The sequence below is a fragment of the Terrapene carolina genome, unplaced genomic scaffold (genome assembly GCF_002925995.2).
Source record: "Terrapene carolina triunguis isolate 2854851 unplaced genomic scaffold, T_m_triunguis-2.0 Scaffold69, whole genome shotgun sequence".
In the NCBI taxonomy this organism is placed as follows: Eukaryota; Metazoa; Chordata; order Testudines; family Emydidae; genus Terrapene; species Terrapene triunguis.
Window position 1 is genome coordinate 61,404,829 of NW_020664420.1, and position 112,556 is coordinate 61,517,384.

General features: G+C 42.2%; 1 protein-coding gene across 1 annotated transcript; it reads left to right on the top strand.

The window, feature by feature from the left end:
* The first annotated feature begins 45,644 nt into the window (after positions 1-45,644).
* Positions 45,645-95,882, top strand: WDR36 (WD repeat domain 36). Its single transcript, XM_026649198.2, has 23 exons — positions 45,645-45,890; positions 48,673-48,700; positions 50,767-50,867; positions 51,348-51,465; positions 52,832-52,964; positions 56,612-56,669; positions 58,140-58,272; positions 59,050-59,225; positions 59,469-59,589; positions 64,990-65,055; positions 68,478-68,561; positions 72,411-72,565; positions 75,873-75,987; positions 76,625-76,790; positions 77,061-77,169; positions 78,159-78,238; positions 84,651-84,758; positions 87,176-87,273; positions 88,024-88,166; positions 88,831-88,950; positions 89,211-89,292; positions 92,401-92,588; positions 95,075-95,882. Exons 1-23 carry the CDS (start codon positions 45,693-45,695, stop codon positions 95,222-95,224), a joined length of 2,730 nt encoding a protein of 909 aa, XP_026504983.1. The 5' UTR covers positions 45,645-45,692; the 3' UTR covers positions 95,225-95,882.
* The last annotated feature ends 16,674 nt before the right edge of the window (positions 95,883-112,556 follow it).

Consider the following 112,556-nt stretch of genomic DNA (forward strand, 5'->3'; position numbering starts at 1 on the left):
CTCGGCTCTCCCCCCGGCGGCCAGAGCGCCGGGGGCAGGGCAGTGAGAGGGCGGCGAGCCCCGGCTGGGGCTCGGCTCTCCCCCCGGCGGCCGGGGGGAGGGCGGCGAGCCCGGCTGTGGCCCGGCTCTCCCCCCAGCGGCCGGAGCGCCGCGCCGCCCCCCTCCAGGTGCCGCCCCAAGCACCAGCTTGGTTGCCTGGTGCCTGGAGCCGGCCCTGCCCTGCAGTCCCCAGGGGGCGCAGTCTGACGTTCCTGGCCAATGGAAGCTGTGGAAAGTAGCAGGCCACAGGGACGTGCTGGCTGCCACTTCCCGCAGCACCCAGTGACTAGAAACGGCGAACCACAGCCACTGGAAGCTGCAGGGGGCCATGCCTGCGGATGGTCAATGTTAGCAAAATTTCTCGTGGCCCTCCAGCAGATTACCCTGATGGGCCACATGCGGGCCACAGGTTACCCTGATGGGCCACATGCCCACCACTGCCCCAAACACTTCAGTTGGAAAAGTGGCTGACAAACAATGGGATTGAAAAACCTGCATCATGTGATGCTGTACCTGTCCCATGAGGCTTTGCAAATCCTTCCCAAAGCACTCTGTGGCCAGTTGCACAGTGGGATAGCTACGACAGTGCACTGCTCTCTGTCGATGCAAGAGCTGTTAATGTGGATGCACTCTGCCCACACAAGGAGCTACTGTGGACATGCAACAGCTGTTTTAATTAAAGCAGCATAACTTTTGCCAACAAAACTTTGTAGTGCAGCCAAGGCCTTAGATGGGTCTTAAAATTAATGTCCTTTTAATGCAGTCCCAGCTGCCAAGCCCTGGACCAGTGGTGAAACCAAGAAGAGTCAAATGGGCACAGAAATAGCTGAATGTCGTTTTGGCTCCATGACTGTTTTCCCTTTCCCAAAAGTGATTTTTCTCTGTTCCCCAAGTCTCTGCACATCTGTGGGCTTAAAAGGCACTGGACTCACTCATACCAGTCAGAGTCCTAATGCCTTGTGAACTTGAAGATTATGTGCGTTGGTGGTTATTGGAAGACGTGGTGTTGGAGATATAGTGTGTTGTGAAGATTTCTTCTCAAGTGTTTTGGGGTTGTTTATTTTACATATTGGGCTGGTAGTGACATTTTGGACAGTCAGGGCTTCCCTGGGAAACATCGTTCCTGATAATTTCCTTTGTAAACTCTGATTCGCCACTTTGTCCTTAGACACAGGGAACTAAGGGAGAGCAGCAACTTTCCATCTTCACATAAATCAGAAATCTGTGGGGGTGGAGTTGAGGTTATGTGTGGAAAATGACCCACTGTGGACTGAGGGGGTCATCTAGAGGTCCAAATTGTGCTTAGATAGAGAGCAATTGGGTTTGTTTTTTTCCTTTTGAAGTTGCATTAGTTTATGTACTCAAATTATTGTTATGCTGGGCTTAATCAGAATAATCTAAATAGCTGGGAGTTGTTTGTCCTCTGTGTTGAGTAGAGATCCTTTGAAGTTTCACATGGTTTTGATATCCTGGCCTGGAGAGTCCTACTAAGGCCCCCTCTACACCAGAAATTTTTCTAGAAGCATTTGTGCTGGCCTACATCTGCCAACATTGCAATTTCAGTAGAGCATATGCACACTCGGCTGTCTTTGCCAGTGCAGCGCGTCATTACAGTGAGAAGTTGTATCCGCAAAAGATGCTCTGCACTGTGGGCAACATCCTTTGTGCCACCATTCAGCACGCTACCTTGTGGGATATTTTTGTAGGGCATTGTGGGATACTAGAACCTCTCTGAGGGAACTGTGGGAGTTTGGGGTCAAGCTCTCACAATTTCCTGTGTTCCACTTCATAACCACCTCTTCTTGTGTCATTTTTTAAAATTCCCACAGTTCCTCCATTACATCCCATAATCTGCTCTTCCTAGTGCCAGTTCTCAGTATCTCTGACATCTCACTGACAGAAGCATGGATTCTGAACAGCTCACTGGAGTTCTTATGTCTGTTTTAGAGACAGTGTGTCTGGTTCTTCTGTATTTGCAGAACTTCAACTACCACAGCAGCTGTGTGTGCAGCGGTGAAAATGAGACAACTGAGGTGGGGTAGATGATACAGACAGTGAGTGAAGTTGCCAGGTGCTTCAGACATTCACTGACCAGCTCCACATGATGGAACAGTGCTTGTGGGCTTGTGAAAAGAACACCAATTAGTGGGGGACCAGATCATGATGCAAATCTGGAACTACTAGCAGTGGCTGAAAAACTTTTGGATACAGAAGGCCACGTTTCTTGGAGCTGTGTGCCAAGCTTCCCCCAGCCCTCCAGCACACACTCACCAAAAGGAGAGCTGCTCTGACAGTGTAAAGATGGGTAGTGATAACATTTTGAAAGCTTGCAACCCCAAATTGCTATCTGTCAGTGGACAATCACTTTGGTGTTGCAAAATCTATCGTGGGACCCACAGGCACTGACTTTCTCCTTTTCTGGGTGGGTGCTTCATCCCCACTCCACCCCAAGACCCTGTCCCCACTCCGCCAGGGCCGGTGCAACCCATTAGGTGACCTAGGCAGTCGCCTAGGGCGCTACAATTTGGGGGGCAGCGACCGCGGCGGTATTTCGGCGGCGGGACCTTCCACTGCCTCTGTGCGGGGCGGCATTTCGGGGCGGGACCTTCCGCCGCCTAGGGCAGCAGAAAAGCTGGCGGCGCTCCTGCACTCCGCCCCTTCCCCCAAGGCCCTACCCTCGCTCCTCCTCTTCCTTCCCCACTCTGACCCCTCCCCCAAGCACCGCCCACTGCCGAGCAGCTGATCGGTGGGTGGCTGGTGGGTGCTGAGCACCCACTAATTTTTTTCCCTGGGCCCTCCAGTATGTGTACTTTCTGCTTCCTTGTTTCATGGGCCCTGAACTAAGAACTCTTTAGAAGATCAGAAAATATGTTCTCTCTTGTCCATTTCTTCTTTTTCCTTATCCAGGTCAGTCTGTCAGCAGCCTCTGAAGGACTTCCCTTCCAAGATCCCTGATGATAATTAACAAGACAGACAGACATTGTTAGATAAATGGTTTGCAGACAGCAAAAGATAAATGAGAGAACTCACTACAAATTTCCCATAAAGATTGTCTTAAAAATATGAAGTAAGACAGACTTGCTTCAGGGCCATTCAGCAGCTCCCAGCATGGTGAGTATATGGGGGCTATTTTCAAAGCCTGTGAGGGGTCAGGGCTGGTCTGCCAAGTAATAATGGCAGGGATGGTGCAAATTATATTGTTAACTTTTTACAGGCAGTGGTGTTTCTAGCTGACCTGTCACTCATGAGGGTGGCAGAGAAGGCAATGACTCAAGACTGCTTGTGGTTGCTTGGGCCCATATGCTGCTGGCCTTTTCACAGGGAGTGGTATTTCCAGAGCTCATTGCAGAGTGGCTTTGGAAGGTGTCCTACCGCAGCAGGAGAAAAAAGGCAGCTCTTCCTGGAAATCTCCAATCAAAGCGTAAAGAATACCTGCTTGAAAACTGTTATTGAAATTGTGCCAGAGAATACAAGGGATGTCCATGCCAAGATAAACCTCAGAGGAGAGTGGTCACAGCTGACTATTTCTGCAAATCAATTAAAAATCAAACTGCCTGAGGCACCATCTCTGCCTCTCTCTAGCTCTGAATTTGAGCATAGCATTATACTAACTTGTTTTGGACTTGAACTCTCACACTGGAAAACCAAACTGTGTTTTCTGTGTTTACCTTACATGTTTACTTTACAATTTCATTCCTAATAATCAGATGGGCTGACTAAGCAATTACTGGATTACTTGCAAGATTATTTTAAATGTCCTATGTATTTTATTGGAAGGTGTTGATTTATGTTGCTAGACTTTCTATGTGCCTGTCCTGGGGAAAGTATGCATTTGGGAATGAGTTCGGGTGTATAGTATTTTCTCTCATTTTTTGTCTGTGTGTCAGTGAAGTAAACCAGCTACTTCAAAAGGCAAGTCCTTTGTTCTCTGCCTATGTGCATTTGGCTGCTATTTGGCAGGGGTGGGTGGAATTTCATGGCCTGACTTCCCTTTCCCCAGTAAGTTCCATTTCTGGGCTCATCTGGTTCTCAAAGAGCTCCTGGCTTTCTGCAGGGTCTGCATCCTCCGAGTCCCCCTCCTCAATGAGCTTGTGGTTGCTATGCTCTTCCAGGATTCCTTCCACTGAGGGGAGTGGTTGCAGGGGCCCCCCTGCCAAGGATAGCACCCACCTCTGCATAGTCATGACAGGCGTGAGGGGATAACAGTTGGTTTGCATTTTAGTAGGGCTGCTGCAGTTCCTTTCTCTTCACCTTGTCAAATCCCAATTTTTGCACATGCTTTGAAATGGAATAAACGTATTTATTCATGCAGCAATTCCATAACTGGGCTTGCATTGCTGCTTCCCCCCACAGGTTGAGGAAATCCAGGACTTCTTTCCTAACCCAGGTTGCAGCATGAGGCTTGCCTGAATTTTTCTGAGATACAGGCATGACACCAGATAAAGCTGCATGCTAAGGTGGCAAAAGTGTGCTCGCAAAGGTGGACTAGTAGGAAGAGAGGCATTTCCAAACCATTCTGGGGATCTTAAAGAGCAGTGGAGTTCAAAAATGAGACCAGAGCAGTCACTGTTGCAGGGACAGAGGTATTGTGAGATTGGTGCTGGAGGACAGCTTGCACCAATTCAGGTAATGCAGCATCTGCATAGCCATTGGTCTGATGGAACAGTGCCGATACAAGACTTATGCCATTCGGGGAGGTCGTTTAACCTGAATAGCATAAACTCAAAGAATTATCTACAGGACTCAAAACTGAGTGTGGATGCACGCAAGGATATGCCAACATAAGGCAAGTTTTACAGATAAAACTCTGTAGTGTAGACCAGGCGTCTGACACGCTACTGCATTTGCAGTGCCCCTTTCGTACCAATATGGAAAATTTGGAAGAATTCTATCAAGGCAGGAGGTGTTGCATTTTATTGATGATTAAGGCAGGTTTTAGGGAAGAGGTGGGGAACCTTTTTTCTATCAGGGGCCACTGACCCACATTAAAAATCAGTCACGGGCCACACACAGCCCTGCAGGGGAGGGGGGGGAGGCTCGGGGCTTCACCTCCTCCCCTCCCCCCGCAGCAGGGCAAGCCGGACTCGTGGCTCCAGCCCCATGGAGGGGGTGTGTGGAGGCTTGGGGCTTCCCCTAGGCTCTGGGGTGGGGCCAGAAATGAGGGGTTCAGAGTGCAGGAGTGGGCTCCAGGCTGCAGCAGGAGGTTGGGGTGCGGGAGGGGGTGGGGGCTCCAGCTGAGGTTGCAGGCTCTGGGGTGGGGCTGGGGATGAAGGGTTTGGGGTGTAGGAAGAGACTCTGAGCTGGGCCAAGGGGTTTGGAGTGCAGTTGGGGGTGTGGGGTCTGGAAGGGAGTTAAGGTGCAGGAGGGGGTTCCAAGCTGGGGCTTGGGGTGTGGGCTCCGGCTAGGCGGTGCTTACCTCAAGTGGCTCCTGGGCAGCGGTGCAGGGGGCTAAAGCAGGCTCCATGCCTGCCCTGGCTCTGCGCTGCTCCTGGAAGCAGCCAGCATGTCTGGCCCCTAGGCAGAGGGGCCACACCCGCAGCACCGCATCCACAACTCCCATTGACTATGGTTCCCAGCCAATGGGAGTGGCGGAGCCAGCACTGTGGGCAGCATGAGGAGCTTCCCTGATTGCCCCTGCTCCTAGGGGCCACAACGATATGCTGGTTGCTTCCGGTGCTGCACGGAGCCGATTGGACTTTTAATGGCCTGGCAACCCTAGCTTCCCCCTGCAGTGGGGCAAGCGGCGCTTGTGGCTCCAGCCCTGTGGGGGGATGCCTAGGCTCGGGGCTTCCAGCCCACAGCAAAACACTTGCCACAGCCGGATGAAATTAAGCAGCAGGCCAAATCCGGCCAGTGGGCCATAGGTTCCCCACCCCTGTTTTAGGGGAACTTATTTACGTAGGAAGTGAACAGAGCACTGACTGCTGTAATCTAACCTGGCTGGATTCTTTGTGTTACTCTCAGGCCTTGGCTACATTTGCAGATGTACAGCGCTGTGAGGTTAAACCTGACTTCGTACAGCTGAGTAGGGAAAGCGCTGCAGTCTGTCCACACTGACAGCGGCCCAGTGCACTGTCGTGGCCACATTTGCAGCATTTGCTGCGCCATTGGGAGCAGTGCATTATGGGCAGCTATCCCACAGAGCACCTCTTCCCATTCTGGCGGGAAGGGGGCGTGGGTGCTGGGCATTCTGGGTCCTGTCCCAACCCCCCGTGATGCATTCCTTCGCATCCCAGAAATCCCTTTGTTTCCGTCCACCTTTGGCGCCATCTTTCAACGGTTTCTGTGCAGCGCGATCTGTTGTCTGCGGGAAATGGAGCCCCAACTGCTGAGGTATATGCTGACTTATCTCGCCAGCACATCACGTTTGGCTGTCAAACTATTCCTTAAGATCCAAAGTGAGAGTGAGGAGTCCAACGATGCTATCGAGCCGCGTAACGCCTACGACACGAAATTGCTTGTGGCATTCACGGACATGCTCAGCACCGTGGAACGCCGCTTTTGGGCTCGGGAAACAAGCACCGAGTGGTGGGATCACATCGTCATGGAAGTCTGGGATGACGAGCAGTGGCTGCAGAACTTTCAGATGAGAAAAGCCACTTTCATGGGACTGTGTGAGGAGCTCGCCCCCACCCTGCGGCACAAGGACACGAGATTGAGAGCTGCCCTGCCAGTGGAGAAGCGGGTGGCTATTGCAATCTGGAAGCTGGCAACTCCAGACAGCTACCGGTCGGTCGCAAACCAGTTTGGAGTGGGAAAGTCGACCGTTGGAATCGTGTTGATGCAAGTGTGCAGGGCCATTAATCGCATCCTACTCAGAAGAACCGTGACTCTGGGTAACGTGCAGGAAATAGTGGATGGCTTTGCCCAAATGGGGTTCCCTAACTGAGAAGGGGCGATATATGGGACGCACATTCCTATTCTGGCACTACCCCACCTAGGATCCGAGTACATGAATCGGAAGGGGTATTTCTCTATGGTTCTCCAGGCGCTTATGGATCACCGTGGGCGTTTCATTGACAATAACACAGGCTGGCCCGGAAAGGTGCATGACGCACTCATCTTTCGGAACACTTGGCTGTTCAGGAAGATGCAGGCCGGGACTTTTTTCCCAGAGCGGAAGATCACGGTAGGGGAAGTTGAAATGCCCATTGTGATCCTTGGAGATCCCGCTTACCCGTTAATGCCGTGGCTCATGAAACCCTACACAGGGAGCCTTGACAGCAGCAAGGAACGGTTCAACTACAGGCTGAGCCGGTGCCGAATGACACTGGAGTATGCCTTTGGCTGTTTAAAGGGCCGCTGGCGATCTCCGTATGGGAAGCTGGACTTGGCCGAAAACAGCATCCCCGCGGTTATATCCACATGCTGTGCCCTCCATAATATTTGTGAAAGGAAGGGTGAAAGCTTCACTCAGGCATGGACCTCCGAGGTTCAACACCTGGAGGCTGAATTTGCACAGCCAGAGAGCAGAGCTATTTCAGGGGCCCAGCCCGGTGCTGCAAGGATTAGGGATGCCTTGAGGGAGCAATTTGAGGCTGAAAACCAGCAGTGATATCTGGTGCCCTGCACGGGAGTGAAGTGCAGTAGTTCCAATCTTTAGGAATCAGTGTCTGCTTAGCAGACAAGCAGACTTGCAGTGCCTGTTATTTCCTGGGCTAAGGAGTCTTTTACTTTATGCAATAATAAAGAATGTTTTCAAAGCCAAAGAATCCATTTATTGAAAAGAAACAAGGGGGTGGAGTGGGGAACAGTACAATCACAGATTCGCGTATGTCCTGTCTGGTGTGCTGTGCAGTGAGTGCTGCACTTCAGGACAGCTATACTGCATGGTGAGGGGGTTGAGTGCAGAGGGTAAGGGTCGTGGTTTTCAGGACTGGGTGGTGAAGATACTGGTGTTGGAGGCAGCTGGTGGTGTGAAGAACATGGAAGTTGGGGAAAGTGGGTTGAAGGTGACAGTGGGGCACAACGGAAAGAGTTTTGGGACAAGGGCTGTAGGGGGGGTGGCGTTTGCTTTTGCGGTACTGCTCCTCTTTCTGCATGGCTACCAGCTCCTGGATAGCATCTGCTTGGCGCTCCAGGATGCTTATGAGCCTATCAGTGCTTTGCTGCCAGTGCGCGGTGCTTTGCCGCCGGTGCGCTGCATTTTCCTGGCGGATCCTGCTTTCTCTCTCCCTCCAGTTCTGTGCTTTCTCATTCTCTTTAATAGATTGCCGCATCAGTTCTTGCAGCATGTCTTCTTTGCTTTTTCGCGGTCTCTTCCTGAGTCTTTGCAGTCTCTGAGCAGGCGATAAGAGGGACGGCTGAGGTCTCAAGGTTGATGCAGCTGTATAGGCAAAATGCAACATTTAACAGAGGCAGCATTGTTTATACCAGACAGAGTAATGATTCCCCCTTAAGGAGTAGAAAACACACAGGGTCTACACAATAGCATAATTTTCCCGTCCGAAACAGAGCACACATATCCCACGGGAGCCTCAAAATGATTGTTTCAGGGCTGCACTGTCCTCTGGGTTTCTGTGCCTTGGGGAGAGCCAACAGCTTCAGTTGAACACTGTCCCAACATTTTCCACAGGATTTCGTCCTGGACGATATCTCGCTGCTGAGGGTGACCTGGGAAGCAAGGGAGGATCTTCTACTGCAATGCGGCTTCCGCCCTGGCCCATATGCAGCTTGCCTGTGTGCAGCAATGGTCCCCTCGCGGCACAATGGCACGGACACGTTAGCCTGGCTGGGACAAGGACCACGGTGGCTCTCCCGATAAACCTGCGCAAGCGCATTGCACACGTTCTGGATGAGACATTTGAGGAGATTACCGAGGCCGATTACCGCGATGTGATAAACCACATCAATGCACTATTCCGCATCTAGGCATGCATGCCTAACCCTCCTCTCCCAAAGAGCCCGCACTGAAAAAATTCCTTCCCGGAAAAAAAAACGCTTACCGGGAATCTGCTCTTCTGTTTGTCCTCCACCAAGTACCGGCCGCTGCGACTGGCTACCTTCCTCCTGGCTCGAGAAGAGCTCCTGGCTGCATGGCTCCAGGGATTCCGGGGTGTCTCCATCTGGCCCACCACCCTCACTCCCATTTTCCTCCTCCTCCCCCCCCCACACCAGCTCTGAAGTGTCCATGGTGGTGCTCGGAGTGGAGGTGGGGTTAACCCCAAGTATCGCATCCAGCTCTTTGTAGGATCGGCAGGTCGCGGGGGGAGCACCCGAGCGGCTGTTTGCGTCGCGGGCTTTGCAGTAGGCACTCTGCAGCTCCTTCACTTTAATCCTGCACTGCAGGGTGTCATGGCCCCTTTCCATCATGTCCTTTGATACCTTCCCGAAGGTATCGTAATTCCTACGGCTGGAGCGCAGCTGGGACTGTACAGCTTCCTCCCCCCCCAAACACTGATGAGGTCCAGCAACTCGCCATTGCTCCATGCTGGGGCTCGCTTGGCGCGTGGAGGCATGGTCACCTGGAAAGATTCGCTGATAGCACGCCACGGCACGCTGGGCTGAGCAAACAGGAAGGGGATTTTTAAAATTCCCAGGGAATGTAAAGGGTGGGTCACATGGTTGGTTACCTGAGGCCAGGGCAGTAGAGTTTGAACTGATGACTAGAATGGCTAGAACAGGCATTGTGGGATACTGCCGAATACTTCTGGAGGCCAGTCACAGTGCATCGGGCAGCCACACTGGCGCCGCAGCGCTGCAGCGGCAGCGCAATACACGCTATTCCTCTCGGGGATGTGGAGTACATGCAGCGCTGCAACCACGGAGATACAGCACTGCAAATGCCTTGCCAGTGTGGACGGGGAGTGAGTTACAGCGCTGGGGGCAGCTTTACAGCGCTGCAACTCGCAAGTGTAGCCAAGGCCCCAGAGTGAGGTTCCTGTAATAATCATTGGTCTATCACTTTCTCTTAAGACTTTTCACACCAATCAGTCTGATGCTGCTGAGGCATGATTAGCTTCACTGTAATACAGGTGAAGACTGGTTAAATCACATTGCATTTTCACTAGCTGTTTAATGCTCACTTACTCTTACTTTTCAGGGTCTCTCTTTATTTCTAAAATGTAGGAATTAAAACAAAACAAACATTACGATATAAACTACAAAAGTCATGTTAGCATGTATGAACTCTCTAACTTCAAATGGTTCCTGCAAATGAACAGTTAAATGTTGTAATAGCAACAGAAATTGCACATTGTGCTAATATAGCTCAATTATAAAGGCCAATAATCAGAGGAAGTGATAGTTACTTTCACCTAAGGGAGGTTCTTCCTTCAAAAGACTATGCACTAACTGTCGTCTTAAATTTTTATCTCTTCCTTCTATATGTTCAGGGCAATCACTTATAAAACTATATTTCGAAGAGGATCAGTCTTTAAAATGTGCCATTGTTTCCCAGTTATCATTCTTAACATGGTAAATATTAATGTATTTTATTCTATTCACTTAAATGTATCCTATTCACTTGTAATATTTCTTCCCCATCACATCAGCATGTTTTACTCTCTCTAACCATTTTTAGCAGCTCCAACTTTATAAGATATCCAACTAATCTCAGTGACACTTTACTGAATTTATTTCCTCTTAAATTGTTCAAATGAGATAATTTTTTAACTTAAAGAAAAGAAGCAGTTTGTATTAATCTTTCAAAGTGAAGGCTATTTGAATGTACAATAGTGTCTGTCTATTGACTTTCTGTGGATCTTTGTCTCAAATGATAAATCTAACCAAAGTATCCTGGTGGGGGCAGATAGTGTACTCTATGGTTAAGGCTGAATTCCAACGTCAATTTTAATGTCCATTTTTCAGTTGCTCATATGATGCAGTTGCAAAAAAAGGCTAATATCATTCTGGGGTGTATTAACGGGAGTGCAACATGTAAGACACGGGAGGTAATTGTCCTGCTCTACTCAGCACTGGTGAAGCCACATTTGGAATACTGTGTCCAATTCTGGGTGCCACAATGTAGGAAAGATCTGGACAAATTGGAAAGAGTCTAGAGGAGAGTGACAAAAATGATGAAAGGTTTGGAAAACCTGACCTCTGAAGAAAGATTAAAGAAACTGGATATGTTTAGCCTTGAGAAAAGATTGTCGAAGGACCTGGTAACAGTCTTCAAATATGTTAACGGCAGTTATAAAAAGGACAGTGACCAATTGTTCTCTATGTCCACTGAAAGATAGGACAAGAAGTAATGGGCTTAATCTGCAGCAAAGGAGAGTTAGGAAATACTTCCTAATTATAAGGATTGTTAAATTCTGAAATAGGCTTCCAAGGTAGGTTGTGGAATTCCCATCACCGGGGGATTTTAAGAACAGGTTGGACAAACACCTCTCAGGGATGGTCTAGGTTTACTTGGTCCTACCTCAGCACATGGGGCTGCACTTTTTGACCTATCAAGGTCCCTTCCAGCCCTACATTTCTATGATTCTATAAGTTTCTGGGGAACAAAATCTTGTGGGCTAAAAGTCAAATGGCAACATTTTGTTTGTGGAAAGTTTTAACAAAATTAATTCACTTATCTTTGAGTTGTTCATGTAGGGGATGGAGTGCTGGTGGTGGGTTGGGTGAATTTGCAGTTCCTTTATAAGTTCTAATTGGAAAATCAGTGTGGATAACTTTAAAAATACGGAACCTAGAAACTTCAGACTTGATTTGTTTTTGTTTTTCATATCTCACTGAGAATAAAATTTGAGCCAGGTCTTAAGAAAATTTGGCTCAGTAGTTTTAAAGTTATGAGCATTTGAAGTAGCCAGTTTGTCATACAAACACCAGAGGATTTTTCTACTGCTTTTCTGTACTTTTGTTAAAGTTGTCCAAATTTAAATATTCTTAATTTTAAAATGATTGAATTGAATTTGAACACAGTTTATTATTCATTTGTTTTCAGTAGCATCATAATCTGCTATGCATTATACAAACAAAGGAAAATATACAATCATACGATCTTACAGTCTAAAAAAGTTTGACAAAAAGAACAAAGAGTAGGGAAAACAGTACAACATACAAGTAAAGTGGCTGAGGTGATCATTGGCCATGGTCTGATAATACAATATATTGATAATAGATTTTAAATATATCTATGTGTACCTCTATATACTAGTACTGTCAAACAATTACACCTCTACCCCGATATAACGCGACCCGATATAACACTAATTCAGATATAACACAGTAAAGCAGCGCTCCGGGGAGGCGGGGCTGTGCACTCCGGCAGATCAAAGCAAGTTTGATAAAACACAGTAAGATTTTTTGGCTCCTGAGGACAGCATTATATCGGGGTAGAGGTGTACCAAAAAAAATCGCAATTAATTTCAAGATTTAAAAAAAGTCACGATTAATTGCATTTTTAATCACACAATGCTGAAAGGCGGCTGCTGCTGGCCACATTTTGGTGTGAACCCTGGCAAAAATCTGGGGATAGGGGGCATCTGACCCTGCGTGCCCCCACCACATCTTGCCTTGGGAAGACGCGGCATCAGGTACCAGGAGAGGCAGGTCCATCCTGGGCCTAGCCAGGCATGGAGGGCAGAGAGCGCCGGACAGGGAGAGTCGGGTCGGTTGGCCATCCTCCATGTGTGAGAGAGGTGTATGGGAGTTCGTGTATGTCACCTCTCCCTGTGTGAACCCTAAAGCTTTAAAGATAAGAAGGTAAATAAAAAGAATCCTACTATGCAGTATTTCTTTTTAACGGGATCAGTCAACTTGATGTTAATTTAAACATTTGTACTGCATAGTTCTGATTGATTGCCATTGAACTCACTTGAATACGAGTAATTTTACCAGGCGTCCCATATTCAGCATAGGGAAATATGGTCATCCCATGTATAATTAAATGTATTAACCTTATATTGGGATATTGCAGATTATGTACTATATGTATTTTATGACTTTTAAACCAAACTTTGTACTTTTGGATAACATAAGCATTATACCCAAATGTATAGACACTCTTTCCTTAACCTGTGTATTAGATAATTTTAACATTAGCTTTAATATAAGTATCCTCAATTGTCCCTCAATCTAGCTATTATTAGTCAGCAAATTTATTGATGCTTACATCTCAACAAGGATATATACAATGAGTAAGGCTAAGATTTAGTCATGGGTATTTTTAGTAAATGTCATAGACAGATCTCGGGCAATTAAGAAAAATTCATGGCCGTGACCTGTCCATGACTTTTACTATAAATACCCCTGACTAAATCTTAGATGCTCCTGGGGGGGCCCCTGGGGCTGCATGAGCAGCAGCCAGTGTGGGCAGCCCTGGTCCAGCTGCTCAGGTGGCTCTGGGGTGAGCCACACCGGCCACTGCAGCTGCGGAAGTCACGGAGGTCCCAGAAAGTCATGGAATCTGTGACTTCCGTGACAGCCTTAACAATAAGTTCCACATCCTGAGATATCTCCTTCTAACCCTATTCTCTCCCATGAGCATCTTTTATGGCAACTCCCTCTTGCACCCTTCCTACAGTAAGGGTCAAGTCTCGAAGTCTGAGAATGAAATCCTGTTCCCCTTGAAGTCAATGATAAATCTTCTACTTTGACTTCAGTGGAGCCTAAGAGTTTTGCCTGATTAAGGATTGAATAAGGACTTCAAGGTTACTCCCTAAATTAATTATTTTCTAGTCACTAGGCCTGAACTTGCTTTCTCTTTGTTTTGTGAATAGTTATGTAAACACTTAAATCTGACATCACAGGGCTTTCCTATGTTGTGTACAGTGAATCAGGAATAAATATAAACTATATAGATTACTCATACACAGTCAGTGCAAAACAAAGCCACAAATCACCAGCTATTTGCCTCTCTGTTTTTAAAGATTGCACTATCACAAATACTAATCTTCCAGTTAATATTAGTCCATATTAATCTGACCAGTAGTCGCATTAGTCAAAGCGATACCCTGGTTTCTCATTTCTCATTGGATGCCTCTATTGTGGCTAAGGCTAAGATTTTATCATGGATATTTTTAGTAAAAGTCAGGGACAGGTCATGGGCAATAATGCAAAATGTAGTTGTTGTGTTGTGGTTATAAGCTTCTTTTGATGCTACTTTGCAGCCCTTTGCTAGAGCTATATTTTAGGTTCCTTTTCAATTATCTCAAGCTCTAGGTTTTCATCAGTCACACACAGTTAATAAAGTATTTATGTTAAGTGCTACAATACAAAATCATCTTTGTTTTTTACATTTCTCTTGCATGAGGAAGGTAATATTGTCATAATGAATTTGACATTAGGAATAGGGTTAGAACCCTATTAAATAGGGATGCAACCACAATGTTCTTATCTCACTTACAAACCTGTGATTTTGGTTCAGTCAAATGACACAACAAAACTCAGGCAGAGGAAGAGGGTAAGGTTAAATAAAGATGCTCTGTTATGGTCAGATGTGGACATGTGATTGTAGTGCTGTTCCATCAGGTCATGCTTAGAATCATAGAATATCAGGGTTGGAAGGGACCTCAGGAGGTCATCTAGTCCAACCCCCTGCTCAAAGCAGGACCAATTCCCAACTAAATCATCCCAGCCAGGGCTTTGTCAAGCCGGGCCTTAAAAACCTCCAAGGAAGGAGATTCTACCACCTCCCTAGGTAAAGCATTCCAGTGCTTCACCACCCTCCTAGTGAAATAGTGTTTCCTAATATCCAACCTAGACCTCCCCCACTGCAACTTGAGACCATTGCTCCTTGTTCTGTCATCTGCCACCACTGAGAACAGCCGAGCTCCAACCTCTTTGGAACCCCCCCTCAGGTAGTTGAAAGCAGCTATCAAATCCCCCCTCATTCTTCTCTTCTGGAGACTAAACAATCCCAGTTCCCTCAGCCTCTCCTCATAAGTCATGTGCTCCAGACCCCTAATCATTTTTGTTGCCCTCCGCTGGACTCTTTCCAATATTTCCACATCCTTCTTGTAGCGTGGGGCCCGAAACTGGACACAGTACTCCAGATGAGGCCTCACCAATGTCGAATAAAGGGGAACAATCACGTTCCTCGATCTGCTGGCAATGCCCCTACTTATACAGCCCAAAATGCCTCTAGCCTTCTTGGCAACAAGGGCACACTGTTGACTCATATCCAGCTTCTCGTCCACTGTGACCCCTAGGTCCTTTTCTGCAGAACTGCTACCTAGCCATTCGGGCCCTAGTCTGTAGCAGTGCATAGGATTCTTCCATCCTAAGTGCAGGACTCTGCACTTGTCCTTGTTGAACCGCATCAGGTTTTTTTTGGCCCAATCCTCTAATTTGTCTAGGTCCCTCTGTATCTGATCCCTACCCTCCAGCGTATTTACCACGCCTCCCAGTTTAGTGTCATCTGCAAACTTGCTGAGAGTGCAGTCTACACCGTCCTCCAGATCATTAATAAAGATATTAAACAAAACTGGCCCCAGGACCGACCCTTGGGGCACTCCACTTGAAACCGGCTGCCAACTAGACTTGGAGCCGTTGATCACTACCCGTTGAGCCCGACGATCTAGCCAGCTTTCTATCCACCTTACAGTCCATTCATCCAGCCCATACTTCTTTAACTTGGCGGCAAGAATACTGTGGGAGACCGTATCAAAAGCTTTGCTAAAGTCAAGGAATAACACATCCACTGCTTTCCCCTCATCCACAGAGCCAGTTATCTCATCATAGAAGACAATTAGGTTAGTCAGGCACGACTTGCCCTTGGTGAATCCATGCTGACTGTTCCTGATCACTTTCCTCTCCTCTAAGTGTTTCAAAATTGATTCCTTGAGGACCTGCTCCATGATTTTTCCAGGGACTGAGGTGAGGCTGACTGGCCTGTAGTTCCCCGGATCCTCCTCCTTCCCTTTTTTAAAGATGGGTTCTACATTAGCCTTTTTCCAGTCATCCGGGACCTCCCCCGATTGCCATGAGTTTTCAAAGATGATGGCCAATGGCTCCGCAATCACATCCGCCAACTCCTTTAGCACCCTTGGGGAGATTCGGGTCAGGCTGATGGCTGGGGAGCTGGCAGTTGACTGGCAAAGTCACCCTCTCTTTTCCAGAAGCTGGATCTATTAAGGCAGTATAAAATAGGGTGACCAGATAGCAAGTGTAAAAAATCGGGACAGGGGGTGGGAGGTTATAGGTGCCTATATTTGAAAGAGCCCCCAAAATCAGGACTGTCCCTATAAAATTGGGACATCTGGTCACCCTAGTATAAAATAAGTAGGCAGGGACCATATCCAGGATGGCTAGTATATATTGTCAAAACCTGAGAGACACCAGGGTCTGAAGTTCATGTGGTCTGGGGGCTTCCATCAAGAGATCAGAACCCCTACATTGTCATATTAAAAATCACATCCACAAGAAGCATGGGTTAATTGGGTCCAAGATAATCAAATGATATTTTGCACAGAAAAGTTATTTAAAGTACCATAATTGATGCCAAGAAATACTGGCAACCATATGCATAGTTGTTAATGTGAAAGAGCAAGATGTCGTTTTAAAATAACTACCAGAAATAGGAGCTAAAATTTTGTACCTACTGATAGAGCCAGTGTTCAGGTTACCCTGAAACTAAAGCCAACAACCTAATGTTTATGCTGTCCTTTATACATATAGACCCATATAAATGCAAAGCTCTACAATAAGCAAGACTGTTCCCACATTTCTTTGGACAAGAAAGTTCTAGTTACAGGAGTGAAGGTAAAAGCACATACAAGCCTGCCAATAAAATAAATAAATTTTAAAAAAACATATGCTTGCCCTACTTAACAGCCTCAGCTAAAAGAGAAAAACTAAAGAATAAAAGTCCAGAAAAATAGCTTAGAGAAACTAAATTGTTGAAAGGTTGATGAAGAGCTGTGGTCAGAAAACCCTGGGAGAAAGGGTATGTGTCTATGACTTACCACTAAGACAAAAAGCAAATTTTTAAACCCATGATTTCTAAACGAAGGATAAAGGGAGCAAATAAGTCTTATCCAGATCTCAATTCAGCAAATATTTTAATATAATGAATGAAGGTTAAGATGAAGTTTTGTTTAAAAGCTAGAAAGTGGAATTCAGGAAATCTTCCACTCAATTCTTTAGAGGAAAGTCCCACACATTCTTGAGAAATGGGTGCTAGAAAATTCCATGTAGGAAATTTAGAATTACTGAGTCACACAATACACTTCTGTAAAAGTTGGAAATCTAGCTTGAGTAGGTACAATTTTTTGCCTGCTTTACAGTAAAGCTATAGGGGACAAATCCATGATTTGGTTTTATGCTGGTTACCCACGTGACCCTCCATGCACACCTTCATGTTAGAATCCCCCCCCCCACCCATGACAAATGGTGTCTGAGGTAGGCACTCACATAGCTGAAAGAGTTGTGAGTTTTCCTCACCTGGACCTTTTAGTTGAAGTACTAAAGCTACTTCAGTGGTTTTATATCAATTTTCATTTTGAAATGTTTGTTTTAGGAGTTTGTTAGGAGGCAGCTGCCTCCTATGGTATTTGGAATAAACTTATCAAGTGGATGTAAAGTCACTTGCTTAATCGAAAGTTTCATAGTTTTGAATTGAAAAACTTTAACAAAGTAATCCCAGCTTAAATAGCAGAAGGGGTAGATACAAAATTGAAGGGTTTTTAACAGGGTGGCTTGTCCATGGGATGGAGAGCCTGGGGCTAAACCAGCCTTGATTACAGGATGAGCCTCACCTTATCTGAATCAGGTGACACTCCCCTGCGCGTGCATCACTCCCCACACACACTCCAGGAAACTGTAGGGAATAAGAGGGCACTGTGTCTATAGCAGTAGAAATTGATAACTGAAGAAGCACAAGCACAGTCTGGGAGGAAGTTTTCCAGGAAGGGAGGCCTGGGAGAGACTTTAAAGGGCAGCTAGGTAGGCAAATATGTGAGTTTGTGTTTTGTATTCTTTTGGGTTGAGAGAGAGAGAGAAAGAGACTGAAGTGGGCTTGGAGCCTAAAGGGCCTGTATGCACTGGAGGACCCAATAAGTTGAACCCCCAGAGGTGACTGTTTGAACTATTGTTGAACTGAGTGTAGGGTGACCAGATGTCCCAATTTTGGGGTCTTTTTCTTATATAGGCTCCTATTACCCCTGTCCTGATTTTTCACACTTGCTGTCTGGTCACCCTAACTGGGTGAGTTTATAAAGGTCTAGAAGAGGCAGAAACAGAGGGTGGGCACTGCAGAGGCCTCCTTGGCCTGCAGGGGGTGCTGTGGTGGCAGCAGGTTCCTGTGCGGCAGATTTTCATCCTCTTGTTAACGTTAAAGTTTAAAAGGCCTCTAAAAAGAGAGATCGGTATCTCCCAATAATCTATTGACTATATAAACTTCTCATGTTTACAGTAAACACAATTTTGGATATCTATTGTAATAATTTGAAACAGTTGATAAGCTCATAACCACAATCTGTTGTGAAATGGCAGATGCTATATCTGGAGAATTACGAATGAAAGCAATTTAAAATATGTAATTCAAAGCCTAAAAATCTGTAAGTCATTAAAGTACTTGGAACACTTGCAGTACAGCTGTATGGAATGTGGAAGATGCATGCTAACACATGTTAGTAATTTAAAAGATAAAGGAAATATTCCAATTGTGAAAGTTTGTTTTCTTTTAATCTGAACAATACAGATTTCAGAGATAAAAATGGAATCAAATTATATCAATTTGTCATCAACTATTACATAAGTTAGCCAGATGACTGGAAACAGGAACTATTTACAATTTCCCTACTAGCTGTAATAACACTTTCAGTTACTTGAACATTTGGTAAAGTAATAACAGAGAGAGTGAAGATTCACCATGACTGGTGAAGAATAAATAATGAATGTATGTAAACTTGCAGTCATAGGGTGCATTTTCAAAAATGCCTCAATGACTTTGGAGCACAATTCTGTGATTCTATAAGTTGGGTAAAAATAGAACAAATCCATTAGCCCATCTTTAAGCAGAATGATAGAAATTATTTCTTTATTAGACTGAGGGTAGCGGGAAGCAGAAGAGGAAAGGGAGATAGAAGCAGAGGGGCCTGGCATAGGAGGACTATATAGGCACAGAGGGGGATGGCATTGGGGGGTTGGATAGGAGCAGGTGAGTCAGGAGCTGGTTTGGGGAGATAGGAGGTGGGAGCTTAGATAGAAGAAGGGGGAGGGAGCAGAAGCTGGGATAGGGAGTGGATATGAGAGGGAGCCAGACCCAGAAAAGTCTAACCACTAGAACACACTCCCAGATTAAAAAAAAAGTCTGACCATGAACACATGCAAGGGACTATTTAGGAATGAAATGTTACCTTGTGGGGTAAATGGTGTTGTCTTTTATTTGGATGACAGTCATAACTGGGAGGAATTCAAAGGAACATTTAAAAAACCTAGAAGAGATTCTAAAGAGACTCCAACAATACAGTTTTAAAGTTTACCAAGATTAGTGCAGGGTTCTTTTGGTTTGCTTTGCTTTGCTTTGCTTTTTTCACCAAATCAGGTTACTGACTTGGGGCATGGTATAGATACATGGGGGGGTGCACCTGTTAAAAGAGAAGACAAAAGCAATTGAGAATGCACCAGTACCACAACATCTCAGAGCATTTCTGGCCATGTTAAACTATCATGGAAGAACCATTCCAAACGTTCAGCATTTATTAGCCCAATGTCTGTCTTGTTATGTAAAAATATTATGTGGATTTGGACAGAAAAAGAAAATGAGGCTTTTGAGGAAAGCAAAAGTTCCAACCTATTGGTATATTTTAATCCAGAGTTTCCTATAACACTAATTTGTAACACCACCCCTGTAGGATTTGGGGCTTTCATTGCACATGTTTGTAAAGATGAGAGAGAGAAACTCATATCATTTGCTTCAAGAATATTGGGTATGTCTACACTACAAAGACTATATCAGCCCAGTGGACCCAGCCCCATAGTGTAGACGCAGCCTACGCTGATGGAAGGAGCTTTTCTGTCCATGTAGGAACACCACCTTCCTGAACAACATTAGCTTGTTGACGGAAGCCCTCTTTCACACCCCTGACCAACATAGCTAATGCTGATATAACTTTTCACTGTAGACCAGGTGTAACAGGGTGCTGGCCAGGAGGTCCTGAGCCAGCCCCTGTTAGCCCAGCTCCAAATAAGAAGAATTAATTGGGGCTGGTGAAGTATGCCATGCCTAATTGATAGAAGGGAAGCACCTGCAGGCCTTATTAGCCGGGGGCTATATAGGGCTGGCTGGCAGGCAGGAGGGGGGGTGTAGAGAAAGGAAAGGGAAGAGAAGAGCCAAGGGCTGTGTATCTCTGCTTGTTGGAGAGGCTAGCTGTCCCCCCAGGTAGCTAGTTTGGAGCGGTCTGTAAATAGAAGGCAGTGGGAGCTTATACTGTAAATAAAAGGTGCTGGTGATTGCACCCAGAAGAGGTTTCTGGCTGACTTATGGGACCCTCACTGTATGGTCCCATAGAGTGAGGGGGAACTGGAGGCCCTCGTTACATCAGGCCATTATCAAAGAACTGAGAGAAGCTATTTACATGTAGAAAAAGAGGCTTTAGGCATCATTTTTGAGGTTATTATATTCCATGAGTACCTGTTTGGGGAAAAAAATCACCCTCATAACTGATCTCAAATGTTCCACTGCTAGCAGTAGGTAGTCTGTAGAGATGGGCTTTGATCTTAGCTGCCTAGCAGTATGACATTTCTTATAGCCCATCAGAAAACCATGCTAATGCAGATGCATTGTCCCATTTGGTCCTTTACACAGAAAAATAGAGAGAGGAAAACTGTATGTACAGAGTCTCTTTCCTAGATCACCTTCCTATTACAGGTAAGGAAATTGTTCTGGAAATAGGAAAAGACCCCGTTTTGATTACGGTGATTCACTATATACTTTCAAGGTAGCCAAATTACATAACCAATGAGCAACTGAGCCCTTACTATTTCAAGCAACTGGACTTGTATCCCTGGAGAATGGTTGTTTGCTGTGAGCACCATGAATAATTATACCAAAATGTTTACAGAAAGTGATGCTAGTGAAATTACAGGAGCAGCACCAAGGAGTAGTAAAAAATGGAAGGGTTAGCCATCTTTAGAGCAAAATATAGAAATGGAAAGTAGCCAGTATCCTGTAACAGACACATAAACATGCCAAAAACAGCAATGGATGCACATTGACTTTGCAGAAAAAAATAAGCAAACTTCCTTAGCAAATTTACTTAGCAGTTTATTCTCGGTGGCCAAAGGATGTTCACGTGGCAACAACCTCTTCTGTAAAAGAGTTGAACTGTTTCACAATATGATTGCCACCTCTGGGTTACCTGAGGAGCTTATTTCAGATAGCGATCCACAATTTTTTTTCTGAGGATTTTCAGACATTTCTATGGCAAAATTCAGTGAAACCTATTTAGGCTTGGCAGAATTTGATTTTTATTTTTGTAGAATAATGACTGATAATATCAAAGTTTACTTTTGAGCTTTTTTTAAAGATTTTTATCAATTTTAAATGTTCATATTTGCAGGAAATTATAGGGGGGCAGACGAATTATTTAATGACAGTAGACACTGAGATTCAAAAAGTTAGAGCTTTTTCACTGTTAAATACAAAAATTGTCAACATCACATGTCAAAATATATAAAGTAAATATTCTCCGATCAAACTCTAAGCTCTCAAGCAGCATTTTTCTTACTTTGCATATGTTTAAATTTCAGTTGTTATTGATGGAAATATTTTTTCATCATTTCATGCTTGTATGGTGGTTACCAACATTTACCAATAACAATCGAATCCCACCAAGCCTAAACATATTAGATCGACTCCCTATCATACAGGATCAACTGGATTGGCAGTGTTTCGTGCAGCCATTGAAATAAGCATTAGACAAAAATGATGGGAGACCCCTGACACGCTGCAAATACCGTTTTTGTATGTCTACCAGATTGCCACTCAGCAGACTCCAGCAGCGTTGTTTTTAAAACACAAGTTACATTCTAGATTTGATTTACTTAGACCAGACTTACTGAGAGCACTTGATGAAAGACAACAAACAGTGAAAACCCCACAACATGAACCTCCCAGGTTTTTCTGCCTATGGCAGACGGTGTTGGTACAAAGTTACAGGGGAGGAATGAAGTGGGAAATAAGGTGAGGTAAAGCAGATATTGGTACCGGTGATATGTTTGGTAGTGGTAAAAGGGGAGGTAATGAAGAGGCACATCGATCAACTTTTACCATATAAAAGCTCAGTAGGTTTACAGGATAAAGCCCCTGAAGCTAGTAAAGATGGTTGTAGTTTTTTGTTGGCTGGAGGAGGAGGCAGAGTTGGTGCCAGAAGATGGTGCCCAAGAGAGGTGATCCAAACAGTATAAATAAGGAACAGGACAAAGGCCAGGTGTCTTCTTGTCTCCCTGAAAGGCACCACCAGCTGCAGTGAAATTGCAGCCCTTCCATAAGGTTAAATTTGATATTTTTTATTATTATTTTATTTGGTAATTGAAGGTTTTACAGGACATGTGTGTGGTGTATTGAAAACTGTGTTAAAATTGTGATCTATCACTTTAAATTCCCAGGTGTTTTGCTGGTCCTTCTTGCATAGGGAAGCCAGTGATCAGAGTCAGCCTGTAGACAGACAGCCTAGAGTAAGGTGGGGTGAGTTGTGCCTCTCTGTTTTGGGGTTCTTGTGTGTTATCATTCTGAACTGTAAGAAATGAAGTAGTGTTATGTTGCAACTTTCCAGCAGGAGTATTTAATGGTTTTTATCCAACTTCTCTGTTTGAACACCAGGAAACATAACAAAAGCAAGGGGTCCTCTTCCCCACCGTACCAGAAGAACCCTCTTACCAATCATGGCACTGTCCTCAGTGACAGATCATTCCTGGGAGAGAGGGTGGATGATATGGAACAATTGCTGCTAACCCCTCTCTTCCCAAATAAAGTTTCTTACCAATCTGGGATGGCTGGGTGGATGGGTTGGACTGCTTGGGGGTGCATATCTGGAGCAGCTGTTTCAACAGGAACTAAGAGACACCCAAGATATTTATTTTTTCCTGTTTATCAGAGTGATTGCAAAGTATTATCTCCAGAGAAGTGACATAGGAAGGGGGAAGGACCTAAGGTATTGCAATGCAGAGCCTTCTGTTTTTGTGGGAGAGGGAGGGATTAAATTGAGGATTGTCTTCTTTTCTGGGATATAGAGGAAGGGGTTGTGAAAGGAACTTCAAATTGACCTCTGGCCTTGATCAGGTAGATAGAAGTGGAGATGCTTTGTAATAGTTTATGAATACAATATGTTGAGCTGGTTAGTGAGATGTTTACTGTATGAATATATTCAGTTTATGGGGGAGCCATCAGGAAAAACCAGCAGAAAAGGAAACAATGGCACAAGAAAAGCCACCCCTTGGTCAACACTTAAGGGTTGTTAAGAGATAATGCCCAAACTATTAGCTTTGAAGATGATATATCCCGGCTCCAGCCAACTTCAAAACTGAGCAGGGCCAAAGCCCAGAAACACATAAGATCAAGAGGACTATAGCAAGTACCAAAAGGGATTGTGTCTCATGACAGGGAGTATTGAGTATACTGCCCCTGTAAGGGTCAACCAGGAGCTCACAATCAGAACAGCCCAGGTATAATCAAGGAGACTCCATGCTCTGCCATAGAATTAACCTCTTTAAACAGAAACAGGAAGCTGAGCAAGGAAGAGAGCCAGTCAACTTGCAATGGATCATGATCTCTCTCATGGGCTCCAGAAGACTAGCCTGACTAGGCTCATGAGTTGAGTTGTAAACAAGGGGTCCTGAGGTAAGGGCCTCTTGAACTGTTATTTCAAATGTTCTTTCTGTGAGACCTTTGAAAAGGGGCATATTTATTTATGATTAGTTTTTATTTTAGTTCCCTTGTCCCATACCACTTTACATGGAATCTTTAACACTGCAGGGGAAAGTAATGCTGGCCTCACCTACAGTGCTAATCCCTACTAGAAGAGGGCACACCAGGACAGCACATTCCCTTAGATAGGGTAATTGTTCTGGGGTACAAGACTGTTTGACACCCATTGGGGTCTCAGAATAAGTTTATGCCTGCCTAGCTTACCACCATGGGATGGTAAGATTGTAGTTATAATAGACACACATTTAGACAGTTTCTTGTTTAAAAACTGTTTTTGTCTATATGCTTTATTCTGCCTGTTAAAATAAACAGTGCATTGGTTTAAGAAGTCTATTGGTCACAATATGCAGCACTGGCCACAAACGCCTGAAGGGAAGAACTGCAGCTGCTGAGCCTAGTCAGACCTGCTGGGTAAACACAGTGAACACACAGGGCACTGTAGCCTATGGCCCATTCTAAGAGTGGGGAAACTGCGGAACTCCACCTCAGAAAAGGTAAAGGCATGAGGGGAGGCACTCAGAGACCACGAAGGGGACAGAGGTATAGCTATCCCAGTAACCACGACATGTGGTAGATGTCGGGTGGACAAATGTGTTACTTTAAGGATAAGTTGATAGTTTCTTTTAATGTTAAATTTAATGTTAAAGTTACATAAGTCACCAAAGCTGACTTCTGCCAAAACCCTCTCACCCCATCTCAAATATCTTGGCTCTCTGAAAGCAGCAGTAGCTTATTCTGGTCTGTATGCCTGTCATCTAGGGGGGAAAAATGGTCCAAGTGAATACAGCAGTCAGATTAGTGAGCCATAATGCTAACAGTATAGATCGCAATTTGTTAAGAGACTTACAGAAGTCTTGTTGCCTTAGGATATTCCCCTCATGCTAGTCATTCAAAACAATATCTCCTAAACAGATATCACCTCCTTCCTGAGGGATGCATGACATGGTGAACAGTTGCTCTTCAGTTCCAGCTTCTACTCACCATGTGGAGACTAGCCTTCGCAGAGCAAGGGCAAACTCTTTTCTGCAAATTCACAGCATCACCACCATTCTGCTCTCCCATTCTGTGCTCCCTGCCTCATCTCCACTTGGTTTTGCTCCCCTCCTTCTCAGGATATCCCATGACCAATCCTGCTAGAACTTTGGAAAAAGCTTGAAGTTTCTAGTCAATACCAGGTCCTCAACATGGAAACTGGAAGATCTCTCTCAAGATCCAGCTGGTCCTGGGGAATGGACAGATGTGTGGGACACACAGGTTGATGGCAGGTCAGCCCAACCTGTAGGAAAATAGAGGTTGACCGCACAGATCTCTAACTGTCCAAGGAAGACAGACTATCCTTGTTGGGGATTCAGTACTCAGAAGAATAGAAAGAACATTCTGCAAGGGACAGGGGGACCACAGGACAGAGTGCTGCCTTCCCAGAGCCAAGGCACAAGAGGTTACTCTGAAGCTGACAGGCAAGGATCCGTCAGTGACAGTTCACGTCAGCACCAATGATGCTGCGTTGTGAGATATCACACAGATAGATGATTTCAGGGAACTCAGAAGTGTGTGGAAGTATGTCCAAGTGATCTTCCCTGTGATCCTTCCTGTCCCATGAGCGAAGGAAAACAGAAAGGAGAAGATTCTGGAAGTAAGCCGCTGGCTAGATAAGTGGTATAGCGTGGAAAGTTTTAGCTCTTCCATGGGAAGAATAGTCAGTGTAGATTGGGTGGCCTACACCTCATTAGAAAGGGAATCTATCTCCCTGGGGAAAAGCTAGCTAGAATAGTCAGGAGGGCATTAAACTAATAGCAAAAGGGGAGGGTAAAAAGAGGGAAGATATGAGCATTTATTTAACACAAAATCAAGATGTTGAGAACAGAACTAATCAAGGCACCAAAGGACATGAAAAGAAGAAAATTTCTAATTACCTATACACAGGTCCGGCTCCAGACTTTTGGCCACCCCAAGCAGCCAAAAAAACAAACAAAAAAAAAAGCCGCGAGCGCGATCTGCGGCGGCAATTCGGCGGGAGGTCCTTCGCTCCGAGCCGGAGTGAGGGACCGTCTGCCGAATTGCCGCCGAATAGCTGGACGTGCCGCCCCTCTCCGGAGTGGCCGCCCCAAGAACCTGCTTGACAAGCTGGTGCCTGGAGCCGGCCCTGCCTATGCATGAAAGCTAGCTGCCTCCGTAACAAATGAGAAAATAAAAATTGCTCATTCATAAATTTGATTTATTTGGTATTACAGAAACCTGGCAGAATGATTCACATGATTGGAATGTTAAACTCCATAATTATAATCTATTTAGGAAAGATCTAATGGGAAAAAGAGGAGTGGGAATAGCACTCTGCTAAAAGTAGCATTATCTGTTTCAGAGACATTGATAACTTGGAAGAAAATGATCTTGAATGCTTATGGATCAATGGCTGAACTAATAAAGTGCAAGATGGGGTATTAGATGGTGTCTGCTACAGACCACCAAATCACACAAGGGAACAGGATGACTGCATTCTTACATACCTATCTGTAATGTGTAGGAGAAAAAGCTGCAAGATCCTGGGGGACATATGCTGGAGGTCTCATGCTGCCAGCACTAAAACTTCCTTGGAATTTCTAAACATTATAGATGACAATATCCTAACTCAAAATGTGCTGCATCCAACCTGGGGGAATACTATATTCAGAGGTGAAAGTAAGGCAGTACGGACCGGAACAGTGTACCGGTAAAAAGTGGCCTACCAGCAGGGCCGCTGACGCGGGAGCGCAAAAGGGGCAGCGACGTAAAAGAATTTTCAGCACAGTACAGAAATTTAAAGCATTCTTACACACACACACACACACACACACACACACACACACACACACACACACACACACACACACACACACCAAATGGAAGAAAGGAAAAGTTGATAGTAATGAATATAAATGAGACGCTAGGAATGGTAGAAAATTGATACAGAATGAAAAGGGACACAAGGAGGAATCTAGCACCAACAGATATAAGGACAATAAAAAGTAATTTTAAAATATATTAGGAATAAAAAGAATCCTAACAATGGTAGGGTTCCCATTACTAGAGGGAAATGCTAGAATCATCAAACATAATGCAGAAAAGGCAAAAGTATTCAATAAATATTTGTTTTTATTGGTAAAAAATAATAGATGATGTAAACAGTGAGGTGGCAAAATTTGCAGATGATACAAAACTACTCAAGACAGTTAAATCCAAAGCAGACTGTGAAGAGTTACAAAGGGATGTCACAAAATTGGGTGACTGGGCAACAAAATGGCAGATGAAATTCAATGTTGATAAATGCACATTGGAAAACATAATCCTAACTATACATATAAAATAATGGGGACTAAATTAGCTGTTACCATTCAAGAAAGAGATCGTGGAGTCATTGTGGATAGTTTTCTGAAAACATCCACTCAATATGCAGTGGCAGTCAAAAAAGCAAACAGAATGTTGGGAATCATTAAGAAAGGGATTGATAATAAGACAGAAAATATCGTATTGCCTCTATATAAATCCATGGTATGCCCACATCTTGAATACTGCATGCAGATGTGGTTGCCCCATCTCAAAAAAAGATGTATTAGAATTGGAAAAGGTACAGAAAAGGGCAACAAAAATTATTAGGAGTATGGAACAGCTTCCATATGAACAGAGATTAATAAAACTGGAACTTTTCAGATTGGAAAAGATATGACTAAGGGGGGATATGATAGAGATCTATTAAATTGTGACTGGTGTGGAGAAAGTAAATAAAGAAGTGTTGTTTATTCCTTCTCATAACACAAGAACTAGGGGTCACCAAATGAAATTAATAGGCAGCAGGTTTAAAACAAACAAAAGGAAGTATTTCTTCACACAATGCACTGTGAACTTACGGAACTCCTTGCCAGAGGATGTTGTGAAGGCCAAAACTATAACAGGGTTCAAAAAACAACTAGATAAATTCATGGAGGATAGGTCCATCAATGGCTATTAGCCAAGATGGGCAGGGATAGTGTCCCTAGTCTTTGTTCACCAGACGCTGGGAATGGGCGACAGGATGGATCACTCGATGATTACCTGTTCTGTTCATTCCCTCTGAAGCACCTGGCATTGGCCATTGTCAGAAGATAGCATACTGGGCTAGATAGACCTTTGGTCTGACCTTGTATGGCCCTTCTTATTTTCTTCTGTAGTCATATCATACAATACCACTCTTTCCATTCCACTAGTATCTCAGGAGAATGTTAAATAGCTACTAAATTTAGGCCAATCAGCAGGTCCGGATAACTTTTTAAAACAGCTGGCTGAAGAGCTAATGTGGATTTTCAATAAGTCTTAGACCACTGGGGAAGTTCCAGAAGACTGGAAGAAAGCTAATGTTATATCAATATTTAAAAAGGGTAAATGGGACAACCTCACTAATTATAGGCTTGTCAGTCTGATATCAATCCAAGATAACTGAGCAGCTGTGTGTTGGGATATACAACAAATCCCACACTGGGATGGAAGGGGTTAAAGAACAGCAATGGCCCCAGCTCACCCCACCAACTCTGCAGCACATGCCCCAACTGGAGATAGGGTTGAAAAAGAAGCAGCCCAACTCAGAAGCTGGGGAGGAATACAGACCTATCCTGAAGACTCCTGACAAAAGGTGCTAGAGAGGCTTCCTTGTGTATGCTGAGTTGGTGTGCCTGGGTTTCCCTGCCACTACCCCACAACTGAGGGGATGCTAACCATTAGGTCTCCCAGCCCACTGAGGACCCTATTACAAGCTGATACAGGATTCCATTAATAAAGAATTCAAGGAGAGTAATATAATGAATGCCAGTCAACATGGGTTATGGAACATAGATCCTTGTTTGTTTGTTTGTTTTTAGATTACAAGTGTGGTTGATAAAAGTAATAGTGTTGACATAATACTCAGACCTGTGTAAAACATTTGACTTGGTACCACACAACATTTTCATTAAAAAACTTTAACAATATAAAATGAACATGGCACACATTAAATGGATTAAAAGCTAGCTAATGTGAAAGAAAACAAAATCATCACTGCTAAAGTTTGCAGATGGCCCAGAAATTGGGAGAGTGGTAAGTAATGTCCTGTGCTATATAGGAGGTCACACAAGATGATCACAATGGTCCTTTTTGGCCTTGGAATCTGTTAAGAAAATTAAACCTAAACTTAAATTGAATTGAATGTTTTTTAAAAAATGTAAAATTAATCCAAAAGTAACTTTACGTTTATGTACATGTTTTTTCAATGTATCTTTTAGTTCATTAAAGTTAACATTCAAATGTATTTCGGTGGGGTGGTGGGAATTAATTCTATACAATGCTGGCCATCTTTTTAATTTAAATTTAAATTTTAATCATTTTAACTAAATAAAATACAAACTTTTTTATTCCTTTACACTTTGGGCTGATGGTATTGTTATGCTAGGGAGCTGGAAGAAACCTTAGTGAAGCTGATGGGCATAACTGCTGCCCTTCATTCAGGATAAACATAAGAAATAACCAAGCCCCTTCATAGACTCAGATAGCTGAAACAATAGGATCCACTGCCACCAACACAGGCACATGGCAAAACTGGATTGGAAGATGAACCATGTAGCCCAAGGTGTTTCCCTGGAGACTGATATAGTGCAAACAGGAGCTGGGGCATTGATTGAGCTGAATGGGGGAGAGAAGCAGCAGAAACACAGAACAACACAAAAAAGGAGTAAAGAAGCCCAGATATACCAAGAAAAACCCTGGTAACATGACCTTGGGGGGGGGGGGAAGCTAAGACCACTGGATAAAAAAGGACCACTGTGATCATCTTGTGTGACCTCCTGTATACTAGACACTAACACACAGCTGCTCAATTATCTGTTAGCTTTACACAGAAGGTTAAACAGCTTGATTCCTTCTTTTTCTGGAGTTTATTTTAGTATTTGCATATATAGTTCTGGGAAAGGGAAAGAACACCAAACTGTGGTGAGAAGTTATTCATCATACTCAGAAGTTGTTGGAGTCATAAGAGGAGGGAAATTAAGCTAGATAACAGCAGAGTTTTTGGTGAGGCATAATTTGACTTTACAGGATATTTTCATATGTGAAAAAAGCAGTTGAAAGACCAGCAAGGTTAGTGTGTTTCTTCTTTTTTTAAAATGTACTGTCTTTATTTTCATTAAAAATGTGGGTTAATATTAATATATGGATTTTCCCCCATGTTCTTTTTATTAATTTCTAATAATGATTTGATTGTATTGCTAATGTTATTTGAAATGCTGTTCCATTGCTAATTTCAGTACCAGGAGTCTGATCCTGTTCCCTCAAATTTCTCCCCTCTATGCTCATGGACAATGGGTGCCAGCAGTACCTGCCATGCGACCCTCACAAGCACCAGCCATATAGGGGGAGAACTCCAAAGCCTCCATCTTCCTCAGATTCACTCCTTCAAAGGCTCCAGGTTCTCCCCTCATTCTTCCTTCCTGATGTCAGTACCTGTGCACTTCCAAGTTCAGCACCACCAGATAGGACCACAGACTCCTTCAGCAATAACTCACTGACTCAGTCACTACCTCTCTATTCACTTGTCCTAGTCTCATTCATTGGTTTTGATATCTCTGCCTGCTGCTTTACCATATCTCCTATTTCATTTTCCTAATCCTTGGTCCTTGCCCATTTCTTGCCATGCCTCTCCCCTCTGCATGACCTCTTCAGCTTTCACAAGCCTTGTGACTACTACTCTCCTATCATCCCAGTTTTGTATCCCACCAAAGGAAAGGGAGAGGGATAAATAAAAAAATCTTTTATTCTATAAATAATAATATTTATTTTAAAAGGGGTGATGTACTGCATGTTACTGTAACAATGGAAGCCTCAAACCATTCACGTAACCTTATTTTTGTAACCCTTACTATTCCTTCTCCAACTTTCCTCTACCTCCGCACTGGTCTATTCATCTCATGTGTTGCATCTTGTCCTATATTTAGATTGTAAATATCTCAAAGCAGAGGATGTCTCTCTTTATTGTTGTTAGTCTTGTCTGTAAAGCCCCTCCCCCCTACAGAGGTTGCTATATTAATAAAAAGTCAATGGGCAAATGTCAGCAGGCAAAGGATTGGGCCCTAAAACTATGTTCTTGAACATATCCACACTTAATTGTAGGTCAGAAATAAAAACATCTGAACAACTGATAGAAACTTAGGAGAATTGGGGCCTGATCCTGCTCACATTAAAATCAATGTGAGTTTTACCCTTCATTGTAACGGCTCAAAGAAATACGTCATGTAGTAAGTCTCTATTTCATATCCACAGGCTACACAATAACACCTTAAGTGCATCTGTTGCACAGAATACTGAAATGGCCTGATCCTGCAGTCCTTACTCAGGCAAATCTCCCACTGACTGAATACAGGGGGTTAGGAAACCCATGGATTCTAGTCCTAGCTCTACTATGGACTTTGTGTTAAGCAAGTCATTTGACCTGTGTGTGAGACTTGGTTTATACATCTGTAAAATTAGGATAATGAATTAAACTCCTTTGCAAGGGGCATGTGAGCTTTAATTAATATTTGTAAAACATATTAACATCTTCAGATGCAATAGGCTACAGAAATGCAAAGGACAATGAATATGCCAGTTAAGAAAACCATCATATCTCCCAGCAAGGCAGTAAATTGATAATTCTTTAAGAAATTATGTTGGTAACCCTGGAAAACTGACAGCTGTGAATGTCTTGATCAGTTGTGCTCTCTGTCATATGCAGTTTAGTAAAGGACTAGGTAAATCATACATTTATATAAAATACTAATGTACTTGACATATTGCATCTTGTCTTCCAGACTCAACAATTCAGTTAACAGTATGTACTAGATTGGATAGCATTTCTCAAATTTTAAGACCTAACTTAGCACATCTAAAACTCCAATGTCTGTGGTGTACCTCTGTGGCAATTTCAACCAGTATAGTAAGCAGGGCTGGCTTTAGGCCAATTCAACCAATTCCCCTGAATCGGGCCCCACGCCTAAGAGGGCCCCGCGCCCTAAAGAGGAGAATAAGTTGAATCGGCCTAAAGCCGGCCCTGCCTGGGCCCTTTAAATAGCCCCCAGAGCCCTGGGGTAGCGGGGGCTCCAGGGGCTATTTAAAGGGCCACGGCTCCAGCTGCCTCTGCCGCCTTGTCCTTTAAATAGCTGCCGGAGCCCCGCCGCTTCCCCAGGGCTCCCGTGGCTATTTAAAGGGCCGGGGTGGTAGAAGCAGGGGAGCCCCGGGTCCTTTAAATAGCCCCTGAGTCCCAGGCTGCTGCTGCTACCCCCTATCCTGCCCGCACCAGCCCCACCGCCCCTGCGCTGTCCTCAGCCAGCCGCTGTCTCCAGCCAGCCCCACACCCCCTGCCCGCAGCCAGCCCCTGCTGCACCCCCCTGCCCTACCTCCAGCCCCGCACCCCATGCCCTGCCCGCACCAGCCCCTGTCTCCAGGAAAGAGGAGGAGGGGGCACTTACCGTACAGGGTGGGCTGGGGGCTGGCTCTGACCCCCTCAGCCAGTGGTGAGCTGGAGCCAGTTCGCACCGGTTTGCATGAACCGGTTGTTAAATTTTAAAGCGGTTTTAGAACCGCTTGTTAACCGGCTTCCCTGCGAGGAGGGCGCACTGCGGCTTTGATGGGCTCTGGCTGGGAAGCGTATAATTCCTGCTCCGGCCGCCGGGGGTGCTGCGCTGCAGGAGCCATGTGAGCCACCTCCTGGCCCTGTTGCTGCTACTGCTCCTTGGACCTCTGGCCCTGGGGCTCCCGCTGCTGCCTGGTGGGTCCCCGGCTGCTCTGCTGGGCCTGGGCTGCGTCCTGCTGCTCGGGCTGCTCCAAGGCATTCTCCCGGTAAGTAGCCACCACCCTGCCCACAGCCAGCCCCTGTCTGCAGCCAGCCCCGCAACCCCTGCCCGCAGCCAGCCCGTCTGCAGCCAGCCCCGCACCCCCTGCACTGCCCTGCCCACAGCCAGCCCGTCTGCAGCCAGCCCCGCACCCCCTGCCCGCAGCCAGCCCGTCTCCAGCCAGGCCCGCACCCCCTGCCCTGCTTGCAGCCAGCCCCTTTCTCCAGCCAGCTCCACAGCCACTGCCCTGCCTGCAGCCAGACCCTACCTCCAGTCAGCCCCTGCCCTGCCTCCAGCCAGCCCCATGTCCACTGGTGCCCTGCAGTTCCCAGGGCAGTAACCCTGCACACCTGCTTCAATGAGGGGGGCAGGGAGCAGCTGGGACCCACACGTGTGCACACATCCCCAGGGAGTAGCGGGGACCCACACATGTGAAACGGAGCTCATTTCTAGTTCAGGCCCATCTTTTTAAAAAAGAACTTTAGGTAGGGTTAACATACATCTGCATACATTTCGCATTATACGTAATATATAATTTTGTTATTATTTATATAGTTATGGAAAGTAAATAATACATGGAAGAAATGAAAGGGTTTTTTTTATGTGTTTGGTTTTTTTTAGTCATCCCTGCTGGGGCCCCACCGAAAATGTTCAAATTGGGCCCCGCACTTCCTAAAGCCGGCCCTGATAGTAAGAATGGATTTTTACTCTTATACAGTACTCTAAACCAACCTTATTGCAGGCTCAATACCACACTTTGAGAACCACTGATTTAGAGCCAGACATTAAGGTTCTGATGCTGCCCTGAGCCCTTTGTCAGGCAAACCTTCCCAAGATGTCTCATGCTGGGCTCTAAAATTAGTGTCCAAATGTGAATGCTAATAAGCTGCCCAAGTTCATACAGGATGTCTGTGATAGAGGTACAAATAGGAAAGAAATCTCCTGAGTCCTCAGTCCTGTCCTTTAATCACTAATACCAAAAGCATATAGTGTAGTGTAAGAAAAATTAAAGCATAAGGTGGGAGGAGTTTCAGAGACTTACTGACAACACTACTACAGACTCTCTATAGGAATCACATTGGTTTTCTGTTCATACCTATCAGGGCACTATTAACAAGCCTTCCAAACCTCTGGATCATAATGTTTGCAATATGGTCTGTTGCTTTACCTCTTTCTATTCATGGGCTGATTGTAGTTTACAGCACACTGATTCAGCTTTTGTGTTCTTATGCTAGCACATAGAGAATGTGAATGGTAAGTGGTTGTGATTTTGCTACATTTTATTAAGTGCTCCCACTGAGACCCCTAGTGCTGTGAATATTTCCTGCTCTTTTCTTAATACAAATTGGATTCTGAAACCAGGATGGCTCACAGTGTAAATGCTAGAAATGGGCCTGAATCACAAAGTTTGGGTACAGATCAAAGCTTTCTATAGTATGGAGATATCCAGAGCCAGAGTCTTGGTTTAATTACCATAGAACTGGGAACTATAGTCATAAAATACTAGCTATGGCTCCAGACTTCCCGCTAGAGTTTGGATTTAGCTATCTCTGTTATTATACATTAATTATTTTGTACTCTACGATCTACAGTGTCCTATGGCATATTGCAACAATAAATTAAGGATAGTATAGTTTAAATGTATTTTGATTTTTTCAGTGCTTGTCCAAAGTTTTAGGTGGCTTACATATTAAATAAAAAACTTGTAACAACATTATAAAATCTACAGTATACTTGTATCTGAACTTCCTATATAATAAAAGGGTCTCTTACAGCGATCACCAGACTATCCTCAGTCTTTGAACCCACCTCCTCCCTAAATGACTGAGGAAGAAAAGGAAAAGAAAGAACAAGAAAAGAAAGGTTGACTTTGCATGATGTCTGGTATAGTATTGCATGGCGAGAGAGTAAACTACCTCACTTAAAAACTACTTGCTTACAAAATCAGTCATAAAAATACAAAAGTGTCACAGTACACTATTACTGAAAAATTGCTTACTTTCTTATTTTTACTAGCTAATTATAAATCAATTGAATGTAAATATTGTACTTACATTTCTGTGTATAGTATATACAGCAGTATAAACAAGACATTGTCGGTATGAAATTTTAGTTTGTACTGACTTTGCTTTTTATGTGACTGTTGTAAAACCAGGCAAATATCTAGATGAGTTGGTGTACCCTCTGGAAGACCTCTGCGTACTCCCAGGGTACACATATCCCTGGTTGAGAACCACAGTTGTAAACAGGTTCTAACCCATTTAAGGCTTTTTATTGGTTAAAAACAAGTTAGGACTGTAGTTAGGCATCTTACTGTTCAACATTATCAGAGAGTCCAGGTATCCTGGTGGTCAAAAAGGATTCCCCTCCTGAAGTGGGTTTTATTCAAAGGGAAATGAATGGGTATCTTCAAGATATTCTTCCCTACTTTATTTTTATTTACATTACATACACATCTCCCCAAAAAACCAACAGAGCGTCCTGTGGCACCTTTAAGACTAACAGAAGTATTGGGAGCATAAGCTTTCGTGGGTAAGAACCTCACTTCTTCATCTCCCCAAGGCACTGCTAGCGCATCCAATATGTTGAATGAAGAAATCAATGGTGGTCATAACTGTCAAAACAGATGGCTGCTGTGAGGTTTTGATCTACCATTACAGCTGGGTTAATTGAAATGTCAAAAGCTGTACAGTAGGTGCCTGGCAGCCTAGTGAAATAGCACTGTGCTTCTGCATAAGATGTTAGGCCTTGTGGCAACCTACCAGGTAATCTCTTCTCCCCAACCTCTCGTCAGCCCGCTCTATCTAGCCTTGCAAGCTGCATTGGTCTGCACCCTTACACCTAAAGTTGCCAAATCTCCAAGATTGTTCTGGAGTCTCCAGGAATTAAAGATTAATCTTTAATTATAGGTTATGTCATGTGATGAAACCTCCAGGAATCTGTCGAACCAGAACTGGCAATCCTACTTACCAGGTCCTGCCGGCTAAATGAATTAGCAAAGGCAGGTTGTGCGGAGCCCTGCCTTGAAGGCTTTCGCAGACTCACAGAACTGGAGGGCTGCAAGGGACCCCCAGAGGTCAGGAAGCCCAGCCCCCTGCACAGACCCTAGACCTCAGCTGAAGGCGGCTGTGCAGTTACGGGCCTGCCCGAGCTGTAGGACTGTACGGTTCCTCCCCTCCCGCCCTCGCTGGGTCCCTGCTCTCTAGCCGTGTTTTCCGGGAGAGCGGAAACCCGCCCCAATGGCTCAGTCAGTAATAAACATGCCTGGGCTCGTCCTCAGCTTTCGCGCGCCTAAAGCAAATCTGGCACGCGAGCCAGCTGCCCACTCGGGCTTTCTTCAATGACTCACGTCTACGAGTCATCCCCTAGGTGACTCCAACTTCCTCTGAAACACCGGGTCGCGCTGAGTTCTGAGCGGCGGCGGCGCTCTGACAGCCCCGCCGAGGTCAGCTTACACAGCCCCGCTTTGTCTCTCGGCGCACACGCGTTGGAGCCAGGGGCCAGCTGCCAACTCACTGCTGCCCCCCGCTGCCCGAGCAGCCGGGTCATTGCACGCTTACCTGTTTGTCTGGAGAGCTTTCCAGGACACTTTCAATAGCCCCAATCTTGGGACACACACTTCAGTATCTTAGGAGGGCAGGGCTGGGGGTGTCGTGGGGAAAGGATTCTGGATGGGCACAAGGGGGATTTGGGAAGGCCAGGTTGTAGGATCTCTCTCGATACACACACAGCTGCTGTTCTTGTTGATGCCATTCCATTGCTAGCTTGTTTATGCAGAGACGCTAGTGTATTTACAATTTGTGGCAAGTTTCCCTCTCTCTACGGTCAACATTTTGATTTTTTTACTGAGAACTTATCTGGACAGGAAAAGGCTGTCTGGATCATCAGACGGGGTGTGTGTGGGGGGGCGGGGAGGTAAAATCGGTCAAATTTATTAGTAAATTAATGGCTCCGGATTGGAAACTGTTTCCAAACAGCCTATTCTCAACCGCAGGAATTCAGAAGCCCCTGAACTAGAGCCCATCCAATACACACTCTGCGGATGCTACACTCTTCCTTTCCGACCAGGTGCTATATACAGCCAATTTCTCCTCACTCTGGGGGAGTCCCCGGCATAGCTAAATAGCTCTGCACTGGACAGCAGTGTGCATAATACAGTATTGCATAGGCAACATACTCCTCACTAAATACATCTGAGCAAGACGCGTCTCCGCTGGCACACAATTAATAAAAAGGGGAACAATCAGCGGGTGTGCTTGGCTCTGTGTTCATTCCAGGGCTGCAGACAGTGTGATTACCGGATGCAAATAGACATCATCTGCCCAGTCGGCTTTTTAATTGTTACTAGGTTGGTTAAAAATCCTGCAAATAAGATTTTTCTTTGCGTCTTCGCTTTTGAACAGTGTTTGGAGGCTTGCAGGTTTAGTGGGGAAAGCACATATTGGCCATGGACTATCCCGCTCCAATCGTGTCCAAATCTGTACCGGCTACAAACCCTTCTCTGGGGACTGCCAGGTGTCCGACTGATCTGCTTCTAACAGCATCAAGCCGAACACATAACATTTCCTTCCGGACAAAGTATATAACCCTAACTTTGATCACGGTCGTGAAAAGGCTAATGTCAGCACATTCATTATACCCTCCTCCGTGTGTATGTATGTATATTCTTTAAAACCGACATATATTGCACCCAAATATTGGGTGTGCATCTGTCTGTCTGTCTATTCAGACATACATATGGATATTCTGCTTCAAAGGTATATGGAACAAGCTGCAGTTGTTGAACTCTGTGCACTTACTGCAAGAGTTGTCTTATTTTTTATGGAGGTGTCCCCGGATTACAAACTTTGTTTGTACTACAAGATTTCTCTATTTCTTTTTAAATTACAAATTACACAACTTCATTACAATACTATGAATAACTATTTTACAGCCCAGGAAAAGAGGTGAATGAGACATCGAAATGAGCCCCAGCTATGGCATTTGAAAATACCATTGACCGTAGGCGTTCAGATACATACAATATATATATATGAAGCCAGCAAAGCATTGAACCCCAGCACTGAAAATCCAACTTCAAAGAACATAATGGGTAATCATCATGTTTCTCTAGTACTCAGAACTACAAGTATCACTTGATTTACTTATTCTACAGAACTATAGCTCTTAAATTTTTAGTTTCGTTGCTGGTAATATAGTTCCTGATAACTAATGCTGGGTGTTTGTTTTGTTTTGTTTTTTTCCTTCTTGTTCTTCTTCAACAGTCCTCCTTAGGTTGATCATCTTTCTTCAGCTTGCTGACTTAGTGCTGATGTCTACTTACAATTTCAGTAACTGTAACCATGAAGCCATAAAAGATGAATTTCTTAACGTTATCTTGGTACATCTGAAAAAGGTACCGTAGAAAGTGAGTTTATAAGGTGTGGTTGTTTGTCTTACAGCATCAAATGGAAACTGGTGGTACAGTAGCTGCTTCTACAATTGTCTTGAATGTTAGTCGAAAGATACTTTTAGAAAACGCTGACTGGTAAATCTGGGACCTGAAAAGCTTAGAAGATGGTTTTCTCCAGACATCTCCAATACATTTGGAGAGGAGGGGGAAATCTTCCCCTAATTTCCCAGGGTGACATGAAGCTGTGTTGGGCAAGACACAGTCTCTGTGTGTGTGTATATATATAGTTGGAGGTAAGTGACATGTTTCTAAGGGCACAAGCTGTAGGAAGAAAATACAAGAGAATAATAAAAAAGTGTAAAATAAGGACAAGCCGATTTGCAAAATAGATATAAAACCAAAAACACGATGTAATTTCGAACTAAACAGGTCTGAACGCCTCTAGCTAGGACTTTGGCAGATAACCTAAATAAGCTGAGATAAGTGATGTATCTTTGAGGGCACCAGATAAGGGAAGAAAACACAACCGTATATACAGCTGTCAAGATCATTATAATTGATGTATAAAATAGATACAAAACGTAACAATACTTTAGAAAGTTCTCTGATATAAATTGTTTTGCATGACCCTCTAGTTCTATAACCGACTGTTGGTTAATTAATACATAAGATTATGATATTCTTTCTTTCTAGCTAAATGATCAGGATTCTCACGGATGCGGGGAACAAGTGAGTGTTGTGTATAGTATGTTGGTATAATAGGTCATTGCTTTCTGAAGCCGTGCAATGATGGTACCATGGAGAGGTACCAGAGGAGCCAGAAGTTTGAACTAGGTGAATAAATCCCAACATCGTTAGTAAGCGACCTTTTGTTTTTTTTGTTAATAACATATACATATATTATATATATGGGGTGGGTAAGCTATTTTGAATGACAACAACAAAACAAAATGACTAGAAGATGTAAGGGTGGATACCCGAGTGTCTCTCGCCTCCCTCACTGCGTTAAAAGATGTAATTGGAAGCGGGAAGAAAGTAGAAATTTATGATTATTTCTTCTAAGACAGCAAGTGATTTCAGACAGCTGGTTTAGAAGGAATACGGTTAAGGAAATAATAAGGAACAGCTGGTTTAGTAGTGCTGGGACAGCTATAATGGGTGCCATCTATCGGCTACTATGCGCCATTACCGCCTTAGCGCTGCTAGTGTATGATATCACAATATTGCTTCTCTTCGAACATATCAGGAAGGCGAACTGCTGGAATGTATACAAAACACTATCAGATGCTGCCTAGCGGGTTCACAGAATGAGGATGTCTGGACCTTAACTCATAACATTCTGACTGCAACTTGCGCGGATTATTTCCCAGGCAAGGTAAGAACAGGACAGAACCTATAGCATGTCTTTATTTTCTTCTTGAATGTTTTGAGTAAGGTGGAGAGCGCTTATTTTCACTTTCGGAAGTCAGCTTGGGAAATATGCAAATCACTTACTACTTGACGCTGCTTCTAAAGCCAGAGGTTCTGTATTTCGCTCCTAACTTAGCTGGACTCGAAGGCAATCAAAAAAAGGCAAAGGACAATACTTCCACTAAAGGGAGTATGCCAAAGATTCGTGGAGCAAAGTGAAAAAGATAGGCCCATAGACAGGGCCGGTGCAAGGAAGTTTCACACCCTAGGCAAAACTTCCACCTTGCGCCCCACCCCCCCCCACCCCTGCGCCAGCTCCCCGCCCCCCCCACCCTGAGGCGCCCCCCCTCGTGGTAGCCCCTCCTACCCCCCTGCCCTGAGGCACCCTCCGTGCGGCAGCTCTGACCCAGGGGAACCCCTGGGCTGCCGGCAGCACGCTGACCCAGGGGTTCTCCTGGGCTGCTGGCAGCGCGCTGACCCAGGGGTTCCCCATGGCTGCCGGCGGCGCACTGATCCAGAGGAACCCCTGGGCTGCCTGCCGGCGGCTCAGACTCCCTCTCCCTTCCAGCGCAGAGGCCGCTGTAAAAAAAAAAATTGGGGGCGCTGCTTTTTGGCACCCCCAAATCTTGGCACCCTAAGCAACCGCCTAGTTGGCCTAAATGGTAGTACCGGCCCCGCCCATAGATAATTGATTCTTTCCCAGAGGTTTCATTCAGACGCAGACACCTGGTCGTCCCAGAGCACTGTTCTGCAGCACCATACCTCTCCGGTCTTGTTTACTCAAATCAGACTCTTAATTCCCTACTGGCGAACTGATGATATCAACAGTGGAAACTATAGAAAAGTGGTAAAAATATCTAAACCCATCTGAGTCCTGTCTGTACTCAGGGCCAGCTCCAGGGTTTTGGCCGCCCCAAGCAGCCAAAAAAAAAAAAAAAGCCGCAACCGCGATCTGCGGCGGCAATTCGGCGGGAGGTCCTTCGCTCCGAGCTGGAGTGAGGGACCATCTACCGCCGAATAGCTGGACGTGCCGCCCCTCTCCGGAGTGGCCGCCCCAAGCACCTGCTTGACAAGCTGGTGCCTGGAGCCGGCCCTGTCTGTACTACAGTTTCTATTGTTTCTATTGTTTATGGAGTAACACCGGTAATGAATTACGGGTCTTATTTTTGCCTGTGTAGAGGAGTCTTAGAGGAAATCTTTTTCCTTTTTAGCTTAACGGTTAAATATGTTTGACATCCTGCTATTTTCCCCAAAAATTAATCTGTAGTGCATCTTATGGCTATTATTTCCCCCCTGCTTTTCCACGCATATTATGTCTGATTTCCAAGATAGTCAATCCTATCCTAGGAAACACTATTTCACTAGGATGGTGGTGAAGCACTGGAACGGGTTACCTAGGGAGGTAGTGGAATCTCCACCCTTAGAGGTTTTTAAGGCTTGACAAAGCCTTGGCTCGGATGATAGTTGGTGTTGGTCCTGATTTGAGCAGAGGATTGGACTAGATGAACTCCTGAGTTCTCTTCCAACCCTAATATTCTATGATTCTATCTTTGGGCTTGCTTTTACTATGTATATTTTAATTGGACCTTGTTAATTACCCACTAGCTAGAAGTGGTTAACACTGGGCTGATCTTTCGGGTAAACCAAAAACGATTTTTAGCACAGAACACACATGTAGGGGAGTCCAGATTAGCCTGTGCACACGTGTTAGCTATCAATTAACTGGAAGTAAAAATTCTAGTGTAGACATAAGGTTAGAAAGTAGCTAAGATCAGTAAAGTGACCATGTAAAAATAGTGTCTTCTCGCTCAGAGCTGCTCCCCTTCCACATACCGAATCACAGTTGCTTCCTTTTACTGACAAAAATAAGTTGTTTACAAATTTTCATTCTTATTAGCATGCAAAACCACTACAACTATGGGAGAGTGAACCAGGTTCTATTATGGCTCATGCATAGTAGACAGAATTAACTAAAGGACAAATAGTCTGGCTATTGTTTCAGAGGATGTGTGGGGGTAAAGATTCCTGGTCTTTACATGCAAAAGGAGGATGGATCTAAGCAGTGACAAGATCCTTTAACCCCAACCATCTACTGGCCTGCCCAGGTCTCACTCTCATCAGCTCAATGTTTATGGCCATTCAGGGGTCCCCACGTTGTGAGAGGGCTATGCCATGTGTCGGTAGTCCATCGCTGATGAGGATGACGATGCCGTGCCATGAAGGTGGTGTGTATCCCCTGCATTGCCTCCCTCCAATCCTGTCCGGTTTGTGCAGTTGAACCGCTCTTGTTCACTGCCAAGGGCACCTCCATGGTCTCAGAGACAGAATTTGCCTCTAAACATCAGCAGCAGAACTGACTACAACTGGTGATGTATGAGCGAGAAAGAGCAGCTTGACTTTCTGAGCCCAGGTTGAGTTTCCAGCGCTGGAAGTTAGTGAGAGGGTAAAAACCTCTGTGTAAACCCAGCAATTTGTTCAATGCTGTTTTTGCAGTGTCATGTTTTAGAACATAACCACACCTTAAGTTACTGCCTGGTAGAAGTGGCTTTTAATTAAAGGTTGAGAGAAATATAATGAAGGCTGATGGAAACCTTGGGGATACTTTAATGTTGATGCTCAAGATAGGGGCTGGGTTCTGTAGAAGTTTTACTGTATTTGGACTAACCTCCTGCTTGTTGTACTCATGCAAGTAGTCAAAGAGGCTGCTTACCTCACTCAAGAAAACAGGATTTGGCCTTTTGTAAGTAAAAAACAAAAGTACTCTCTTTAAACGCAGCTTTCCCCCACTGCCTCATGTATTCAGTTTTTGTGGCAACAACACAATCCTTTCTGTACTAGAAGCTCAATACTGCTCCTGTTAAGTGACCGGCAAAATCTCACCAATTTCAACAAGTAGGATTGCACTCCTAGGGTAATCTGCTCAATATATGTTGTTCTTCAGAGTCCCAAATGCAGTTCAGCTAGCACAAGACCCATGTGCCATTTAGGTCCTATTTACCTCTATGCATGGGGTGAATTTCACCCCCAGTGAATTGTGATGTGGTGGGTTTTAATATTGTTAATTAAAGTCATTATTTTTCAGCTATGTTCCAGTGTTCATAATAATTATGCTATTTTTCTTGTGCTTCCTCTGAATGTATTAAGTTCTTATGTATCACAAAAGGAAGTTAGCATTTTAGAATGAATATTATTGGCCAAACTATTGGAAGAAACTAACAATTTAATCTGAATTATAACTCAAGATGAATATCGTCTTTGCACAAATCCTTTACAATCAGAAATGCACAGCAGACTGATAATTTTTTAGATGTAAGAAGAAACAGCATCAGTATGAAAATCACTTTTGGGACTTGATCTAGCATTCTTTGTACAGCCAGAACTCCCACTGACTTTGGTGGGAAAACCGTTAGCCAGTGTCTTTGATCAACCCTGTAAAATGTGATTACAGTTTAAAGTATAATTCACTGATCTCTGCTCTCATGGTCAGCAGCATGTTGAATGTCAAGAACCTAGATCCAATATCCATCGAATGAAAAAGCGAAAGAGATCTCTGAGAGCACAACCATGTGAGAAGCACAGACTTCAAGAACTACGGGCAGTATTGAGGAGTTATATAAATATCAAAAAATAGGTTTTAGAAATATTTATTACCAATGATGCAAATTTGTAAAGTTGTAAATTTTACAAATGATTTTTTAATTCAAATTTTAAATGTTTTTAATTTATTTTGTAAAAACCTTTAACGTACAATTTGCTAAACAAATAGCTTACAACCATAATGTAAGGAGTTATTAATGAAAACAATTTTAATTTTGGGGAGGTGGTGTTCCTACATTGATTGAAGAACGCCTTCCGTATCTGTGCTACAGGATTATGCCAGCATAGCTACAGTGTGGTAGCTATGTCGTTATAGTCTGCATAGTGTAGACATGGCCCTTCTCATTATAACAGAATGCCAGCTGTGCAATAATAAAGATTGAGAACATCTTTCTGTTTAAAGATTGACTCTTAAAGTTGCTCTAAAATCCACATGCTTCTTGTAATGCTTTGAAATGCGATATGCCTCAGGTGGGTTTATGGTAGGGTTATTGATCCAAATTTGGGGGCATTCACAAAAGGGATCCCAGAGATATAACTTCCCGTCCCCTACAACCTCCCCCCCATAGCATTTCTTAATGTTGGCAGATTTAACCAACTCTTTTGTGTAGCACTGCAGATCAAACCATGCCCCTGAATGTGCTCAAACTGATCTCAGTCACTCAACATTTACTCCATGGCACTCACTAAACCGATGGAGGAGCACCATTGAAAATGATACTCAAACTAGTCTGGTGGTTACAATAACTTTAAGCATGTGAGAGAAGACTGGTGTGCCTCTCTTCTCCCAAACCACGTACCCAAAATAGCATCCCCTCCACTATTTCCATCTTAACCTCCCCTTCCCTTTAAACCATTAGAACTTCAGAAGCCAAGTGTACCCAAAAAATGTTCTGGAAGGGTACGAGACACCACCAGGCAACCTTAATTCTGTATTAATGAAGCTTTTTCTTAGTGGATCTCTTCTCTTCCCACCACCAACCCTTCCATTTAGGGTGTCAGCCATACATCTCTACAATGGGAAATAGAGATCTTCCTTCTGAGTGGCTTGTTCTTCTTCCTGTGCTTCTATTTGTCGTCTCAAAATACACTGGTACAAAATATATTATAAAAAAAAATCAGGAAAACACTCTCTCTCACCTATTTTAGGTGAATTAATATTGAAGCCCAAGAATGCATCTATTTTTTGCAGCCTGTTGGAAATTAATCTAGACTCTCTGTAACCACATTTATGGCTGCTGTATCTGTACTAACAGCTTTTGCAGCAACCACAGCTATGGCACCCACAAAAGGCTTGAGGTTCTGGGAACAGTTCCATGGGCCTTGAAAAATCCCCCAAAAGCATGAGTCTCAGGTCAAAAGCCTGAGGTTAGGCAGGTTTTGACAACCATTATTTCTTTAGTTTTCAGCTTTTCTTTTCTCTGTCACAAAGATTTGTCCATTGAAGCTATTCTGGAGTAAATATTTCTGAAGTAAATAACACAACAATAACATGCTGAGAATTAGGGTAGCCACCTGTCCATGTTTTTCCATACTTGTCCCTTTTTGGAGGTAGTAGCTGTCCTGGGAAATCTAGAAGGGTGCTCAGTAAACACCACCATCTGTTCAGTTTTTTGGGCTCAGGATCATCTCGGACGTTGTGTTTTGTTTTGGCTTTTTGGTACCTCAGTGGTGGCAACCCTAGAGAACGTGATTTGTGTGAAACTAAGGGGAAAAACCATCAATCCGATCTAGATCATAAACTCCTTGGGACACCAGAGGGTGTCTAAAAACTCAATCATACTGAATATCATTGAATTCTTACTTCTGTGAAGGGTCCTACTAAAATCAATGGGGATGGCTCATGTTAGCATCAAACACTATGCAAGTTTGCAGGACTGGGCTGTTAGCTGCATCTCATGCAGGACGGGACACAATGTCAGTGATTAACAAATAGACTATAATCATACAAAACTGACAGATGCTTTTCACCATGACGGCGTTGGGGCTCACTCTCCTTCTTTTTTCAAGTCTGGTAATATTTGTTGTTTTTCTCAAAGCCTCAGCTCTTGGAGTCAGGTGATGAGACTCTCAGCTTGCACCTTTAAATAAACAAGATCCGAGCCCTGGTGGCTGTGGAGCAAAGTCTGAGCCCGTCGCCTGGGACGGGAGCCCGCATTTCATTAGTCGGGATCTCAGGCGGCCCGATCTGGGAGCAAGTGGGGCTGGCACAGGACCGCGCGTAGGGAGACGGTGTCGGGAGCCACGAGGATGGGCGCGCTGGAGTACGGATCAGAGAACGCGGTGACGCGAACACTGGCTACGGCACGTGGAGCTCGACGGGAAACCAGTCGCCGGGCAGGGGGCAGCGCCTGCGCAGACGCGATTGGCTGGGGGGGGGGTGTCTTTCTCCCCCCAATCGCGGAAGGCGGAACGCGGAGCGCGCGGACGCAGGCGCGGCGGGGAGCTTTCATGGACGGTCCGGGGCCGCTGGGCTGTTGCTAAGAGCCGGCGGCTGCCGGTGGCGCCGGAAGGGACGGGGCTGGGCCGTTTCCGCTGAGCACTTGGACGGACGCGTGCTTTTGTGGGTGCGGGCGCCGGCGGCCCAGCCTGGGGGATGTCGCGTGCGGGCAGCGCGGTGCGGGCGGCCCCCGGCGGGGGCAGCGGCAGTGGCAGTGGCGGCAGCGCGCTCTTCTCGGGCTTCCGCGCTCTCGGCCTTTACTCCAACCACCTGCCCCACGTGCTGCGCTACCACCAGCGCCACCGCGAGTTCTACCTGCTCACCGCCGCGGGGAGGAGCTTCCACACCTACAACGTGAGTGACACCCCCCACCCGTCGGATCATGTGGCTCCCCTCTCCCCCGCAGCGTGAGTGACCCCCCGGGCTCTCGTGCCCCCTCCTGTCCTGCAGTATGCGTGATCGCCCCAGTCCCCGCCCCACCGGCGGTGCAAGCCGCGCCCCCTCTCCCGGCCCAGCTTCCTCGACCTACAAGGTGCCTTGTTTCCATTTAGGATTTTACACGGCTGTTGCAATAACTCTCCCTTCCCCCATCTCCTCACCCACTTTTTTTAAGCAGGGAAAAGTGAAAACAAAGCGTAAGTCTGTGACACCCACACTGTGTAGCCTCCTGCTCGGAAGCCCACCGCTTCTCTGTTTTCCAGGATCAGTATGGGGGCCACAGCACCTTCCTCTAGATCTGTGCAGATTTTCTTCTGTGCTGTAATGCTGACTCTCCTCAAATGCCCCACTTGGGTCACATCATCCAGAGAGTTAATCTAATCACACAAAAAGTGACTTGTAAGTAAATGAGAGTTCTTGGAATGCTTTGGAGGCAAAAAGCTACTGGGGAGAGGCAGTTCTGGGTTTGATTTTTGATAAATTGGGAGGAACTGGTGGATCATTTGAAAGTGGATGGCAGCTTGGGTGAAACTCATCATAAAATGATAGAGTTCATGATTCTAAGGTGGGGTGGGCAAACCTTTTGGCCACATCGGGGAATAGAAATTGTATGCAGGGCCATGAATGCTCACAAAATTAGGGTGGGGGTGTGGGCTCTGGGGTGGGGCTGGGGATGAGAGGTTTGGGGGGCCGAGCTGCGTGGTGCAGCCCCTCACCCAGTGCCCCGGCCGGAGTGGGGCTGAGCTGCGTGGTGTGGCCCCTGACCCAGCGCTGCGGCCGGAGCGGGGCCGAGCCGCGTGGTGCAGCTCAGGGGCCGTCTTAAAATGGCTTGCGGGCTGGATCCGACCCATGGCCATAGTTTGCTCACCCCTGTTCTAAGGAATGGTAGGATGGAAAAGAGTAGAGTGAAGACAATGGATTTCAAGAAGATAGACTTTAGCAAACTCAGAGGGTTGGTAGGTAAGATCCCATGGAAAGGAAGTCTAAGGAGAAAAACAGTTCAAGAGAGTTGGCAGTTTTTCAAAGAGACATTATTAAGCGTTCAAGAGTAAATTGTCCCACTGTGTAGGGAAGATAGGGAGTATGGCAAGAGACCATCCTGGCTTAACCAGGAGATCTTCAGTGATCTGAAACTCAGAAATAGAGTCCCACAAAAAAGTGGGAATGAGGACAAATTATGAAGAATGACTATAAAAAACAACATGAGCAAAACACATGTAGGGGCAAAACTAGACAGGCTAAGTCACAGAATGAGATTAAACTAGCTAGAGATTTAAAGGGTAACAAGAAAACATTTTACAAATATATTCGAACTAAGAGGAAGGACAGGATAGCCCATTACTCAAGGAGAGGGGGAAAGACAGTAACAGAAAATGTGGAAATGGCAGAAGTGCTAAATTACTTTTTTTGTTTCGGGTTTCACCAAAAATTAGTAGTGATTGGACATCTAACATAATGAATGCCAGTGAAAATGAGGAAGGATCAGAGGCTAAAACGGGAAAAAGAAATTAAAAATTACTTGGACAACTAGATGTCTTCAGGTTGTCTGGGCCTGATGAAATACATCCTAGAGCAGTGGTCTCCAAACCTTTTGATCGGGCACCCCATCAGTAAAAAAATTTTGAGCACGCACCCCCTGTCGCGCTGGCTCTACCATTTTTGCCGAAGAAAAAAAAAAAAAAAAAGCCGCTCGGACTCCCGCCCAAACTGCCAAAGCGCCAAAAAAAAAAAAGCACTCCTCCTGCTGTGCACCCCCAAGGATCCTCTTGTGCACTCCCTGGGGTACGCGCACCCCACTTTGGAGACCACTGTCCTAGAGTACTCAAGGAACTGACTGAGTTGATATTTGAGCCATTAGCCGTTGTATTTGAAAACTCATGGAAGATGGGAGAGATTCCAGAGGACTGGAAGAGGACAAATATAGTGTCAATCTATAAAAAAGGGGGATAAGGATTATCCAGGGAATTATAGACGGGTCAGTTTAACTTCAGTACCCGGAAAGATAATGGAGCAAATAAGCAATCCATTTGCAAACACCTAGAAGATACTAAGGTGATAAGGAACAGTCAACATGGATTTGTCAAGAACAAGGGAATGGTTTTACATGATTTGACAGGGTAACAAGGCTTGTGGATCGTGGGCTTGTGGAAACTTAGATTCCTGGGGAACTTTAATGGTGGAAAGACATATGGGGACTTGAGTGCCTAAAGAATTAGATGGCAGCTGAGCATGCGTTTTGAGGATCTCAGTGGCACCTAAATGTTGGATTTGGGGAGTGTCTAAAGTGGTAGTTAGGTGCCTAAGACATTTGTGGATCTAGCCACCCAGCACTTTTGTACATATATACCAGCCCTGTGCAGATGTTTTGATCTCCACAGAATTTTCTTTGGATCTTGGTGTGCCTTAAGGTTAAGGACCTGCTCCATGCTGGGGAAGGCAAATCTTGTCTCCCAGATGAGATGATTATGAAGAAGTTCAGTGATTGGGAGTATGATTTGGCCCTGTGTCTGCTGGGGTTTTACACTTTGGTTTCTAGTCAGATCATGGCTCTAAAGTGCAGGAGGACCTTTTTCATGCATAGTTCTGAATTTGCAAATGCTAATGTTTCTAGAATGCTGGATTCGTATTTGTAGGAAATTCAGAGCAGAAAACTACTAAAGATCCATCTTTTTATTTATTTATTTATTTATTTTTACAGGTAAAGAAACTTGGTATAGTTGCTGTTAGTAAGTATACCGTTTGTTCTACATCATGCAAATTACTTTTTTCCCCCCAAACAGGTAACACATCTGTATAGACGTGAATTGTGTAATAGGAAGCAAATCTTATCTATAACTAGCTATGTCAAAGTATATTAAAATAGTATCAAGGTTGTAGACTCAAGCACTTAAATGTTAGGAAATGCCAGTATTAAGATTGCCCGTGCAACCTTAATTCTGTGCCCTTGGTACGTGCTATGATAAAGTCTTTAATTAGATGATCACATATTTTTCCACAGTACACCACCCTTGTTCAGTGAATGGGTAGATATTCAAGATTTCTTAACCTACATGTAGCCCCAGGTCTTACATAACACGCTATTGGATCCTGCTGGGCTGAGCCTGATCACCCACACCTGGTTCACCTGGCGCAGAGGGGCAGGGCCTTGGGGTGTTTCTGGGGCAGGCCCAGCCCTTGCACTGTGTCAGGATCAGGTGCAGCCTCACTGCCGAGTCCCTGAACCCTAAACCTCCCACCTCCCCCCGGTTACCTCCCACTTCAGTGCAGCCAGTGGCCTGTGTTCCCCACTGGCATGCTGTAGCCACATTTATTTATTGACAAATAAAATTTGCAGAATTTTAAAATATTGTGTGCATAATTTTTAATTTTTTGGCGCAGAATTCCCTCAGGAGTACTCTCTGCACCTATCCACTCCTCCAAACTCCTGCTGCCCACACTCCTATGCAAACCCTCCCCCACACGATAGGTTCCTGCTCTACCTACTTGGATCAGCCTTATTCACTTCCCTTTCAGCTTCACTTCTCCCTCTGTCTCCTGCAACACCCACTCCCACCCTATTTCTCAGGCCATTTCTATAGGGACTGTTGTGACATAGTTGTGCTGCTGTAGCTATGTCGTCATAACCCCATATTGTAGAGGCAGGCCTACAGTGATGGAAGGGGGTTTTTTTTGTCAGTGTAGGAGCACAACTTCCCCAAATGATGGTAGTTATGTCAAGGAAACCAGTCTTCCATCGACCTACTTGCGTCTACACTTGGGGTTGCGTCAGCTTAGCTACGACAGTCGGGGGGTGGATTTTTCATCTCTCTCAGCACCATAGGTATGCCAGCCTACGTTTTTAAGTGTAGGCCAAGCCTCATTCCTCTGCATTTCAGTGTGGCTGCTTCCTCCTCCTTACTGCCTGGGCACAAGCAGCAGGAGCATTGTCTCTTCTGTGCACTCAATCTCTCTGCTCTCTTCCTGTGCCCAGTGCCACAGAAGCCTGCTGGATGGCAGGCGGAATAATTACAGGGAAAGTCCTACTAGACTTGCAGCCCCACACTGAAGCATGCTCAGTACAGACAGAATCTGCTAACCCCACCCCCCTTCCAGATTTTGAGTCCCTGCTCCAAAGCATGGGGGCATTAGAGCTTCCAAATGAAACCATTGTGGGGAGGAAAAATTAATATAGTCAAAACAATGTGTGTTCTAGTAATCTATTCTGGGAAACAGCAGAACTGTGTTAGCTAAAACTTTTAAGAAGTAGTTAACCTGAAGCAGACGCTCAGCATGGAAAACTTCAGTCCAAATGATTTAAGGATGGCAAAGGCATTAGCCAGTGAAAGTGGGGGTTTTATAATGGGATGTGTCAAGCAACCTTAACTGTAGGCAGCGCTAGTAGCTCTCTTAAGACTTGATGACAAATACAAAAATAGTTGACACTTTTTTGTGTCACTTGTATTATATGCTCCATTTTCATTCAGTTTTCTTAAGGCAGTTCTTGGGCTGTAGGAGTCTTGGAAATGTTATTTTTGGGTAGCTTCTGTAATATATAATGCAGACATATTTTAAAAGTTAATTCATGCCCTAACTCAGTGTTTCCTACATATTTTCTCATTGTGTTCACTTCTAGGAAAACATTTCTCATAATTTAGCCACTTGTTGCCCAAAGACAGCATTTGATAATCTTCTCTTCCTGACGTACCTTAATTTGTTGTTGGTAATTTGCAACCATGAATATGTTGATACGTTGTAAGACATTTTTTATTGTGAAAATGAAAATTGTCAAACTTATTCCTTTCTTTATTCATAGGTAATGCTTTATTACAAGACATTACTTGTTTGGCAGCGGACAGAATGTTGGTCTTTGCTTCATATGGCAATCTTCTCCATGCTTTTGCCCGGAACAAAGAGGTTTTTATAACTTATTTATTGTGTAATAACCAGACACTAAGCCAATATTGATGTGTTTTCTTACTTAAGTCACTTATTCATATCAACTGTAATTTAATTTCACAAGTTTTGGGGACAATAGCCTCACAGTGCTCAGCAATAACAATGGATAAGTTAAAATAAGAAAGGTTTAAGGACAAATTCTACAATGGTTGGGCTGTGACACTTATAAAATGACTATTTCTTTATCAGAGCACTATCTTCAGGACACAAAAGTTAAAATACAATTAAAACTATGACAAAAAAGATTTACCAAGTACACTTTCTCACAAGGAAGCTATCATAAATGAGACTTAATAAATGTGCATATTTACTAGATAAAATACAGTATAAAGTGTATTAACGGGTTTGTGTTACAGGAAGTTGCTATCGTTCAAGTAATATACTACAATATTACAACATGTGAAAAGGTTTACTGAAATGTGTACTTTGAAATCATAGGTGGTTCATATATATGATGGTCACAAAGGAGAAATTCATCTTTTGCAGCCATTTGGTGATCATGTCATCTCTGTGGATATTGATAATGTTCTTATTGTTTGGGATGTACAATCAGAAGGTGAGTCACTATTTCCTCATTCTGTAACTGTCCAAACTGTATCTGTAGTATGTGATAAAAGTTGTAAGCATTTGATAATGTAAGACAATTTGTTTAATGCTTATGCCAGAGTTCTTAATTTTCTTAAGGCAAAATAAAATGGTTGTTGCATTAATGTTTGAAATCCTGATCCTGCAGTGAGCTTCATTGGTGGACCCCTGCACCCATTCAAAGCTCCATTGACTTCGGGAGGAGAAAGGGTTGGAGAGAGGCATGTGGGTGCAGAAGTCTACTTATGCATAACTGGTATCTCTTAACATTCCCTTTGTTCATGAGAGTTGTGGTGAAAGAAGTTTGGTGTCATGTGGAGTCCTAAAATTTCTTCAGTCCCTTTATCTATGACACTGGGTATGGAATGGAAATTGCTTGCTCTCTGGGCAGCAGAAAAAGATCAAGTGCTGAGTTTTTTAGTTGTCAGTAGCCTTTCATAGGATAGGTTTGAAAGGATTAGATTTTTATCAATAAATGTTGATTTCACCATATGTGCACAAACCAGTGAACAAATATTTCCATCAGTGATGATTGAAAACTTACAGATATGCAGAGTAAGAAAAGTCCTGCTTGAGAACTTCTTAGACTTTTGATTTAAGGCATTTACTTTGTGTATTTTGGCTTGTGGTGTTGACAATTTGTTTTAACGGTTATAAAACTTCAACTTTTTGAGTCTGTCTGTTGTCATTAAATAATTGTCTACCCCTGTTGCCTGACCCCTCCCATAGTTTTCCACAACTGTGAAAATTTAAATAGATGATGATAGAAAAAAATTGCTTAAAAATATTATCCATTGAAATTATAAAGTCTAATTGTGCCAAGTTTAAATAAGGTTTTGATGGCTCACTGTTAAGTGGGATCACACTTCGGTGGCTTAATTCTTTCTTTTCAAAGAATTCTCCGATTTTGGTATTGGGCAATGACTCATTAGCCTGACAGGTTCTCTTATGGTGGTCTGTGGCGTTTAACAATTTTTAAAATAACTACTACGCTTCTAAGTTGGAGTTCATGTATTAACAAGACTTTGTTATAATGTAAACAGAGGACATGATAATCAAGTGAGATGTTCTGCTCAGAAAGCACAATAAGAATCCTTTATAATGATATAAATCGGTTCTGTGGGGCACTATAAAGTAAGCTACATAACTTGCCACGAGATGGGTCAGGTTCATATGAGGTTTCTGGTGCTTTCAGGGAAGAAATCCCAGTTGTGAGGACTTCTTCCCATTTGTGCATGTAAAAGATAAAATGATTATTTCTTAAAAATTTGCAAAGAATGGCTAACTTGGAATGTTTGTAATGGCAGCATAACTAACATAGTTTCTTATGTCTGCAGAAGAATACCTACAACTGAATTTTGATAAGGCTGTTTTTGCAGTTTCTGCAATTATGCATCCAAGTACCTACTTAAATAAAATTCTCCTTGGCAGTGAACAAGGAAGCCTGCAGTTATGGAATGTAAAATCCAAGTAAGATTCTTTATTCTTTAAGTACATTTCACTCTCCAGGTGGAGCTATACTCAGAGTTTTAACATTTTCTAAATAAAATGATCTCTTAATGCAGGTCTATTTTTTCTAATTCCTTCAGCAGAAGAGCCCCCTCAGTGTTGTTTTCAGAAATATGGGTAATACAGTTGCCTCTCTCATGTGACTGAAAATGCTATTTTTTCAAGCCAGGATTTTTTTGCTGTGAAGTGCAGGTTTCTTCAGTAATCTTCCTTGCTTTCATTTCCCAACCCCGACCCCACTCAGCATTTTAGCTAGTTGTCTGCCTGATGAAGTACGGCAGAGGAAGTAGTTGTTAGGGTTACCATATCTATTAAATAAAAAAAGAGGACCCTCCACGGGCCCTGGCCCCGCCCATTTCCCCACCCCCAGCCCTGCCCCAACTCCACCCCTTCCCCGCCCTAACTCCGCTCCCTCCCACTCCCAGCCACGGGGAAAGGGCTGCCGGAGCGCTACCGGCTTCACGGTTTGCCGGGCAGCCCCCAGACCCTGCGCCCCCGGCTGGCGCTTGCCCAGCGCAGCTGGAGCCTGGGAGGGGAAGCGCCCAGCCGGGGGCGCAGGTTCTGGAGGCTGCCCGGCAAACCGTGAAGCCGGTAGCGCTGGCTCGGGCAGCTCGGCTCTGAAAGTCTGAGAGGGGAGGAGCGGAGCAGAGCAGCCGCTGGAGAGGAAGTGCCCAGCTGGCATTTTCCCGGACATGTTTGGCTTTTCGGCAATTCCCCCCGGACGGGGGTTTGATTGCCGAAAAGCCGGACATGTCCGGGGAAAAAACGGACGTATGGTAACCCTAGTAGTTGTACAACTCCTCCCCCTTAAAATTGTTGTCCAGCCACTGAGTGGGCCCATGAGGAGGAGGGAGATATGCCTAGCTGAGTGTGGGGAGCAAGGTTTCGCACCTGTTCAGCTGCTGCAGGATTTGGGACTGAGATCACTACTCAGATTATGCCTCCTCATACTCTACTACAGTAATTCAAGGTGGGGAAGAGACTTGCTGATTGGGGGCCCTGCCCTGTTGTTGATTCAACTTGTTTTACTTTGCCCCAATTTGCCAGTACAGGCATCTGAAATTGAAAACACGTAATTGCATTGTAGAAGTTGTTGGGGTGGAGGGAGTTGTACATTCCAGTTCTCCAAAGTGAAATTTTCAAAAATGACTTCTGCACTGAGGACGCCAAGTCCCATTGACTTTCAGTAATCACATTAATACAAAAGGCCATAATTACGACTCATGGCTTTTGTAGTAGCTGGTAGTTTCTCTCTTGGGTGGTGGGCTGAGTAGGTGTTTGAATTCATATGGTAGCAAATCTCCAGGCTGCTCATCTGCACTCTTTCTGCCAAACCACAAAACTCCACTATGTGGAGTCCTCTTATACAGACTACTATGTTTTCTTCCCTCTTTCCTCCCATCCTTGCAGAGTGGAAGCTCTGCTGTATTTTAGGGCCTTCCATTCCTGTGTGAAGGGAAGCAGCATTTGGCCCTTAGACTGAAACAATATCTGTATTTGCTTGCAGACTTGCCACTGCATTGGGACATGTTTAGAATATCTTCACAGCCAGAGCTAGGAACTTAATTTTTTTAAAATAACTTAAATTCTTTAAAGACTGTGCAGGCAAAATAAGTGTTAATCAGTGACTATTGAAGGAATCCAACCCGTGTAGGGGTCAAGCATAGGAGTTTATTACGCACAGCGCTGGCGGAGTGTCACCTTGCTTATTAGGCTCAGAGACACTGTCAATCAGTTGATTACAATAGAATATATAGATTTTCCCTGGGCAGGGGAAAGTGACGGGTTGGCAGTTCCACACCCCGGGATAGGTTTTGCAGCAAGACAAGATAGCACATTAGCCAATGGTTAACAGGTTACATAATGTCTCCGCCCATGGTCTCAAGTTAGAAAGTTAACATTTAATTAATACTTTGATAAAATGTTATTTATATATGTATGTATGTATGTATGTATGTTGAATTCTGATTTGGGATCCATAGGAATGAAGCAACTCCTTTGATTGTCCAACAGGTACATTCCTAGGGGTTAAAATAAAGAAACAGTGAAAGTGTATGGCAATAAAGATTGTCTCCTTTGTGTCCCTGGGAAAGGGAGGTGGGAGGATGCCATATCTTATACTGACACGTGCCAACCTTTCATAAACTCAAGGTTGGATCTGTGGGAAGAACGTCTTCCCTACAGAAGAAACTAACACAATAGGAATAGGGATTCTTTGTTCAATTTGAAACATAATTTTTCAGTTATTGCTTCAACATCTGGCATTTCTACTGACCAAGCATATCTTAGCAAAGGCAATGTTATCTTGTTTATTCTGCTTTCTCTTAGCTAATCACTATTTGCTAGGCCTCTGGTCTCTTGACCAGACTCTGGACTTCGGGTCTGGAAAAGAGCTGGCACAATCCATATATCAGGTTGTTATATAAAATGCACATAGATTTTTAACCCTTCAATTATATATAGTTTTAATGAGTTTGTTCTTTTTAATTTGTTTTTATATGTATTTTAATACTTTAAAAATCTGGATTTAGTTTTAAGTTTTATTGTAATATATTTTGGTTTTGGCACAATGGCCTGTGGCTGAGTTACTATTAATAAGCTTGACTTAAGTGTTGGTACTCTATCTTTCCATGAGCTGGCTATTTCCAACTCTAGAGTGGGAGACCTCATTATGGGTGCACACACACTCTGTAAATGTGAAAATATATATGACTACAGTTCATGAGAATTTACACTTGTCATGTGCTTCAAGGTTTTAGTCTCATAGCAATTACACATTTTCAATAATATTATTGCTCTTTTATTTTTATTCAGGGTAGCTATATGGTGCTATCAATGCTGTACAAAAACTACTAAAAACAGGATTAAAATAGAATTTTTTTCTTAAATTCCTTTTTAAACAAAGATAGAGTAGGTGATCGCAGTTTGAAATGAATGCACTGCTTGGGCTTGTTTCAGCATTCTCTCACTTGTGTGTAAACATAATCGAGGATTATGTTTTAAAGGCCTGATGTTGAGCCAGGTGCCTACTTCAATGCTTACTGATTTAGATAACCCCATGGCATCAGTGGGAGCATTTGTGGTAATCCGCACCAGTTAGTGGGTGCAAGATTGAGCCCTAAATTTGATTTAAGTGAATCTGCCTTGTAACCCAAATACCAAAAAAAAAATTTTTGAATGACTTTTTGTATAGCATGCGAAACTAAACATTTAGTTTCATTATTTGATAACTAATAAACACAGCCAAACTTAATTTTACCAAAATATTTTTATTGGTGCTTATAGTGAAAGTACATATCCGGTCATGTCGTTTAGTCACTAATGTTACATCATGCACCTCTCATGCTTCAAGCATTCTATAATCAGGGCCTTGTGTATAATTTCCTTTGCACTCAGTTTTACCACTGCTCTGCCTGAAAATAGTCTCATCCTGAAGACATATAAATGACTGTATTACCCTAATTTTTAAATTCTATAGATTTTTTTTTTTTAATGTATGCTGCTAGCCTTCATTCTCTGTCATACTTCTTTCTAGATGTACTTGCTAGACATTCATTTTGATGTAGGCTTTTTCTAAATGTAACTTCTAAAACACTTTCTTTTCACAGCAAACTTTTATACTCATTTCCAGGATGGGGCTTAGGGGGTGTGACAACCCTCGAACAGGTTAGTTTTGATCGTTCATTGGTTTGTAAAAGGTAAATGTAGAACAGCAGTCAGTGTTGTTTAACATTCTTGTACAGTGCTACAGGTGCATATTGTGTACAGAGAGTATAGATAATATCCCTGCTCGGAGAAGCATACAATCTAGAGGACAAGCCCTGTAAATCCTTACTAGCTCACATAGCTTTCTTAACTGGTTACTCCACTGAGTAAGGACTACTTCGGTGACTTAAGTTTTTAGGGTATTGGTGTACCGTAGGTCAGCTTATTTATGTTGCCAGTTACTTCTGAAATTCGTTGTTGTTTTTTTTAAATCGGGGGGAAGGGGAGAAATCAAACTTTTGCCAAAATGAAAAGAACAACTCCAAAAAAAACCCAAAAAACCAGCGGGCTATTACAAACAAAATAAAAACAAACTAAAAGTATGATACCAGACGGTATTCTATAACATCGGCTGCTCAAGCTTCTGCGAACAATTTTAATTTCATATACATTTATTTTTAGTGCAACATGTTCAATCTCACTTTGATGCTTTAGAATGGTCAAATGCTCAATTATAGATTAAAATAAGTGAATTGATATGTGGTAGGAAACGAAGTGCAAGATTTATTAAGTACTTGACTATAAGGTTAAACCATTCATTTTAGACCTAAATTTACTTGAATGTCATACATATCGGGTGTTAACTTGCTGTACCTGTAACATATTGGTATAGGAAAAGCTTATGGACCATGAAGTAGGTTACACAGAACTTGACATAGCATGTTCCAGCTAAGTTTGCAAAATTAAGCACTCAAGTCAGGAAATGAGATCCACGTGCATATTTTATACTGTACAGATTTTAGTTACGTATCACAAACACACACATTGTGTAAGACTGCCTCCCTTACATAGTGCACAAGTTGGACAGTGAACGAAGAACCGATGTGAAATTTACTAGACTTATTTGAACATATTTAAGGGGAAACATTTATCTAGTACAGTTACTTACCAAAAATCTTTTTTTTTTTTTTCTAGGAAAGTTTTTAATTGCTTAAATTTATTTCTTAAATTATTTTTATGCTAAATTAATGCATTCCCTTCCATTGGTTGCACATCCATGGACTTCCTCCTACTTCACTACACATTGTTGCTCCTGTGCACTGAAGGCTGAATTGCTCAGAATTATACTGAAATTAGGTCAAATCCAGTGACTCAGTAGTTTTATTCTTAATTTATGTTGTGTAATTTCAAACATAAGTTTTTGGTTAGAATGGAGCAGAATCCCTGCCTAATTTGCTAAGAAGAAATATCTCATTTGCTTTGCAAATTCAACCTGTTCAGTGAATGAAGCAGTGATGTTGTAATAAGATGTCATGTAGTTAAAGAATATATTAATGCATTCAGCAGAACTTATTTTTTAATAGGAAAAATACAAACGAATGGAGAGGAATCTGTTTAATTTCTCTCTCATCATTTAACTATCTTTTACAGGCACCAGCAGTAGATGTAGTTGCAATAGGTCTCGTGTCTGGTCATATCATTGTGCACAACATTAAGTTTGATGAAACACTGATGAAATTTCAGCAAGACTGGGGTCCCATCACAGCAATATCTTTCCGTACAGGTAAATTCTAGCAGTTTGATTAGTCGTATATGCAGATCAAATTAAAACAGTAATATTAATTGAAAAGTAGAAAAATTAAACATATTTTTAAGGTATTGTAGGCACAAAACTTGGTTTTGTGTCTTGGGTTTTTTAAAGTTTACAACGGCTAAAAGTAATAAACTTGTGATATTTTCTTATATAGTTGGAAAAATTGCAAATCTTGCAGGGGAATGTTTAAAATCTGTATACGGCAACATTTTACTATTTCATAAATAGGAAATAACATTCACTCAAAACAGATCAGCCTAGTAGTAGGGGTCAGAGTATTCTGCAGTACAGCAGATTTGGCTCTTGCTGCAGAATTGTGTTCTGAGATGTGTAGGCAGCACCTATTCCTGTCATTCATCTAACTCTGAAATCTAAAGATATAGCCAGTTAAATATCCACTGTGGGGTTTTGTGAATCTTCCTCTGAAGCATCTGGTACTGGCCATTGTCAGACCAAGATACTAAACTAAATATACCTGGTCTGATCTGATATTGCATATCATCTGGTCCTATTACTGATGGTGCTGTTCCATTCTCTCTCTCAAAAATTAGATCACTATGATAAATGATTGCTTTAATTTTATGTTCTATTTAGGAATGAATTTTTTCCTCTGATTGTAATCTTTGAGAGAGATTTGCTTACATGAACTTTGAAAAGTTAAAATGATTGAAAGCTATAAGCAATGTATAGTAAAAAAAAAATTTTGGTTTTGGATTCTCCCCTCCCCCCCCTTCATTTTGTGATCAGATGGTCATCCAGTCATGGCAGCTGGAAGTCCTATTGGACACATTGCACTGTGGGATCTGGAAGAGAAGAAACTAATTAGTCAAATGCGAAATGCCCATTCCACAGCAATAGCTGGTATGTCATTTGTCCAGGGAGAGCCACTTCTTGTTACTAATGGTGCTGATAATGCTATAAAGGTAAGCTTTTTTTTTTCTGCTACTACCGTTGTGGTAAATTTATTTTTTTCCAGTGGTCCTCCAAAGTATGAATACTTGTGTAGACTGAGGTAGCTCTTTTCAGTTGCATCAGCATGTACAGTAAAACCAAAGTTACTGAACATGACAGGTTATTGTTTCTAACTACGTTATACCAATCTATTTTTTCAATAGGAGTTACTGTTATGTCTACTGATGTTCCATTTCTTTGCATTTCTTGAGCAGATATGGATCTTTGATGGCCCTGGAGGTGGTGGTCGTTTGTTGAGGTGCCGTATGGGACATAGTGCTCCTCCAACAAAAATCAGATACCATGGGCAAAATGGACAACAAATTCTTAGCGCAGGTAGAAATCCTCTGAACTTCTCAAATGTACCCATTTTGTTCTGCGCTGTTAAATAAACTTTTCAGCTTATTGGCTAGTGATAAGAGATATAACTAGCAATGTCTTTAATTTCATTTTGACAATGCATTGCAAATTACTGTATTTAATCATTTAGGTACATTAAGCGTACTGAGTAATTCTTTGAGTGATTGCACATGTGCATTCCATGCGTGGTGTCTGCACCTAGTGCTCGGTTGTTTGTAAACTTTCCTTCAGCTGTACCTGTTGGGTGGCTTGTACTCCCTCTGCTGCCATGCACCATTGTATAAAGGGCAGAGTGGCTCCTAGTCCCACTCAGTTCCTTCTGAGCACCCGTGACAGTCATCAGAACCCTTGTTCATTACCAGAACAGTTCTTTCTCAGCTTTGTGTATGATGATGTATATAATAGAGCTAGTCTGGTAGTTAGTATAGCTGTAGGATTTTGATGTTTAAAAAAACCCCCAGTTTTCCCCTCCGCCCCCCGCTTCAGGGTTCTGCTGATGGCACCAAGGTATGCCCTAGTCACTGGGCTTCAAGCACTGTGCTTCTTGCTCAAGGCCTGTGCTAGCGAGCAACTCTCACTATAGTTACCTGAGGTGCCTGGCTAAAGCAGATTTAAAAGACTGGTGCCAGATTTGCAGGGAATTCAAGCCTAGAATGAAGAAGCATAGGGAGGCTAGGGTGAAATTCCTGCTGTTGGAGTTGGCAATCAGGCCACCATCGAAGCTGGCCCGGTCTTACTTGGTGCTGAGTACTGCAGCTTCAGTGAGAAGTGCACCTCCAGCATTATTGGAATCTGGTCACCAATCTCTCATGCCTGTGCTAAGAAAGAAGACTTCCAAAGAGGCTCAGAGCAGGGGAAGATATCTACCCTTAAAGTCTGGTAAGAGGGGTGAGAACATGTTGAATTGAGTGCATCTGAAACCTAAGCACTCCTCTCCCAAATCAGTGCTCTAGTCAGCACAGTTGGTTTCAGTGTTGCACCGTCAGCTTCATTGTCACCATAAGAAGATACCACCTCAGTGCCAACTACCCTGGAGGCGCTTGAGGCAGCAAGAAATTTGCTCTGCCTCTTGGTACTGGTGTCTCCATTGGTACAGGACTGGGGTCCCTCGGCACCATTGTCCCATCCATTACCATCTCCAGCAGGCCAACCTGCGATACCGAAGTTGCCTACTTCCTAGTCAGTCCATTCGTACCCTGCAAGGGGAACCTTGCAATGATGATGACGCTCCATCTATCACCAGGTTCTCAGTACTGGTCCCTGTTATTGACTGGATGAGCAACTTAGAGATGGGATTTTATGTCTCACAAGCCTGCAGCTGGACCTGTCAGTCCCCTCGGGGATCCTCTCTCCCTGCCTACCATTGAGACCCCACAATGGGAGTTGCCAAGAAAATGTGGCTAGGTCACTGGGGTCTAGCCTTGTACCAGTAGCCATTTTGGGACGCTTTGGGGTTTCCCCAGTTTCCAGATCTCCCCCCTCACTGTGCCTATTCAGTGCCCTGGGGACAGGGTTGCGCATCATCTGGGGACAGCCTGCGCACTGGTCTGCTCTGTCTGCAGGGTCCAGTTCCAGGACCAGAACCAAACATCAGGAAGAGGTCCTAGAAGCCAGGAACAGCCTGTAGGAGAGCTTCAATCTCCTCACTCTTGGCTTTCTCTTCATCCTATTCAGATGATGAGGTTTCTCTGGATGACTTTAAAGTCTGAGGAGTTGTGAAAGAGTGGCTGCAGACTTGGGCATGCAGGTCAGGGAGTTCTCCTATAACTTGATTGACATGTTATCAACTGTCGGTCCCTCCAAGTGGCTCTGCCAATTAATGAGGCAATACTATAGCCTATAAAGCCTCCATGGCAGATCCCGTTATCGTTGCCTCCCACTTCAAAGAGAAAATACTATGTGCCCACCCAATGTTTTGAGTACCTTTATACACACCCACCTCTGGGGTCATTAGTCATGGCAGCTAATGAGAATAGGTGACAAAGACATCAGACTGCTGCCCCCAAATCAAAGGACACAAAGAGAGTGGACTTATTTGGCAAAAAGATTTATTCCATGGAGGGTTTGCAGCTGTGTATTGCTAACCAACAGGCTCTGCTGGGGTGGTACAGTTTTAATTTATGGGGCTCCATGTAGAAATTCGGAGACCTACTTCTGGAGATGGCTAGGCAGGAGTTCTTTTCTCTGGTCAGTGAGGGCAAATTAGTCGCAAGAACATCACTGCAGCTAGGACCATGGATTTTGCGGTTGCCAAGTAAAAATTCTCCTGGTTAGTCTTCTGATGTCCCCTATGAAGTCCAGAATACTATTTGGGACTTGCCATTTGAGGATACTTCTCTGTTCTCAGACCAGATGGACAGAGTGTTCCATGGCTTAAGGACTCTAGAGCCACCTTAAAGTCCTTGGGTTTGTACATAGTGCTTTCTGACTGGGGGAAGATCTCAACATTGAGAGACACTGATTTCCCTGCCCCCTTCTTCCCCTCCCCCCCCCATCTGCTCAACGTGACCTGTCAAAAAAGAAGTCCAGGGGTTTTAGGTGCAAGCCTCGCCCTGCTGCTTCAGCTCCAGCTTGGGCCCTTTGGTACTTCCTGGATGTCTTAAGCAGTCGTTTTGATGGCCCTGTTGAGGTTGCCATGCCATTCTCCATCACTCCAAATCCATATTCCCCCACCTTTGCAAACAGTCTGTCTCACTTCTTCAGTGCTTGCTTCTGAACTACTTCGGACCTGTGGGTTTTGAACACTGTGGAGGTGGGATTTACTCTCCAGTTTGCTTCTACCCCTCCCTCACAACTTCCCTCCCTGCCCCCTTCAGGGACCACTCTCACAAGGAGCACCTCTTCCAGGAGGTACACTCTCCCCTTCAGTTGGAAGCTGCAGGGTAGGTTCCATGTGATCTCAGAGGGAAGGGGTTTCATTTCCACTATTTCCTCATCCCAAAAGCAAAAGGGGGGGAGGGAAAGAGGATCTCAGACCAATCTTAAACATGTGTCAATTCAACAAATTCTTGAAAAAGATAAAGTTCTTCAAGTAGTATTCCTATGGGTACTTCACTCTAAGTGCACTTGCACCCCAGGCGCCTTTGATTGGAGATTTCTCATAGCAATGTCCATTTAGCCCACACGTGTGTTACCCAGCCTTGTGTTTTGTGCCATTGTTACATAGCACTGTGTGGGCAAACCGCCCTCAGTTCCTTCTCAACCACCTCAGCCTGAGATTGAGCCTTTGTAGTTGTCCATGTTGAGTTTTAGCTCAACTGTGTCCCCTTAGCTCTTTTTGTAGTTGGTTTATTATAGTTAAGGCTACGTTTTAGTCACAGGTATTTTTAGTAAAAATCATGGACAGGTTATGGGCAGTAAACAAAACTTAACGACCCGTGACCTGTACATGACTTTTACTATATACCCCTGACTAAAACTTGAGGGGGAGGGCGGCGCACGGCCCAGGATCCCCACCGGTGCTGGGTGGGGGGGTGGCAGGGCTGGCAGGCTCCCTACCTGGCTCTTCCTCCGGGGCTCCCCGGAAGCAGCGACATCCCCCTTGCTCAGCTGCTGGCACAGCGCCCATTGGTCGCGGTTCTCGGCAAATGGGAGTTGTGAAGCCAGCGCTCTGAGTAGAGGCACGGGACAGCGTGAGGCGGGTTTTAGGCAGTACTTACCTGGGGGGCGCCCCGGAAGCGGCACCATCCCCCTCGCTGAGCTGCAGGCACTGCCCCCGCAGCTACCATTGGCCTCGGTTCCAGGCGAATCGGAGCTGCGAAGCCAGCGCTCTGGGCAGAGGCAGTGTGCAGAGCTGCCTGGCCATGCCTCCACCTAGCAGCTGAGCGAGGGGGATGTCACTGCTTCTGGGGAGCCCACCACCCAGAGCCCGCCTCACCCCGTCCTGTGCCCCAACCCCCTGCCCCCTCCCAAACCCAAACTCTACCGCTGCTGGGGGCGGGGTGGCCCAAGATTGCCCCAGCAGCAGCCGGTGCGTCTGGTGCAGGGGCTGCCTGAGCTGCCCCTGAGCCAGGCATACCAGCTGCTGCAGAGGTCATGGAAAGTCACGGAATCCGTGACTTCTGTGACAAATCCACAACCTTAATTATAGTTAGTAAGTAGTAGTAGTTTTAGTTTAGAAAAAATATAGCTAGCTAGCTAGTTTCTCCCCTCCTGGGCATTTTACTTTACTGGGAGGGTAAGCCTGGTTTTCTGAGTTTCACACATTGCCTTTTGTGCCAGGAGGCAGTCCCAGTGAGTGATGGGCACTCCCTGTGCATCTGTTGCCTTGGGGAAATCTCACATTTCCCAAAAGTGCAAATTTCTGTCTGGCATTAAAATTTAGGGTCAGAAAAAAAACAGGGAGCTCAAACTTGGACACTTCATGATGGAGAGTTCGCAGCACCTGGCTTCTGACCCAGGCCAGGGGACCTCCCTGTACCCTGTCTCCAAATAAGTCTGGTGCCTCCGAGCCACACTCCTTGAGGGTATCTAAGAGGAAGACCCAAGATTCTTCCCATAAGATTCCCAAAGACTGTCCCTTGAGTTCTCCAGGTTGGGATTCTCCCTTTAAGAAGTTGTGGTCTCTGACTCCAGCCACTTTGGCACCCATTGCTCTCCAACCTGGTATGAGTCTGCTAGTTCTTCAGGTACCAAGGGCACTGTTAGACCTAAAGACTCTAAAGTCTGGGGCTCAGACAGGTCATTGGTCTGTGGGGAATCTTTCAAGCACTTATGTCTTGGTGCAGAGGGACTGGGCTCCCCGCCCCAGACTCCTGTCATACAACCCTGGCTTTCTTAATACAAGCCGTCCTGCACATAACCTTCCTAAGTTCCATATACACCCCTGCTCTTCCCAACCCCAAAATTGCCACTGAATCCCCACTTACTCGACTTCCTCCCCTGCTCCCGAAATAACCTTCTCCTGTAATGCCCATCCCCCTGCCTTGTATGGTCCCCACCCCATGCAGCCTTGCTTTCGCTCATCTCTGCTCCTTCTTTTTATCTTTTTTTTTTCCCCCCGGCTGGCAGAATTGGTTTGGTTGATTTGTGTACCTTAACTGTGTTTTGATGCCTTAGCCTGTTTTGGTTTCTTTAAAGATTAGCTTTTATTCATTTCCTGGGTTTGTAACACTTGTTTTGGGATAACTGTAAACTTGTGGGGTTTTTTGGTTTTTTTTACTCATAAATTTGTGCTTTTAACCCTAACTCCAGGTTGTTTTGTTTTGTTGTCTGTGTTTATTGTATATCAAGATTTGGACATAAACTGCTTGACTATTCCTGTAGCATTCTGGTTTATCATTGTTCAAATGTCTGTTTTTGATCTTTGTGACTTGGGCATAAGCTGATATTGTTATGGATAGGTATTTAGTTTTCTTTTTCTTAATATTCCATCAGGTCAGGATGGAACCTTGCAGTCTTTTTCCACAGTGCATGAAAGGTTCAATAAAAGTTTAGGACGTGGTAAGTAGTACAACGAATGTACAAATGAGAGGAATAAAACATTTTTTAATTATGTAAAAATATAGTATTAAAAATGACATGACTTTGTACTTTCCTACTTGTACAAGTACCAAAGCATATCCTGTAGGGCACGGTGAGCTTCAGGGCACATTTTACATACAGCACATGTGACTGAAGTGTCTTTGTGTGGTAGTATAGTTAAACACTTTAATTAGAATTAATTTGCTAAAGGCTGACTTTTTAGAACTATATCATTCTACTATGGGAAATAATTCCCTGTTTTTTTAATATGAATTATTTTGTATTAGTGGAGTATAGAATAGTAGGCATTTTTTCTGTTTTAATTTTTTACATATTTAATATTAAACTTTCTCTCTTCCCCCTCACCCTTTAGATTGTATCTCTTAAATCTGGCTGTCCACTTCCTCTTCTCACTTTCCAACAACACCTCGCAGCTGGTTGGGTGGCTTTCAAGCATATTTTTTCCCTGGTGGGACTACATTTTGGGAGTATGTTGTGTTCTTTATTTAGCCTCTTAACAAAAATAATCTTGAAAGTAACCTCTGCTGCATCTGAGGAACTTGCTTTTCCACTAATTGAAATGATATAATGGGGTTACAGATGTGCATAGATAAAAATAATTGTAAAAGTGGTCCTCTGGTGATGTCATAAATTTGTTTTCTGGGGAATTTGTAATACTTGTGATATCTAAGAACATTAATAAGCTAAGCCTTACAACATCCTGAGAAACGTGAAGTATTCTCCAAATTTTACCTAAGAGGAACTGAAGTTCAAAGATTAAGACTTTGCTACTCTCTCACAGGAAATTCAGATTTCTTGACTCCAACTCTTTTGTGTTAATCACTAGATTGTATTTCCTACTCTATTATAAAAATAGTATATGACATTTCTGAAAAGATCTAAGATACCTATCACACAGAAATGGCATTTAAAAAAAGTTAGTTGCAAAGTCAAGCACTCAAAAGTTAGGAAATGCCAGAATTAAGCTTGCTTGTGTAATGTTTGTTTGGTCCCCTTTTGTATATGTATTATGATACCCGATCGCATGCTATATTTCTCCACAGTACCTCTGCCTCATTAAATGCACAGAATGGATGGCGCTTACTGAATGAGCTTCAATTCCATATTTTGTTTTCTCCTCACTGAATATGTGACCTTCGGCCTTATTTACTGCAGACTATTCAAACTCTGCTCTGAAGACAGAAGTGTTAATTTCCTCAAAGACTTTTCTGTGGTGCTCATCCCTATAGTATCTGGGTGTTTCACAAACATGAATCAATTTTCATAGCTCCCCTGGGAGGTGAGGGGGTGGCATTATTCCCTTACAGATGAGGAACTGACGCACAGAGATAGTGAGATCAAAAGCATCCACTAATTTTGAGATTCCTAGGCATGATATTTCAGCACATATATATTTAAAGCTCAGTTCCCATTGACTTCAGTTACAGCTGTGTGTGTTGAGCTCCAGGGTCTCAAGACAGACTCCCAGGAACACATAGTGACCACCTGTAAAAAGTTTGGTTTATGTGGCTTGTCCAGTATGATACAGACTCTGTGACAGAGGCAGGGATAGAATCAGTTTTTCCAGGGAAGCATTCAACTGCCTTAATTATGAGACTGTCCTTTCTTTTCCTGAAGTTTCCTGCCTCCTTTACTGCACATCTTTCAACTACAGCCACTGCAACAAAGAGTACAGGATTGCTACAGAACACATCTTCATTCACTACACAAACCTGATTCATTGCCAGAGCACTATCCATCTGGTACACTGAATGATAAATAGTATGTGATCATGTCATTAAAGACTGTATTCTAATGCATATTCACACAGATGTTTAATTATTTCCTAACTTTCCACTGCTTGACTCTGCAACCTTTCATGCTGTTTTAATGTAGGTTTTTTGCATGTAATCTACTGGCTTTTTAAAAAGCAAACTAGAAAAAAATTAGAAATGCTAACACATGAAATCATACTGATCCCTGCATGGTTCAACAACAGGATTTGGACCTTTAGATCAACAGCACAGATCTCTGCCACCTGAGTGAATGGAGTAATTGATTATATTGGCTGGTCTACCATTACTAAGGGGTTTGGGGTACGCTTTGCCAGTGGGTTTCAGAGATTTACTGACAGGGAGGAATATTGAGGCTTGTGAATCTTGCGTTCAATTCCAGGTTCTGGAGTGGAGATTGCAGTAGTAGAGAGCCTTTTGTCCCCGGTCCCCCAGGAAGCCTGACCACACAACCCTCTCCATGGCTCCCAGTTCCAGTTGCTTTCGCTTTCTCCCCTCTTCCCTGCCGCCAGCTCCTTGTCCTAGTATACTTCATCTGTCCCCACCACTAGTCCAGCTCTTGTTCCCTCTGCACTGGAGTCGGGCTGCTACTTCATGCTGTTTGTGGGCTCCAGCAGGGAGATCATCAAGAGCACAGGAGAGAGAAGCTCTCTGCTCTTGGTTCCAGTGCCTGCTGCCACAGCAGCTTCTGGCTGCTGAAAGGAGCAATTGGAGGGAAAGTCCTGATTCAGCCGTTTTGCCATGGGCTGGAGCGTGCCCAATACAGACTCTCTCTTCTGAGAGTTTAGGTGCCAAACTCTTAGAAGTTGCTACTGAGCATGTGTGAATTATTTTTTCAAAGGCTTATAACTTGGCCAAATTTGGTGAGATTTTTACCAGGAACAGCAAAAGGCGCATCCCAAACACAAGAATGGTCTGACCCAGTATGACCAATGGTCCATCTAGCACAATATTGTGTCTTCCAACAGTGGCTGGTGCCAGATGTTTCAGTGAGAATGAACAGAACAGGGCAATTTCTTGAGTGATCCATCTCCTGTCATCCAGTCCCAGCTTCTAGCAACCAGAGGTCTAGGGACATCCAGAGCATGGGATTGTGTCCTTGACACCAGGGTAACAGCCCCCCTGCATGCTAAATTTCAAGTCCTGATTCCAAAGCATGGAGGAACTGGAGCTTCTCAGCAAAATGATTGGAGGAATTTTTTAACATGGGCAAAACAATTTTTTCCTCTAATCTCAATCTCCGAAATGGCTGAATGGTTTGTGCTGAAACTTTCCCAAACTGTTCCATCAGAGGCGGGCATTCAGTATGAAAAATCTTACCCTGAGCAGTTAGTGTGGCAGAATTTAAGCAACTGAAAACAAGGTCTTTATAGTGGGAAGTGCTGGACAACCTTATAAGCAGTGCTATGAGTTTTATCTATTAGACTTTAATGTTAAAAGTTTTAATTTATACATTTTAGAAATGTTTTTTAAACAAAAGATTAATGTATTCTATATTTTTACTGTGACCTTTACATTTAGTAGATTGTCTATACCTTAAGGAAAATTTGTGGCTGCATATATTTTTAACTGACTGAGAGTTGCTGACATTTTTCTGGTATTTTAAAGGTTCTATAAACAAAAAGAAATCAAAAAGGAAAGGTCTTCAGTATGATACAATGGCTCTTCCACCTATTACTGCATTTGCAACAGGTAGGTAATATTTTATGTCATATGTAGGAGAGGAGTCGTCCCTCTGCTCACAGTAACCTGCTTCTTCATTTTTACATTTTTGGTAACATATTCATAAATTTACTAATTTATCAGAAACCCTAATTAATCTTTTTGAGGAGATATATTAGAATGGTACAACTCTTTATATACTGAACTGTGACTAGCTGGGTAAAAAGGTGGCATTTTTATATAAACTGTTCCCTCTGAGTACTCTCATTAGAGCTTCAGACTCAATACGGGTGTCTAAGAGTGAACTGGATTTTACTCTGGCTCATGCATCATCGGAGATTTCACTAAATTTTGATTGCAGGATCTTTATTGTTGGTGATACACAAGTCAGAAACACCTTAACTTTCTTTATATTTTCACGACTGAGTTTATAGGATTAGCTGACAGGGGGACCAGCTGGGAGAAATTGCTAGTGAAAGGAAATAGCTATTTGTGATTAACACGTGTTCATGGCATAGTTAAATTCTTACTGTTACTAATGTGTGTATCCTGCATTGTCAGTAAAATTGTATGTAGATGAACGTATGCAGAGAAATATTTCATTATTTTTTGATAGTGCCTACAATATGATGATTCTCAAACTGGATTTTTTGTTTGTCATGTTAATACATTGGAAGGATTTTCTCCTTAAGATTAAGGCCCCAAAAACTCATCCTCTTGCACCAGAAGCAAAAGCAATTGTAGTTGCAATTTCATTTTAACAATGTCAACACATTAATAGCCTACATATTGTAAAAACAAATGTTCAATTATAATTTGTGTAATTTTAAAGCTTACATTTTGGGTGTTCATATATTACAGGGGTCGGCAACCTTTGAGAAGTGGTGTGCCAAGTCTTCATTAATTTAAGGTTTCGCGTGCCAGTAATACATTTTACATTTACAGGGGCCGGCAGACGGAACCCCAGACCGGCAGCAGGGGTTCCGTTCATCCAGGCAGGCAGCGGCAGCCGGGACCCCGGCTGGCAGCAGAGTGCCACTAAAAATCAGGTTGCCGACCCCTGGTATATTGCATAACACACACACACACCTGGTTTGGCTCTTTCAATAGTAATTGTTACTCATTGTTTCTGTAATTGCTATCATAGGGCTATATTCAATGTCCTTAAGTTCCATAAACTTGTTGGCCATTGGTGCAGGTCTTTCAAGGGTGTTAAAATATTTAAAATTCATCTGATGTGGAATGTGCTCTAGTGGATAAAGTTACTGGAGTGGGAGCCAGGAGACCTGAGATCTATTCCTAGCATGGTTATTGACCTACTGTGTGACCCTGGGCAAATCACTTCACCTCTCGATACTTCTGTTTCCCTTCCTGTGCATTTTTCTTGTCTATTTTGGTTATATTGTTTGACTATACTTGCGGTTCGTTATTTAAAATGTTCCAGACTAAATAACTGAACTTAGCCAAATTTATTGTCTAGAGACAAAGCAGTACAATACAAAAAGGAGACATGTGTACCCTCCTTCCAGAAGCAGATTTTTGCAGCATATTCACCTTACACAGAAGGTGTGCTTCAAAGATAGCATTTCAGATAGTAGTATTTATAGTATGACTTGACAAGTTACAAAACTTCACACATCACTTAAACTCTAAGTTTAACCTATTAGTTTGTGCTAGCTTTGTCCTTGGTTCCTCTTACAATTGCCCTTATTTTGTTTTGAATACTACATTCCAAGTGTTAAGTTTAGGCCTTAATATAGGTTGTCAATTTCAATTTTATTTTAAATAGGTCTATTTTTTTTAAAATGAACTTGTATTTAATTTAAATAAAGTTGGAATTTTAATTTTTTAAATTTATTTTTATCCACACCGCTGTACCTACTTCCTAACTGAACTTGGTACAAAGTATTTATGCATTTTTGCTTTGACAGATTTCCTATTTTTCTAATGCCAAAGCTGACTTCAGCTTTGCAAAGTGTTGTGGGGTGCTTGACATGGGTCAACAGAATTGTGGGAAGAGCAGACTACATTCAGCTAACATAATTTCCCAACACCAATACATATCATACATATTATATTAATACCATGCACATAATATCTATTAATGTGATGTATACTATGCCCAACATATATGTATTGGATAACCGTTATAAGCTCTTTGGGACAGTGGTGGCCTCATACTATGTGTTTTGTACAGCATCTTTCGCAGTTTGGCTTTGATCTCAGTTGGGGTCTCTAGGTGCTACTGCAATAGAGAAAATTAATAATAAAATCAAATTGATGAACTTTCACGTCTTGTTTTTGAGAGAATATAGGGATGAGATGCCTACAGACAATGCACCCTTACCTTGTTGGTGGGCAAAATGAAAATCTTATCCTCCAGTGAGTTATAGATATTTTTTTAAAATATTACTGGTTAAATTAAAAAGTGCAAACCACTATCGTATTAAACGTTTGGGGGGGATGTATTATAGAAATTTGTACCTCCAGTTTTCCTGTTCATGTTCATGTCCAGTCCAGTTAGGTAGGGACAGAAAGTTACTGTCTGACTCAGCCTACTTGGAAATAAGGTGGTAGTCTTGTTCCATTTCCTGGTGAACAAATATCCATGATACACAAATGACCACAACAGTTGGCTTTAATTGGGTCCTTTGGTAGTCTAAGGCTATGTCTACACTACTGTGGTAAGTCTACCTAAGTTACACTACTGTAGCTGGAGTCAATGTAGCTTAGGTTGACTTACTGCGGTGTCTACACCGCGCTGAGTCGACTTACCTTAGTCCTCTTGTTCTCTTGGGTACCGGAGTCTACTGGAGAGTGCTCTGCAGTAGATTTCAATCTCCAGGGCTTTTAACTAGCAGTTTTCGGAAGCATGAATTTCACTTGGCTTTTCTTTTATTTCAGTGTACAAAGTTGTGCAGACTTTTATTGTTCAGTTAAGCCTAGTAAAAGGGTTCAGCAATGTGGATAAAAATCTATTTAAAAAATTAAAATTCAATTTTTTATTTAAATTAAATATAGGTTGGTTTGTTGTTTTTTTTAAATAGATCCATTTAAAATTAAATTGAAATTGACAACCTATATTAAGGCCTAACTTCTTATAATCTATTAATTATTTAGATTGAAATACAAAAAACAATATAAAGCAGTACATGTTTGCTGCTAAGTTTTAAAGAAATTGAAACTACTGAACTGGTGGAAGTTACTTGCTAAGTGTCTGGAACCAGAGTTTGTTCAAGTGCTAACCAGTTTTTGACAGCAGTAACCTTGTCTGCAGGTGAAAAGAGAATATTTTCTTCATTTTGGTTTATTCAACTAGTTCAGTTTGATGGTTCATTCAAAGTTAAGAAACCAGTTGGGAGTTGAAAAAGCAGGAAAGCTTGGATTGTTTTTTGTTTGTTTTGTTTTTCTCTTCAAAGGTATGAATAAAAACTTGCTGTGAGAGGTTGAAATCTACTAGTTCTAAAATCTTGAAGGATGTAGTGATCAGAAACAATCAGCTCAATTAATTAAATACAACAGATACTTACTTTTGTTTAATAAATCAGTTTTAAATGCAAAACATGTTTTGATAACTTTTTAAAATGTATCCACCCTGGTGTACAGAATGCTCACAAATATAGATTGTGGCAACTTATATCCTAGTGGTGAGAATGTAGCTTCCTTATGTGGTTCAGGTTTATTAAAATCTCCAAAAATATTTTAAAATGTTTTTTAACAATGTTTACTCTAGCGTTTTTTTTAACTTAGCCTTTTGTCTAGTTAATGAAAATATAAAATTGCAATGGCTTTTGGAACTAATTTTATAAATTGTGATGTAAGAATCTCTCTGACTTCAGAATGTCAGTTTCTAGAGTAACAGTTTGGATTGTATTACAGAGATAGCACGTCAGAATGACTGGGATGGGATCATTGCTTGCCATCAAGGTTATATAACTTGTACAACCTGGAACTACCAGAAAACTTCCATGGGAGCCCATAAACTGAAACCAAAAGCATTCAGCAAAAACAAGCCTCTTGATGTATATGCAACAGTAAGTTTGGTTTTGGGGTAATCTTATTTCTTCAATATTGTGGCATGGCTGCTAATTTGCTATCCAGTTGCACAGAAACTGAATACTTAAAACCAAGAAGTATTTGGTAAAGATCTAAATAAGCCTTGCAAAATTCTACTTATCAGCTACATTGGGGTTAATAATTTTTTATAAGTGAGTAAAATAATAAAGTAAATGCTGACTATTTCAATCTTATTGATCTTGAAACTCCAAGTTATCTAAAATTGTCTCCTGAATTAGAAATACATGGGGGAGGAAAACAAATTTTAGTTTTATGAGCTCCAATTATTTGAAGATTTGTAGTTTCTCCATAGACATTTAAATAGTCAAGGTGTACCTTTGTTCCTCTCACTTTCATCTTTGTTTATGGTGGGAGAGAAGATTTTGTTCCCGGGCTGGTAAACTGTCGTGACAGTTTTGTATGGGTATGTTAAGCAATATTTTCTCAAGATTAACACCTTTGAAAATGATAGGTACAGTAACTCTTCGCTTAACGTTGTAGTTATGTTCCTGAAAAATGCGACTTTAAGCAAAACAATGTTAAGCGAATCCAATTTCCCCATAAGAATTAATGTAAATGGGGGCGGGGTTAGGTTCCAGGGAAATTTTTTTCACCAGACAAAAAACTATATATTCTATAGATATACACACAGTATACGTTTTAAATAAACAATTTAATACTGTTCACAGCTATGATGATTGTGAAGCTTGGTTGAGGTGGTGAAGTTAGAGGGTAGAAGAGGGAGGGATATTTCCCAGGGAATGCCTTGCTGCTAAATGATGAATTAGCACTCGGCTGAGCCCTCAAGGGTTAACACGTTGTTGTTGTAACCTCTCACACAAGGCAGCAGGAACACGAGGGAGGGGAGACAGCATAGCAGACAGAGACAGACCCACACCTTGTGTGTGGGGGAGAGAGAGAGGGAGATGCACACTGCCCCTTTAAGTAAGCTGACCCACTCTTAAGTGCATTGTCTTTTTAAGTGGATCAGGAAGTTGAGACAACAGATGCTGCCCCAAGCTCTCTGTCTCTCTCCACCCGTGTCGCTTCCCTGCTCTATATGGAGAAGGGGTAAGTGGGGTGCAGGATCAGGGAGGAGGGGGACACCCTGACATTAGCCCTCTCCCCCTTCTACCTCCGCACAGCAAGCAGGAGTCTCTGGGAGCAGCTCCAAGGCAAAGGGCAGGAGCAGCACATGGCAGTGGGGGAAGGGGCAGCTGAACTGCTAATTGATAGCCTGCTGGGCGGCTGCAGCACAGGGAATTTAGGGGAACGGGGAGCTGATAGAGGGGTCCACCCTGGTTCCAAGCCCCCACCAGCTAGCTGCAACAGGCTGCTCTTCCTGCAAGCAGTGGACAAAGCAGGCGGCTGCTAAACGACATTAGAAGGGAGCACTGCAAAACTTTAAACAAGCATGTTCCCTAATTGATCAGCAGCGTAACAACATTAACCGGGACGACTTTAAGTGAGGAGATACTGTATGTTTCTAAGTTGCATGCAAAAAAAGTACATTGAAAGAATGTTAAGGGCGCAGAGTCAAGCACTCAAAAGTTGGGAAATGCCAGATTTAGGATTGCACATGTAATCTTAATTCTGCCTCCTTGATATCCAACCTGTGCATTGAATAAGTACATGTACTAAGTCTGGTTGGAGGGAGCCCTTCTCGATGCTCTGTAGTCTGAGCCTATCGGAGTTGGGGAAGCTTCTGCCCCATGTGGTGCCCCCAGAGGAGGAAAAGTGAGGCTGGTGTTGTGTGCCTGGTCCAGAGAAAAGTGTGGTTGGAGAGTAGAAGTGGGCCCCACTCCTTACTCCTCTTGCCTCCACTACTTTGGCAGCTCCCAGATGTTCCAGTATGGGTGGGTGTTGGGGAGTGTAGCTGCTGCTTGGGTAGAAGCATAAACCCATCTTAGAAGCTTCACATTAAATGTTGGCATCCTGCCAAAATAATAATTTCCCGAGGAACCCAAGTGAGAGAAGGAAAATGGTGATTCTTTCTTAAAACAATTTATATTGTGGCTACGTCTGAGTGGAATTTCATGGGACAAAGAAAAGGCACTTCTCTAGTTAATGGCATTCTCCCTGCCGAATTTCAAAGGTCTGCTGCAAACTATGGAAGTGTAAGGGCTTCTCAAAGAAAAGGTCTTAATCCTTTATAATGGAAAAAGTTAGGCAACCTCAACAGGGATTGCTGGTACTCCTTCTATAATGACTTCCCTGAACTTCGTTCAGAATAAATTTTTTATTTTCTGTTTTGTTTTCTCTTATGCAATATCACTGATCTCTGCCCCTAGTTAATTCTTTTCCATTTGGTGACAGGAATTTGATGGTAGTTTGAGGTAAATGCATATAATAGTTCTATCAGCAAGAATAGCAACCAAAATACAGAGTGCTTAGTACAAATGAGTGTGAAATCTTTTCCAATTGAATAAGTAAATATATTGCTAAGCAGCTAGTTCAGGCTTCTTTAGACATGGATAATTTAGACAAGAGAATTCTTTGTATATATTGAAGGGGTAATCAGTGGTCCATCAGGAAATTTACAAGTTATCCCATTATAGGAGAATAACTAGCTGACTATGGAATTTGGTGGTGGTACAGTGGGTATAACTATTAGACTGGATTGTGGGTCTTGGATTGTGTCTGTTCACACACATGTATCCAGACCCCTCTTTGTGATGTCTCTTCCTTCTTAAGTTCTGGGTTGAAAGATCTAAAATGTAAACTCTCATCTCTTTTCTGCATGCATCATGGTTGATTGTTTTCAGATACTGTTACTCCATTTCTAGCACCAAAGTACGGTGGCAGCAGACTTTGAAGTTAACTTCCCTAACATGTCCTTTTGTGCAATGGAGGGCTAATCATATAGATTTTATTTTTTAGGTTACACTGATCATATCATATCAGGCATTAAGATGCATGTGACTAATGATAAATGTTGTTTACAATTAGGTGGCTATGAGAATGTCACTAATTTGTTTATTTGTGTACTCTCATCTTCATTGCTTAGTCTTTCTGCCATGTGCTCATTTTTATCATAACTTCTCTCAAGAAAGCAAATATAGCTTTCCTTTCTGTGTGGGAGAAGATAAACCATCATTTATGTTCTTAATGTTAAAACCACAAGAGAATTGTAATATAGAGATTTTGAAGATTTTCCTTTCTCAATATGAGGTGCTTTGTAACTGCTGTAGATAGACAAGCACATTTACAATTAAACATATTTTTTCTTTGCTAATGAGCTATGCGTTTTATGTTCCTTTCTCATTTTTTTTTCTCCCTTTAAAGGTAGTTGACATTACTACATGTGGAAACTTTGCTGTAATTGGGCTTTCAACAGGACATGTAGATGTATACAACATGCAGTCTGGCATTCACCGAGGACATTATGGAAAAGAAAAAGGTGAACTTTTTTTTTTTTTTAATTACACCCTAAGAGAATAGCTGCAAATTGAAAGACTTTTATTGTAGCTTCTGGGTGGAATGCAGGAATCTTGCTATTGAAGCAACAGGTGGCTGTGGTTACTCTACTCTACAGTTAACTTGTCTTTTATTCTCTCTGAGTGAAGGACAACAACACTCCCGCTACTGTGGATAGTTGTGGAGTTGGCATCTAGTTAATTTTAAGTAACATAAACTAATAGGCTACTATTAACATAGGCTAATATTCTGCTTTGTGTCAACAACGTGAAAAATTGTTCAGTTAAAACCTTTTGAATTGCCATCTTAATCTTGTTCTTAGCATATTTTTTTGTATATCTCATTATGTCACACTAATGCTTAGTTATCTGTACCTTAATCAATTAAACAGAATTGGCCTGTGCACACATGGAAAGCACTGGATAAGTATATAAACTTATAATATTCAAGTTATAGTTGTCAGGGGGCTTTACTATTGTTTGTCTGATACCTTCCTCTTGTTTAAATCTGTCTTTCGCTCTGAAGGAACCTAGATTCCCCAGTGATTGGCACTATGTAGGTATCTAAGATAGGTGTAAAGCCCTGAAATGTAATTTTATTTTTTTTCTTTTGGATTAAAGCACATGAAGGTGCCATTAGAGGGGTAGCAGTGGATGGATTAAACCAGTTGACAATCACAGGTGGAAGTGAAGGATTAATTAAATTCTGGAAGTTCAAGACCATGGACCTAGTTTACTCTGCAAATCTCTCTTCTTCTCCAAGTGCAATGCTGCTTCACAGAGACAGGTGAGAATCTAAAACTATTTCAGTTGCAGCTTTAATTGTTTTGTTGTAGTCTTAAAGACCATGACAAAAATGTCTTTCATTTCCTAACATTTTAAGCTAGAAATGACTGTTAGTCCTGCAAGGAGCTTTTTATATTGCAGAAGAAATGGAAACTTGTCTTGCTTAGGAAATTTCAGTAGAACATAAAATTTTGTCGGTTAATATTAGGATATGCTTGTCTGTTTTATCTCTGAATATTAATTGCCAATATATACTACTAATTCTTTCCAGTGGTATTCTGGGAATTGCCTCAGATGACTTTGGCATTAGCGTTTTGGATATAGAAACAAGAAGGATCGTCAGGAAGTTCTCCGGACACCACAGCCAGATTAATGACATGGTGAATGTATATACTGTACATATTTGTGTGCTCACGATCTGCAACAAAAGTTAATTCAATTTGAGGGTGATAGATTTGTTGTCTGTATATAACAGATAATAAAATATAAATGTGTGTTTAAGTTGGATCCCTTCTTGTTGTGTTCAGCTGCAGAAGCCAAAAAATTCAGGGTACCCCTTTGGAAACTGCAACCATACATGTGTATATGTCCTCTTAAGAATTAATGTAGCTTGCTGATTAAAATGCTCAATGTTCAAATAGTAAATATAGAAATTTTAGCTCACCCGTACAGACTTGTAATTTTATTGTAATTTTATTACCAAAGGACAGATAGACATTCATTTTTTAAACTAAAACCTTATTTTTTGTTCTTAATCAAATGAAAATTTAGAAGTAATATAACAGATATTTGAGGCCACACTGGTGTTATTGAGGGCAGCAACTGGGACGCTATCCATCTCTTCAAAGTCTCTATATTGGCACAAGCGATTCCCTACAAACCAGAAGTATAAACAGTAGTTTTAAGCATCTATTGTAACATAGCTATATTTGTTTATTATACAGCACATAAGAGTGACATGCTGATGTGCATTAGATATTTGTTTTCAAAATGCTGTCAGGATTTGTATTCAGTTACTAATTGATTCCAAATACCGAGAGATGAGTACATCTCTGATGTTGACGTCTTATGTTTTTATATTTTTTTCTTTTACATTTTGTGGTGAATATCTGTCTGTGTGCACAAAAGTGAGGGCCCACAAACATAATATGGGTCACTGCACTTATACGGTATCCTGCTACACCCTTGCTTTTCTAGCCTTAGGTCTCCTGTGATCAGAGACTATCAGTTTTGTTGTGTGGACAAATGTCTGCCTAGGACTGGGATGAAACTATCAATGCAATCTTCTCTTATGAACTAAAGCAGGACGTGTATGCTCTAAAATACTTATTTAGATATATTATTATTATTATTATTATTATTATTATAGACTTTCAGTCCCGATGGCCGTTGGCTAATAACTGCATCAATGGATTGCACCATTAAGACTTGGGACCTCCCATCTGGATGGTAAGTCAATTTAAGTACTGTAGAAGAGCGCTCTTACTTGCATATGAATTCCATGCATTAAACCACAAAAAAGACTTGATGCATTGACGATTTCCCATAAACCTACACTAATTAAAAAAGTTTATATTCGTTGAACATTAGTATTTGAAACTGACTTGTTTTGTCTGGCATTAGTAATTTTTATAGCCATTTTATGAAGCTCTTGTAAATGGAAATGTATAGTAGAAAATTACAGTATAGGCAGTGTTTGAAGCCTGACATTGAAATTGTGAACAATAGGACTTCTTGGTTTTTTACTTTCAAGCACATGTACAACTGAAAAGGTTAAAAGGTCAGTTTTACTTTGATAATAAAACCACATAACCTTATGTTCTGCTTTCCTGAATGGTGCTTCATGTCAATGCAAAACACTTTGTAAATTCAAAAGCATAAATGACTGTCTGTTATCATTTCTGTAGTATCAAACACTAGGTTAAGATCGCAAATCAACTTTAATTTTCCATTTCTACTTGCTTATAAACTTCCCGAAAATTTCTCCTCTGCTCAAAAATGAATATTCTGCCCTGGATGTTCAGTTTTGGTTGAGAAGTACACAGTATAATTCAGGAGGTGGGAAAGATGTGCACAAAGGTGACTTCAGACCCCCTTTGTGCTTTCCTGATTTGGGCTGATACCTCAGGGCATGTCTACACAGCAAAGAAAAACCCATGGCTGGCCTGACTCGGGCTCACAGGGCTCAGACTATGGGGCTGTTTCATTACTGTGTAGACTCCTGGGCTTGGGCTGCAGCCCAAGCTCTGGAACCCTCTCATCCCGCTTACAGCCTGAGTCCAAAGTGTAATGAAACAGCCCCATGTCCCAAGCCCCTTGAGCCCAAGTCGGACCAGTCACAGGTTTTTCTTTGCTGTGTAGACATACCTTTAGTGGAGCTGGGTCCCAATTGCTCGAAGGTTTACATTGTTCTGTTGCTATGACAGTATTAACTGAAAATTATTTACCTTATGAAGGCTTTCATTTAAAGTACATGATGTGAGTTGTATCACAGAAAGATTGGTCAATAGATTGTTGAAAGTCATGCCTCAAGATAGAGACCAAAAGATTAATGGATGAATTAAATTTAGAACTTCTTCTCTCCTCAAAACTGTTATAGATTCTTAATGTTGATTTCATTTCTTATTAAAGAAATGACTTGGAAAAGCATATGATAAAGTTTAAAGGCAATCTAAGACCGTCACTGCACTTGCCTTGAGTGTTTAGCTTGTTTAACATTTGCATCTGTCACTGTAGTACATAGATGCTATTGTATTTTATAATATATATTGGAGATAGGAAGACAACAAAATAACTCTAGCAAAATTCTTGTTGATATGGAATCGACATGACATATTCTGTCTGAAAAAAATTAGGGTAATTTATCTTGCTTGGAATTTAGAGAGATGGTTTTGCTCTTGCTTAGGCAGAGGAAAATACTGAAATAGAGCAATGATGCTCATTAAAAATTCAGCTGCAGGTCTTACTTTCCCTTAGTATGATTAGGAATATGAGCTATTTTAGACATACAAAAACAATTGCTAACTTTGAAGCTCTACTTAAGAAAAATCATAGATTTTATTTGATTCAAAAACATCAATCTTTTACAAGGTATGATACATCTGTTTTTAGTGTGCACTCTATCCACTCATTGAGCACGTGGTGTATAAATTCTGTTGAAATCTGAATGATGTTTAAATGGTCTCCTTAAATTTCACAGAAATAGATGATCCATCTGTGCTTGATTGTATGTAATTTAATTAATGTAACTGTATGCAAATTTCTCTTCTTACTCAGTGTAGCTTGGACAGGCAAATTAACAGGAGTACTTGTGGCACCTTAGAGACTAACAAATTGATTTGAGCATAGGCTTTCGTGGGCTACAGCCCACTTCATCGGATGCATAGAATGGAACATATAACAAGAGTGTATATCTATACATACAGAGAAGATGCCATATCAGCGCTAAGAGGCTAATTAATTAAGGTGACCTATTATCAGCAGGAAAAAAACTTTTGTAGTGATTATCAAGATGGTCAATTATAGACAGTTGACAAGAGATGTAAGGATAGTTATCATAAGGAAATAGATTCAAGTAGTGTAATTACTCAGCCATTCCCAGTCTCTGTTCAAGCCAGAGTTAATGGTATCTAATTTGCAAATCAGTTCAAGCTCAGCAGTTTCTCATTGGAGTCTGTTTTTGAAGTCTTTCTGTTGCAAAATTGCTTATGCTCAAATAAATCTTGTTGGTCTCCAAGGTGCCACAAGTACTCCTGTTCTTTTTACGGATACAGACTAACACGGCTGCTACTGTGAAACCAGACAAATTAACGTTAATTTACATGCCCTGTACTCATAATCTGGGTTATCTTTTTAACTCTGTCTCTAGCCTTGAATTTTTTCCTGGTGATCTCAGTATGCACTAACACATCCTTCTGCCCCTCCCAGCCTAACTCATCAGACTTACGTTTCCTTTTTGAGTGCTTATGGATTCTCTCCTTGCAAGAGACAGTGGTTTTATACAGGCATCTGTGGGGCTTCTTTTGTTCACCCCCCATATCCACTGCTATGCTTCTGCTCTTGTGCTGCTGAGCAGCTCTGTTGGAAATCCCGTGACCTGGCTGACTTCCTGCATTACAGATTTTTTCTCTCCTCCTTCAGTTCTGCCATCTTCCTTGCTAAACAACTCTACTACCATAATTTAATTAAATCTCACACCCACAATCCCAGATGCCTTTTTGTTACCTTTGGCTCACTGCTCAAACCCTCTGCTCCCCATATGCCCACCTCTCTCTCCACCCAGGATCTCTGATTTCTTCCAAGGGAAATTTTGACTAAATACAACACGAGGTGACTTCCCCTTCCTACAACTCCTCTCATCTTTCTCCGCTGTCACAGATGGAGAAGTTTCCCTTCACTCGCTCCAGTGGCCCCATCACATCTCCTGATCTCCCTCGTACCCACTCTTGTCCCTTCCCTTTTGGCTCTTCCCTTCACAATACAAACATGTTCTAGACTCTCAGAAATGTAGGACTGTAAGGGACTTTAATAAGTCACCTAGCTCAGTCTTCTGCACTCAAGGCAGGACTAAGTAATAACCGTTCTTGACAGGTGTTTGTCTAACCCAGTGCTCTCAACCTTTCCAGACTACTGTACCCCTTTCAGGAGTGTGATTTTTGTCTTGCGTACCCCAAGTTTCACCTCACTTAACTACTTGCTTACAGAATCAGACATAAAAATACAGAAGTGTCACAGCACACTATTACTGAAAAATTGCTGACTTTCTCATTTTTACCATATAATTATAAAATAAATCAATTGGAATATAAATATTGTATGTACATTTCAGTGTATAGTATATAGATTAATATAAAGTCATTGTCTGTATGAAATTTTAGTTTGTACTGACTTCGCTAGTGCTTTTTATGTAGCCTGTTGTAAAACTAGGCAAATATCTAAATGAGTTGATGTATACCCTGGAAGACTTCTGCATATCCCCAGGGGTATGCATACCTCTAGTTGAGAACCACTGGTCTAACATATTCTTAAAAACCTCCAATGACAGAGATTCCACAATCTCCCTAGGCAAATTTTTTTTATGGTTACCTATCCCGTCAGGAAGTTTTTTCTTAATGTCCAACTTAAACCTCCCTTGCAATTTAAGCCTATTGCTTTTTTTCCTGTCCTCGGACATTAAGGAGAACAATTTTTCACCCTCCTCCTTTGTAACAACCTTTTATGCACTTGAAAACTATTATACTGTCCCCTCACAGTCTTCCCTTTTCCAGACTAAACAAACCCATTTTTTTCAATCTAGACATTTGATCACTCTTTTTGCTCTCTTCTGGACTTTTCTCTAATTTGTCCACATCTTTCCTGAAATGTGGCACCCAGAACTGGGCACAATACTCTAATTTAGGCCTTATCAGTGCAGAGTAGAGTGGAAGAATGACTTCTCATGTCTTGCTTACAACATTCCTGCTAATACATCCCAGAATGATGTTCGCTTTTTTTCCAACAGTGTTATACTGTTGATCATATTTAGCATATGATTCACTATAACCCCCCGACCCCCTTCCGCAGTATTCCTACCTAGGTAATCATTTCCTATTTTGTATGTGTGCAATTGATTGTTCTTTCCTAAGTGGAGTACTTTGCATTTGTCCATATTGAATTTCATCCTATTTACTTCAGACCATTTCTCCAGTTTGTCCAGATCATTTTGAATTTTAATCTTATCCTACAAAGCACTTGAACCATCTCCCAGTGTAGTATCATTCACAAATTTTAAGTGTATACTCTATGCCATTATCTAAATCATTTCTGAAGATATTGAACAGAACCAGTCCCAGGACCAATCCCTGCCGGGTTTCACTCGATATGCCCTTCCAGCTTGACTGTGAGCCCTGATAACTACTCTGTGGGAACAGTTTTCCAGCCAGTTATGTACCCACCTTTATAATAACTCCATCTATGGGGAGGGATAGCTCAGTGGTTTGAGCATTGGCCTGCTAAACCCAGGGTTGTGAGTTCAATCCTTGAGGGGGTCACTTAGGGATCGGGGGCAAAATCAGTACTTGGTCCTGCTAGTGAAGGCAGGGGGCTGGACTCGATGACCTTTCAAGGTCCCTTTCAGTTCTATGAGATAGGTAGGTATTTCCCTAGTTTATGAGAGGGTCATGTGAGACCATACCAAAAGCCTTAATAAAGTCAAGATACACCACATCTACTGCTTCCCCCAGATTCACAAGCCTCATTACCTTGTCAAAGGAATGGTTTTGTTCTTGACAAATCCATATTGACTGTTACTTGTCACCATAGCATCTTCTAGGTGTCTACAAATTGACTGCTTGATTATTTGCTGCATTATCTTTCTCGGTATTGAAGTTAAGATGACTGGTTTTGTAATTCCTCGGATTGTCCTTATTGCCCTTTTTATACATTTGCACTATATTTGCATTCTGCCAGTCCTCTGGAATCTCTCCCACCTTCATCTCGCTCTTCTCCCCCCTCGCCCCCCCCGATTCTGATCATCTGTAGCTCCCACTGATATCGTGCTCCAGTTGTGACCTTCTACACTTCCGAAAATCTGACCCTAGGTGACTCAAGTTGGGCTTTCAGAACATAGAGAAACACAGTGGCCACCTGTGAAAACTTTGGTTTAAGTGACTTGCATAGCATCACAGAGGACATGTGTTGCAGAGCCAGGGAAGGAACCTTGTTCTCCAAGTGTCATTAAGCTGCCTTAACCAAAATCATCCTTTCTCTTCCTGCAGACCCATTTCATTCACTTCACATCTTCCAATTACTGCAGTAAATGAACCAGGAATCCTATAGTAAATGGATTTGTTCACTACAACACTGATTCATTTACTAAGCACTGTCTCTCCTACACTATATAGAGTAAAGAGTTTTTTTTATTTCAAAGTGTCTTTGCATATGAAGAAATGCTCATTAAAATAATAACTTCAAATTCCTTGCTTAGCAGGGAGTTTCTTGCCATACTGTGCAGATTTTGAATTTCAGGAGAGGTTGTGGGAAGTGGTGTATACACTGTTAGGGCCTGATCATGTGTAACTTATGTAGGATCAAAAATATTAGTCTTGGGAGACAAGTGCTGGTGTGACCAATTAAAACTGTATAATGAGTTTATTATAGGGTGATAGGCTGTTAAATTAAACTGATATTGCCTATTTATTTTCTTCTTCATTATTGTCAAAATAACAGTTGTAGTTGAGGTTTTTAGAAAATACAAAATCCAATGTTTTTTTTAATCTATTACAAAAAACCCAAAACATTGAATTTTCCTCTCCAAGTTATGATGGGAGAAAAATGAGAGAATACAAGTACAATTGAGGATGCTATGCTGATTTTAATGTTTAGTTGGGAGACACTAACAAACAGTGCTTTTGTGCCGTGTAAGGTGACACAAGCTAGCAATCAGTGGCAGTCCATTGGTGGGAGCATGGGGAGGTGAAAACAAGATGGGAGCCTAAAAACACAGTGTGTCTATATAGATCTAACTGAAAATATAAAATGTACTTTCTTGCCCCTAAAAACCAATTTAGTAGTAAATCTGTGGAATTGGCTGTGGAGAAATGGTTTCTTGACTTTCACAAAATATGTAAAACTGTGTGTAGGGGGCACTTAAAACTTTATTATACTGCCTCAGAGGTGACTTAAAGTAATAAAGATTAGTAAGTGGTTTTAGTGTCATCCACCTGCTAAAATACACATAGTTTATTGGATTATTTGAAAAAATCTAGTTTGTATGTATGCTTCCATAATCTAAGTGCAAATGTGAAAGTTAAGAAAATGAATTCATTGCCCGGTATATAATCCTTTTTGTTTGTTTGTTTGTTTGTTTGTTTGTTTTTCATAGCCTCATAGATTGTTTTTTGTTAGACTCAGCAGCTATCAGCATTTCTATGTCTCCTACTGGAGACTTTCTAGCTTCATCACATGTAGATGATCTTGGAATTTATCTATGGTGAGTACATAATACATTTTAACAAATATTCAGAAATCTACCTATTTGGGCATAGAATTATGGAAATTGGAGCTGGGAAAAGGCCTATTAAATCACCCTATCCTTCTACTGCAAATTAAGAATTGTTCCTTTCAGTATATTCTCCATTGTTTTGTCTTTTCCAGTTCAAAACTCTCAAAAGGCTTCTGTTCTTAGGGGGACAGTTCTACCATTAAATATCTCATGATCTAGACACTTTCCTAACAATCAGCTGATATTTTCCTTTTTAAAAATTTCTCCTCACTGCAGCTTAGTCTCAGGAGGAGAAAGAGGAGCAGAAAGCCCAGCAGCTCAGGATGGTTCCACTCCCTCCTTCCCTGTCCTCTCCAATGGAAGGCGCCTTTGCTTCTTCCTTCCTTCCTCCTTCCTTCCTTGCAACACCCCGGAAAGGGGGATAGGGGGTGTCACGGAGTCCCTGGGTGATGCTCTGGAGCTGCTCCGCACAAAGCCAGTCAGGACTTTGGGGAGCCTCCTCTCCCATGGAGCAGACTGTCTTCAGGACAAGAAGCTCACACGGCTTCACCTCCTGGGTCTCTCCTGGGAGCATTCAGCATATGCCCCTCCGTGCGCTTCCCACAGCGAGTCCGCCCAGGCGGGGTCCTGGGGAAGCCAGAGGTCCTGCACACACCCCCACTTCACAGTCAGACGTGACTCTCAGCCAGCCAGTAAAACAGAGGTTTATTAGATGACAGGAACATGGTCTAAAACAGAGCTTGTCGGTCCAGCGAACGGCACCCCTCTGCCGGGTCCATTCTGGGGTCCCGCGAGTGTAGGGTGACCAGATGTCCCGATTTTATAGGAACAGTCCTGATTTTTGGGTCTTTTTCTTCTATAGGCTCCTATTACCCCCTCCCACCCCCGTCCCGATTTTTTACACTGGCTGTCTGGTCACCCCACGCGAGCGAGACACCCCCGTCTGCCCTCACTCCTAGTCCCCAGCCAGCTCCAAACTGAAAACCCCCTCCAGCCCCTCCTCCTCTGGGCTTTGTCTCTTTCCCGGGCCAGGAGGTCACCTGATCTCTTTGTTCACCTTTAGCTATTTTCTTGCAGGGGGGAAGGGCCCTGTCCATTTGTTGCTAGGAGATAGAGTGTCAGTGATTTATGCACACTGGCCTTTATTCCACCTCCTAGAGACTTAAGAAATGCATAGGGGAAACTGAGGCACCCACACAGTATTCAGAGGAAACATTAAGAACAGTCCCACTTCGTCACAGGGGGCCCTGCTGCAACCCGTCCCCCACCAAGCCTGGGAGGAGGAGGGTGTGGAAATGCAGGAGCTATAGGAGGACTAGACGAGAGGGGCTGAAGAGGGCAGAACAGATGTGAGAGCAGAATTGATGGGCGATCTGGGGTTGACAGGATTGCCTGGGGACAAGACTTGATGAAGGGACTGGGGAGACATGATTGATTGGGTGGTTTGGAGCAATAGGAACTGCTGGGCAGATATAGGGGTGGTGATAGACTTCCTCCCTGTTTTAGGTGACTTTAAAAACAGCCAGTACAACAGTACTGGCAAACTCTCCTAGTGCAGATTCAGTATATACCGGCAAAAAGGTCCTTTTGATATTATAGCTTATACCATTTCCTGGAGTGAACTAAGCTAAACCATTCAAATGGACTTAATTTTCCAGGTGTAGCTGTGTCTCCACTAGGGCTTTTGCCAGTATAGCTAGGTTAGCAAAAAATTATATTTTAATCATCATGACTATGCCAGTAAAACATTTTAAGTATAGATTAGGCCTTATTTGTCACAAGCTTCCCTCACACACATTTCTGCTGATCATAGAAATTGGAGGAATAATTGCTATTTGATGATGATCATCATAATAATTAATCATAATATGGGAAATCCTTGTACAAGGAGTGTAAATGTAAAGAACTTTACAAACATTAAGCCTAAAAACAGTCTCTTCACGTGGGTGAGTCTAACTTTTAGAGATAAACTGCAAAGATTAAGTGAAATGACACAGTAAATCAGAGCCAGAAATCCCAGCTCTTGTCCTCTGCTCAACATAATAAACACACATTCTAGAGAACGAGAAATTTAAAATGTGCTGCAATTTACATGGTAGTAGAAATAATGCCATTTGTAATAATGGCTTGTTATTCTTGAAATGTGCTTTTGCAGCATGATTGTTAAAAGCATGGAAGTTATTTTTCACTTGTACCAATGTTTTACAGAAGACTTTTTCCAAGTTTTGAACTTTGTGTTAGTTTTTGTAGAGATGAGTGAATCTAACTTTGAGAAAGAAAGTCAGTGATTTGTCATATCGTAGTAGTATCAGAAATTTAAAAAACACTGTTTAAAATAATTGTCCACATGTTTGTCTGAAAAAAATTCGAATGTTTTTAATATGTCATCTGTCTCAATTATTCAGGTCTAACCGTTCCTTGTATTCGCTTGTCTCTTTACGGCCACTTCCAGCAGATTATGAGCCTTCTGTAATAATGCTTCCTGGAACTTGCCCTGCACAAGGTAATCATGGGATGAAAGAGGCTTATTCCTTGTTGTGTAATGAACCTCAAATAGCAGACGTTTAATTTTCTCAGTGTACAATTCAGTGTTTTCGACCACGAAGAAATTCATGTAACAGGAAAAATTTGCTTATAATTAAAATAAGGACTCTTTTCTACTATCTCTGGGGAAATTACTGTTTTAAAATGTAGCACACTAACCTTAGTCACTAAAATTAGTTCCTGCTTCTGGATCACATGACTTGCTCAGTCACACGGGGAGACTGAGGCAGACATAGGGACAGAACCCAGATCTCCTTAGAGTGCATTAATGATAAGACTATTTTTCCTTTCATGTATGTAATTCTATGCATATTTGTCTATGAGCAATTCTATAAATATTGTACACACTTCAGTAGATGAATAGAGTCTAAAGATTATCAGCAGAGTCCCATAATTAGTAAACATTTCTCTTCCCCTTCTCTCGGTTGCCCCGTCTGCTTCTCCACACACACAGACCATAAATTAGTTTGCTGCCATAATATATATTTGGATTATCAACAGCTACTCTGAAAGGCACATGTAACTGTGCTAGCCAATCACTTTTGTTATTTTAGTATATTACACAGGCAGTAACATCAGATATTTGAGTACAAAATATTTAAAATGATCTCCATAACTCAAATATATTTTCATGTAAACGTCCTACATCAGTGCTGATACAACTTGTTTTGGTTTACATGTGTTTATAAATGAAATTTGTCTCTGAAAGATGTGGACATCACAGGAGATGAAGAAACAAGCGATGAAATGATAGACTATAATTCACCAGAGCAATTGGAAGAGCAGCTAGTGACCTTGTCGTCACTGTCTGAATCAAGATGGAAAAACCTCCTCAATCTTGATGTTATCAAGGTAATATTACATGCACACCTCATACTGAAAAAGCTTTGATTATTGTGGCTTCTGGGCCAGATCTTGTGGTCCTGACCCATCTACTTTGGATAGTTCTGGTAGCACAAGACAGACAGCTGACTTAACCAGTTGCCTTAGGACTCCTCTGGAGTGGAGGGACTCCTTGGGGGGTGTAGGAATTGCATAATGACTCTTGCATCACCACCTCAGCCACTATGGCCACTACACTGGCCTGTCTGAGGGCACTTTCCAGTCAGACCAGCTTAAACACCCCTATGAATCTGCTCTATGTTGTGTCACCAGACCTGTGTCTGGAAGGGAGGGGAATGAAAAGTGGCATAAAGACAGCTTTACATGCCCTGCATTAGTTGCATCAGGCATAGAAGAGCTTGTCCAAAAGACCCTCCCTCTGTCTTCAATATTACTTTAGGATTTTTCATTCAGAAAATCTGTAATGCATTTCATAATGCCTGGGACAGTTTTGTAGATGTACTCTCTTAAGAGTCTTCCTAACGTTAATCAATAAAATATTTCCCAAATATCGAAGTGTTTTGTTTTTCTAAACAGTCCTGATTATCTTCCCAATAAGGATTTCTTTTTTAAATCTATAAAATCAAAAACTTTTATGATAAACCTGATGATTTTAATTCAAATGTTTAAACAGAAAAAGAATAAACCAAGAGAGCCACCGAAAGTTCCCAAATCAGCTCCATTCTTCATCCCAACAGTTCCTGGCCTCATACCGCGATATGCTGCTGCTAAGCAAGAAAATGATGGACAGCAGGTAAAGATAAAACTGAATAGAGTTTTGAATATTTTGTATGTTTTTCCCTGCATATCCCAGGCATAATTTTATTCACAGGGCTTTTAAAGTTTGTCAAAACAGTTTTTCAGCGCCAACTGTTTATATAAAATGAATTTATATCCAGATTCTTCAAATGCTTTGTCCTATCCATGAAAAATATCTTCGTAGGATGTGAAAGTATACATTGTATATTGGTATATGCTCCAAGTGATGTGTGTGACCTTTTTTGTTTTGTTTAGTCAAAGGTAGTAAACCTTGGAGTATTGGCACAAAAATCTGATTTCTACGTTCAACTTGAAGAAGCCTTGAGCAGTAATGAGTGTAAGTCAATGTGTGAAATATCATTCAAGTGTAACAAACTATTAATATTGGGATGAATGTTTGAGTTCTGATGAAGAATTAGTACGTCATGGAAAAGAGGTCTAGCATATATTTGCAAAGACAGCAGCACTAGGCAAACCGTGTTAACAGTTAAAAAATAAATAAAATATAACCACTACATGAGAGAATGAGATTGACTTAAAGATAATATGCTGCGATACCTGGAAACTTACGATGATCTAACACTGGTCTGCAAGGCAGGCAGTAGATGCTTAATATAATGTCTGCACGTCTAATGCTGGTGATTCTTTAGAACTATCTAAGCAATACCTTTTTATTAACTTTTATTGTGAATGGCCTGCTCACCATATTTCAGACAATTTAAGGCTTGTGATCTCTTCTTGATAATTTAAACATAAGGCTTAAACAGAAATAATTGGTTATAAAAAATAATTCTTTGGATAACTTAACACTTGGTGCATTTTGAAATTGAAATGCTTTGAAACACCTGTAGAGATTCATATACTTGGTGGATTCATTTGTTTGTTTAAATGGTGCCTCTGCAGAGCCACTTTAAAATAGGATTTTAGAAGCAACTGTTGATTAAAAAGAGCAGAGCTGGAACGTCAGTAGATTGTCATTGGAGACTTGTTTGCCAGCCAGCTTTGCTAAGATTTCTTCTGCTGCTGCTTAGACCCTTCAAATAAGGTTTCTGAAGTGAGCCAGCTTATTCTGACGTTCTCCTTCATTTGAGTGTGAATCTCAGATTTAACACTGGGTATAAATGAAATTTGCAGACAACATAGACTGGCAATTTAAAGTAAAGCAGTCCCTGATAGGGTTGCAGAGTGGTTTCCATTGTAACAATTTCTCCTGTTTTTACATGCTCTCAACTTTCACATTTTGGGTTATTTTTCACGCTTTGTTTGTCCTAAGCTAAGTTTGAGTGAAAAATTTTCAGTAGTTTGAATTATGGGAGAGTAAAACGAAAGAAGTCCTTTCCATTTTTTTAAAACAAACTATGCACCCTTTAGGACCAAGTTCAGCAAAAAGAACTTAACATCAAGTTCTGGAGTAAATCACAAGCATGAAGAAAATGTCACGTTTTTGTCTGTGCCATTTTGCTGCATTCTAAAATAGTCTGCAAACTTGATTTTCACTTAACACATGTTTGTATTTTTCTGTTGCAATGATAAAGCTGTCAGTATGAAAACAGGTGCTGCTGTCCTGTCAGCCAGTTTCTACAGAAAACTGTCTCCAGCCGAGTACTGAGCTTCATCCTCCAGGCACTTTGCTTGTGGAATTTCCATAGATTTCAAATGGAATTCTGTGTATGGAGTGACTAAGGAATCAGGCCCAGTGCAACTGGGTGGTGGGGATGGGAGTGGTTTGGAGAGGGCTATTTCCTCACACCCCTCTACCAAGGTCATTATCGCCCAGCCTGGTTATGTCTTACTGCTTTAAGAAAATTGAGAATTCTAGTTTAAAGGAACTATCAGAATTAGTAGTCTCAAGATTTATCCATCTTTTTTCCTTCCTCTGGTGTCGGTAGGTACATTTTATATAGCATATTCTATCATGTGGTGACTGACACTTTTTGGTTTAACGTTCCCTGCCATAGTGCTAGTTGGTGATAGAACATGAGATAGATTGATAAAACATAAGATAAAATTAGGTACTTTTTATATCCTATTTTGTATACAAGAACTGCTATAATCAGCTGTTACAAACTGATATACATCTTCATGCAGTGCATTTAGTATCTCAGTACACAGCACTATATTGGATCTTTTCAAAGCTGCTGTATAGATACTTGTAATTGTTCAAAAAGTCTTTACACTTATTCTCTGAATATTAACTCTGTAAATATGTTGTATATTTGTATGCTTTTTTTGTTTAAGAATATCTCTGGAAATTAGATGCTGCATTTTACCAGCACTATATTAATGTGACTTTTTCACAAATAAAAATTAGCTTTGTGGTTCTTGCCTTGTATGTAGCTACTATAACGCTCTAGATTGTAAAGTGTTTTGACAAACAATATAATGAAATAAAATAAATAAATAAATATAAATTAATGGAGATATTCTATCTCCTAGAACTAGAAGGGACCTTGAAAGGTTGAGTCCAGCCTCCACTAGCAGGACCAAGTACTGATTTTGCCCCAGATCCCTAAGTGGCCCCCTCAAGGATTGAACTCACAACCCTGGGTTTAGCAGGCCAATGCTCAAACCACTGAGCTATCCCTCCCCACGAGTTGTAGTCTCTTCTTGGTAACTTCAGAAACTCAAACTCTAATAGAATACAAAGAGTATTTAAGATCACTAGTTTATGAACAGTTGCATTAGAAGTTGATCTTGTCATCAGCTTTTACTTCTGAGTTTCAAAAGAAGCATAACTAGAGGTAGCAAAAATCAGGTAGGATTATAGTATTTGGAAATAGTGGGTAAGAAGAGTAATGAAGAGAAAAGAACACTTAAAATTACAAAGTGGCCATCTTTCTGTCACCACACTGGGGGAAATTAATCACTAGCAAAAGTAATAACTGTTGAAAAAGCATTATATAACTTTGATTAAATAAATAATTGCATGTTTTACTTACTTAAATAAAGGCTTATCTCAACCAAAGTGCTATTCAACTCACATGTCTTGGTATATATTGAATTAACAGCTTGAAAGTGGCAGTTTGCACTTTTTCTTATGCCAAGAATTAATGGTTAATTAATGGTTAATGATAAGCTGGTGGTTAATGGTAAAACTAAGTTGTTAATGATAAGCTGTACAACACTTCGAAGGCACCAAAGTCAGAAGGCATAAAAAATGTTCATGAAGATACTATAGGTAGTCCTTAAGGCGAGCCAAATCCATACTACTGGTGATGAGATTCAGATACTACTTCCTCTCAATATGTGATTAGAATAGTAATTGCAGACAGAGATGGCATTCTGAAGAAACCAAAAAGAAAAACCCCCAACAAACTAAGAGACTCATCCAGAATGCCACCAAATAGCTGTTCAAAGATTTTGAAATATTTTTTTTCGTATTGAGCATTTCTATGTCACTTCATTGCAAATGTTTAACTGTTTCTTTTTTAATGCTTTAACACAGATAAATCTCCACTTAATATTCTAAAGGAAATGGGACCATCTCGTATTGAGACAGAGCTAAGAGGCTTGGCTCCAGATGCTGGTGGCGCTGTAGAGGTGATGAAAAGCTTTTTGAGACTGATTGGGACAATGTTGAACACAAAGTGTGACTTTGAGCTGGCCCAGGCATATCTTGCATTGTTTTTAAAGGTAACTGTATATGTTTTTATACAATTTTTGTTACTGCTGCTGCTTCTTATTATACCATAATGGTACATGGCTCTGTAAAATAGATAAAATCTGCCCAACAAAAAACAGACCTGCTTTGAAGAATTTATCATCTTTTATGGTGATGGATTCTGGTTTACCAAAATGATTTACTGTATCTATTGACTAATATGATAACCCTAACATGACCGTAGTCTTAACTTACATGAAAAAGTAGAGATGGTAGCAAAGACAATACTAGCAGTTTTTAAAAAAATCATTTGAACACGATTCATTGCTTATGATTATTTTGGTTTTTTTCCAATTTGCCATTTGAATATGACTTGGTGCTTCTCTTAACCAAGTTACTTAAAATGTAGTTAAATAACTGTTACCTATATTTTTGTGAGGATAAACATTTGATTGCATTTGTTCTTTTCACCCTGGGAGTTGTAGTTTTCAGCTTGCATCTTAGCCTGCTGATTTTGAGAAACTATGATTTAAGCACCAGTGGGCTAACATTGAATGTACTCCAGGAGTTGTGAAGATTACCAAGTTGTCATACTTTTTATCATGGCAACAGGCACTCTTTTAAACAGAAGTGACTTTTTAGTAAAATGGTTCTTAAAGTTATCTAATGATAGAATGTGTAGATTCTGCTAGTTGAGAGACTGTTTTTTTGTACTATAGTGTAGGAAAGGAATTACAGTTACAACTTTTTAAAATGTTCTCTTTAGATTCACACACCTGTGAGAGTGTCCATTTAATCGAGGCAGTTTAATAATCTTTTAGAGATTAAAATTTAAGGGAGAGGGAGCTATTTAAAATTAGTTAGGCTAGAGAAATATAAACATATACTTTATTTAGAGTCGGGGGGGGATTTGTATTTCTGTGATACTTGAGCACTAATATATTGTAGAATTTAGGCAGAACAGAAATTCCAAGCTCAGTGTGACTGATAAATTTAACTGTATAAAGAAAAGTGAACAGCTGGCCCAGTGGTACTGTTGCATGGTGTGTTGATTGTATATTGATTACATTATTGATTTAGTTTCTCCAGTTAGCACTTTGAAATTTGGTAGGTTCTTATCCCAAGATCAGGCCCCATATTAGCAGAATTACTGTTCAGTTGGGAGCCCCAATGTGTATAGTTGCAACACTCAGACTTAGGAAATCACACTGTATTTATAATAGTTAGCAAAGTCACAAACACTGTAACCCAGCATGGCAAAGACAACACAGAATGAGCTAAGCATCCATATACTTATACCATCTTTTGCAAAACAATCTGAAGTGTTGGTGATCATGGTGAGCAGGAAGATGACAACTATCATCAGTGGTGGTCATCCTGGCATATCACCCCAGGCATATAGGCTGGGATATAGCTTTTCTAATGTTATACTGACACCACTATCCCTAATGCATATTCAATAGGGATTTCAGCCCCTCTTCCTCATTTGTAATTCCTTGCCCTACTAATACTGTGGTGCCATTCTCCCATAGGTTATTAATTCTTTTACCTAAAGTTTATTTCCATGGTAAACGAATTGACATATATGCTCTTCTTGTGGTCAGATATCTGTTGATGTCCCTAAATAAAAATATCCCCAGCTGGTGTAAACTTGCATCTTCAGTAGTTTGCAACATTTGTGATTATTACAAAACAATAATCAAAGCCTTGTGCCATCTTGTGATGTAAGGTCACTGTTAGTTTACTTATATATGCTAACTTATTGAGCAACTACTACTCCTCAGGCTATAAGGCCTTATATTTATGCTAACTGCTTAAGCGACCCTTATAGGGCTAGGCCAATCAGTCTCTTGTGTTTCTGCTATCCATTCCTTACTCCTTTATTGTTTACTTACTATATAACTATGACTACTGCATGGGCTACAGTGTAGTAGTGGTGCAGTATGCTACTCTGCATGGGATTAAAGTTTGTTTCTGAGCTCTGTCCCTTGCTCCAGGTCAGCATGTGCTAACTGTGTGAAGTCACTATGCTCCACCCCTAGATAACAGGAGCGTGCCTGGCATCATTCTTCTTGCATTAGTCAGTAAAGGGTCATTTGAATAAGCAATGCTGATTGCCTTCAGAATGCTGCATCCAGCCTGTCTGTGCCAGAGGGAGACTGGCTGTGATGCAGGATGTTGAGGAAGAGCAGAATTACTCCCTGGGAAAAAGATGGGAGTGTGCAATGAGCATATCTTTTCATTCATATATCTGGTTTGGCATTGTGTCTGAGAAAATTTGCTGCCTTCTCCTAGCTAATACATATATAGTAGTAGTAGAATAACTGATGGTAAAAGGGGTCTGACAAAATAAATTCAATTTAATGCTGTCTTTATTAAATAACATTACTTGCTTTACTTGGGGCATCACTCAAAGGAAGATGTGGGTTGAATAGAAAAGTTGATCCCTCCCTTCCCCCCCCCCCCCAAAAGTGTGATCATTTGAATTTAAATAATTGACTACTTGTCTTCATTTCAGTTGCACCTTAAAATCCTTTCCTCAGAGCCAGTCTTGCTGGAAGAAATAGCCAAAGTGTCAACCCAACTAGAGGAAACCTGGATCCATTTACAGACTCTCTTCAATCAAAGTCTGTGTGTGTTAAATTATATGAAAAGTGCTTTGTTATAATGTGCCTTTGTTCCTATTTAAGAATACTAATGTTGGATAAAAATCCTCTCAGATTGATGGTACTTTTAACATTGCAGATAAGTTTCTGATTCCAACAATACAGCTTTTGTATGTCTTTGTTAAATAATACAGAATTAAATATTTAACTTTTATTTAGCTCATTTAAATTCATTGTCAAAATTTGAACTTACAAAATTTTAAAATGTAAAGTGCCCCACTAAATGACTACTGGAGGCAATGTAAATTATTTTTAAAGATGAATAAACATTAAGAACAAATATAGCATAGCAAATCTATATTATCGTGACCAAAAACATATAATGGGGCAACAAATTATGAGAGAGAGAGCAATAAACCTGCCAGTCTCTGTGTATAGAAAATACTTTGTGTTTGTTAGACTTATGCTGTAGCTTAAAAAAAGCCATTGCTTTAACAAATATTAACTGTGAGGTAAAACAGTGATACAGAAACTGCACATCTCCTTGAAGCCAAATTGTCATTGTCATGACTAAGTGCTTGCTAAATCCAATTTGAAGAAACTAGTTTGTTTTCACACTCTTATAAATTGTGTTCTTTTTATTCAAATCCTTTTTACTCAAGCAAAGATTGCCAGCTGTAATATCAAACAGAATGCAAATGATAAATTTTTTTACATGTATCCAGTTTATTATCTTGAAATTTTGTGAGACTCCATTAGTGATAATGGGGGATAAAAGCATTCAGATTGATGTTCATTGTTAGCAGCACTGAATGTTAACTATGCAAATGAATATTACTCTCAGTAAAAAAGATATCTTGTTTTTTCTTTCAAAGAGAATCTTGAATTTTAAAAGGGTCTCTTTCAAGTGCTGCTGGTTCAGAATACTTCTAGAAGCCCAAGAATGCTTTGCTGTTGGACAAGTTAGTTAGTTCATTCTGTTTCCTGCACTACAGATAGAAACATTGTCTCAGTGAGTAGTTGGTGTGTATATGTAGTTTAGAAAAAATTCTGATTAGAAGGGGCTGGTGCCCACTTAAGGCTATGATTTGGTCATGGTGGTCACAGAAATTGTGAATTTGAATACAGTCCATGAAACAGAGTGGTGGTGCGACCTGTGCGCCAGGGTGTAGCACCACTCAGATTTGGCCCATCCATCCCTCTATCTCCATCTGTGGAGGGACAGATGAGCCAAACCTGAGTGGAGTTGCGATCCCATGCACCAGGTCACAATGCCCGGAGCTGGGGCCAGCCCTGCAGGACAGTAGCCACTGCTTTCAGGTTAGTGTGAGTTCACTCTCCAACACCCCCCCAGTCCCAGGCCTCACCTTTCAGTACCCCCTGGCCTTACCATGAAATTTTTCCTCACATCTCTGCGGTGAAATTTACACAAAATTTCTGTGCCAAAATTCTAATCTTGTGTATATACCATATGACACCATAAGAATGAAACAGAAGTAAACTAGTTAATTGCCATATATGCATAACTTTTCATTCCACTATATCACAGACCTCAGTTTCATTGTTTTCTTTTTAAGTAATCTGTTCTAGAGCAACTCATGCTTATTTATCAAAGTGCGCTATACTACCTGATGCAAGCTCTGCATTAAATTTTCAGGGTTGGGGAGAGCGGGAGAGAAGCGTGTGTGTGTGTGTGTGTGTGTGTAAATATATATTGCTATAGCAAGTTTGCAAAAACGAGTTGGGGAAAAAAAACAAGAAAAACAAGTGTAAATATTTTACAAAATTCAACTGATATTTTTCTCCTCTGTGTTCTTATCATACTGGAGGCAGTGACCTGAAATGCTGCCAAATGTCAAAGCATCCCTTCCTTCAGCCAGGAGAGGGTGTAGTGTTCATACTTCAGAAGGTATGACCTCTACAAAATAAATTGGCTGTCAGGGGATATTTGAAGGAATATGGCTGCTCTTATTTGGGATTTTAAAAAAAGAATTGACCTCTGCACTGGTATCTGGGTGAATTTCACTTAAAATGTACATGTGTAACAGTAATTGCCAACTTTTACTAAAAACCCATGGTGAACAGAAAAGCTTTTTATGGGCCACAACCAGATTTTGGAATTTCCTGTGTGACAGGTAAAGAACTCTGAATGTGAAAAGCAGCACAGGAGCTGAATTCCGTGAACTGCATTTTGTTCTGCCCAACTGTTAGAGAAACATAAAATCTTGCCTGAAAGAGGAACTGATTTTTTTTCAAGTATTCTTTTAAATTTCCTATTTATAATTGAAATCTGGCCATATATTCTGATATAGACATGGGGTCTTGGTGTAAGTAATCCTGCAAGGTGTGGAGTACCTCCTGAAATAAAATGAACGTCCTCAGCTCACTTTAATGTTGTTGGCAAATAGGAGTTCAGCAAGTGGCAAGATTAGCCCCAGTTTTTAGTTATGCTAGTTCTGTTTTTCATCTTAAAATATGTGTTTGGTTACTTAGAAATGTCTAGAAATAGTTGGTGTGATATGTCTTGATATATATATGATTATACAGCAGGAACTTAAGCTGTACTTCAGAAAAGATTTTTAAGTAGAATTACAATTAAACTCCATAGTTAGGCTTTTGCATACTTAACACAATTCAGTTAAGTCACTCAACTCATATCTAAGCCTAGTAATGTTGCAGCAGTGTACGGTTATATGTCAAATAATAGTAGCGGGAACTTAATCTATGATGATCTAGCAAAAATTTCAGTACTTCAAAGTTAGCTAGAAATGTAAACTAGAAACCAAAGGCCTTTCTTGTTACTCATCGTGGGGAGACTTAATTGTGGACACATTTGTGGGCTTGGTATAGAAACAGTAGTATGTGCAATCCATTTCTAACTGAATCTGATTTGAAACAATCCTTAAATAGCAATGAAGAAAAGTATGCTTGGCCCAATTGCTCCTCATTCAGTCTCCTTCCCCTTCCTGATTAGTATTTCAACTCTATGAACTGCTGATCTTCCGTTTGTCTGTCTGTCCTTTTTGGAAGGAGACCTTCCATCCTACAACAACCCTGGAAGTGCCGTATTCTCCTGCACAATTGCTTCCATGATTCCTTTATGTGGGTAGGGCTTCAGACTTGCTGCTATTCCATCTCCCTGGAGAAACAAGTCCTGGTCTGCCTTGGAAGCCATTAAAATGACAGTTGCCAGGGGAAATCCACTTGAAAGAGCTTTGTCTCTAAAAGTTAATGAAAAGAAATAAAAACTGTTTTAAAACTGAAAGACCAGACCAATGGCAGAAAAGGTTTAAAATATTTTCTTGCTGCCAAAAGTACCAGTACATCTAACTATAATATTACAATGTGCAACTGAACGTGTCAGTGGAACATCATTAGAACAATGGCAATACAGCTGCTGAACTAGAAGTACAATAGTGAACCTGTATTTTACTTAGACATACTTAAAATAAATAAAAAAAGTGAGGGAGTGGATTCATAGATTCTAGGACTGGAAGGGACCTCGAGAGGTCATCGAGTCCAGTCCCCTGCCCGCATGGCAGGACCAAATACTGTCTAGACCATCCCTGATAGACATTTATCTAACCTACTCTTAAATATCTCCAGAGATGGAGATTCCACAATCTCCCTAGGCAATTTATTCCAGTGTTTAACCACCCTGACAGTTAGGAACTTTTTCCTAATGTCCAACCTAGACCTCCCTTGCTGCAGTTTAAACCCATTGCTTCTTGTTCTATCCTTAGAGGCTAAGGTGAACAAGTTTTCTCCCTCCTCCTTATGACACCCTTTTAGATACCTGAAAACTGCTATCATGTCCCCTCTCAGTCTTCTCTTTTCCAAACTAGACAAACCCAATTCTTTCAGCCTTCCTTCATAGGTCATGTTCTCAAGACCTTTAATCATTCTTGTTGCTCTTCTCTGGACCCTTTCCAATTTCTCCACATCTTTCTTGAAATGCGGTGCCCAGAACTGGACACAATACTCCAGTTGAGGCCTAACCAGAGCAGAGTAGAACGGAAGAATGACTTCTCGTGTCTTCCTCACAACACACCTGTTAATACATCCCAGAATCATGTTTGCTTTTTTTGCAACAGCATCACACTGTTGACTCATATTTAGCTTGTGGATGATGACTCAAAACAGCAGCAGCAAAAGGATTGGGAGATTTTCACGTCTGTGTTAGTAGTCTAAATTACCTGGGCCTGCAGTTGCACCTGCCCAGTTGTCAGGCAGCCAATGAGTGCATCTCAGCCACAGCAGAACCACTTGATTGGCTAAGGTAGTCAGGTGGCTTACTCTTAAACCCAGCAGCTGCAGAGGATCAGTGACTGCTCAATGCACATGCCCATGGATTCTCTGCCTCCCTGCGTTTGTTTTGCTTCAAGCCCTGTTCCTGTGCTACTCCAGCCTAGACCCTGCCCTGTGCCCAGCCTTGTTCTAGCCTTGCTCCTGTCTTGGAACTAGCCCAGCTTTTGCCTTCTCTGACTTCAGGTAATCCAACTGCTGAGCCTTGGCTGTTCTCTGGCACTAACTCTCGACACTTGGCTCTGGCATTTGGGATTCTGACTTTTGGCTCCGATCCCTGGTTCTGACTGTGCTTTGCTTTGACCTTGGGCTTTAGCATTTGGATGCTAAATTCACTTAAACTGAAAGTATATTTTACCAAAAAGGCATGAAAGTCAGCCTTTTTCCAATCTGCCTTTTGGGTGTGTGGTTTGTTTTTGTTTTTAAGTGCTGCTTACTAAAGCATTTGTTTGAGGCAGTGCTTGCTTGTTTCTACATATGGTGCCTACTTTGGTTGATTCATGTAGTTACTAACACAATTTTTCAGGCTGGATGGAAAGAGTGAATACTGTAGTTGAGGGTCTGGTCCTTCTGGAAAAGAATTGATGTGATTGGTCAGGATCTGGTGTACTCAACGGTTCCATAACTGCGGAGTTTACTTCAAAATACACCTGGATGGAAAATTATACTTCAGAATCTAAGCGCTCATTTGAAAACAAAGTCTCTAGCCTCCTGAGTATGAAGGCAACCTAAAAATGTGAACTAGATGTGATAGTGTTGTCTTCCTGATTCTACTTATAGCCTCTAATGAGTTCAGAGTTGTGAACTGCCCCATTCAGTGTATGGAATTTTAACCCTGAAATCTAAGGAAGTCAATCTAAAAGTCAATACTGTCTTTCTTTGTTGATCGTTTAGCACAAACATCCAGCTAATATATTTGTCCCAAGCTTCCCCATATCATTGTCAGTTGTGACATCTTTCACAGTGTAACAGCTTCCATCCTGACAATTTCTGTGCTGTAGATTTGAGTTGTCAATTCACATTTACTTTTTTCAACATGCATAAGGAGACAGCATAAGACATTAATATTAAAACATCAGGCTACTGGCCTGATTATAGTGCATATTTTAATATTTAATTCATTAGGAAAAAAGCTGTTTTTAAAGTTGTGCAGCAGCTGCATTAAAATCTTAGTCTCCTGTGCCACAGTACTAGAGAACCCAGAGACTTTGCTCCAGAATTTAGATCCAGTTTGCCTGCAAGTTTTAATTAAAGTTATAACGTTGACAGTTCAAATCCGTTTTGCGGACAGCATGTGCGAGGTGGTAGCTAATTTTCAACGGCCATTATAATAAAAACAGCCTTTGTATTTATAACCATGACTAATTTATCAAAAAGGAAATTCAGTCTAACTTCGTCGTTGACTAACCTGCTGTCGCCTTACCAGTTTAAAGTTGTTACAAAACCATCCGTGGTCGGCACCTCGGCTCTTAAAATGTGGCTTGTATCAAATTACATACATACAGTACATTGTCTGTACAAATGTGCATGTATCAAAGTGGTGGAACAAATGTGCAACAATGAGAAGGCAGGGGTAAACGTATGTTACCTGCCCGTGGTCCCATTAGGCGTTCTCATCTCTCCCGCCTATTTTAATCTCGTTTCTAAATTGTGTGCCGTATAGACTAAGCTTAAGTTCTCTTACTAGTTGTATTTTGGAAACGTAACTCTGCGCTGACATTTTCTAAACAATTTAAAAAAATTGTTAGCATTAATATTAAAATACCATTGACGTGATGGCAAGTAGTTCACAGCCACGGAAACAAAAGGCATGGACAGCCAAAGAAAAATTGGAAGCTTTGGACAGACTGAAATCAGGAATGAGCCAAGCAAAGGTCTCAAAAGAAGTAGGACTGGGGGAATCAACATTAAGAAGGTGGATCAAAGATGAGAAATTACGATCAATGCTAGTTGAACTGGATGAAAGTGAAGGCCTGGAAAGGAAGCACCTAAACACTGCCCAGGATAACCAACTAGCTAGAACAGTATTTACGTGGTTTACCCAAGAACGCTCCGACGGCACGCCAATTTCCGGTGACATTATAAGGAAACAAGCGGAGAAATTGAAGAAGGATCTTGATTTTTAGATGCTCAGGCGAGGACGCTTCTGCACATCAAGGTAACAAATTTAAAGCTAGCAGTGGATGGCTTAATCGTTTTTAAAAAATGTCATGGCATTCGGCAAGTCACAATTTCAGGAGAGACGCGCTCCACAGATATAAAAGCTTGTGACGAATACCCGCTAAAGTTACAAGAGATCATCATCGATGGTGGCTATGCTCCAGAGCAAATCTATGACGTTGATGAAACCGGCTTATGTTACCGTATGCTGCCGGATAGAACACTTGCTTCTAGGGCCGAATAACAAAAGGCCAAAGGTTTTAAGGTGATAAAAGAGAGTGACAATACTTTTCTGTGTGAATAAAACCGGTTCACATAAACTTAAACCTCTGTGCATAGGCAAATCCAGGTCACCTAGGCTTTCCACCATAAGAACTTGGATTCGCTTTCATTCATTTATCCCCATTCAAAAAATGCCTGGATGACATCAGATATTTTCGAGGAATGGTTTAATAAATATTTTGCACCAGCTGTCTGGAGCCACCTATGCAGACGAAACCTGGAGCCAAAAGCATTGCTCCTACTTGACAACTGTCCTGCCCACCCCCCAGTTGAGACCTTAACCAGCAAAGACGGGAAGATAAAAGTGAGCTACCTTCCTAAGAACACAACATCCAAAATACAGCCCCTCGATCAAGGCATTATAGTCATATGTAAAATGAACTATCGTAAAGCCTTAGTAAAGAAAATTGTTGAGGACAACAGTAGCATAACGGATGTAATCAAGAAATTGAATTTGCTGGATGTATTTAACTTAGGCGAGACGGCCTGGCTAGAAGTCATTCCGTCAATGATAGAGAAATGTTGGCATTGTGGTCTCAAAAGCGCTTCTGTCACTGAAAGCGACGACAACCAAGATGAGGAAGAAGACGAAGATGAGAACAACTTTTGAAGGTTTTACGGAAGATTACGGAAGGTTTTAGGAGGCCATTGAGGCAGAACAAGTCTACAGGGAACTTATGGCTCAAAGTGGGATAGCTGATGTTCAAGAGTGGATGGAGGTGGATGCTATGTGTCCAACCTATGAACGACTTACAGATGTAGATATAATTCATAATGTTGCCCCTCAACCACCTGGTGCCTCAGAAAATGTGTCTAACCCTGAGGATAGTGACGAAGAACCCTCGGAGCCACCCCACAAAGCTGCTGATGCGGCTGTAGGGTTAGATATTGGTCTTAAGTGGCTAGAAAGCTAGGATGTGGATAGACTGCAAATACTGCAGTTAAAATCCATAATTGACCTGGCGAAGAAGGCGGCTCACAGTAGCATGAAGCAACAAAGTATAACAAGTTTTTTTTAAATTAAAAAAAATTTTAAGGGGTGCATCTTAAATAAGAAAGCATCTTGTACACCAAAAAAAGTATTCACTATTTTACCAATGTCTCTAAAACGAGATTACTTTACCTTTTTTAGCTTCATTTTAACCTTTTCTATAAGTAAAAACTCCCATCTCCAAAATGTTTTCAAACTATTTAATAGTTAACAGCTCATATTACTTAACAAAGTGCCCCATGCTCCTATTTGCTAAAATTCCAAAACCCTTTTTTACAACAACTTGTAAGAATTAAAAGTGTGTTCTGATATTTTATGTGAATTTTGCATTTTCCTAAGCATTACACGCAGACCAGATGATTGATGTATGATGAAACCTAGCCCACGTGGTTGCATTTAGCAGTGTTTAGTACCTGTGTTGTTAATACACTGTATCTTTTAAGTAAGCTTATAAAATTGTTGTAATTAAAGAAAGGAGATACAATTTAACCATTGTAGAACAGATTTATTTACTGCATACACTGTGTTAGTTCTAACAAAAATGATTTGCTGACTATTAACGGAAATGCTTGAGGCCAAAGCAAGTTCGATATAATGCGGTTTCACCTATAACGCAGATTTGGAAAAGGGGGGTAAACAGTGAGGTGGCAAAATTTGCAGATGATACAAAACTATCTTGAGTAATTAAGTCCAAAGCAGAGTTACCAAGGATCTCTCAAAACTGGGTAACTGGGCACCAAAATGGCACATGAAATTCTATGGTGATAAATGCAAAACACTCCACATTGGAAAAATCCCAACTATACATACAAAATGATGGGATCTAAATTAGCTGTTACCACTCAAGAAAGATCTTGAAGTCATTGGGAAGAATTCTCTGAAACCACCTGCTTAGTATGCAGGAGGAGTCAAAAAAAAGCTAACAATGTTAGTAAAGTGTTAGGAAAATATTAGGAAAGGGAGAGATAAGACAGAAAATATAATACCACTATACAAATTCCTGGTATGCCCAAACTCTAAATACTGCATGCAGTTCTGCTTGCCTCATCTAAAAAAAAATACCCTTCTCTGTGCCTTTTCCAATTCTAATGTAACAAGAATGATTAAGGGTATGTAACAGCTTCCAAATGAGGAGAGATTAATAAGCCTGGGGCTTTTCATCTTGGAAAAAAGATCACTAAGAGGGGATCTGATAGAGGTCTATAAAATCATGAATGATGTGGAGAAAGTGAATAATGAAGTTTTATTTATGCTTTCATATAACACAAGAACTAGGGGTCACCCAATTAAATTAATAGGCAGCAGGTTTAAAACAAACATAAGGAAGTACTTCTTCACATAACACACTGTCAACCTGTGGAACTCATTGCAACGGGATGTTGGAAAGACCAAAACTATAGCAGGGTTCTAAAATGAATTAGATACGTTCATGGAGGATAGGTCCATCAATGGCTATTAGCCAAGATGGTCAGGGATGCAATCCCATGCTCAGGCTGTCCCTAGCCTCTGATTGCCAGAAGCTGAGAGTGGATGACAGGGTATGGGTCATTTGATGATTGCCTGTTCTGTTGATTCCCTCTGAAGCACCTGGCATTGGCCTCTGTTGGAAGACAGGATAGTGGGATAGCTGGACCATTGGTCTGATCCAGTATGGCTGTTCTTAATTGGCACACTTATTGGTAGTTACAAAAAATGGAAAGAATAGAACATGCATGGAGACTGAATTGCCCTCTCACCTTTAGGTAAGTGATGAGGCCACAGGAATACGCTTGCATGGCCAATCCCCATGCAGTGCCTGCTTTGTGGATAAATGACTTCACTCTGTTGTGCTTTCTACCCAAGCACCTTTTGCAGCACTAAACTTACTCAATTTCGGGGGGGAAAGTTTCCAAATCTGTACTGAAAAATATATTAACATTTGTTGGACTGGGACCACAACAGTGGTAGTTCTTTAGAGACCAAAGTAACATGTTAAATCCTGTTCCGTGTACCCCTCCCCCAAACAAGAGGAAAATGAGTCCACCAGAATTCTAACTTTCCACGTTGTATTGCAAACTGGTGGATTCTAAATGAGATCACTTTTTCTGGTTATTTTTGCAACATTCTGTCCAAATGTTTGTAATGTAGTTGGTTGAACAACTTCTAACTTCCTACCTATAAGAGAAAATGTCTTCATAAGACAAATCATGCTAGTTTATGTTCCTACAGTCCAGAGGCAAAGGGCATGAAAATCAGTGAATCCATATGAGTGAGAGAGGTCAGTTGTCCAATTTACCATTATGTAGTCTTTGACTCACTTACAATACATGTCAAGTGACATTTGCTTTTATCTTGGTATATTATCAGAATGAGCTGTTGCTTTAATCATGTATTACAAAAATATATCATAGAGGTGTTGCTGTGCTAATTATTTGATTAATCATCTTTAGATGTGCACCAATGTGATGCATTATTCAAAAGATAATGGTGCTCCCTGTCAACTCCGTATAATTACAAGAACACAAGTCATCCAAATTCCCACACGCTGAAAGATGTGTTTTTGGCAACAAATGGCAATAAGAGTGCTAACAATTGGAAATGGCATGTGTGATGGGGCAGCTGCCCCTCAGTGGCAGAAAAGGGGTAAAAAGCAGCCCTAGGGAGGCTGTGCTAGAGGCAGCCTATCAGGGTCAAGCAGGCCTATATAAAAAGGGAGCTGCAGGGCAGAGGAAGGTGGTTCTCTGCTGGGAGCCCAGGGAGGAAAGACTGTCTCTAGAGGGCTGAGAGAACTGCCAGCACCCTGGACAGAGCAGTGCTGCTAGCAGGAACTGGTGGGGGGGTGAGAGAGAGTCCTAGGTGGCTGCTGGGGTTTGCAGGCTGGGGCCAGGAGGAAGTGGCCAGACAATTCGCTGCAGTAGCCACTAAGGGAAGTGGCTGAACAGCAGGTCCCCCAGAAGGGTGGGGGGCACAGTGTGTGGCATGGCCCCAGGGCTGTGTTGCTGAAGTTGATGCCGTAGTCCTTGGAGAGATGTGGGTCCTAGAGCAGGAGTGATGGCGGTGAGGCTCCACCTGAAGAGGGCACACTACCCTGCAGAGCTAATTCCCAAGACAACCAACAGGAGGTGCCAGAGTGGTGAGCGGCCCCCGTTACAATATGATGTGGCTTTTGTGAGTGTTCAAAATGGTCCTATGCTAGAAAACAAAGGTAATTACTGTCTGGCAGCATTTATTCATTCATTTTATGGTTCATTTTGAACATAAATTGCTTGAGTGTAGAAGATGGGGGGGAGAGTCTATTTGGAAAAAGCTGAAAGCTATCCTAATCAAAACAAGATGGACAGACACAGGTAAATGCCAAACAAATAAAAAATGTAAGCACCAGTAATCATAAGACCAAAGTACATTGAAACAGAATAAGGCTTTTATTATTGGCAGAGATTTTTTTTAAGGGACCTTATTTTCAAAGATGCTGAGCAACTAGAATTCCCATGGACTTATTTGAGTTGAGAGTACTCCATACTTCTTTAAATATATAAAAAAGGAAATTTCAGATTGCATTAGCCCTTTTGACCACAGCATCACATTGGGAGACCATGTTCAGCTGATTGCAGATGACACAGAAATTGGTGGGTAAACTATCAGTAATGATTTTGTTTCCTTCCAGGTCATTGATTAAAAATGTTAAGTATCACAGAAACACACTTGCTAAATGATGACTTCCCATTTACAAGTACATTCTGAGGCCTGTCAGAAAGCTTTTAATCGATTTAATGTGTGCTATATTAATTTTGTATTGAGAGACAAGTCCATGTCAAAAATGATGCCCGGGTAATAGGGCTGAATAAGGCAGGATAGTGGACAGAGAAAGGCGGCAGCAGAGAGCTTGTGGGAAAAGCCTAAGAGCTCTGTTTTAACCATGTTGAGTTTGAGCTGATGGCTAAATATCTGCAAAGGGATGTCAGAGAGACAAACTGAAATTTTTGTGTGGACAGCAGGAGACAAATTTACAGTAGAGGTAGATCTGTGAGTCGTCAGTGTAATTGATTTTGTGTTTGTGAATGAGACTAAGGTGTAGAGGGAAAGAGAAAGGAACAAAGATGGAGCCTTATGGAACTCCCACAGAAAGTTGGAGAGGGTGATGAGGAGGATCCTCCAAAGGACATGCTGAAATAGTGAATAGGGAGGCAGGAGGAAAATCAGAAGAGCACAGATTCATGAAAGCCAAGAGAGAACAAGATTTCAAGAAAACAGCATAGTCCAAAGTGGCTGACAAGGTCAAGGAGGATGAGGATGGAGTACTGGTTCTGAGCTTTAGCTAGGAAGAGGTCATTAGAAACTTTGGCAAAAGTAGTTTCAGTGGAGCATGAGAGGCAGAAGCCATATTGGAAAGGATCCAGGATGGAATTGGAGAGGAACTGCAGACAGTGATTGTAAACAGCATGTTCAATGAGCTTAAAGATGAAAGGGAGAAGGGGCGGTAGGTGGAGTGGCAAGTGAGGTCAAAGGTTGTTTTAAGACACAAGAGACTAGACAATGCTTGTATTGTGAGGGGAAAGAGTGAGAGGTTAAGGGGAAGAGTAAGGGAGCATGAGGGTGAACAGGAGATGGGATGGAGTCATGGGGCAAATGGAGGGGTTAAAGGAGGAGAGCAACTGAGAAACCTTTACCTGTGACAGAAGGAGATCAGCATTGTAGGAGGGGAAGGGGAACGAGAAGGCAAGCTAAGGGGAGGGGGAAGATCATGTCACATTTTCTCAATTTTCTCTTGGAAAAAATCAGCGAGATCCTAGGCGCAGAGAGAAGTGGAGGCAGAAGGAGGGGAGTGTTTGAGTAGTGAGACAAAGGTGCTGGGACTGAGGACATGGGATTCAATTAAGTTAGGGAAGTGTTATTGTTTAGCTTGGAAGATGGCAGAATTGAAGGAAAAGCGAACAAATTGTAGTGGAGGAAATCAGCCTGATCACAGGACTTGCATCAGAGTTGCTCCACAGTGCAAGAGCAGGGTGGAGAAGTGGATGTTGGGTGTAAGCCAGAACATGGGTTTGGCAGGCAGACCTTGTGATGGGGGGAGAGGAGTAAAGGAGTCAAGGATGGAGGAGAATCACAACATACTAATGGAAGAAGGGGAAGGACAGGGCTCAGTGCAGTTGAAAAGTCATTAGCATTGATGGACTGAATGTCACAGGCTGAATGACAGGGCATGTCGGGGGAGTGGGGTGGCTAGTGGACTACGTTGAAAGTCAGCAGGTGTTGGTAGAAGAGGGGGATCTCAGCAACATAGGAATCAGAGGAAGAGCAATACTTGGCAAAGACCAAGTCAAGTGAATGGCCCTTTTAGTGAGTGGGAGAGTTGTATCAGGGCTGTAGGTCAAATGAAGAAATGAGAGTGAGGAAAAGTGCATCTGAGGGGTCAGCTGTGTTGTCAACATGGAGACTTCTGTGGCATAGGAATTCAAGAAGGATTGAGTTAACCTCTAATTGTATTGGGTAACATTTCACAATTACTACAGTTTTGAATGACTTTGCTTTTAATAACTGACTGTATGAACGGTAAATTAAAATGATAAAATCCTGCTGCCAAGAAAGATCTGAACAGGATCTCTAACCACTGAAGAGAGAAGATCTCTTCTGTACTCCAAGATACCCTACTGATAGGGATTAGAAGAATGTTTCTTTCTTATAATAAATGCGTGTGTGAATTCTCTATTGCTTTGCTTAATATGCTAATATGCTACTTTAAAGAGATTTGGAAACTCCCTATCATTTTAAACAAAAACAACTTGGTAATCTGATGAAGACAAGACTTCTGTATAAAGCCCCTAGAATCTTAACTAATAATTCAGAATTAAATTCAGAAAGAACAGCGGTTTCACTTATGTGCAATGGGGAAAAAGTGAGTTAATCAACCAATTGGATTAGAGAGAAAGGAAGATGGATAGTATTCTTTATTGTTCTTCTAGATAATACTTAGTCCTGCCATGAGTGCAAGGGATTGGACTAGATGACCTCCCGAGGTCCCTTCCAGTCCTATGATTCTATTAAAATAGCCCTGTATGATTGATGCATGCAATGATAGGTTTTACACAAATCGGAATGAATGAAGAGTGAAGGGAGGGGTAATCATATTCTTTCATAGACCTTTTTCTAATCTATTTATCAAAATAAAGAGAAGGTGATCACAGATAAAGTGTTCCATAAATCTGTAACTGAAAAGATATTCTCAATAGGGTAAATTGTAAACCTTTTATGTTCTGACAGTTGCTTTCTAGAACGATCGAATTTCTCTCCTTTTCTCATCACTGTGAACCCCATTACTTAAATCTTAAGTAATTGTTTTTCCAAACGGGTTTTATCTTCAGATCTTCCCCCGAGTTATAATTATGATCTTCCCAACATCAAAAGAGCATAAGGTTTGTTAGTATTAATTAATGAGGTTCCAATTATTCCTTCCATTACTCTCTCAATAATCACATTTCTTTCACTGTATTCCCATCTCTGCTTCCATTTATCATTGCCAGTAATCACAAAGGATGAATAAAACATTATAGTCACATCTGGTCATCTCAGCACTTTCTAATCTATGTTCCTCCTTTTAAGCAGAACTTTATTCTTACATTGTTTAGGTATGTTTCTTCCTTTAAACAAAAGAGAAAGTGTCTGCTATGAGTAATATTGGGGAGTAAAGAAAAATCTTATTTGTTCTATTAGCCCTTTAATTACCGTAGAAATGCAGTCTCTTACCATGGTTGAACTCAATACAATTGGAGTCGTTTCTGTTTACAAACCACGAGGTGAACAGTTTCCATGGCCAACCAACTTTCCTCTGCCAGAAATCCATGTCTTAGCATAGGCAACTTCAGTCACAACACCATTTGGGGATACCCCAACAATGACAACAAGGGGGAAGAAGCTGAGAAGTGGGCAGCAACAAACATCTTGACCTTGTTTTATGACTTCAAGGATGAGTCTAACACTGACCCTGCTCGCTGGTTTATTTTGGTGGACCCTCTGAAACCTGCTCGTGGGCCCCGGATCCCTGGTTGAGAACCACTGCCCTAGGAGATATCAGACACTATGGGCATGTCTACACTGCAATTAAAAACCTGCAGCTGGCCTGTGTCAGCTGACTCAGGCTTGCAGAACTCAGGCTAAAGGGCTGTTTAATTGTAGTTGTAGACATTCAGGCTGGAGCCTGGGCTCTAGGACCTGCGAGGTGGGATGATCCCAAAGCTCAGGCTGCAGCCTGAGCCTGGAAGTCTATACCTCAAACAGCAATGTGAGCCCAAGTCAGCTGGCATGGGCTAGCCACAGATGTCTAATTGCAATGTAGACATACCTTCTATGTACTTGGGCTTTCAGAACAGACAAGCCAACAATATAAGAGATAACAATCAGAAATGTTTGACCTGGATCCCTTCAGTGAAGATATCACTAGGCTTGAGGAAATGCTAGGGAGAGAGGGAATAGGAGTGGTGCTGCCACGGGAGGGAGCTGATTGAAACAACAAATCTATGCCAGAAGAGCAAAAAAGTGTGGACCGCCATTTGCAAGCTGAACCCTGAAGAACAACAAGCAAAGCACATCATTGCAGTTTCTCCCAACCTAGTTGCATGCCTATTCATCCTAAATGGCAAAACAGCCCACAAAGCACAGAATGAAACAAGTCAAGAAGGAACTTTGCTCACTCCTCAGAGACAGCAAAGTCCTTCAATGAGCAGCTCAACATTGAAAAGCTGACAGTAGCCATGAAAACCGTGTAATATGGAAAGACAGCTGGACTCAGTGGTATAGCTGATGAACTATTACTACACTTGATGAGCACGCAGAAATGGCTGTTTGACTTCTTTGACTCTTGCACAGAGACAATGCAGATACGCACGCTGTGGAGACTGGCCAAAGTGGTTGCACTACGCAGACCACATAAAGACCTTAACTCTGGAAAGAGTTACCGCCCAATATCCTTACTCAGTTCAACTAACAAGCTATTTCAGACACAACCTATGAGTCTGAAGTCCAGAAAGAGCTTTGCCTCTGAAAATCTCTTACCCCAAAATACTGCTGTAGAAGGCTACAGAGGGATAAAATGACAGGAAATGCTGCTGGTCTTCCTTCAGAACTCCTCCCAGATACCGACCTCGAATGAATACACTGGTGTACTCTAAATTGAGCAGAAGTGGGGGTAGCAAAGACAGGTGACAATGTGACCAAGTGGAAGTTCAGAACTGATCTCAAATGTGAATGTGGAGAGCCATCGATATCCTGTACTCCGAGGAAATATTTGCAAGACGTGACAACACCAGGTCTTGATAACGTTTGATACGGTACCGCATGAGGAATTATTGGTTAAATTGGAAAAGATGGGGATCGATATGAAAATCCAGAGGTGGATAAAGAACTGGTTAAAGGGGAGACTGCAGCGAGTCGTACTGAAAGGTGAACTGTCAGGTTGGAGGGAGGTTACCAGTGGAGTTCCTCAAGGTTCGGTTTTGGGTCCGATTTTATTTAATCTATTTATTACTGATCTCGGAACCGAATGTAGGAGTGGGCTGATAAAGTTTGCGGATGATACAAAGTTGGGAGGTATTGCCAATTCAGAGAAGGATCGGGATATCCTGCAGGGAGATTTGGATGACCTTGTAAACTGGAGTAATAGTAATAGGATGAAATTTAATAGTGAGAAGTGTAAGGTTATGCATTTAGGGATGACTAACAAGAATTTTAGTTATAAGCTGGGGACGCATCGTTTGGAAGTAACGGAAGAGGAGAAGGACCTCGGAGTCCTGGTTGATCGCAGGATGACTGAGTCGGCAATGTGACGTGGCCGTGAAAAAAGCTAATGCGGTCCTGGCATGCATTAGGCGAGGTATTTCTAGTAGGGATAAGGAGGTGCTGGTTCCGTTATACAAGGCACTGGTGAGACCTCATTTGGAGTACTGTGTGCAGTTCTGGTCTCCCATGTTTAAAAAGGATGAATACAAACTGGAACGGGTACAGAGAAGGGCCACTAGGATGATCCGAGGAATGGAAAACCTGTCGTATGAAAGGAGACTCGAGGAGCTCGGTTTGTTTACCTTAACCAAAAGAAGGCTGAGGGGGGATATGATTGCTCTCTTTAAATATATCAGAGGGATAAATACCAGGGAGGGAGAGGAATTATTTCAGCTCAGTACTAATGTGGACACGAGAACAAATGGATATAAACTGGCCGTCGGGAAGTTTAGGCTTGTAATTAGACGAAGGTTTCTAACCATCAGAGGGGTGAAGTTCTGGAACAGCCTTCCGAGGGAAACAGTGGGGGCAAAAGACCTCTCTGGCTTTAAGATTAAGCTTGATAAGTTTATGGAGGGGATGGTTTGATGGAATAACGTTATTTTAGTCAATAGGTCAATAACCTGCCATCCAGGGCCGGCACCAGGCACCCAAGCTGGTGCTTGGGGCGGCACCTGGAGGGGGGCTGCGCGGCGCTCCGGCCGCCGGGGAGAGCGGGGCCACAGCCGGGCTCGCCGCCCTCCCCCCGGGGCTCCGGCCGCCCTCCCCCCGGCCGCCCCCCCCAGCGCCCTCCCCCCAGCCGCTGGGGGGGAGAGCGGAGCCCCCGCCGGGGCTCCCCGCCCTCCTCCCAGGGCTCCGGCCGCCCTCCCCCCCGGCGCCCTCCCCCTGGCCGCCGCCCTCCCCCCGGG

Coding starts and splice junctions, on each gene's coding strand:
- WDR36 (XM_026649198.2), top strand. CDS start 45,693: ATGTCGCGTGCGGGCAGCGCGGTGCGGGCGGCCCCCGGCGGGGGCAGC. Junction 58,273..59,049: donor AGCAATATCTTTCCGTACAG/GTAAATTCTAGC, acceptor TTTTGTGATCAG/ATGGTCATCCAGTCATGGCA. Junction 84,759..87,175: donor GATCTTGGAATTTATCTATG/GTGAGTACATAA, acceptor TCAATTATTCAG/GTCTAACCGTTCCTTGTATT.